The sequence below is a fragment of the Phacochoerus africanus genome, chromosome 9 (genome assembly GCF_016906955.1).
Source record: "Phacochoerus africanus isolate WHEZ1 chromosome 9, ROS_Pafr_v1, whole genome shotgun sequence".
NCBI lineage: Eukaryota > Metazoa > Chordata > Mammalia > Artiodactyla > Suidae > Phacochoerus > Phacochoerus africanus.
This window is the reverse complement of record NC_062552.1, coordinates 75986409-76108304: the sequence shown is the minus strand read 5'-3', so window position 1 is coordinate 76108304 and position 121896 is coordinate 75986409. Positions and strand designations below refer to the sequence as shown.

Below are 121896 nucleotides of genomic sequence, written 5' to 3'. Positions count from 1 at the left end.
TTGGAGAGACTTACAGATGCTTTTGTAGCCCAGCACCAGCCAGAACCTGATCCCAGCCTCGAACCTAGACTCGGCCCAGCCCCAAACCAGAAGAGAGACTCAAATTCAGCCCCTGCCCTGATTCAGCCCCAGACACTGAGGCTCTGCTTCTCCATGATAGGGAACAGTGGGTCTGAGCATAAAACAAAAGTAGAGGGAGAGAACCAGCTTTTCTCTCTCTTTCTTTTCCAGAATAGGCGGCAGTAGTAATGGTGGTGGCTGTGGCAGCTCAGTGGCCTTTGGGGGTCTCTTCATTGTTTATTCAGTTCCAATAAGTTAAAGGGGCAAGGGTGGGGGCAGGGTCCTTTAGGTGAGGATGCTGCTAACTGAAGGGAGCAGCTCAGCCAGGTGCTCTGAGATGCCCACTGCTTGGCACAGGGGGTTGTCTTGCAGGTTGAGGAGGACCAGCCTGGGGCAGGAGGCAAGAGGCTGGAGCACTGCAGGCTGCTGGAGGCCTTGGGCAGGAGTCAAGGAACACTTGGGGGGGTTCCCCCAGATCTGTCTGCTCCCATGTACCCATCACTGTCTTTCCCTCAAGAACGGGGACTGCTGCCTGGCAGCCTGGTTGATGGGCACCTTGTCCACTTCCCTGAAGGGCATAAAGCTCTAGACTGCAAACACCTGCCTCTGGGGGCCAGGTAGGAAGCACAGGAGGCTGATTGGATGCAGTACCAGAAGTTGTGATGGAGACCATGGCTAAAGGGAAAGCTAGCCTTGGCTGCAGAAGCACCCATGACTCATCCAAGGCCAAGGGTTGCCAAGTGCAAATGCAGGCCATAGGTTGCTTTAACTTCCAATTTTTGAGAAGAATCAGAAGTCTAGATTGTTTAAAATATGAAACTTCCTGACTCAAAAAAAAAATACGATGTGGGGGAGTTCCCTTTGTGGCTCAGTAGTTAACGAACCTGATTAGGATCCATGGGGATGTGGGTTTGATCCCTGGCCTCGTTCAGCGGGTTAAGGATTCGGCGTTGCTGTAAGCTGTGGTGTAGGTCATAGACGAGGCTCGGATCCTGCATTGCAGTGGCTGTGGTGTAGGCCGGAGCTATAGCTCTGATTAGACCCCTAGCCTGGGAACTTCCATATGCTATACCTGCGGCACTAAAAAGCAAACAAAACAAAACAAAACAAAACAAAAAAACCAAAAGGCAAAAAAACCCTCCCCAAAACGATGTGGTACCCAAGAACATCTATAAGCCGCTGGTCTGTGAACTCTGCCTGGAGAAGGCACTTACTTCCACCCTGCAAAAACTCTACCAGTGTGAGTCAGCGCCAGCCCCCTACAGCTATCCTTTCTCCTCAGCTTAGATGGCCAGAGCCCCGTCCCCATGCCCAGGGGCACACCCACCCTGCTTGCTATCTGTCCCTTCCTGGTGTGGCACTTCCCCCTACCTGCTGCCTGAAAGAAACCCCAAAGGAAGGATACGGTTGTTGCACAGGGAGAGCTCCTGCAGCCGGGGCAGGTTAGTGACACCGTCCAGGGACTCGATAGCATTATCATTGGCCTGCAGCACCTGGGGAGCAGGGCGGGGGTCGGGAAGGCAAGGCAGGGCAGGCAGCTGTCAGTCTGGGATTGGTACAAGCCACCAGGGAGCCCAGGGTGATCAGCTTACGATGTCTGGAGGGGCTCCTGGGGTCGGACTGGCTAACAGAGGGCAGGACAGGAGTCATCTGTGGGGACTGGGAGCACCTGGGCATCTCTTTGTAGGGTGGGCAGACTTCAGAGGTGGAGGAAGTGGGAAAGGACCATCCAAGACAGTGACAGAGGAGTGAGTGCGTTACCTCGAGGCAGCGCAGGGCAGCCAGGGCTGGCGGCAGCGCTCGGAGACGATTGTGTGACAGGTCAAGGTGAGTGACCAAGAGCAGCTGTTCCAGATGGCAGAGCACCGTCAGATCCTGAAGAGGGGGGATGAGACACCCAGAGAGACCTGGAGGAAAGTCCTCAGCCACCATTTATTGGGCACTTTCCCTGTGTGCCCCACATAAGCCCCTGGGGATGCCAGCTGAGCACAGGATGGGGCAGGTAGGGAGCTTACCTCACACCCCCTGGCTATGTCAAGGACAAAGGACAGATGTGAGTGCAGCTGGGGCTGGGGTGGCCAGCAGAGCGGAGGGAGGGGGCAGATACAGGGGTGGAGGAGGGTGCTGGGATAGACACAGACCCTGGCAGGTGCAGGCCGGGTAAGTCTGGGGGATTGCTTTGGTGGGAGCGAAGGTGGGCAGCAGTGACGGGACAGATCTGCTATGTCGGGAAGACTGATTGGGAAGGACTACAAAGAGAGGAAAAAAAGAGTCTGGAAAGTTCGTCAGAAATCTCTGGAATCTATCCAGGCTTTGGGGTTGGTGCCTGCTCCAGGGAGAGAAGCATGGGGATGAGCTGAGGAAGACAAATCCAGAAAGGTACCTGAGACTGAAGACAGAGCCAGGGGCTGGTGAGGGTCTCAGCCGAAGCCCAGGGAGTGGACATCAAAGCCAGCCAGCTGGGAGGTGAGGAAGAGGGCTGGCCAGGAAGGCACATGCGCAGTCCCTACCTTGTGACCCAGGTGGAGCACGCGCACGTCCGCGTACTCCATCTTGAGCACGCTGTTCTCCAGCAGGAACTTGCTGCGCAGGTCATCCAGGTACGCGGACCGCATCGGGTCCACTGCCTGGCAGGGAGGGGGCCGACAGGGAACGCGTGTCAGCAGCCCTCCTGCCCATTGGGGCTGCCCTGCACCGGTTTCCACAGGCCAGACTTGCCTTGAGGGTCTGGAAGTACTGCAGCGTCTCCTTCTCATACAGCAGGGGGTCCAGCGCCCGCATCAGCAAGATGATGGTGAGCAGGCACCCTGGGGAGATGGCAGGGAAGAGGATGGTCTCCCTTGGATCCTCCTCTGCTCCCATCCTCTGGAGAGCTGCCCTGCTCTCCCCAAGGGGCCCCCCAGAAAAGGGCCTCCCTGGAGGAGCAGGATCTCAGGGAATTGGACCTCACATTTATTCTCAGGCTCCAGCTCCTGCAGCTCCTTACAGGATTCCAGCTCGGACTGCAGCACCGTGGACTTCTCCACTGACAGCTCACACCTGAGGGTGGGGGAAGTAGGGGAGGGGGTGATGCCCACAAACAGCCCTGGGCACCTGTCCTCCCCAGTATCCAGGCCAAGACCATCTGCTTGAGCCCCCAGCCCCCCCGCCCCAGCTGCCTGATGCCCAGAGTCCAGAGCCCTGCTCCTTGTCTGTATGTTCCCTGTCATCACCTGAAGAGCTGTTCATCCGTGGCTGAGTCTCGGCACCAGCCCTCTTGGCGGCCTGAGAGAAAGAGTAGGTGGGAGGAGGGGACACCCATGAGAGGAGGAGAGGAGTGGGGGGCTGCTGCGAGAGGTGGAAGCTGCAGGCTGTGTCACCTTTTAAGAGCACACACTCCTTCTGGGCATCGCCTGCTGTCCAAATGATACGAAACGTATGTTGTGGCAAATGGTCGTTGAGGGAGGCGGCGGGCAGGTCACAGAGCTGGGAGCATGACGTTAAGGAAAAGCCCAGACTGCACCCACTTTTCTGACTGTCCTACCCCAACCCTGCCCCAGCACCCCCAACTCTGCCCCACCACTCCTGGGATACCCAGACATGGCTAGGCCGGTTCCTGCCGTCTGGGGTCCTCCACTCCACGGACAGGGGTGACTCATTAACCATGAGCAGCAAGGTCTCCGTGCTGGGGCCCACCTGGCACAGAGGACAAATGAGAGACCCATCACTCCAACAGCACCAGGCCCCCAATCTACGATGTTCTCTGGTAAAGGCTGCAAGACTCACTAGGAGGGGCCGGGAGAAGGAGACAGTCAGACAGGCCTCATCCCGGCTCACGTGCAGGCAGCGCAGGGCATCCTGGGGATCAGCTGCAAGGGAGACAACAGGCTTTCTTATATATTCTTCCATTTGTTCCAAGCTCTAATCACTAAGCCTCTTCCCCCACTGCTCACCTCGTCCCAGGAGCCAGCGATGGTAGAACCAGGCACTCTGATCGTTGGGGTCAGTGAAGAAGGCGTTCTGCACCAGCTCCAGCTCTGTGGGGGCCAAGGAGATATGGGGCTGTGGTTGGGACCCTGCTGGGCTCCTGGCCGCCCCGACATCCTACCTCCTCCTTGGAGAACCTGCAGCCCTCAGTTTCACTTATATGCTGGCCTTGCCCAGGGGCTACTACATATGTCAGTTTTTTTCTTTGCCATTGGATACCTGAGCTTGCTGCAGCCAGGGGCTGGATCTTGTGCACCCTCAGAGCCAGGCACCAAGCGGGTACTCAGTAAACCCAAGTGGCAGGTTCGGAAACAGGGCTAGGCATCAGGGCTGGAAAGGCGGCACTGCACAGCACCCCCTGACTCTGCTTACCTTTGAGCAGCACATCCTCAGGGAGGCGCCCCTGGGGTCCAGAGTCTGGCTGAGGGTGCAACTGGGGCAAGAGGCAGGAGCGGTAATGCCAGGAGGAGTAGTTGGAGAAGTTTCGGGTGATGAGGCTGTCCGTGAAGGCTAGCTCCTCCGCGGGGGGTACAGCTGCCTGGGCGGCCACAAACCGCCGGTAGTCCCAGCAGTGAACTGCAGGGGAGGGCAGATGGCACATCTCAGATGCAGGGCAAGAGGAGCTCCCCGGATGGTACCCGTGGAGTTCCCTTGGAGGCCCTGAGAAACACTTCTACGCACTCCACGGAGGATGCATTTGGTTCCATCATCCATCCCTTTGGCCATCAACTCACTGGGCCTGTCAGGCCATCCCTGCCCACTCTGGGCCTTACTGAGGTGCTGTACCAGGATGTGGGGCAATTGAGCGCTATGGGGACAGAATCTGCAGGCACGTACAGTTCCGCTCATCAACCTCGAGGAAGCGGGCACACAACTCCAGCTCCCGGGCCCAGTTGGGCTCTGGCAGGCGGCCCAGCAACCAGCAGCGGTGGTGCCAGGTACCATAAGACTTGGGGTTCACCCTCAGACAGCTCTCCAGGAAGCCCAGTTCTGCCTTCACCAAAGCGGCCAACTCTTCCGGGGACCTGCACCCAGAGGGGAATGAGGGTCAGGGCCCTCCAACACCCAATCTCAGCTCACCTCTGACTTTCTGCACCCAGCCCTCCACTGCCTTCTGCCTATGCCTCGGCTGCCCCATTCGTCCTCTATCCTTGGACCCAGGTGGGGCAAGGCCAGAGCCACCTTCCCTGGGCCCTGAACCCCTACGCACTTCTGGATCTCCAGCCGCTGAAGCACCTCCCGTCGACAGTTCCAGAGTGTGGCAAAGTCAGGGTTGGCTCCCAGAATCTGGCTTGTCAGTTCCAGCACTGACTCATCCAGCTCTCCAGCCTGACGCTGAGAAGACAGACAGCAGGGTCAGAGATCATATCAATCTCTCACTACAGGACTGAAGACCATAAATAGAACTACAGACTGTTCTGTGAATCCCACACTATACAACAGGCACTCTACAGAGCACTATATGGGTTTCCTCGTATTCTTTCATTTAATTTTAACAACAGTCTTAAGTGTAATTATCAGCCCCATTTTACAGACGGGCAAACTGAGGTCCAAAGAGATTCAATAGTTTGCCTAAGGTCACACAGCCATTAAGTGATAGAAACCAGATGTGGATCCAGGCGGTCTGACTCTAAGGCCCAGCTCTTGGCCTCAGCGCTGTACTAAGGGAGCCGCTGCAGGAGGGGGCTACGTCTCAGGGCCCCACCTTCTGGAAGACGGTCTGGGTGGCTGTCTGGTATAGCTTCAGCTTCTGTTCCCGCTCTAGCCTTTTGGCTTCTGCTTGCTCTTCTGATGTCTTCACCTTCAGGCGCCCGTGCTACAGGGATGCGCGGGTTGGACGAGAACAGGCTGCCTTGCAGGGGCAAACCCACCAAACCCCCACTGCGGAGTCTCAGGTTTATATCAGGCAAGGCCACGCGGGGCAAGGCCGTGGGCATGGGCATGCGGAGGAGAGGGGCTAGGTTCAGGGTTCTCACCATGGTGCTGGCTCAGGTTCAGGGCAAGGGAGGGTCCAGGAGTGCCCGTGAAACCTGAGGAAAGAAGTGTCAATCATGGGAACCCCGCCCCTGGGAGCCCCGCCCCTAGCTGTCTCCAGGAAGTCGCACGCGAGCCTGGGCGGAGACCTCTGGGGTAATAAGGGGTCCTGGGACAGGCACTGCAAGTCCAAAAGGCACCCACCGAACTGGGGCTTGCACCCGTGCGGCCCTATCCAGAGTCCGATCCGCTGGGGCTGGACCCAATCTGCCGCACTTAAGTGATTGGGACAACTCCCCACCCAATGGGTGCCGCTACCTGCCTGCCCCACAGCTCGCAAGCACCGCCGCCCCCTGCGCGCGGACCCACCTGTACTGCGAGGAAGAGTGCCGGACGCAGAGCTGCGGCGCCTGCCAGCGAGCTCAAACGCTGGCTAGAGCGGCGTCACGCCTCGGCTCTCCGAAGCGCAGCGCCCTCTGCAGGCCTGGGGAAGGGCCTGCGGCGGAGCCGGCAGTCCGGAAACGCCAAGTCTCAGTCTGTTAGGCCTCTGGTGTGAAAGCAGTGCGGGCTGCACTTCCAGGCAGCAATTCAAAGTGTGTTTCAGTTGAAAAGTTTTCGCCACCAGCCGGAAGCCCACGCCTTTATCGCTCGCTTGACCTCACTCTGGCCGCACTGTACACCTTAGTTGCCAAATCTAAGGGATGGGCTTTCCTGTCTTTCATTGACTTTTGCATCATTTGTTGTTGTTGTTGTTTTTAACCACTTTTCTGGTCATGGTTTTATTTTATTCTATAAATGATTTTTATTTTTTCCACTATAGCTGGTTTACAGTGTTCTGTCAATTTTCTACTGTACAGCAAGGTGACCCAGTCACACATACACATATACATTCCTTTTTCTCACATTATGCTCCATCATGCTGCATCATAAGTGACTAGATAGAGTTCCCAGTACTAGAGAGCAGGAGACTTTTGCAGCGTTTGATGCAACTAACCTCCCTCGGACCCCCTGTCCTGGCTTCTCCTGCACACTTGCCCTGCCCTTCTCATCTGTTAACTTTCTCCTCCCCTAAATGTTGGTGATCTCCAGGGCTCTTCCCTCACTCCTTTCCATTTTGCACACCTTCCCGGGAGAATGTTCACAGACCCAAGTCTTCAACTGCTTGGAGCTGGAGCTCCCCAGAGTTCTATCCTGGGTCCACAGAACTTCTGACCCACAATTTCCCTGGGTGACTTCATCCACAGTCGTGGTTTTAATTTCTACCTGTAAGTTTGATGACATTCAAACATGTCTCCAGCCCAGATGTCTTGCAAACTTTAATATTAGAAAAAAATATACACACAAACACACATTCACAAGCTTATTAGGTAGCACCTAGGTGTCCCATCAAACTCCAAAAGTTGAGAGATATTACTGTCTCCCCTTCCAGTCTAAACTTTAGCCTTTATGTTTCCTATTTTAGTGGATGACCCCCCCCCAACATTTCTTTAGTATCCTTCCATTCTCGTTACATTAAAAATTTAAGCATATTTATTCCTGGGATTGTTGAAAGTCTTTTCAGTGTTCCCCCATCTCCATCCTGTCCCCTTTTATCAGTTCATCTCTGTGCTGCTGAATCAGTCTTTCTGAAATGTAAATTCAATCATGTTGCGTCTCTGCCTAAAACCCTTCCATGGCTCCTGACAACTTTTTAGGAAAGACTTTGAATGTCTCAGGTCAGCACATCAAGATTCTTGGCACATGGACTTGCTTGCCCCTCGGGTGTCATGTCCTGCCTGTCCCTGTTAAAAACCCTTCATTACAGCTGATAGAAGGACTTGCAGTTTCCCAGGCATTTAATCTGTTCCCGCTTCTTTATTCTTTTTCTTCCACAGCCCTTCCTTTGCCAGAATAACTCCTTTTATCTTTTATTTATTATTTTTTTTTATTTTTAGGGCCACACCTGTGGCATACAGAAGTTCCCAGGCTAGGGGTCAAATTGGAGCTGCAGCTGCTGGCCTACACCATAGCCACAGCAATGCAGAATCTGAGCCACGTCTGTGATCTACACCACAGCTTGCAGCAACACCAGATCCTTAACCCACTGAGTGAGGCCAAGATTGAAACCATATTCCCATAGACCCTCTGTCAGGTTGCCCACAGTGCAGATCTGCCAGCTACAATCTTACATCATAGTCACCAAGGGTGGAGGAAAGGAGGTAGAGGAAGACTGAATAAGGAAGCATGAAATGTTTTTTAATGGTTAGCAATCCTGAAACTAGGAAGTTTGAGTCAAGCAGGCTTAAGAGAGGAAATGAGTCTCAAATTTGCTTCCAAGAAGGTGGGTCCTGGTTTTGGAAAGAAGGTAGGAAAGGCATTTTAGGTATGTGCTATGACAGGAAGGTGGGGGAGTGAAAGCCAAACAGACTTAGCTGGCTGGCAGACAGAAGCCGAACCAGGTGCCTTTGGAAAGATAAGAGCAGTGGAACCAATGACAAGCCTCTGGCTTTAAGGCAAAAGGAGATGTCAGGAGTTATATTTGGCCTCTTGTGTGGGATAAGTGGGAACTGTGCAGGTGTCTGAGGGCCACAATCTAAATGACGCTTGAGGAAGGGATTTTGCCGCCTTCTATATAGAGATAAGAACAAGCAATAACTGAGTGCTGACTGAGCTCCAGACATCTTTTTTGATGCACTCACTCTCTATGTGAAGTAGGTGTTGTTTTACAATGAGGAAACAATGCATACAGTTCACAGAGGCTAAGTTGCTTGCCCAAGGTCATACAGCTGGCAGGGAGTACAGCCAGTGAAACTGAGTTCCTCTAAAACAAGTTCTCAGAGTTTCCATTGTGGCTCAGAGGGTTAAGAACATAGTGTCCGTGAGGATGCGGGTTTGACTTCTGGCCTTGCTCAGTGGGTTAAATTAAACAGGTTAAGTGGATTGAGTGGGTTAAGTTAAGTGGGCATTGCCGCAAGCTGTGGCATAGGTCACAGATGTGGCTCGGATCCAGTGTTGCAATGGCTGTGGTGCAGGCCTCAGCTGCAGCTCTGATTTGATTGCTAGCCTGGGAACTTCCAGGATTTGGCCATAAATAGAAAAACAAAGAGTTCCCGTCATGGCTTAGTGATTAATGAGCATCCATGAGGATGCAGGTTCAAAACCTGGCCTCGCTCAGTGGGTTAAGGATCCAGCGTTGCTGTGAGCTGTGGTGTAGGTCGCAGATGCAGCTCGGATCTGGCATTGCTGTGGCTGTGGTGTAAGCCATTGGCTACAGCTCCGATTTGACCCCTAGCCTGGGAACCTCCATATGCCATGGGTGCGGCCCTAAAAAGACAAAAGGAAAAAAAACAAAAAAAGAGTTCCCTTATCAAGTTGGTGACTCATCTGTCTAAAACTTTATTTCCTTTCTTGTCCCCTCTGACCTCAATCCTGTGCTAATTGAACACTAATCAACCAGAGTCAGATGATTAAAACTGCTGTTATCAACAACTTCGTTAATGTACTAAAATTGCTATTACAGATATCATCACTAACATACAAACTCAGGTTGTTTCTCCAGGGCAAGATGATCTAACAGACCCCTAAGCCATAAACCACCTGGCCAGAGAATCGTATACTGGAGATATTCTAACTACAGTTGAAACAACACTTAAGAAATACCAGAGATATGGAGTTCCCATCATGGCTCATCAGAAATGAATCTGACTAGCATCCATGAAGATGCAGGTTTGATCCCTGGCCTCGCTCAGCGGGCTAAAGGATCCAGCATTGCCATGAGCTGTGATGTAGGCTGCAGATGCGACTCGGATCTGATGTTGCTGTGGCTGTGGCGTAGGCTGGCAGCTATAGCTCCTGATTCGACCTCTAGCCTGGGAGTCTCCATATGCCTTGGGTGCAGCCCTAAAAAAAAAAAAAAAAAGAAAGAAAGAAAGAAAGAAAAAGAAATACCACAGGTGTCACAAGATGATGACTAATCCCAGCTTTTTTATTCTTCCCCTTAAAAAAAAAAAAAAAAAGCCTAACTCAAAGGCCAAATTGGGGTTGATTTGAGACTTGTCTCCCACTCCCTTCTTTGATGACCTGCAATAAACCCTTTGCTGCAAACACCCACTGTCAGAGTTTGGTTTCCTGCAAGGGCTGGCACATGAACCCTGCACTCAGTTTCACCAGAGTTAGACCAAAGCCTGGGTGTCTGACCACTGCAATAGGTGAAGTGGCCATTGCCAGAGGCTTGAATTTGAGCTTTTTTGAGATTTGGAACCTTGACTGCCTTCCCCTGCCAGCCTTTCTCTTCTTCTGCTCCCCAACACACACACACCCTGCCTCTAGGACTCTGAGCCACCAGAGACAGATTAGAGGGAGGGAAGAGACCATGAGCCCTGGGTCAGGGCCCCAGTCAAAGCACAGCTAGAAGCTGTGGTCTAGAATCAGCGAGAGTGAGGAAGAGGCAGGTACTGGAGTGGTGCTGGGCTTGTGCAGTGGGCAGTATGTGCATTCATTTAATCTTTTGATATTTATTTAGTGTAAGGGCTGGGCCTGAGAGTATGCTGGGTGCCAGGGATATAGTGAGAGACCAGAAAGACTTGACCCCTGCCTTTGGGGAGCTTAAGGTCTAGTGCAGCCTGTGCAGACTTTGTGCAATGTGGAAATATTCAAAATCTGCACCCATGCAGCTATTGTGCACTTGAAATGTGGCTAGCACAATTGAGGGAACAAAATTTAAATAAAATAAAATAAAATTATATTTACATCATCACCTAGTGCTAGTGGCTATATTGGACAGGACAGGTCTCATGGGTGAGACAGACATGTTGGCATGTAAACTAGAGTCGGGCCATGAAGGGGCACCTAACTCAGATTAAGGTCCCAAGGAATTTGTACCAGATCAAATGATTTGTAATGATTCCCAATTTCCCCTTAAACTCCAGATGCTTCCTTTTTTTCTTCCTGTAAATCTTGTCAGTGAAGCACAACATATACACTAGAAGTACACAAATCGTGAGTGTACAACTTTGATCCTCCTATTTTCAACTCTGTGGCCACAGGTGTGTGAAGAGGTTATTGGTTCCCAGAAATCTGGGGAGTGGAGGTAAACATGGGAAAGGGGTTCAGAAACCCCCTCCTCATGGATATTTACGCAGAACCTGAAATTCAGATCCACGGTCTTACTAGGTGCGAGGCTGAGGGTGAGGAGTGAGTGGTGGAAGGAGGGCTATTTTTAAGAAACAGTAGCAGGGGAGTTCTCGTCATCGTAGTGGTTAACGAATCTGACTAAGAACCAGGAGGTTTCGGGTTCGGTCCCTGACCTTGCTCAGCGGGTTAAGGATCCAGCGTTGCCATGAGCTGTGGTGTAGGTCACAGACATGGCTCAGATCCCGCATTGCTGTGGCTGTGCTGTAGGCCAGTGGCTATGGCTCCGATTCGACCCCTAGCCTGGGAACCTCCATATGCCACAGGAACAGCCCTAGAAAAGGCAAAAAGACCAAAAAAAAAAAAAAAAAAACAGAGAAAAGAAAAGAAAGAAAAAAGAAACAGTAGTAGGGCCTGGTAGCAGTTGGGACTGAGATGCAGGGACAAAAGGTGACCTTGAGGTTGACCTGCAGATTGTAAAGCTGAGGGACCTGAGAATTTGTGGTGTTCACAGAGGTCTCAGATCATGGGTAGGGGGAAAAGTTTTATGTGAGAAGAAAAAGGGCTACTTTTTTTTTTTTTTTGTCTTTTTAGGGCCACACCCGCGGCAAATGGAAATTCCCAGGTTAGGGGTTGAACTCGAACTATAGCCGAAGGCCCCTCCACAGCCACAGCGATGCCAGATCTGAGCCATGTCTGCAGCCTACACCACAGCTCACCGCAACGCTGGATTCTTAACCCACCGAGTGAGGCCAGGAATCAAAACTTCCACCTCATGGATGCTGGTCAGATTTGTTTTCGCTGAGCCATGACAGAAACTCCCAGAAAAGGCTATTTCTAATATATTTGGTTTGATATGGAGATGTCCTGAAGGCATCAAGAAATACTTGCCCGGAGAGGGGTTGAGAGGTCAAGGCAGAAGATGTTAGCATGGGTAGTGATTCCACCCAGCAGGGAGTGGGGACCCAGGAGGGGGAGGTGAGGTACCCACAAACAAGCTCTGGGAGAGACATGGTGAGGGCAGGACTGCAGATGTGGGGTGAAGAAGCCTGAGATGGGGAGCAAAGGAAAGAACACTTTGAAGAGAGGTTCTATGACCTTGAAACTAATATTAATAATGACAAAATGCTTTACAGCCGTGATGACAAGAAACTGACACTCTGCCCGAGGTCACATGGCTCCGAAGCGCTAGTGCCCCATCTCGGTACAGGCTGTCAGATTCTAGGAGACACTTTACTTATTCCCTCCTCCTGGCTTGCCCAGTGTGTTCTGCAGCAGCCAGCCGCTGGCAAAGGGGGGCGGGTGGGAGAAGTATGGAAATATCGCGAGACTTCCGAAGCTGAGGTGGGCGTGCTGGAGGAGGGCCGGACTGGGGGGGGGGGGCAGTGATACTAAGGGGAACGCAGGCTTGACAATCTGGCTCTTCTTGGGGCCCTAGGTCCACAGTGTATCAAGCGAGCAGTGGGTGGACATTTGGATAGGTGCACCCTGGGCACTTGAGGGGAAGTCAATTGCTGGGGAGTCTGAGGGTCAGCTTAAGTTGTGGTAAAGGAGTTGCAAGAGGAAGAGCTGAACCTGGCACCTGCTGCCCAGCACGAAGGGCAGGGTTGAAGCTTCCCCACGAGTGATTACAAGTGCCCACTTCTTCTTATCTCTTGCAACATGGACCCTCCTCTCCCCCAGCTTCCTGACTTCTGTAACCCTGACCACCACAGAACACGACATCAGAGCTGGAGAGGGCTCCACACGTTATCTGGCCTCACTCATTTCCCAGCTGCCCAGAGATAGTCTGTGACATGAAATTGCATATATGTTGGGTGGCAGAGCCAGGGCTGGAAATCAGGTTTCCCAGTGATTATCACAGGGTTTTTGCACCTATCGGCTTCATCTCAGAATATGTTTAGAGACAAAATGGTTAACTGTAGGTGTCGTGATAGGACAGTAGATTTAAGCACAAACTCCAACTAATGGTAATTAATGTGTTTGTCAGCTTAGAGGGAAGTCCCTAGTGGTGGAACTTTTCAGTGACATGTTAAATGAGCACATAGTGCCATTCTCCTAATTGACAGTATCTAACACCTAGTTGAGAGGAGTGCTGGTCAATGGGATCTGGAGCTACACATAATTTGAGGGCCCAGATTTGACCAGATGGTATTGAATAGGGACAGAGGTACAGTCTGGTTCTTTGGTCCCCAAATCATACTCTGCCAAGAGCAAGATGGGTGGGAGATGGAATAACACCAGTGTGTGCAGACAGGGAGATTCTCATTGGCAGAGGGTGGGTAAGAGTCCACCCAGAGATTTGCTTGCCAAAAGCCCTGACCTGACTTCTTGCTGCCTGAAGAGATCTTTAGGCACAACATTGTAAATCAACTATATTCGAATAAAAATAATGTGAAAAAGAGTGTTTTAGGACACAGAATGACAGGGTGCAGAGGTCCCAGATCTGTGATAGTCAGACTGCTGGGAGTGTGTGGTCCACTTTAAAAGGGACAGGGACAGGGAGTTCCTGTTGTGGTGAAGTATCCATGAGGATACTGGTTTGATCCCTGGCCTTGCTCAGTGGGTTAAGGATCCAGCATTGCCGTGAGCTGTGGTGTAGGTGGCAGATGTGGCCTGGATCCTGCGTTGCTGTGGCTCTAGTGTAGACCACTGGCTACAGTTCTGATTTGACTCCTAGCCTGGGAACCTCCATATGTGGAGGGTACAGCCCTAAAAAGCAAAAAAAAAAAAAAAGGACAGGGACGAACTGAGAGGTCCAGAGGGAGAGATCAAGATGGTGATGAGAGTCCATGACCAGAGAGAGGACGTGGAAATGTCAAACTGCAGGAAGGGACTCAAGGTCAAGGGCATATGATAGTGGTCTTCAAACTCTTGAAGGGGCCCGTGAATAGATATAGACTTGTTATGAAGGAAGACTTTCTTTTTCTTTTTTCTTTTTTGTCTTTTTGTTGTTGTTATTGTTGTTGTTGTTGTTGTTGCTATTTCTTGGGCTGCTCCCATGGCATATGGAGGTTCCCAGGCTAGGGGTCCAATCGGAGCTGTAGCCACCGGCCTGCGCCAGAGCCACAGCAACGCGGGATCTGAGCCACGTCTGCAACCTACACCACAGCTCACGGCAATGCTGGATCGTTAACCCACTGAGCAAGGGCAGGGACCGAACCTGCAACCTCATGGTTCCTAGTCGGATTCGTTAACCACTGCGCCACGACGGGAACTCCTCTTTCTTTTTTTAGCCAAACCCATGGCATGTGGAAGTTCCCAGGCCAGGGATTGAAGCTGCACCACAGCAGAGACTATGCCAGATCCTTAACCCACTCCACCACCAGGGAACTCGGAAGATCTTCTTATAACCAAAGCTGTCCAAATGTGAAATGGGCCTAAATGAGTGCGAGTGAGCCCAGCATCATGGGAGGTAATCAGGCATGATGTTGGTGAATAACTTTGTGAGAATGGGGTAGAGAAACTTCAAGGACCACAATGCGCCCCAAGTTATGAAGGAATCTGACCCCCAGGATGGATCAGGGGACAAGAATGACTCAAAGCCAAGAAGATCCTTTACATTCGCCACCTCCCCAGGGTCCTGGGGTTCTTGGTACTTTGTCTGAGTGATGAATTTTTTCTCTCTCTTCTCCTGCTAACCTAGTCCCTTCTACCAACCTGGGGAAATTCCTCGATGGCCGGCGGTGCCACCATGCACCCACAGTCAGAGGAAGAGGAGGAGAAGACTGGCCAGTGAGAGGGAAGGGCAGGGCCCCAAGGCTGAGCCCAAAAGACAGAAGGGCCCAGGAGGGAGAGTCCCCACACTAGAGCATCCTATCACCTCCAGGGCGTGGTGAGTGCTGACTCACGCTAGTCTTTCTAGGGGAAGAGATGTAGGAAAATCAACCAGGAAATGGGGCTGAAAAGCTGGAAAAACTTCTTGAGTCAGAACTAAGTCTCTGTTACAGCATCCAGGCACTGCACAGGGGTTGGTGATGTTGAAAACGTTGCCCTAAAGTTGCCCAGAGCACTGATGCGGCTGGGAAGGTGGCCAAGAATCTCACTGTCTGGCAGGGCCTGGGTGGCAACCTTGCTGCACAACCTCAGGGGAGGGCTTGAGTTTGGGGTATTTACAGTGTGAGTGGTGCCAGCAGGGAGCAGCCGTGAGGTCCTATGCCTGCATGAGAAACAGAAGCCTTGGGAAAAGGTGAGACTGTGGGGGCCCGGGAAGGAGGAGCTGCTTGCTTAGGAGAGGACCCAGGTGCGACTCCTTCCCTGTCCCATTCATTCATTCAACAGACAGTGACTGCGAGTTCCCGTTGTGAGTGAGCGGTAACAAACCTGACTAGTATCCATGAGGATGTCGGTTTCATTCCTGGCCTCACTCAGTGGGTTAAGGATCTGGCGTTGCTGTGGCTGTGGTTTAGGCTGGGAACTTCCATAGGCTGCAGGTGTGGCCATAAAAATAAAATAAAACCAAAACCAAAAAAAAAAAAAAAAACCAAAACAGCAGTGACTGAGTACCTCTGTGCTGGACACCATGCTAGTCACAGATACATGGAGCTTATGGTCCAGAGCAGGGCTGTCCAATCAGAATTTCTGGATGTTGGCAGTAGTGTAGAGAGGTAGTCAAGTAATCCTATAAGCAAATGTAAAATTACAACCCTGACCCTATGGTGAGGTGTGTGGTGCTGGGTGAGCTCCTATGGGGGTGGGTGCAGTTTCCCAGGGAAGTGAGTGTGGAGTTGCAGCTGCAGGTGCAGGGAAGGAACCCTGGCTTGGAGCTTGACCCTTCTTCCACTCCAAGAAGGCTAGTTTGACCTCCCCTCCCCTCCCCTCCCCTAGCCCAGGGTCGGCACCATGGTAGTTGCTCAACAAATATTGTTATAATTCAGCCAATCAATCCTCAAGCAATAATCACTGAGAACCAGAGAGTTCCCTTTGTGGCTCAGTGGTAATGAATCCGACTATTATCCATGAGGATGCAGGTTCGATCCCTGACCTCGCTCAGTGGGTTAAGGATCTGGCGTTGCGGTGAGCTGAGCTGCGGTGTAGGTCACAGATGTGGCTCAGATCCTGCATTGCTGTGGCTACAGTGTAGGCCGGCAGCTGCAGCTCCGATTTGACCCCTAGCCTGGGAACTTCCATATGCTGCAGGTGTGGCCCTGAAAAGAAAAAAAAAAAAAAATCACTGAGAACCAATACAGTTCACCTCCACAACAGTGATCAAGACTGCCAAGGTTGGAGTTCTCTTGTGGCACAATGGGATCTGTGGTGTCTCCATAGCGTCAGATGACAGGTTTGATTCCCGGCCCAGCACGGTGGGTTAAAGGATTTTGATCCTTGGTCCAGGTCGCAACTGTGGCTCAGATCTGATCCCTGGCCCAGGAACTCCATATGCTGCCCAGGGGGCCACAAAAAACCTAAACCCAAACCAAACCAAACAAACCTATCAAGGTTCCCTGCTCTCACAGAACTTAGACTCAAGGTGGGGAGACAGGCCCTGTAGAAGCAGATATACACAAAAGATGATTTAGTAAAGTCACACATACTTTGGATAAAATGAAATCGGGTATTGAGATAGAGTTGTTGTTGGCGGTAGGGGTCCTGGGAAAGAACGAACTAGAGAATGAATGAATGAATGCTGAGCCATGGCAGTCAGAGCAAGTCACGCTGCACTCCATGGGGCTGGTGTGGGATTAGGAGGGTGAGCTGGGACTCTTAGTCCCGGAGCGGGAAAGCTTGGGGTGAGGTGGGGAGGGGTTGTCAGGGGTGGCTGCACCCCAGGCTCTCGGTCAGGGCAAGGTGGGGAGGATGTGGATGGGGAGTGGTGTGGAGCCTCAGAATTCTGTGTAAGAAAGGAGAACGCCTGGAAGTGCTGACAGAAGCAACACGTGGTTCTGTGTCTGTGTCCCCTTTGTGCCTACGTGACTCAGACTTGAGTTCTGAGGGGAGGGGTGGGACCGAGAGGACCTGAAGCTGAGGTTCAGGGAGATGGCAGGGTTGGCCAGCCTCCCTGGGGCCTGTTCCCAAGAGGCCAAGCCCCCACAGCTGGCCTGCCGGGCAGTCCTCTCCCAGACCCCAGGCCCCTGAGCAGGGGGCAGACAGCTGAGGTGTAACTTGTGGGGCTGAGCACGTGGACTGAGGAATACTTGAGGACAGTCATTCTGGGAGGGTTGGTCCTGGGGCACAGACACTGCCATTAGCTGGCCCGGCCCACCTGCCTCAGGGAGGGAGGGTGAGGCCCTCTCCGTTGGGTCCCACCAGCCCTGTGAGCTCAGCCATGTTCTGGCTTGGACACTGCAGGCACCATTCCATTCTGTGTGCAGGGTTCAAAGTTTCTATGTGCATGCTGGGTAGGGAGGGGGAAGGGCCCAGACACAGCTCCTGACTGGGCATGAGGGTGGGGTGTTATCAACCTTATCTAGGGGACCTGATGAGGACATTCATGTCTCTAATAACAATCAAGAGCCTAGTGAATGCCATAGAGACAAGAGCAATGGCAGAAGAAGCAAGAAGTTTCTAGAAGGTTGAGATGGGTCATGTAGGAAGAATTCTGGTAGGTGGAAACAGGGCTGGGGTGGTTGAACGGAGTGGGTAGCATGCCAGGGACTAGAACAACTCAAGTGAAAATGCAGAGGAGAGAAAATATGGTCAAATGAGAGAAGGGCAACTCTGTCTTTGACCAGAAGGGCCCTTGGGCTGAATGAACTTGGGAAGGCTTTCACCATTCTGCCCAATTCCCAACTCTCTCAGATAAAAAGAAAGGCACCCCCAAAACCAAACAACAACAACAATAAACCAAAATAAGCAGCAGAGACAGCACGGTGCAGGGGAAAGAGTTCACACTCTGGAGTCATATATGTCTTTGGTTGAATCTAGACTCTTTTGCCTTAAAGACTTGCAACTCTGGACAAGTACCTCAGCTTTTCTGAGCCTCAGTTTCCCCAGCTCTAAAACATTACATACCCCAGATGGCAGATGATAGAGATTAAGTCAGACCGAGGCAGAGGGTTTAGGTCATTGCTGCACTCACTAAACACGAATTCCCTCGGCCCTTATAACATCTCTAGTCTCTGGCCAGCTCAGCTGTGCTACATAGACAGTGAAAGCCCAAAGCCTTGTCACCTTTTCTCCGCTTGTACCAGCCCCTCCAGAACTGCTGGGGCCTTATTTGTTTGCAGATGCCCAGCTTTGCCTGTTTCTTCTAGAACCACCTCTAGAAGGGTAACCAAGATCTGCTCATCAAGGATAGGAGCATATGTGCTCATACTTGTAACAGAAATGGCACAAAGCTGACCCCACTTCTTCCCTCTGCATTCCTTGAAGCCTCTTCCATTTCAAGGTTCTTTTCTCTCCTAGGTTCTCCCATTATCAAGTTAAGCTCAGGTGGGCTTCCAGGTCCTCTCCTCTTCTGACACACACACCCAGGCAGACCCTGTGATCCCTTGACCTTGCTCCAGTGAGCCTGCACTGGGTCGTGGCTGGAGTCAGCCCACTTCTGAGCTCCAAGCTCCACAGGTGCCTCTGTGCAGAGGGCAGTGGCATCCATCCAGAGAGGACCCAGTCTGCCTGTCCCTAGCCCCTACTCAGTCCTTCCTCTGCCGCTCAACATGGGCCAGGTCATCCTGGTCAAACCGGGAATAATGAGTTTCAGCAGATGGTCCCTGGGTGGACACACCCATGGGCAGATATGTGTAGGGGGCCTGGCTGAGGTGGGCGTCCTAGAGGGAATCAGGACTGATCAACCTGGGCAAGGATGCCCTTGGTTGCCAGAGGCCGGAACAGTGGCAGATTGGAGGTTTTGCAGAGAAAGGCAAGGATAAGGATTTTTACTCCCCAACCGCCCCAACCCCTGAGCCAAGGAAGGAGAAACCTGAAAAGAACAAGACTTGTGGATTTCCCGTCGTGGCACAATGGAAACAAATCCGACTAGAAATCATCAGGTTTCTGGTTAGATCTCTGGCCTCGCTCAGTGGGTTAAGGATCCAGCATTGCCATGAGCTGTGGTGTATGCAGGTCACAGTTGCAGCTCGGATCCTGCGTTGCTGTGGCTGTGGCTGGCAACTGTAGCTCTGATTTTACCCCTAGCCTGGGACTTCCATAGGCCTCAGGTGTGCCCTAAAAAGCAAAAAAAAAAAAAAAAAAAAAAGAACAAGACTTGTGTGTGGCCTGGGGAGTAGCCTGGCTGCCTGAACCTTCCTGCTCCAATGAGTCCCCACCCAGGGTCTCAACGTGGTTGTTTAATTGTTTCAGGATAGTAACTGAAAGCACTTTGAGAATGAGCCTTTTGTCTTACAAAGCTTGCCTGTGGCCATCCGCCCCTCCCTGACAAGGGCTGGGCAACTGAGGAGGCTGCAACAAAGGCCAGACTACTGAGAGCTGGAAAGGGAGAAGATACTGTGAAGGGCAGGTGAGGGGGTGCTGAAGGGCCAGGAGGATCCATGGAAGGATGGGAAGTCAGAATACACTTAGCTCTTTGCTTGTCCCAGCATGGGCTCTCTCTGTGGCTACCCAAGAATATGGTAGCAATGGCTGCCTCTGGTTGGTGACTGGGCACTAGTGAGCAGGGACCGGGGGTGGGGGGTGACTTCTCACTGTACGCCTTTATATACCTTTTGGATTCTGACCCATGTGATTAGGAGTTTCCATTGTGGCTCATTGGAAACGAACACGACTAGTATCCATGAGGATGCTGGTTTGATCCCTGGCCTCTCAGTAGGTTAAGGATCCAGCATTGCCATGAGCTGGGGTGTAGGTCATAGATGCGGCTTGGATCTGCTGTGACTGTGGCTATGGCTGTGGCTGGCAGCTGCAGCTCCGATTTGACCACTAGCCTGGGAACTTCTGTATGTTGTGGGTGTGGCGCCCCCCCCCCCAAAAAAAAAGAATGCTAATCAAAAATCTCTTCCCTCCCTGGGCTTCTCCTGGGGATTAAGCATCTTCTGGGGACTGGCTGGGCCCCTTGATTTGCTCTGATGGGGGTAGATGATGCATCTCAGTCACCCTCTGTGCCCCATCAGGGCTGACCTCAGGGCATCTCCTTCATGGCTCCTGCGCATTCTCTTTCTCTGTACCAGTTGCTGGTTTCATGGTCCTCCATGCTGGTGGGAACAGCACAGTAGCCCTGCACTGGCCTCACCTCCCTCCATACAGGGCTGTCTGTTGATTGCCTCCCACAGTCTCTCTTCAGTCTGCACCTCTGCTGCCATCACATCTGGGGGTGCTTGCCAGCCTCCAGGTGGCTCTTTTGATGCCTGCCTCTCCTCCCTCTGGCCCATCCTCCTCACATGTCAGCCCCAGTGAGCTTCCTCAAAAACAAATCTGTTCATATTACTCCTGCTTAAATCCTCCTGTCCCCCATCCCCTCAGATGCCCTTTTCCATTTCTGTGCATAACACTTCCTTCAATGTGCTTTCAAGGCTGACACCTGCAGTGCCTCTTGGAGGGCTGCCCTCAATCTCCTGCAGCTGCTTTGCCCTGCCTGGCCCCACCTGGGCCAAAGTGTGACTGGCGACTGCTAGGGCCGTGGTGGTGGGGAGTGAAAGCCTGGCTCCCTTGCCCCAGGCAGGGGTACCCTGAGGCCTTATCCTCCAGAGCTGTCCCCTGAGATTGAGGGATGCCACTCTCCACAGCTGAATTGGAGCTCTTGCTTGGTCTCTCCCCTGTCAACTGACCATCCCTGGGAGCACTGCCTCAATAGTCACTCACTCTCTAAGATGAGTCCCCTGCATGGAAGCCTGTTGCCTATGATTTTTTTTTTTTTTGCTTTTTAGGGGTCTTTTTTCTCATATTATCATGCTCCATCACAAGTGACCAGGTATAGTTCCCAGTGCTATACAGCAGGATCCCATTGCTTAGCCATTCCAAAGGCAATAGTATGCATCTATTAACCCCAAGTTCCCAGTCCCTCCCACTCCCTCCTGGTAACCGCAAGTCTGTTCTCCAAGTCCATGATTTTCTTTTCTATGGAAAGGTTCAGTTGTGCCATATATTAGATTCCAGATATAAATGAAATCATATGGTATTTTTCTTTTTCTTACTTCACTTAGTATGAGAGTCTCTAGTTCCATCTTTTTTGCTGCAAATGGCATTATTTTGTTCTTTTTTATGGCTGAGTAGTATTCCATTGTGTGTGTGTGTATATATATATACATATATATACACACACACATATATGTGTATATATATACACACATACATATACACACATATGTACATGTATATACATATATACATGTATATACATGTATATACATATATATATATATTCTTGTATATATATCACATCTTCTTAATCCATTCATCTGTCAATGGACATTTAGGTTGTTTCCATGTCTTGCCTATTGTGAATAGTGCTGCAATGAACATAGAGTGCCTGTATCTTTTTTTTTTTTTTTGTCTTTTCTAGGGCCGCTCCCTCGGCATATGGAGGTTCCCAGGTTAGGGGTCGAATCGGAGCTGTAGCCGCCTGCCCACGCCAGAGTCACAGCAACGTGGGATCCGAGCCTCGTCTGCGACCTACACCACAGCTCACGGCAACAATGGATCCTTAACCCACTGAGCAAGGCCAGGGATTGAACCAGCAGCCTCACGGTTCCTAGTCGGATTCGTTAACCACTGAGCCACGATGGGAACTCTGCCTGTATCTTTTTGAATGAAAGTTTTGTCCAGATATATGCCCAGGAGTGGGATTGCTGGGTAATATAGTAGTTCTCTATTTAGTTTTCTGAGGTAACTCCACAGTTTTCCATAGTGGTTTTACCAATTTACCTTCCCACTAGTGTAGGAGGGTTCCCTTTTCGTCACGCCCTCTCCAGCATTTGTTGTCTGTAGACTTATTAATGATGTCCATTCTGACCAGTGTGAGGTGGTACCTCACTGTGGTTTTGATTTGCATTTCTCTAATAATTAATGATGTTGAGCATTTTTTCATGTGCCTGTTGGCCATCTGTATGTCTTCTTTGGAGAAATGTCTATTTACATCTCTGCCCATTTTTTGATTGGGTTGTTTTTTGTCGTTGTTGAGTGAGTGATGGCTTTTAATGATGGCTGTGGAAGGCTGGAGATCCTGAGGCCCTTGTTCTTCTTCTTCAGGCATACAGGTAACTGCTGCCCGTCACCAGCCTTAGGGGATGAGAAGAATTTGGGGTGGTGAGTGGATAGGGATGAGAGGGTGGTGAGGAAATCTGATCACCATGATCTAAAGCGGGTGCCTGCACAAACAGCAAAGCTTAGGTACACAGTTCTAGTCACGTGCTCTCGAAATAAAAAAAGCCCTGATTTTTAGCATTTGTTGGTTTCTGTGGCATACTCTCACAGTGGCTGAATTCAAGCAGCCAACATGAAGTCACTGACTGCAGGAAGACCACAGCTTCTGCAGATTCTATGGGCAGCCTTGGGGAGCCTCAGCTCTCAGTCCACCTTTTTTGAAGATCAGAAATGCCAATTCCAGTGGCCGTGCTCTGCTCTTCCTCCAAAAAAAGATCTTAAGTGAATATTAGTCTTAGTTCAGGCTGCTAGAAGAGAATGCCATTGACTAGGTGGCGTATAAACAACAGAAATTTCTCACAGTTCTGGACGCTGGAAGTCTGAGTTCAGGAATCCGGTACAGTTGAGTTCCGGTGAGGACCTTCTTCCAGGTGGCTGACTGCCAAACACTTGTAATATCCTCAAGTGGTATAAGGCCACTAGTCCCATCAACTAGGGCTCCACCCTCCTGACCAAATTACTTCCCAAAGATGCTGATTCTAAATACCATCACACTGGGCATTAGGGTTTAACATATAAATTTTGTCTGGGATAGGAAGAACCCAGGAGGAGGCCTTAGGCAGACTAGGCAGATGGGGAAGCAGAAAACCAAGCACGTCACCGAGAAGGGACACTCCCTGGCCTTGGGTGGGCACAGTGAGGTTCCTCACCGAGCCACACCATCTGCAGTGTGCTCTGACCACTCTCTCCATGTTTGTAAATCTGAAATATACCATTCTCTGTGGCCTGTTTTTCCTGGAAGAAGGAATAGTAATCACGCTTGCAATCTGTCTTGCACTAAGAATAAGGAAATTAACTACGAGTTTGTGAGAGCTGTCATAACAAGGTACCACAGATTGGAGGCTTAAATGACAGAAATTTATTGCTTGGTTCTGGAGGCTGGGAGGTCTAAGATCAGGGTGGTGGTGTGGTGGGGTTCTGGTCTCTCCTCCTGATTTGTACATGGCTGTCTTCTTTGGATCTTCAAGTGGTGGGGAGCCAGTGAGCTCCCTGTTGTGTCTTCTTAAAAGGGTGCCAATCCCATCAGGGGGCCCCACCCTCACAACCTCACCTAAATCCAGTTATTAGAGTTCCCTTGTGGCTCAGCAGCAACAACCTGGCCAGCATCCATAAGGATTCAGGCTCGACCACCCCCCGTACCCCTCCAGCCCTGCCCATTAGGTCAAGGATCCGGCGCCTTCAATCTGTAACAACTGCCAAAAGTTAATGTTTGATAAAGCTGGGTGGTGGGTATAAAGTCATCATTATATTATGTTCCTTCTTGTGTATACATTTGAATTAATTTGCATTATTTCATGATAAAAATGCATAAAAAAGAATAACTACACACATACACACAAAGATTAGAAATGGTCTCTGCTGCTCTGATTTACAGCAACCATCCCATTACCTTGGTGCTCAAGGCTGTTGGCGGAAAGGCTCCTTCAGTGTACCCCTGGCTTCTCTTTGGAACACACCCCCTGTTGCCTTGCTTCAAGCTGGATCAGGATCCACTACCCCCAAGCAGGAAAGGCAGCCCTAAAGGGCTCTTGCAGTTAGCTCCTCAGGAAGCAGTTCAGGAGTTCCTGCTGTGGCTCAGCAGTAACAAACCTGACTAGCAACCATGAAGATGTGGGTTCAATCCCTGGCCTCGCTCAGTGAGTTAAGTATCCGGCATTGCCGTGAGCTGTGGTGTGGGTTGCAGGTGCAGCTCAGATCTGGCATGGCTGTGGCTATGGTGTAGGCCAGCAGCTGTAGCTCTGACTTGACCCCTAGCCTGGGAACTTTCATATGCTGCCAGTGAAGGCCTGAGATAAAACACGAATTAAAAAAAAAAAAGGCAGTTCAGGTGGTGCCATCCAAGGGAAGACACGAGTGTGTCAGTGCCCCCAGCTATTTCTCCACCTCTCACTTGGAATTGGGTAGTACTTTCCTCTCTAATTCCTGGAAATTGTAAGCACCAAGGAATGGGCCCTCCTTGGCTCAGGCCTCAGCTGGGGGTCAGGCCTGAAATGAGGCAAAAGGCCTCTCTCCCTGGGGAGATGGTGGAATGAGGGGGTGGGAAAGAAATTCAAGGCTGGGTGTGCCTGCTTTCGGCTGTGGAGGGCCCCTGCTCCCCGGCTAGGGCATGGGAAACGGGCCTCTCAGCCAAAGGACCAGTGCCCCTGAGGCAGGCAGCTCTCCAGGCAAGAGCAGGAGCAGATGTGCAGGAAAGGGGCCTTGTCCTGGGGATGCAGCTCCTTGAGAACTTAAGCATTTTGCATATCATTTCGTCTTTCTCTCAAGTACTTACCACCTGAGCACAGAATCAGCACTCAGAAACGTGCTGGAGGAGAACCCTTTATTAGCCCCTAGAGCATTTTTCCATACCAAGGCAAAAAGTAAAAGGCAGGGGCAAGGAAAACCTGAAGAAGGACCTCAAGAGGTCCCTAGGGCTCAGCCAGGACGCATGGCAGAGGCCTTCTCTTCAGATCAGGGGTATCAGCAGACAGGGGGGAAAGGTTGCCCGACTCCACAGAGACAGGCTGACCACTCAGTCTGAAGGGAAGCAGAGTGGTGTCCAGCCAGGATGGTTAGAACTTGCTAGTGTACAGGGTCATAAGCCACTTGGGCATTCGGAGGAAGCTGGGCAAGAAGGAGGCCATCCAGCTCAGGCTGGGGATGTAGGAGAGAACAGAGCTCACAGACAAGTAGTCCTGGACGGGGCGGCCTGCGGAGCACAGGAAGAGAAGGATGAGGGCCACATTTCCCACGCCTCAGACGTCCTCCCCTTGGCTGAAAGACTGGGTGGGATGTGAGGGAGGAAGGAAGAGGGAGGGAGGTCCAGGCCAGCTGCTGGGCCAGAGTTCTTACCATCCACGTCCCGTAGGCCATAGCGCCGCGCCAGGTCACAGGATGGCAGCACCTTCCCGCTCAGGCTCAGGATATTGGGGTCTGTGGGCACATAGACAGCTGAGCTGACATGGGAGGGGTGCACTGTGACAAGGCTTGGGCCCAATGGCACAGGACACTATTGAGACAGGCTTAGGAGCCCAGATTTGTTTCTCTGTTCCTAGAAAGGTTCAGGCCTCTGGCTCCTGGCTGCACCTCCCAGGAGCCAGTTCCTGAGGCCCCTGCCCCTCAAACTGGGCATCGGATCCTTTGGGCCTTGAGAAGCCAGAGAAAGAAGGTATATTCCTCAACCGTCCCCTGAGCCAGGACCCAGAACTGGCTGCCACCACCCTACAGATATTCCACGCCCTTTCTTGTTACCAGCTGCCCCAACCTCTTCACCTGTTGCCAGTGCCACCACACATTTGCCACTCATTTCTGTGGTCTCCGCGGATGAGAATGGCAATTTGATCTGAAACATGGGGCAGAGACAATGGAGGGTTAATTTCCAAGAGTGCTGCCCAAGTCCCTTTCCCACTTTCAGCTTCTGTCCCAGGAGGGAGAGGTCCTTGTCAGCCTGGCGCCAGGACCCACTGCCTTTCTGCCTTTCCTAAGTGGAAGGACGTGGGGATGCCAACTATGTCTGGACCTTCTAGACTAGTTCAGTGTCGAGGTCAAGAGCATGGGCTTTGGAGCAGGACAGTCTTTCCACTGTGACTTTGAGCAAGTTTTTTAACCTCCCTGAGTTTTGGTTTCCCCATCGATAGATTGGAGATACCAAGTCCTTTACAGGAGCAAAGGACATAATGTGTGCCAGTGCTCAGCCCCAAGCAGCTAGGGATTTACTCTTTGCTGTTCTTATTGCCTTGTCTTTGAGGATGGAGAGGCCTTCTCTGCCACTCTTGCCCTCTCCTCACCAACCTGCTCAATCATGTGGTCATCAGCAGTGTCACCCTTTGTCATGTACTCCTTCAGCGTTTCTGTCTGCACCAACCCTGGCCACAGAGACACGTAGCTGACCCCGTGGCGCCGCAGCTCCTGGGCACAGTCGGCAGCCAGCCTGTCGCACTGCAGAGGGACAGAAGGCTGAGTGAGAGCCAGGACACCAGGCTGTGTCACCTTCCTCCTGTCTTCCCTGCTTCTGATGAAGACGCCCCAGGCCCCTGGCCTGCCCAGGAGCCCTGCCTCAGCTGTCCACCTGCCCCAGTGAGCTGCCAACTCTAGCCAGCTGAGAGGAACCTGGGCAAAGGCACCATCCATGCAAGGGCAGAGGGAGAGGCAAGGGCCGGTCGGCCTCATCACTGATCACTGGGGTGTCTCCTGAGCTATGGGTACTGTCACTGTCCTATACCTCCCCAACCCGTGCTCTTGGGTTCTCACCGCAGCTTTGCCCACACCATAGGGGACACTGAAGAAATACTGCAGCCCCCCAATGGAGGAGATGATCACGATGAGCCCCCGGCCAGCTGGTACCATCAGCCGTGCTGCATACACCGAGCACAAGTAGTGGCCTCTAGAATGTGAGCCAAAGAAGAAGGAAGGAAACATGGTCAGGACTGCCCAGGGAAGCTTCCTCTGCCCCCTGCTGGCTTCTGAGCTGGGAGAAAGCCACATAGGGGCTGCTGTGAGCCTGGTGAATCAAGGGCTTAAGGCCACATTCTGAGAGGGACATTGGTAAAATTAACCACCAAAGGATGAGAAACGGCAATCTTTAGAAGACTGTAATGGAAGAAAAGCACTCTGTCATGACAGCAATAACAAACCTACAAGGCTTTGGGGGATACAACATAATAAATATATAGTTTCTACAAGGAAAAACTATAAAGTTCGGTTTAATATCAAAGAACAAGTACAGACATAATTTATTGAGAAGAATCAATGTGTAAAAACATCAGTTCTACTTAAATTAATCCATAGAGTCAGTCAATTTACCTTATCTCTCTCTTTTTTTTTTTTTGCTTTTTAGGGCCACACCCACAGCATATGGAGGTTCCCAGGCTAGGGGTCGAATGGGAGCTGTAGCCACTGGCTTATGCCACAGCCACAGCAACTCGGGATCCAAGCCACATCTGTGACCTAGAGGACAGCTCATGGCAACGCCAGATCTTCAATCCACTGAGCGAGGCCAGGGATCGAACCTGCAACCTCATGGTTCCTAGTCGGATTTGTTTCTGCTGCGCCAGGACAGGAACTCCGAGTTATATCTCAATAAAACTTTTGGAGAAATTGATCATATAATCTAAAGCTCAATGAGAATAAATGTGTGAGAAAAGCCAGGAAAATTCTGAGAAGGAAAGAGTGGTATCTCGTGGCTGAGGGGGATATGTGGCCCTTGTTCTGCCAGCCTTCATTAAAACGTGCAATGACATAAGAGTTAAAAAATGCTGTGCTGGGAGTTCCCGTCGTGGCGCAGTGGTTAACGAATCCGACTAGGAACCACGAGGTTGCGGGTTCAGTCCCTGCCCTTGCTCAGTGGGTTAACGATCCAGCATTGCTGTGAGCTGTGGTGTAGGTTGCAGACGCGGCTCGGATCCCGCGTTGCTGTGGCTCTGGCGTAGGCCGGTGGCTACAGCTCCGATTGGACCCCTAGCCTGGGAACCTCCATATGCTGTGGGAGCGGCCCAAGAAATAGCAACAACAACAACAAAAAGACAAAAGACAAAAAAAAAAATGCTGTGCTGGTACAAACAAACAAAGCAGTCAATGATGAATCCAAATGTAAAAGAGAATTCAGCAGATTATAAACGGAGCATTTCAAACTAATGAGGAGAGATGGACCACTCAGTAAATGGATTTGGGACAACTAGTCAGGTATTTAGTGGGTGGGATTGGCTCTCTACCCATGTATTATTTTAAAACAAAGTCCAAATATATTTTGAATGTAAAAAAATGAATGCATGAAGTTCCCGTCATGGTGCAGTGGAAACGAAAATGACTAGGAACCATGAGGTTGTGGGTTCGATTCCTGGCCTTGCTCAGTGGGTTAAGGAGCTGGTATTGCCATGAGCTGCAGATGTGGCTCAGATCTGCCATTGCTGTAGCTGTGGTGTAGGCCAGCAGGTGCAGATCCAATGTGACTCCTATTCTGGGAACTTCCATGTGCCACAGGTACAGCCCTTAAAAAAAAATAATAAAACAAAACAAAACTGGAGTTCCTGTTGTGGTGCAGCACAAATGAATCCAACTAGGAATCATGAGGTTGTGGGTTCAATCCCTGGCTTTGCTCAGTGGGTTAAGGATCCGGCATTGCCATGACTGTGGTGTAGGCCGGCAGCAACAGCTCTGATTAGACTCCTAGCCTGGGAACTTCCATATGCCTTGGGTGCAGCCCTAAAAAGACAAAAGACAAAAGACAAAAAAAAAAAAACCAACCCAACCCAACCAAACAATAAAAAACAGATTCGGGTATCTTTGGCCAATCAGAGGTGCAAAACTTGCCTGATCTCATGGCCTGATACTGTCTTGTATGATTGAGGACATGGGGAAACAGATGTTCTCCTTCATCACTGAGAGATTATAAATTGGCAGGGTCTTTTTTGGAAGACAGTTTGATAATATTTATTAAGTCTTTAAGAAGTACATATCAGAGTTCCCATTGCGGCTCAGTGGTAATGAACCCAACTAGTATCCATGAGGATGTGGGTTCGATCCCTGGCCTCGCTCAGTAGGTTGTAGACGTGGCTTGGATCCTGCGTTGCTGAGGCTGTGGTGTAGGCTGGCAGCTGTAGCTCCATCGACCCCTATCCTGGCAACTTCCACATGCTGTGGGTGTGGCCCTACTTTTTCTCCAGCTCCAGTCTAATCAGAGTTGTAGCCACTGGCCTACACCAGAGCCACAGCAACTCGGGATCCGAGCCGAGTCTGCAGCCCACACCACAGCTCACGGATTCTTAATCCACTGAGCAAGGCCAGGGATCGAACCTGCAACCTCATGGTTCCTAGTTGGATTCGTTAACCACTGTGCCATGACGAGAACTCCAAGAAGTACATATTTTTTGACATAAGAATTCCACTACTGCACTAGATAAGGGGATAAATAAATTATGGTATCTCTTCCCAGTGGACTATTTAAAAGAATGGTGAATATATATTAGGCTATTAACAGGAGCTCTATCTCAGGCAAGGGAGAAAGGGGTGGGGATGAGGGAGTAAGATCATCCTGTCCTTCACAGTATGTGATATATAAATGCCCGGTAACCAGAAAAAATTTCTTTCACATGGGAAATAAGATGCTTCAAATGAAAACAAGTAGAGAGCTATGGTTTCAAAAGGAAACCCAGCCTAAGGTAGTGCAGAAGACACAATAAATGTGTGTGTGCATGCGTGCAAGGGAGATGTTTGTGTGCTTCTTAGAGGCTCACAAAGTGACCTTCACCTTGAGGAATTCACCAGGGCTCAGGGGCCAGGGTCTGGGCCTTTGCCTTGTAGGCTCAAAACCCTGACCAGCAAGAGATGAGAGTGAGGAAGGTTCTGGAGGGCTAAGGATATGGGTGCTGTCAATTTCCAGCTCCCTGGGTATTCTTCTCTTGACTCTTGACTGACCATCCACCTCTGTCCCCACAACCTTTATTCCACTTTGGAAATCACAACTGGATCCTAATCCTTTTTTTGTATTTTTTTTTATTTTTAGGGCCACACCAGTGGCACATGGAAGTTCTGAGGCTAGGGATCAAATTGGAGCTACAGCTATCAGCCTACACCACAGCCACATCAATGATAGATGTGAGCCACATCTGTGACCTACACTGCAGCTTATGGCAACGCCAGATCCTTAACCCACTGAACAAGGCCAGGGATCAAACCCACGTCCTCATGGATACTAGTTGGGTTTTAACCTGCTAGGCCACAATGGGAACTCCTGGATTCTATCCTGCTTCCCTGGGAGTGCCACTAGAAGCTGTGGGTGTTCTTAGATGCTTTAGAGAGAGATTTGCATATAATTGCTTGGTGACTCCCACAGGTGGCTGTGCACACCCATGACCCACACAGCGTAGTTTCTGAGAGGGTGCCCTCTTTCCAACAATAAACACAGACCCAACTAGTACATATCATGCTGGGTGAACCCTAAATGCTGTGTTTCATCTCACCCCTGTGTCACACGTAGGTGTAAATCCATGACACCCCTGCCCTCTCAACTCAGACCTGGGGGTGCCCTTGCCTGTGGGTCTGGAGTGAGGAGCTAGAGGCTAAGACGGCTGGCACTCAATTTTCCTTAACGACCTTCCCCGATCTAAAACAAACCAATTCCTTCCTCTAACCATCTCTGGAAACATTGACTATGGATGGTGTGCTTTATTGAGGGAAAGAGGCTCCCTTTAGAGCCGTGCATTTGAATGGGCAGAAACTGAGGTAAGGAAGAGGGCAAGGGCAAGTTCAGGTGAACATTACTGACAGAAACAAGGCAGAAGGTGACGTTCCTAGGTACAGATTCACCTGAATGAAACTTCTTCAGAAGTTAGTGGACAAATGGGACAGAAAGGAGAAGAAAGAGACAAAGAAGTCAGAAGGAAAAGGAGCGGGCACATGGGGAAAGGTCTGGGCTCCTAGCTGGGCTGAGAGTGTGGGGGGAAGGCCTTTGCGGGTGTAGGGGTGGGCTGGGGAGGGGAACACCCACCTGAGTCCCACGTTGTTGACATCATCCCAAAAGGAGGCAGGGCTTTCCCAGAATGCCTTCTTCCTATTGTTTATGATCGCCTGGAAAGCACAGGGACAGTGAAGAATAGGTTGATCAGAAAGCAGGAAGGTGTGAGGCTGGATAACGGAAGGGATAATGAGTGGAGAGGAGGACTCAGAGGTCAGAGGGGGAGGTCAGGAGTTTGGAGCAGAGTTGAAGTTCATAGAGCACCTGGACACCAGCATAGGCGTTGTTGACCAGCACATCTAGACGCCCCTGCTGTTCTCGAGCCACCTGCTGAAATAGGCTTTGCACTTCACTCTCCTGGCTTGAATCACACACCACAGGCACACACCGGCCCCCTCGGGATTGTGCCTAGAGAGGGACAGAGGGGAAAGGAACTCCCAGTCACACACTGTGTGAGACACAAGACAGCTCCCCACTGCTCCCAGCGTGGCAGCTGAGAAGGCCTGGCACAGGGCTCAGAGCTAGCAGCTGAGGAAACATTGTGGGCAATACTGCCCTCTGGTGGCTGTTTTAGGCGTTTCAGGAAGGCTAAGCCCTCCTATCGTGTAGCCAGATGGATGGGGATCCCAGGTTTAAAATCTACAGACATTTACTGGGGCCTACTATGTGCAAGGCACTGTAGTCTGAGTGTGGAGGGTGAGGGAGAAACAAGACTTGGTGGCTGCTCTTAAAAAATGAGTGTATAGGAGTTCCTGTCGTGGTGCAGTGGTTAACGAATCCGACTAAGAACCATGAGGTGGCGGGTTCGACCCCTGGCCTTGCTTAGTGGGTTAAGGATCCGGCGTTGCTGTGAGCTGTGGTGTAGGTCACAGACGTGGCTCGGATCTGGCGTTGCTGTGGCTCTGGCGTAGGCTGGTGGCTACAGCTCCAATTTGACCCCCAGCCTGGGAACCTCCATATGCCATGGGAGCAGCCCAAGAAATGGCATTAAAAAAAAAAAAAAAAAAAGAAATGAGTGTATGGAGTTTCCATCTTGGTGCAGCAGAAACGAATCTGACTAGGAACCATTAGGTTTCAGATTTGAACCTTGGCCTTGCTCAGTGGGTTAAGGATCTGGTGTTGCCATGAGCTGTGGTATAGGTCAGATGTGGTTTGGATTAGGCGTTGCTGTGGCTCTGGCGTAGGCTGGCAGCTACAGCTCTGATTAGACCCCTAGCCTGGGAACCTTCATATGCCATGGGTGTGGCCCTAAAAAGACAAAAGACAAGACAAGACAAGACAAGACAAAGAAAGAAAGAAAGAAAGAAAGAAAGAGAGAAAAAAAAATGAGTATCTTTTTCTTCGTTCTAGATCATTTCCATCTGGCATACCCTTAGCTCCCATCCTTTACATCTCACATGGAATCTCAACTCTGTCGCAGCCCTCTTACCCTCAATCCATCAATTCACCTGCCTGGTAAGTGAGAAATCAATACTCTCAGACATAAACTAGTTCTACTTCCTGATCTACCTCACCCTCTACAAATGTGTCCCCATCCTCTAACTTTAGAAAAAGAATACCTTATTCAAGAACTATCCTCTATACAGCTGGCCAACAGGGACATGAAAAAATGCTCAACATCACTGATTATTAGAGAAATGCAAACCAAAACTACCCTGAGATACCACCTCACACCAGTCAGAATGGCCATCATTAACAAGTCCACAAATAACAAATGCTGGAGAGGGTGTGGAAAAAAGGGAACCCTCCTGAACTGTTGGTGGGAATGTAAACTGGTACAACCACTATGGAGAACAGTATGGAGGTACCTTAGAAAACTATACACAGAACTACCATACGACCCAGCAATCCCACTCTTAGGCATATATCCAGACAAAACTTTCCTTAAAAAAGACACATACACCCGCATGTTTATTGCAGCATTATTCACAATAGCCAAGACATGGAAACAACCCAAATGTCCATTGACAGATGATTGGATTAGGAAGATGTGGTGTATATATACACAATGGAATACTGATCAGCCATTAAAAAGAACAAAATAATGCCATTTGTAGCAACATGGATGGAACTAGAGACTCTCATCCTGAGTGAAATAAGTCAAAAAGAGAAAGACAAAACCATATGATATCACTTATATCGGGAATCTAATATATGGCACAAATGAACCTTTCCACAGAAAAGAAAATCATGGACTTGGAGAATAGACTTGTGGTTGCCGAGGGGGAGAGTGTGGAATGGATTGGGAGCTTGGGGTTAACAGATGCAGACTATTGCCTTTGGAATGGATTAGCCATGAGATCCTGCTGTGTAGCACTGGGAACTATGTCTGGTCACTTACGATGGAGCATGATAATGTGAGAAAAAAGAATGTATACATGTAGGTGTAACTGGGTCACCATGCCGTACAGTAGAAAATCAACAGAACACTGTAAACCAGCTATAATGGAAAAAAAATAATAATCATTATATTTAAAAGAACTATCCTCACATTTTCCAGATCTGTGCACTGGGTCCCACCGTCAGACCTTCCTGCCTAACTTCTCACCCACATTTCCAGAACATTCTGTGCACACATATCACTTTCCATAATCACATCAATTACTTTTATTTTATCACTTACTGCATTAATATTACATTGAAATGATCCGTTTCTGCCTTGGACTTCCTGTTGGACTCTTTCTTTCTTTTTTTGGCCATGCCTGAGGCATGGAAGTTCCAGGGCCAGGGGCTGAACCCATGCCACAGCTGTAACCAGAGCCATAACAGTGACAATGCTAAATCCTTAACCCACTGAGTCACTAGAGAACTCTTGGACTCTTTTAAGGGCAGAAGTTATGTCTTACTAATCTTGTTAATTCCAGTGCTTCACCCAGTGCCTAGCAAATCAAAATCATCCCAATGTTGAAATGAAATCCAGTAGAAAAGTCAAGCAAAAATATACGATTCAATAAAGTCTTGACTAAATTAGAGAAAAGGCATAAGTCCACAACTTTTAGTTGCAATTTCAAAATCTCTGAAACACTCAACAGAAAGTTTTTTTCATAAAATTCACTCAGTGGCAAAATGTGACCTGAAGCCAGGGCGTTTATTTATCCCACGTTCGGTAAATATTCATGCTTTGTTGAGGAATATCATGGTTTCAGGTAAGGAATTAGAGGGAAGTTAATGGGAAGAGCTCCCTCAGGTGGTTTCTGCCCCTGGGGTCCCAGAGGACGCACTCACCTCCTGGGCAGTGACCTGCAGCGTGTCAAGATGGCGGCCAGTGATGTAAACTGTGGCACCTGCTTCGCAGAGCTGTAAAGCGATGCCACGGCCAATACCCCTGGAAGCACCTGTCACCACGCACACTTGGCCCTGCATGGGTGCTACCATGACTCACAAGAGAAGGGGTTAAATCTGTGGAAGCAAAGACCTACTCTGAGGAAAAGACTGTGTATGTGGGGAGCGGCCTCTGACAAAGGTAAGAGGGAGAGCCAAGGTTGAGATCCTTTGAAGGGAGAGAAGTTTCAGAGGGGGCCAACTAGTGCAGGCTCCCGGACAAGGCTGGCTGTCCTTTCTGGGAAGCCAAGGAGTTTAGAAGGGGACTGTGTGAGGCTGTCCAGGCCGGCCACCTACTGGGACTCTGAGTGGGGCTGACTGGGTGGGAGACTGTGGCAGGACAGTTCTGGCGCGTCCACGCAGAGTCCTGGACTATCTAGAGCTCTGGCCACTGGTCCGGAGGCAGTGGGGTGGGCGGGAGGCCCAGGGACCGTAAGCCTTAAGTGGAGGGGGCTCGTGCCTCTTACCTGCCACCTGTGCTGCCTCTGGACTCGTCACACCGTCTCGCTCGTTCTCGGAGGACTTCAATTCCGTTTTCAGGGGCGGGACAAGGCGACGTCAACCGGGTCAGAATACGACGCTGGGGTGGAAGTCCGCGCTCTGGCCGGGTTTCCGCCGTGGACGCGGAGGGAAGCAGAACTTCAGATGTGCGAGAGGACCCCGCAAATAGGGGCGGGGCGATCCCGTGGCCCAGCCACGCCCACCCCGGAAGGGGCCGTCGCGGGGCTCTGACGTGTAACTCTGCGCCCTGAGCGTGCCGGCGTGTCTAAACTCTACCCTGCCCCAGCCCTCACCTGCTGCGTGAGTGTTCCTTGGCCGCTAAGGAAGGTTTTGGTGGCGGAGCGGGCACGGAGCAGCCATGGGGCTGGGCCCGCGCTCCTGCCACCCGGCGGGGCGAGGGTTCCCAGCTGGCGGCAAACGAGGGCGCGGAGCCAAGGGTTCGGGGCGCCCCGCATCAAGCCGCCAGCGACAACCTTGCCCGCCTCCGGAGAGGCGCTCGGAGCCAGCTACAGATGCCCACCCTCACCTGAGCTCCGAAGCTCTAGAATATTTCCGTCGGGCGCTCTCCGCGCTGAAAGAGGCCCCCGAGGCAGGAGAAGAACGAGGTAGGAAGCAACTTCGGGGTGAGATCAAGGGAGGGGCTCGTTGGGCATAAAATTCAGGACAGGCAAGGACATTTTCGTGGGTCCCCGGGGTGTGGGGACTTAGTTTCTATCTCCTGTATCCCCTTTCTCACTCCCTGCCCCTTGGATAGGTGATGGAACATAACCTTATTCTCCTTTCGGCCTCTTCGATATATTTCTTTTTTTGTTTTTCCAGAGCTGATGGTGCACAATGTTTTGAAAGAAGTGGAGGCTCAGGCCCTGGCCCTGGCTACAAACAGGACTGGTAGTGAGATGCTGCAGGAACTCTTAGGGTTCAGTCCCCTGAAACCGCTGTGTCGAGTATGGGCTGCTCTGCGCCCCAACTTGCGCTTTGTGGCCTGCCATCGATGTGGGGTCCATGTACTGCAAAGTGCTTTGCTGCAGCTGCCTCGATTGCTAGGGAGCCCTGCAGAGGAGGAGGAGGAGGAGGAAGAGGAGGAGAATGGGAAGGATGGTTCTTTGGAGACCGTGGAGGAGTTGGTCCTGGGACTAGCTGCTGAGGTGTGTGATGATTTTCTTTTCTACTGTGGAGACACACATGGCAGCTTCGTGGTCAGAACTTTGCTGCAGGTATTGGGAGGCACTCTTCTGGATTCTGAGAGAGCCAGGCATCGAGGTTCCCAGTCACCTGGTAAGTATTACAGGAGAGGGATGTGGACCTAGAGGGAAGGAGAGTTTGGAAGTTCAGAAGTAGAGAATAAGCAGAATATTTCTTCATGACCTTGAGGAATTATCAGAGAAATTAGGACAGGGATAGCAGGTGAAAGATTAGTGTGCATAGAGGCCCAGAGGTAAGATGCATAGGTGTGTTTAGGGGACAGAGCTGTTAGAAGAATGGGAGGAAGTGGAAGAGGTGATTCATTCAAACATTGGATTTCCGTTTTTTTTTTTTTAAAACCAAAATTCACAGTAAGGAAAAAAATTTTTAAATATAACTCAACATTTTTGTGCGTTTATATGCACGTATTGGATTCAAGCAAAAGTTCAGGAAACCATGCCCTTACTACATGCAACCCACTTTGGTATTTTCTTTCTTTTCTTATTTAATTCTTTTGTGTTCCATTAAAAATGCTTGTTGTGGGAGTTCTCACTGTGGTTAAGTATCCAGCGTTGTATGCAGTGGCTTGGGTCTCTGCTGAGGCTTGGGTTTGATCCCTTACCAGCATGCAGTGGGTTAAGGATCCAGCCTTACTGCATCTGAGGCATAGGTTGCAGCTGCAGCTCAGATTCAGTCCCTGACTGGAGAACTTTCATATGTGACAGGTTCAGCCAAAAAAAAAAAAAGTAATAATAACAATAATCCTTGTGGAGACCCACTTAATTGATTTCATGATATACTCATAGGCAGTGATTTACATTTTGGAAAACATTGAGAAATAAGGAGGTGAGTTTAGGTGAGGCCTAATTTTGGAACCCCTTGAATTCCTGGCTGAAAAGTTTGAACTATCTCCTATGGACCATGGGGGGCTGGTTTAAGTTTCTTAGAAAAATTAAAATGGAAATGTAATCTCAGTTTAGTCACCCAGATGAGAAGACATTGAGTTGAGGTGTACGTGTTCTGTATCTCCAAGCCGAATGCTAGTTCACCTGTGGCATTCGTCTCTTTCCTGGATGGCTGTTTGTGATCTCTGTGCACATTCTTGATCTTCTTTCAGAGGCCCAAAGGGCCCCATCTCGGGAATGTAAGCCAACTGATTTCGAGGTCCCTGAAACCTTCTTGAATTGCCTTCAGGACCTGAGCTCCTGTTTTCTGAAGGACATTGCTGGTAAGGAGGGAAATAGGTGGAAGATCTAGGATCTTTTTTTCTGGAGGTGATTACCATCAAACAAGTCTCTTATTTTGATCAGTCTTAATACTCTTTTTCAAATCTGATCTGGTTTGATGTGAAAACTCTATATAGACCATTTGTGTCCATAGTTCCTTCTGCCTGTTGCTTGGGGTTTGAGGTTGTAGACATCATCTGGATTTGGAGAAAGCTGCTCTTATTATTTCTGCCCTCTCCCCACAGTGTTTATCACTGACAAGATCTCCAGCTTCTGCCTTCAAATGGCCTTACAGATTTTACACCGCAAGCTGCCTCAGTTTTGTGCCCACCTCTGTAGTGCTGTGATTGGCTACCTGAGTAGCCGCAATTCATCAGCAGATGGCAGGTATGGACAGGGCCTCAGGATTGACCAGGGTTCGTGGGCTATGAGAAATGAATGACATGATGTGGGTATTTTGTTTGTCTGTTTTATTTTTTATTTTTATCTTTTTCTTTTGCTTTTTAGGGCCGCACCTGAGGCATATGGAGGTTCCCAGGCTAGAGGTCCAGTCAGAGCCACAGCCACAGCAACGTGGGATCCAAACTGCGTCTGCAACCTACACCACAGCTCACAGCAACGCCAGATCCTTAACCCACTGAGAGAGGCCAGGGATCAAACCCTCATCCTCATGGTTCCTTGTTGGTTCGTTAACCACTGAGCCACAAAGGGAACTTCTGTCTGTTTTAAAGGATGAAGGTTTTTTTTTTTTTTGCCACTTTTTTGGAAGTCTGGTTTTACTGAGTTATAACTGACATCCAGCACTGTATAAGTTTAAGGTGTACAGCATAATGATTTCACTTACCTCATGAGACAGTTACCACAGGAAGTTTAGTGAACCTCCATCATCACATATAGATACAAAATTTAAAGAAATAGAAAACAAATTTCTTTTTCTTGTGATGAGAATTCTTAGGATTTACTCTCTTAACAACTTCATATGTGATATACAGTAGTGTTAGCTATATTTTTCATATGTCATCCCTAGTATTTATCTTATAATTAGAAATTTGTACCTTTTGACTGCCTTCAGCCAATTCCCTTCCCCCCCACACACACCCTGCCACCTCTGGTTACCACAAATCTGATCTCTTTTGCTATGAGTTTGTTTGTTTTGTTTGTTTTTGAAGCATAATTGCCCTCCAACACTATGTTAGTTACACAACATAGTGATTAGATATTTCTGTACACTTCAAAACGATCATTGAGATAAATCCAGTGATGTGGATATTTTGGATGAAATGAAGTTAAGACTACCTGATCACTTTCTCCTTGTTCCCAGCCCCCTACTGCTATTTCTGCATGATCAGACAAGCTCCAGACTCCTGGAGCAGGTGCTGTTGGTGTCAGAGCCTGCGAGGCTCCAGAGTCTCTTTGAAGATCACTTTCAAGGACACTTGCAGACCCTGGCTGCACATCCTATAGCCAACTTCCCTTTGCAGCGTTTTCTGGATGCTATTACCACCACTGAGTTGGTGAGTTGGGAACTTGGCTGAGTCTCTTTGTGTACTCCATTGTTTCTGTTGGTTCTTGTTCACTGAGACTTGTTTTACCGTGTGCCTGCCTCTGTATTTGCAACAGTGTGCCAGCCATTCCCCTTGAGAAGTTTTTCCTGGAGCTTTCCCAGAACTTAGGGCGAAGGTACCTTCTTCCCAGAAAGGATTTGCTTTGGCTTCTCTCAGGTGCCAATGCCAGCAGGATATTATAATTTTGCTTTTCAGGGCCACACCTGTGGTATGTGGAAGTTTCCAGGCTAGAGGTGGAATTGTAGCTGCAGCTGCTGGCCTGTGCCACAGCCACAGCCACACCAGATCCTTAACCCACAGAGTGAGGCCAGGGATTGAACTCAAATCCTCATGGATACTAGTCAGAGTTCAGTACCGCTGAGCCACAACAGGAACTCTCTAGAGTGCTAGATTCTTTATTCTATGTCTCCCCTCAGCTGTCCCCTGTGTTTGAGGAGCTGAGCCCTGCCCTGGAAGCTGTGCTGGCCCAGGGTCACCCAGGGGTGGTCATCGCCCTGGTGGGCGCCTGCCGCAGAGTTGGGACCCACCAAGCCCAGGTCCTGCAGCTGTTGTTGGAGGTGAGTGGGGGTTACCCACAACCCATTTATGGCCTGGGTTCAAATTCTACCTGTTAGGACTTTTCTAATCTTAAGTGGTTGTATTCGTGGACCCAACAGGTCTAATGCCCTGGGGAGTTCATAGATACAGGGGTAAGTGAGGCAAAAGCCATCTCATGGCTCTGGAATGAAAATTCTCTCTCAGAATAAAGAGAGACGCTTTTCTAAGAGATAAATGTTTAATCATTATATTTAGAGAGGCTGGGGATACAGCAAGGTGGGTGGGATCCTGTCCACATGCAGCATATCCTGTGGAGTTAGGCATTCTCACCTCTCCTGAATGCTGTCCCCCGTCTGCAAGGCCGGGGCTAAGGATGAGGTAGTTCTCAGATTCATCATGCTTCGTCTTCCCTTCTAGGCCTTCCACTGTGCGGAGCCCGCTTCCCGGCAAGTGGCCTGTGTGCCTCTCTTTGCTGCTTTGATGGCTTATGAGGTGTACTATGGACTGGCGGAGGAGGAAGGGGCCGTGCCTGCGGAGCATCAGGTGAGGCAGAGGAGAGGCCAAGCGTGTGACCGATTGGGGACCAGGCCTCCCAGGGCTTTGGAAGCCCTTCACCACTCTAGTTTCATCCAAGTGGAGGTGGAAGTTTGGTGGCTGGCTCCTGATGCTCTGTCTCTGTCCTTCCAGGTAGAAATGGCCACAGCCAGGGACCTGGGGGAAGTGACAGTCGTAGGGTCTCTACTGCTCCAGCATTTGCTGCACTTCTCCAGTCCTAGTCTTGTGCTTCGGAGTCTGGGTGCCTTGACAGGACCACAGCTTCTGACTCTGGCCCAGAGCCCTGCTGGTTCCCATGTGCTTGATGCGGTCTTGACCAGTCCTGCCGTGACGCGTAAGCAGCGCCGCCGTGTGCTGAAGACCCTAAAGGTTAGAGTTTCCTGGCTTCTAAAAACTTTGATCACTCTGCCATCCTCCTTTTAGAGAATGTGAGCTTCCCCTTGCACTGTCCTTCAGAGTCACAGGGAGGATAGGTAGTTGCTAGACTGCTGTGGACTGTCCTAGAGGAACCCACCTTGCTTGTCTCAATGCAGGGACAATATGTGGCTCTGGCCTGTAGTCGCCATGGTAGCCGTGTGCTAGATGCCATCTGGAATGGAGCAGCCTTGGGGGCCCGGAAGGAAATTGCTGCTGAACTGGGTGAGTACCAGCAACTCTTTTTGATCTTTTCACACTCCCTTTCCTCACTCCCAAGAGCTACGTGGCTGAGGGTGGACCTAAATTCAGCAGAGGGTGGTCTTGGCTGTAGATTCTCAGCGGTCTGCTCTCCCCTTCCCCTCTGCTGAGTGTGCAGCCCTGTGCTCCCACCCACCTCCTGACTTCTGCTCTTTGCACGGGGAGGTGTTAACTCTATCCTAAGACAGGCCCAGGGTCCCAGAAAAATGGAGGGACCCTCAGCCCAAGTAGAATTTCTCCAAGCATGGGTGACTGACTGCATGGCACAACTAAACATGAATGGTTCCCTTTGCAGGGGAGCGAAACCAGGAGCTGATAAGAGACCCTTTTGGCCACCATGTGGCTCGAAATGTGGCTCTGACTACCTTCCTGAAGCGTCGAGAGGCTTGGGAACAGCAGCAGGGAGCAGTGGCCAAGCGCAGGCGGGCCTTGAGCTCCATTCTTGAGGACTGAAGCCTCTGGATCGAACTGGGTGTTGATGGGGGAGGGGGGAAAGGAGTACCTATCCTGTCTCATTCCTAGTTTAAACCGGAGTCAAAAGTCTTACTGATAAACACTTTTATATTTTTATTGGAAGCACCTTTGTTATTTTGGGGAGGAAGGATACAGAGAAATAGCGATCTCAAGGTAGAGGAGCTTAGGGACAGAAGGAGTCATAAGGACCTCTAGGTATAGCAGCAGTCAGGGTGGGATCCAGGTGTCCGGGGACAGGCTGTGGTCTTTCAGGGAGCAGGAGACTGGAAACGTGGCCAGGAGGCATAGGGTGGGGGTATAGGACATTATGCTGATGGGGCCTGTCCCATAGGATTGAGGGACAGTGGGGAAATCAGGTGAGTTACTGAGCCTGCACTGTCTGAAGGCCCCCAAACTTGGTGTTGTCACAGTCTGTCTCTTGGAATGAGTCTAGAGGCAGAAGGTCAGAGCTCCTGCTCAGTAGGGGTGAAGGTGACCCTTTCGCTGCCACTGCTCAGCCCCTTCCACTGCATGACGAATGGTGGAGGAAATTCCCAGCAAGACGTGGCCCAGGCCTTGCAGCAGTGCGGAGGCCCATCGGAGGAGCTCCCTGAAGGGCAGAGACCGGAGGAAATCAGATGGGTGGGGAAACCTGGGGGCCTGTGGAGAGCTATCTGGGTAAGGGAGTGCAGGGGAGGGAATCACAGGGACTGGATAGGGATGGGGAGATGTGACATGTTGGTCTCTGACCTGAGTATTTTCTTTGGGCCGAGTCCTTGGATGTCACAACTCATGGAGTAGAGCCCGTAGAATGTGGCTTTGATGTTCAGGCTGCCAAAGAGGTCTCGGGGGTTTTGCTTGTATATGTCAAAGGTGATGCGGGCGATGTCCTGGCTGTGCTTGGGCTTCTCCCGGCCCAGGCCATATGACAGCACCCCACTCTGTTGCCAAAGCAGGGCAACGGACCCTCACATACTGACCCCCACCACTAATCCCATCAGCACTGGGACAGACCCACCCTTGCCTGGACTCTTCACCTACTAGAAGGAGTCCTTGACAACTCCTCACCTCTCCCATGCCCCTGCCCCCAAGATCAGGGTTAGGTGAGAGAAGAGCATTGGGAGAGATATAAAGGGTTGGTGGCCTGGAGCAGCCCCAGTGAAGGTCTCTCACCTTCCTGGGCCTCCATTTCTGTCCCAACTCCAGCACCATCAGGCATGTGTCATCCTCCAACAGCTGGAAGAAGTCCTCGCTCTCCACCATGGTCCCATCCTCCTCAAGCACCAATGTTAACACTCCATTCAGCATCAGAGTCCCCAGTGCCTACCCGGAGGCCAGAAGGAGGAAGGAAAGGGCAGAGCTTTTCCCACGCCCCTCCCCTGTCCAGCTGCCCAGCACCCAACTCTCCTTCCTGGTGCTTTGCCATCCCTTCAAATGGTTCCAGCTCATGGTGTTCTTTAGTTGTTGGGGGTTGCTCACCCAGGGCTGTCCTTTTCCTGTTAGTTCCTGCTTTGCTCCTACCGCGTCACTGTCATCTCCCAGCTTCCCTCCAAGCCATGCCTACTGGTTTGGAATTGAAAAGCCAGCCAGTTTCTCTTGAATGGTTATAGGCATTTTGCTGAAGGGGCTTGTCACGATGGAGTCTTATCTCTAGTGTCCCACCTTCCTCTCCCTAACCCTCACAGAGTTCTCCAGAACTCTTTCTGGAAAGATCTTTTTGAATCTCCACTAGTGTCAAATATCTGTGTATCAACAGCCCTAGGGGGTAGTTGTATTATTGTTCCCTTTTTACAGATGAAGAAACTGAAGTTTTGATATGTTGAAAAACTTCCCAGGGTTTGACTCAAGGAAGCCACAGATTCAGGGTTTTGAATTTGATACAAATTGCCATTCCATACCGAGTTCTGAAATCCATCCCTCCAACTCTCCCTACTCCTTCCCCGTCCCCAAAGAAAAGCCTGTTCCAAAAAAAAAAAAAAAAGGCGAAGTGACCCAAACAGCAGAAACCATTGGGTTCACACCCCTGCTTTTAGCCCTCAGAGGGAGGGGCAGCCCTGTCAGCCCTTTCTGTTCCTTTTTGTTCTTTATCTCAGGCTCTCGTTCTTCATCAGCCCCTTGGCTGTCCCTGCATTTGGAACTCAGGGACTTGGCTCACTTGCCTTGTCTAGCAGTTCCTGGCGGGTGGCGGCTGTCAGGCCTTTCCGGGTGGTCCGCTTGTGATCACAGATACGGAAAGGTCGCTGGGGTGGTGGAGTGGAGGTCCAGACCTTACGGCCTAAGTCGGAGCTCATGTTGGATACTGACCTGGTAGGTGAGAAGAACGATCAAGGAGGAGTGAGGGGTTCAGTGAGTGTGGTGGGTTGATGGGGGTTGGGTAACTGGAGAGTTAGGGAGGTTGGGAGGGAGGGATCTAGATTTGCAGATTAAAGTAGCCTAGGGGAGTCCCCACTATGGTACAATGGGATCGATGATCAGCCTCTTGGGAGCTGGGATGCAGTTTCATCCTTCCCTGGCACAGTGGGATAAGGATCCCTCAGTTGCCACAGCTGCGGTTTGGGTCTCAACCTTGACTCAGATCTAATCCCTAGTCTGGACGCTCCAGGGCGGCCAAAAAAAAAAAAAAATAGTAGCCCAGGGAGAGAACTTGGAGTTGGGGTGGGGGTTGGTTCAGGAGCTGGACAGGCCTTTTGCTGCAAGTGGGGGCAGGAAGGGGAAGGGGTACAAATTCCAGAGCTTCCTGGGGGCTGAGTGGAGTGTTGTGGCCCTGCCCGTATCCCTGGAGATGGAGAGTGAGAGGAGGGTTAGAAATCACCTGAGCAGGCCGCTGGGGTTCAGGGCAGAGAGGTACTCCATGGTGGAGGGAAGGAGCCTAAGAGTGGCCCGTCCTGGGAGTCCTGGGCTGGGTGGTTCTGCACTGATTGGAGCTGAAGCGCTGGCGTTTTCTGTTACAGAACCGGGATCTCAGCCCCGGTGAGGTGGGGGATGAGTCAGTCAAGCCCGGACTCTGCCCCCACACCTGGCCAGTAAGAAGGGCAAAGTCCAAGGGGAGGGAGGAGGGGAAGGGCCGAGATCTGGCCCAGAGGGGCCTGGGAAAAGCCATGGAAGTTTGTGTGTGTCACTGGTGGTAGTGTGTGATGTGAGGGTTAAATGGGAACTATGCGAGAGGATGGATTGTGATCTCTGGTGTTTTTCTTTATACGGAGGGAATTTCTAGGGACAGTTTCTAGTTCCCAACCTGTGAAAGCTGCACTAGTGATTTGCTCTGTACGTGCTGCCACCTACTGAAAAAGCCATGAACTGCAACATCAGGAAAAGGGGGTCCCAGCAGAGGATGGGCGGGGCTTGGAGAAAATAGGTGAGGCAGTGCACCTGGGTGGGGTGTGAGGGGAAGATGGGTCCTGATCCATGGATCCAGAATTACTAGGATCCTATCTGGGACCCTGGCCTTCCTACTTTCCTGCTCTTCCCGCTGTGGTCTAGGGGAGGGGCTGGCTTTCAACATTTCTCTGACTTCGTTCTCCAGAACTGCCTGCTTCAGCCACGCTGGATTAGTCGTTCTCTCACCTTTTTCCTTTGGCCCCTTAATAGGCATGAAGGAAGTGTGGATGGGGGTGGGGGCGGGCCGGGAGAGGGGTTGCATCCTTTGATGGCATCAGGACTTCAGCTTTCGGTATCCCATGCCCCATCTCTGATTTCAGCTGCAGTTGTGATGAACAGTTGTGTGGAAGCTCATACTCTCACTGTCAGTGAACAGCTCCCATGAGCATAAGTCTCTCTGCTTTCCTGCCGAGGAGCCTTGTCTGAAGCCATGGCAGCTCAAGTCCCCTGACAAGTACAGGCTGCAAGTATACAAGTGTATAAGGGCATTAATGCCTCTAGGATAAACCTCAAACAGTGGGGAATACAAGCTGGGCATGAATGCCTCCATCTTCCGTCTTTCTAGAAGGTATGCTGTGCACTCAGAGGTTCCTGATGCCCACTGAAGGAATTCAATAACACGCTCTCATAGGCTTTCCTCTTCCTTCTCTTCCCCTGTTCCCTCACTCCTGCTTCCCGAGAGCTGACCTTCCAAAAATATGATTACCTGTACCCATACCCTCAACTCAGGCTCTGCTTTGGAGGACACTCAAACTGAGACAAGACTCCCAAAGAGGCCCCGTTTGGCTTTTGACAGGGCTGGAGCCTTTTTTCCCCTTCCCTCAATTTTATCAATCTACCAAATTTCTTTATTTCCAAGTTTTGCCAGGCCTCTCTACCCAGAGAAGTCTTCTTTTCAGTATATCTCAACACTTCACCCTTTCCTTTTTCCTTGCTTTGTATCCTGGTGCAGCTCAGCAGTGTGGCCTCTTCATGGTTGTGTGTTAGGACCCCTCAACCAGGTTATAAACCCCTCATACCCCCATGCATCCACCATTCCCTCTCCCCTGGATTTAACCCCATGCTTTACACTGAAGGCTTTCACTGACAGCCCCCTGAGAGTTGTGAGGGCAGAATGACTGGGGCAGGGCCCGAGACAAGAGGAGTGTGTAGGAAGCTGAGGATAAAGGGGGGCAAGCAGGCTCAAGAGTCTGAAAACAGACAAAGATAGAGCAGCTGGGGAAGTGAGTAGTTGGGTCACCTTCTCTGCTGAGTGCAGGCCAGGGAGGCCAGAGAGCCTAAAGGCTACAGGGTGGGAGGAAGGGGACCACAGCTGGGGGGGGGGAGGGAGGGGGGGGTAAGTGTAGAAGCAGGACTCAAGGGCAAGATCCGTCAGTGTCCCTACTCACCCACAAGACCAGGGAAATTTATCTGCACCCTGTCAGCTTATCCTGTTTCCTGGGGAGGCGGGCTCTCACACGCCTGGACGTGTTGGTGATGGGAAGGAGCCGGGTGAGGGAGGGGCCCCAGGAAAGGCCCTAGAGGAGCCCCACCTCGTCCCTCCCTATTCTCACCTCACAGCAGCCAACCTGACGGGCCAGAACAGGAGCAGGCACCTCTCCCACTGCCACTTTGCCTCTCGGCTCCCCCAGACCGCTTGAGGGCCCCCCACTCTGCTAGCTCCCTTCTGGGTAAGTAGATCAGCTCACAGGACTTTATGCTCCTCCACTCACTTTTGCCCTGAGGTATAAAGAACAGCTCAGTCAAAAGAGAGGCCAGGCTAGAAGGGTGAAGGTGGAGGTAGTGACAGCCTGCGAGTCAGGACTGGGGAGGTTGGCTGACTGAGAGCAGGGGATCTGGGTTCCAAGAAGCTGTGTTGCAGTCTGGGCTGGGGTCCTCAAGGAAGAGACAGAAGGTCCCAGCCAGAGGAGAGGGCGGTGGAAGAGAAGTGAGGGAGGCACAGTCCCTTCTCACCCGGCTTCAGGCCTCACGTGGGCTTTGGCCCCACCACCTGAATGCGCCCTATGGCTCTTTCCAGACCCCGTAGGCGCAGAAGGATGCCGCTCTGCTACCGTCCCCCGGGAAATGAGACGCTGCTGAGCTGGAAGACCTCGCGGACCACAGGCACCGCCTTCCTGCTGCTAGCGGCGCTGCTGGGGCTGCCCGGCAATGGCTTCGTGGTGTGGAGCTTGGCGGGCTGGCGGCCGGCAGGGGGGCGACCGCTGGCGGCCACGCTCGTGCTGCACCTGGCGCTGGCAGACGGCGCGGTGCTGCTGCTCACGCCGTTCTTCGTGGCCTTCCTTACCAGGCAGGCCTGGCCGCTGGGCCAGGCGGGCTGCAAGGCCGTGTACTACGTGTGCACGCTCAGCATGTACGCCAGCGTGCTGCTCACCTCCCTGCTCAGCCTGCAGCGCTGCCTTGCCGTCACCCGCCCCTTCCTGGCGCCCCGGCTGCGCAGCCCGGTCCTGGCCCGCCGCCTGCTGCTGGCCGTCTGGCTGGCCGCCCTGGTGCTGGCCATCCCGGCCGCCGTCTACCGCCACCTCTGGGCGGACCGCGTGTGCCAGCTGTGCCACCCGTCTCCTGCCCACGCCGCCGCCCACCTGAGCCTGGAGACCCTGACCGCCTTCGTGCTGCCCTTCGGGCTGGTGCTCTGCTGCTATGGCGTGACGCTGGCGCGGCTGCGGGGCGCCCGCTGGGGCGCCCGACGGCACGGGACGCGGGTGGGCCGCCTGGTGGGCGCCATCGTGCTGGCCTTTGGCTTGCTCTGGGCCCCCTACCACGCCGTCAATGTGCTGCAGGCTGTCGCCGCGCTGGCTCCACCCGGAGGCACCTTGGCGAAGCTCGGCGGGGCGGGCCAGGCGGCGCGTGCAGGAACTACGGCCCTGGCCTTCTTCAGCTCCAGCGTCAACCCGTTGCTCTACCTCTTCACTGCCGGGGATCTGCTGCCCAGGGCAGGTCCCCGCTTCCTCACGCGGCTCTTTGAAGGCTCCGGAGAGGCCCGAGGGGGCGGCCGCTCTCGGGAAGGGACTCTGGAGCTCCGAGCTACCCCTCGGCTCAAAGTGGTGGGGCAGGGTCATGGCAATGGAGACCCAGGGGGCGGGGCGGAGAAGGACAGTCAGGGATGGGACCCTTGACGTCGACCCTACAACCGGACCTGCTCTTCCTATCCCCTTGCATCTGCCTCCTAGAACCCAGGGAACCACACTGGTGGGTTTGGGGTCCTTCTCTGACCAGTTTGGGATCTGTCTGGGCAGAAGTATTATATATCCGGGGCAGGCCCAGCTTCCTCCAAATTGAGGCGAATGGTGATGGTCCATGTAAAAGAATGTCACGCACCTGCAGGCTGGCATGTGCCCAGGTGCCAGGACTGCTTACTTGTTGCCAAAAGCTACTGTGAAATACACTGGGTGGCCATAATGTGATGGCTTAAGCATGCTCCCCCTAGTGGTTCATCATACCTGAGTGATAACTGAGTGAAGCCACCTCATTCCCTGCTGGGTCAGGCCAGGGATGGGCAAGGCCAGCCTTCAGTGGCATCTTGACGTGTCCTCCCCAGCCCAGGTGGCCTGGTACCCCCAAGCTAACCCATATAACCACTCTGGAAATAAAGGGAGAAAGAGGAAGGAAAGTTAATGAATGGCAGTTGTATAAGGGGTGGTGATGGGCTTGATTCTCTGGGGTCTGTAAGAGACCGGCCGAGGGGACACTGGCTCTGGAAGGAGAAGGTCAATCTGTGGAGTCTAAAAGGAAGGTTTTCCTGTTGGTCATGTGGTTGATACAGGGGCCATGGGACTCTGAGACTTTACTCTCTTCTCTAAATCCAATGCTCCCTGCAAAGGTCACCTGGCTCAAAAAGGGGCCCAGGAGCAGACACTCACTCACCCAGGGGCATGGGGAATGGTGTGGATATCTGGAGGACAGGGAGAATTTTTCAGGGAGGTGCCACTTCTCCTTTCTCTCTTTTCCTTTTCTGCCAAGTCTTAACTCCTCCCAAGACCACTAGCTGTTCCTCACCTCTTCCAGTGCTTCTCAGCCCCTGTCTTTTGGAATCTCTCTATCTTTAGGTCTCAAAATTGTTCTGGATCCTGATACTTTGGGGTTTGGGGATGTATGATGGGGTCCTTTCCACTGGGGTGACTCATCCCCCTTTCAGCTCATCCCTATTGCCCAGGATCTCCTAGTTTTATCACGGAAACTCTCTTGTCCCACTCCCTCAGTCCTTGGCAAACGTAGATGTTTGGTTACCTGAGTGTCACTCTGACCATCCCCCAGCTTCTGCTTTAGTGACTGTTCACACCACCACCCAGGCAAAGACAGAGAGAGAGAGAGAGAGAGAGTGCACTCACGTGAAGGAAATCTAGTCCTCAGGCCACAAAGCTGGGGTTAGGGTGGAGCTCTGGATTTGGGGGGGCAGAGAGTATGCTTAGGGTCTCTAGTCAGGTGGAAGAGGAATGGCCACTGAGGGGGATGGAGGTGGGGAGCAGCTTGGCAGATAAAGCAAAGACAACCCAGTTCCCGTCAGAAGCAACCTCTGGTTGACCCTGGCTCTGAGCAGGAAGCTTCTATCCCCAAACACCGACTTCAGGGGCTCTTCCTGTCCTCACACACCGGGGCAGAGGCTCCCTAGCTTCTGCTATGCATTCCCCATCCCACACACCCTCTGTGGTCAGAAAGCCCTTCCTCAACTCTGCCTTCAGTTCTTGCTGCGGTTTCAGCCCATTTCTTTTCATCATATCCTCTCCCTGATAGCTGCTGGGCCAACTCTGCTATGGCTTTTGTCAAAGCAGAAAAGGTGGGGGCACTGCAAAGGGTAAGGGACCTCCACGACCACCACGACCTTCAGTATCTTTCCTGAGACGTGGTAGAGTTCGAAGGGAAGCAGGAAGGCTCCTGGCCAGAGTGAAGGAAAGATTTTGGGTCCTTAGCTTCTGCGGGAGAGTTCAAGAAGAGAAGACTGCCTTCTTTCCAGGAAGGCAGAAGAGTCTGGGGGCCTGTTTCCCTTTCCACATTCCTGGTTTCCCCTCTTGGCAGGGCGGGCATAAGGCATCACTCCCCCGACTCCCTCCTGCCTGCTCCCTGTGCTCAGCCCCTGCTTCCTCTGTATGTCTAAGGTGGGACTGAACAGTCAGCTGTGGAAAGATAGGAAGGAGATGGTGCTGACTTCCGTGCCCAGCGCTGAGACCTGAAGTCCAAATTCATGTGGCAGAGTAGCCATATGGTCAAGCACAAGGCACATGCATGGTTTGGGAAGGGAGGGAACTGCCATTCTGTGTGATACTGGAAAGACCCTTTGGATTTTGGCTTCTACCGAGGAGAAGGGAGATTGACCTTGAATGGAACTAGTCCTTTTATATGAGGGGAGGGATCAGAGGGTGCAAGCCTAGAAACCCCAGTCATGGCTTGAACCCAAGCCAAAGACAGATTGCTGTCCTCTTCAAGGACAAGTCATGATGTCACCTGACCCAAACCCAGAATCTAGCCACACCGCCAACCTACTCTTCCTATTAATCTAAAAATCAACATCGTAAACAGAAAATGTACAGATACCTGACATTCTGACCTATCAATCTAAGCCCATTTCCCCTCTCTGGCTTCCTTTCCTCTTTTTCCTGTGTGACACAATTTACTATTCTGTTCATTTCTCCAGTCCAGACCTGCATCTGAGGCCACACCCAGCCTAACCCCTCCCTCACCCCTCTTTCCTCTCTCCCTGCCCCTTCCTGGGCTCTTTTCTCTTGGCCCAACCCCTGAGGAGTCCTCCTCCTTGCTGGGCTCTTCTGGAACACTATCACCCCCCTCCCATGAAAGGAGGAGGTAGGAGTTTCAGCCCCACCCTCAGGAAGATGTGTCGTCTCCCTCCCCTTCTCCGTGGTACTTCCTCTCTGGCTGACTTAGCTGACAAAACCCAGACCCTGGGCCAGAACCCCAGCATTGGGACAGATCTGGGAATAAGCTACACCACTCTGCCCTCACCCTAGGATTGACACCAGCTTCCAACCAGTGCCTGGCAAAGCCTGTAAGTAAGTATCCTGGAAGGAGGGCGGATGGCCAGGGGGTGGGCGACGATCAGAAAACATCCAAAGGAATATCCAAAGAAAGTCTGACCAGGAGTTCCTGTTGCGGCTCAGTGGCAGTGAAACTGACTAGTATCCATGAGGATGTGTGTTTGATCCCTGGCCTTGCTCCGTGGGTTAAGGATCTGGCATTGCTGTGGCTGTGGCGTAGGCCGGCAGCTGCAGCTCTGATTCAACCCCTACCTGGGAACTTCCATATGCTACAAGTGCAGCCCTAAAAAAAAAAAAAAAAAAAAAAAAAAAAAAAAAAAAAAAAAGCAAAGAGAGTCTGATCACTGGTAAAAAACACTGAGTCCTCCCCATCCTTGTTATTCTTGGTGGACCCTGGGCATATCTGGAGCGAGTGGGTAGGTGAATGGAAGAAGTCAGAGGGACTGAGGGGGCAAAGGGCCTTTTGAGGGGGAAAGGAGCTAGCCTTTTGAGGGGTGCAGCATTGGTAAGGAAAGCCCAAAGTTCGGAGCTGGACTTTGGGGTCTCCAAAGGGAGGGAGGCTGAAGGGTCTGGAAATACTGCTTCTGCTATTGAGTATATTTTGCAATTGGGTCTGTGGGCAGGAAGGGGCCCTGTTAGGAAATTAGTTTTTCTACTCAGCCAGATTCACTTAAGACAGGTCAGCTGGCAGTGATGAAAGCAGTATACTGCAGAGATGCATCTGGTGCTGCTGATCTTGGAAACAGACTAGAGTACCCAGGCTAGGCGTGTCCAGGGTGTCAGGAAGCCCTTGGTCCCTTCCTTCAAGTATGTGTCCGTCCTCACTCTCCAGGTCCTTGCAATGGCCATGAACACTACATCTCCTGCGGCATCCTCCTCACCACCTGTCATGTTCATCTCTCTGCTGGCTATCATTCCACTGTCAGTGGCACTGGCTGTGGGGCTTCCTGGCAACAGCTTTGTGGTATGGAGCATCCTGGCAAAGATGCGAAAGCGCTCTGTCACTGCCCTGTTGGTGCTGCATTTGGCCCTGGCAGACTTGGCCGTATTGCTCACTGCCCCCTTCTTCCTTCACTCTGTGGCCCAAGGCAACTGGACTTTTGGACTGGCTGGCTGCCGCCTGTTCCACTATATCTGTGGAGTCAGCATGTATGCCAGCGTCCTGCTCATCACAGCCATGAGTCTGGACCGCTCGCTGGCGGTGGCACGCCCCTTTGTGTCCCAGAAGCTGCGCACCAAAGCAGTGGCCTGGCGGGTGCTGGCAGGCATCTGGGTGGCATCTGTTCTCCTGGCCACACCAGTCATCGTATACCGCAAGGTGATCTTGAAACAGAACAACAGGAGCCTGGTCTGCCTCCCTATGTACCCCAGCGAAGGACATAGGGCCTTCCATCTCTTCTTCGAGGTCATCACCGGCTTCCTGCTGCCCTTCCTGGCCGTGGTGGCCAGTTACTCCGACATTGGGCGCAGGCTGCGGACCCGGCGCTTCCGCCGCAGCCGCCGCATGGGCCGCCTGGTGGTGCTCATCATTCTGGCCTTCGCAGCCTTTTGGCTGCCCTATCACGTGGTGAACCTGGCCGAGGCGGTCCGCGCGCTGACTGGCAAGGCCTCGGGGGCCGGGGCGGTGGGGAAGGGGCTGTGGCTGGCCCGCCAAGTGTTCATCACGCTGGCCTTCCTGAGCAGCAGCGTGAACCCCGTGCTGTACGCGTGCGCTGGCGGCGGCCTGCTGCGCTCGGCTGGTGTGGGCTTCGTCGCCAAGCTGTTGGAAGGCACCGGCTCCGAGGCATCCAGCACCCGCCGTGGCGGCACCCTGGGCCAGACGGTGAGGGGCGACGTCGCCTCTCCGGAGCCTGGCCCCACCGAGAGCCTCACTGTCTCCACCAACCCTCTCGAGTGAAACGGACTCAATCAACAAAGACTGCGGGGTGGTGGCGAGGGTGGTGGCCGTGGAAGGACGCTCCCTTTCCTTCTGGGGTAATGCCTCCCCACCTGGCGGGCCTGACCCAATTCTTTAAACTCCCTTTACCCTAGGATGCGGGTGGGGGGTGGAGCGGAAGAGAGGGAGGGGAGGAGCAAGTAAGGGCAGAATGAGAAGCTGCACTCCCCCCATCCCGCCCCCGCGCGGGCAGCTTTACAGTTAAAACTTAGGTCTGAAATTGGGTCAACCTTGTGCGTGGGGTATGTGTATTATGGGGGGTTGGGGTGCTTCGGGTTGCCCTTATGGGGGTCCTTCTCAGTAGTTGAGAGGCACATCCTTTAGTTTCCCGTGATTTTCAATTTGGGAAGAGACACAAAGACAAAGACATCAGACCTTCTTCCCTCTCCCATTCTGAGGCAGGTGGTCTGCAGCTCCTACTTAGAACAACACAAGTCTGCAGACCCTTGAAGGGGCTGGCCAAGGAAGACACCCCCCCACCCCCACCCCCATGTGGTCTCATCATTCCAGTCTCCCTGACTCATCCGGCCTTCTGAGAACACTTAGCACTGTTGGGAGGTGTCTACCTTGAAGACTCTGATAGGTATCCTTATTAGCAGGACTCCACCTTCCTGAGTAATCTTTGTCCCCTCAGTGGGAGATGTCCTAGGGCTGGCCTTCCTTCTTTCTTTCTGACAAGGAGGCCTCGCTTGAGAACCAAGTCATCAGGTCTCATCCCCTAGAATTCTGTGCATCAGCATTCTGCCAGCCCCTAAAACATTCTCTGGTGTAGGTTCAAGAGTTGAGGGCCCTCTGTGATGTGGTCACCCTCTAGGGAATGAAGATTTGCAAAAATGAGACAGATGAATCATTCTTCCTGAGGGATGACTGTTGTCTTACAAAAAGCTTGGCTCTGTTCTGACAGCATTTTAGGAAGACAGTAGCAGCAGTGTACTTTTGAATCTCTCCCATAAAAAAGAACAACTAGGAGAAAAGCCAAAGGTCCATGTGCAACACCTGCAACAAACCTAGGGTGTCAAGATATCTCCTGTGGACCCCAAAATATGAGCAAGTGAGAATAAGCCATGGACGCTTCAAGACCTATGTAACATCAGCATCAGTATAGAAGGATGCAGAAGGAAGTAAGGGACTTTGTAGCAACTTGGATGGACCTAGACATTATCATACTAAGCAAAGTAAGTCAGAAAGGGAAAGACAAATACCATATGATATTACTTATATGTGGATAAATCAACATAGCAATGAATCTATGAAAATCAACATATCTACGAAACAAAAAGACTCACAGATATAGAGAAGAGACTTGTGTTTCCGAGGGGGAGGGGGACAGGGGAGAGAAGTATTGGGAGTTTGGGATTAGTGGATGCAAACTAGTATATGAAGGATGGATAAACAACAAGACCCTATTGTATAGCACAGGGAACTATATTCGATGTCCTGTGATAAACCAAAATGGAAAAGAATATAAATATATGTAAAATTGAGTCACTTTGCTGTTCAGCAGAAATACGATATTGCAAATCTACTATACTTCAATAAAGTTAAAAAAAATAAAAAAACAAAAAAGGAAGTAAGGGGACATCTGAGGGACCTGAGAACAGGAGACCCCCAAACTGTTTACAGGTCCTTGCTGGAAAGCATGATGAGTCAATCTGAGAACAGCAGCTGAAATGGGGGGGGACCTAATAGAGTATTTCCCAGGCCTCCTGTCCATGCTGCATAGTAAGCACATAATAGGTGCTTATTTAGTGTTTGAATGGATAAACCTCAAATGACTTTTTCCTGGATGGTCTTTCCAATATTTGGGGATGGGGAGCAAGGAAGGGACTAATCTTTGTTCTCAGTCACATGGCTAAAATTCTTTATACTTCCAAGGGTACAAAACACTGGGATCAGGTTGGCAGGGAGGCTGAGGCAGTCTTCTTCTTCTCCTGTGCTTGTGAAAAAGAATCATTCCTTTTGAACATACTCCTGCTCACACTTGCGCACACACACACTCAGCTTGGGAAGAAGTCATCCTGCGGAGGGGCAAAGAGAAGATAATCCCCAGCTATACTAGCAGCTCTGACATCAGTTCTAACCTAGACATACCAGAGTCTCTTTATTGAGGATCTTACAGGTGGAGAGGAGGGGGTGGGGGTGGGGTCTCAGCCTAGGGTGGCTGAAGGAGGTCCAGTTCGTGTCAAATCTGTGTTCAGGAAGTAGGTGCAGAGCTGTCCTTTGCCTTTGACCTTGATGATACCCCTGCTGTAGCAGGTGTAGCCTAAGGACTGCAGGGCCCAGGCTGTCTCTTCAGTCACCTGCAATTGGAGGGGTGTGAGGGAGTGTGGGGGCTGCCCTACCCCTAACCCCCCTGCCTCCATGCCTCCAATGTGGCTCCCTCACTTGGATCTTGCCCAGGACGCCTGTACTCTCCATGCGACTGGCCACGTTCACCGTGTTGCCCCAGATGTCATACTGTGGCTTCTGTGCCCCAATCACTCCGGCCACTACAGGTCCGTGGTTTAACCCTGACAAGAGGTATGGTAAAGAAGGGCCCTGAATAGGGCAACCTGAGAAAGGAGGGGGAAGAGGAGGCTCAAGGAACTAGAGTGAAGGGCCTGGGGGCCTTGGAGGAAAGGAGGTGGGGCTGGAGGAGGGCGGCTTAGGGAAAGAAGTGGGTGGGCCTCAGAGCTCCTGGCCCAGCAGTTTCAAGCTCCATCCCAGGGGTGAGTCTGGAGGGGGCTCCAGGGGCGAACTGGGGAGTAGCTAACAAAGGACCTGGGAGGGGGGAGAGCCTGGGAAGGTGGGGAGGAGGTCCCAGACTGCCCCAGCAAGGGAGGGTCCTCACCCACACGCAAGCGGAAGTTGTTGAATGAGTGTTTGTTGATGACGTCCAGCTTAGACCCAAGGGCCACGGCAAATTCCACCATGGTGCCAAGGTGGCTGCAACTTCGCTCAGCATCCTGGCAATGGGACAGCCCACCAGCGGGATCAATGAGGACATCGGGATAAGGCCCAATTATGGGCCCACCACTGAGAGGCGAGGGTTGGTTGGCAAAGAAGGGATGCTGTACCTGCTGGGTGTCCTGTCCAGAGGTGGCATTCAAGCCTGTAGCTGCCATGTAGGTGCTGCCGATGGTTTTGATCTTCTCCACCCCACTGAACTTGGGCTTGGAGAGTAGCTGTACAGAAAGGAGGTTGGGTCCCCAGTCTCTCCCTCTTCTCTCCCAGAAGCTAAAGAACCAGTTGTGGGGGCAGGGATGGTGGCAGAAGGAGAGGTAGTAATGGGCAGAGTTGCTGGGGTGGGCAGAGCTGGGGGATCAGAGGAGGAGCAGGAGGGCTGGGGAGGGGGATGGGCCTCATGGCTGGGAGAGCAAAGTGGAAGGAGGGGCTGGTGGGTGGAATTCTAGAATCCAGGACATAGGGTCCCTTGGAGTTGTCACCTCATCAAAATCAGCAATGATCTCATTGAGCAGCCGCAGACACTCTAGCCCCTCATGGTTGATGTTGGATTCAGAGTAGAACTCCTTAAAGTCTGGGACTGAGGCGAAGAGGACACAGACACACTCATAGGACTGGTGGTAGAGGTCCTGGGAGGGTGGGAGGCTGGGGTGAGGGACTGTGCCTGCCTCCCTTGGTCCACACTCCTCCCCCTCAGTTTATGCAGGATTGGGAGGGAGGGAAAGGGGTAGGGCCAGGTTACCCCAGGGATGTGACTGGGGAGTTAAAGACTGGGGCTCATTGTGATTCCAGGAGAGACAGAGGTTGGGGGTCAAGATCACCTCACAGCAACGGGAAGGGAGTCACTTTTGGAACTGGGATCACACCTGTGGGAATTATCTTCATATCCTATCTTATTGCTAAAAAGTACGGCCAGTTAAGTCAGCTTACAGATGTAGCTACAATAATAAAGCAACGTAAAGCAATAACAGGGAAAGGGGGCAAAAGGAAAGAAGAGAAAGATGGGAATGATGGAGTCATTTGTTTGAGGCTGGCTCACACAATGAGGCCATCACGTCCTTATTAGTCCTAGATTCTGGCTCTGGGCTTTCTAGGAGCCAATGAGAAGATAAAAATAGCATCAGATTTCCAGTGTCTATGAAAGAAGAAACCAGGAGAAGTAGAGCTACTCCTGATCGTGAGAGCAGAGAGCAGGGGGTGGGGAATAAGGCTGTGAATAGACCCTGAACCATTTCTTTTGACACCCCCTTGATACAGACTGAGAGCATTTCCAATAACAGATGGTGGTGGTTCAGGTAAGATGGTACTGATATGTGAGTGATCTTCTGCTGGTCTGACTGTACAAAGATATTTGAGGATCTAGAACAGCCTCATCCAATAGAAGTTTCTGTGGCGATGGAAAGGTTCAATTACATATGCTGTCCAATATGGTGGCCACTGGCCATGAGCAGCTGTTGAACACTTGAAATGTGGCCAGTGGGATCAAGGAACTGAATTTTCCATTTTAATTAATTTAAATTTAAATGGTCACGCCAGGCTAATGGCTACCATACTGGATGGCACAGGGCTAGAGAGATGGGCGGACTGTGTCCTTCACACAATTCCCGTCAACACTCTTCTGAAGGATAGAGAGTAGCCATTGGAGAGGACACTCCTTCCAAGTAAGAATTTGGGATGCAGGGAATCTGTGCTCATCAAAGACAGAGCCTAAGATCTCATGAAACTGGAGGCACGTGTTAGGGGGCCTGGATGGCCACTCCCTGTGTGGGAGTTCAGAGAGGGTGGACCAAGCCAAGACATTCCTCCAAAATGAGTCCCTGTGGCATCTGGGGCTCAGGAGTTGGGTGTGGGGAGTCACCTCATTGCGCCGATTCTGGCCAATGAACTGGGGGGCCACGTGCGCGGGGAGTACGTTCTCCAAGAGCAAGCGAGTCAGGTTCTCCATTGTCTCCGTCTCCTCCCGCTCCTGCCTCAGCTTCTTCTTCCACAGGAAGTCCAGGCGGCAATAATACTCATTCTGGGGAGGGTCACCAGGGGGCCATGGGGAGACAGTGTGTAGGGGAGGCGCCAGCTCCTTACCCGCAAGGCTTGAAACCACACCATGCACCTAGTTTAAAGGCTTAAGGTGCAACTATTCCTGGGGAGACTGCCTTGAATCTAGATTCTAACTGGGGAAGGCTGCATCGGCAGCAGTTTTTCTTAAGCAAGATATTCCTAGATTAGGGGTGGGAGGGAGGAGGGGAGGGGAGAGTTGAGGAAGCGAAAAAGAAAGAAAGGGAGCAGGAAGTAAACCTTTCAGAGTGGAATTTTAGAAGCTTCCAGTGGGCATATACTGTTTGGGCCCCACCCTGGAGATGTAAGATTAAGGGAAACAGAAAGACTAAGTCACAAACATGGGGACTCTACCTCACCCTTAGTGGGGTTGGGGGCGGGTGGCACTTGGAGGGCTGAGCTGGGTGACTTACCTGCCGAGCCAGGACCAGGAGGGTGAAGAAGAAGACAAAGAAGGAGACTGCTCCCATCAACTTGGGGTCCTTCAGCATCCCTGGCCTGAGGAGGCCACGGATCAGGGCTGCCCCTTGCCCTGCCCCTTCCCAATGGCCTCCCCCACCCTTCCCCCCACACCAGTGCCCATGTAGCTCTCGGCTTCCCTCTCCCTTTGCCCTGTGGGTGGTTCAGGCAGCGAGATGAAGACAGTCCTGCTCTGTCCCATCCCAGCCTGGGCCCCCTGAGCAGTGGCTGGTGCTCACCTGGAGTCCAAGGTGCCCTGGTAGAGGCGGGCAACGAGGCAGTCGGACAGCCAGGCGTGGGAGTGCAGGAAGAGGGAGCAGGAGGCTGTCAGCCACAGCAGGAGCAGCAGCAGCTTCAGCTCGAAGCTCATGTGTAGGAAGAGGGAGCAGGAGAGGAAGCCCAGCATGCAGCAGTGCATGGAGTACTGTGGGGCCGGGCAGGGTGGTCAGGAGGGCGTGTCCCATGGGTGGGGGTGGGGGACACCCCAGGGCTCCTGCACTGCACCTCCCAGGGCTCAGTCCCATCAAGGGGGCAGGGGGTGTCATCCACTCAAACATACATCAAGTGTGACTCATGTCTCTCCCGGTCCACTGGGTGGAATATTCTTCCATTGGAGATGGGGGAGAGGCGCCTAGGAAGGTTCTGGAGAAGGGGATTCAGGGCTGTGAAGGACACTCACAGGGACGCTGATGAGAGGCAGGGATCCAGGGAGCTCCCAGGAGAGGTTGAAAGCCATGGAGGACACATTGGGAGCCTGGAAAGGGCAGTGTGATGCCACCGGTAGGAAGACCTGCAGAAGGAGATGAGGAGCTAAGGCCTGCAAGCAGCTCCTTTGGTGCATTGGTGGCCTGTGCTACATTTTAACCGACTCTCTCCTTCAAAGGGGTGGATCCTGCTATTTCTGGTTGGTGAGGGAGCCTCAGCACCCGGTCCTCACTGGCAGGAAAAGGGATTGGGGGAGTCAGTGTCATGGGTCCATAGAATCAGTCAAGGATCCATTGTGTGATCTCTTGCCAGACACCTAACCTCTCTGGGCTTCAGCTTCCTCTTCTGTCACTTGGCTGGGGGATGAGTTCTAAGATGCATTTCGGGAATAGAATGGTAGGAATGATTCAAAGTTCTGAAAAATCACCCAAACTCAGCTTACAAAATCACAGTGAGTAAGCTAAGAAATGAGGATTTGCGCACATAGAAAAAAAGATAGCAGGATGTCTTATCCACGGTGATTATGCCTGCGTGGTAGATTATGGGTGACTGTAAATTTTTTCAGACTTGTCCAACATTTCTAGCATCCCCTGGCCTTAGGCCAGCTGTCCTCCCAAGTCCAGGGATTCCCCTTTGAGCCTGTGGCAGGCCCAGCATGCCCTGGTGGGGGTGCAGAGGGCCCCTTCTCTCTCACCAGGCTGGCAATGGCCATGGCAAAGATGAGCAGGATGGTGGCGGTACCCAGGGCAACTCGCAGTCCAGGCCGTGTGGCCACCAGGACAGACAGTGTGGGCAGCCAGTGTAGCATCTTGGGGCCTTTCAAGACACACTTCTGTGGAAGGAGTATGGGAATCTCAGCTGTGGGGCTGGGGCACCCACTGCAGGCTGGGTCGTGGTCAGGGCCCCAGCTCGCCACCCTGCTCCCAAGCCCACCTCACCGTCAGGTGCTCTGAGAAGCAGACGAAGAGGAGGAGGAAGAAGAGGAGGAAGGCGATGCTATAGGTGATGGCCAGAGCTGAGGGCCTAAAGGGAGAAAAGAGCAAAGCCTTGACCAGCCAGAATAGGCTTTCTGTGTGCTGGGAGGGTGCCAGGCACTCTGGCTGGGAGACATGGAGAGAAGTGGTCCTGAGGATCTGAATCGGCTGCTGATGGGATCTGGGCTGATGGAAGACAGACAATACAGGTTGATGATCTGGGAAGACTGAGGGTCTAGGGCAGTACTGGGATGAGGTCGAGACCATATTGGAAGGGGCAGGGAGTTCCCTAGTGGCCTAGTGGTTAAGGACTCAGCAATGTCACTGCTGTGGCTTGAGTTCGATCCTGGGGGGCAGGGGGCTCCCAAGAGTGTCCAAGGCTGCATCAGACTGGTCTCTGGGCCTTCAGGCCAAAGCTCTTTCACTTGGCTGAGTTTTGAACAAGTGCACACCCCTCCTAGTTCACTAGTTTAGACCTACTTTCTAAACTCATTTGCTGTGAGAGTTGGGCTCTCAGTGAGAACAAAACCTCCTTGATGGGATTGTTGTTAAAATTGAGAGACAGGCGTGTGAAAATACTTGGGGTGTGTAGAAAGTTCACAGGATACAAGACAGTAAGATGAGGGCTAGGATCCCTGGTTCCCCAGAGCACACATTTCCACTTCCTCTGCGGCTCAGTGCCCTGGACCAAGGGGAAGTAGCAAAGGAAGAAAGAGTGGGTCAGGGGTCTAGAAGAGCCGGCAGTGGGGGGGCCTGTTTTTGAGAATTAGGGTCTCCCCTGCCTAAGGGCTCTCTCACCTGTTTGTCACCAGCATCTGGATGATGAAGTTGGACAGAAAAACCAGGAAGGTGCAGGCTGCATAGTATTTGAAGGCGGGGAGTGCGGAGAGCCGATACTGCAAGGGAGGGGGTCAGGTGGAGCCAGGGCACCGGTGCTGCCCATGACCTTGAAAGTGCCAATCCCAGGCAAGGAGTGGGTCCCCAGTGTCACCATCCCACCCTCCAGTTCTGCCCCAGGTAACATCTACTGGTTCTTTGAGGAGCTGCCCTCCTCCCTCCCATCAATGGATAGGTAAGAGCCCTTCACCCGCCAGAGGCACAAACACAGCAGAGCTGGGTGGGGTAGGTGGGACCACAAGGCCTGCTCCCTCCCCAGGGCCCAGGAACTGAGGTTGGGAAATCCTCTGGTGTCACCACCTCAGCCCACCTCTTTCTCCATCTCCTTTTCTCTGAAGTACAGTGTCAGTGGGTTGAAGTCCTTTGACTGTTTCCACTGTCTGGTGGGAGGTGGGGGCAATGAGCCGGGAAGAGGAAAGGGCAAGGGGGGGCGTGGTCAGGTGAGTTCCCTCCAGGTCCAGGAGCACCACCCCTCCTCTACCACCTGAGCCCAGGCCTCCAGCCCTCCCAGCCCTCTTCCGTTCTCCATACTTCTGAGAGTTGAGCTGTTCGATGACCTGGAAGAACTTGGCATCCCCGGTGTCCAGTTCGTCATCGAAACCCCGGGGGGTACGGCTCCTGCACAGTGAGACCCTCCAAAGCCTCTGGGCAAATCATGAGCAGCCCCCTCCCCTACCCCTGGGGAGGATGGAGGTAGGTCACCCAGACAGCCCCATTGTCAAGGTTGCTTGGCCTCCTCACCGGTCCAGGCTCCACTGGGGGCTGAAGGAAGACAGGGCCTTCTCCTGCAGGGAAACAGGGATGGGGGAAGATGGGGAAATGGTGAGTGTCCTCCACCACGATGGAGCCTCTACAGTGAGACATTCCATTTCTACACATGGCCTTGACTTGAGCATCTGACCTGGCTGTTCCTCTTGCCTCTAATGAACTCTTTCTCTATCTCTATCTCTCTATCTCTATCTTGATCTATCTCCCTCTATCTCTATCTTTGTGTCTCTATCCATCTCTATCTCTAGATGTATCTCTATCTCCATCTGAATCTTTCTAGATCTGACCTGCGGAGTTCCCATCGTGGCCCAGTGGATGACGAATCCGACTAGGAACCATGAGGTTGAGTGTTCGATCCCTGCCCTTGCTCAGTGGGTTAACAATCCAGCGTTGCCGTGAGCCGTGGTGTAGGTTGCAGATGCGGCTCTGATCCTGGGTTGCTGTGGCTCTGGCGTAGGCCGGCGGCTACAGCTCTGATTAGACCCCTAGCCTGGGAACCTCTGTATGCCGCAGGAGTGGCCCAAAAAATGGCAAAAAGACCCAAAAAAAAAATAAATAAATAAATAAAAAATAAAAAATAAAAAATAAAAAAATAAAAAATAAATCTGACCTGCCCATAAGGGAAAGTTCAATCCATATTTACTTGTTAAAATTTCCTCCTGACTCTTGAGACTCCCAGAATCTCCATACTCTCTGACTTCCCCAGAATTATCACTTAGGAGGAAACCCTGGATCTTCTGTAGGCGTGAGTGGCTATTGATTCTTTGTGTTTTATCTTCCCTAAGGACAGCACAGATTCCAAAGGCAGAGACTTTCCCACCACCCCATGCCAAAAAAATCCCCTGTTGGTTGAAGCTGGAAGGGTGATGCAAAACACTGTATCCCCTCTGCCGTTTCGTGATGGTCAGGCTGAGCTGGGGGGTGATGGGGGTGGGAAACACAAGTGGAGAAGAGAGGGAAAGAGGAAGAGAAACAAGCCTCCTTACAGTAGCTCTCTTCCGCACCACAAGGAATACACAATGTGTGCAGAGATGTGAGAATGAGCACGCAAGCAGGTGAGGACAAACATCAAGGAAAAGGGCAAAGTGGTCACTGCCCATGGAAGCAACCGTCCTTCCCTGGTCCCCTGGCTCATGTGAAGGAAGCAGTGTCACAAGGAGTCACATCACCCCCCCAACCCAAAACCTTGTGTATGTGAGGGGATGGAGAGGGAGAGACCGAGAGTGATTGACAGGTGTGTTCTAGGCACGAGGCCATCTCTGCATCTATGCCTGGTCCTAACTTTTATCAAACTACTTACGTGCCCCTGCCCCATACCTATAAGTTATTCAAAGGCAGGGAAAACCTATTCATTTCTGTCTTCTCAAGAACTAACCTAATGCCTGCCATTTAGTAGGTACTCAAAGACTGTGGAAGAAGTGAATGCATGGATGGTAGCCACCACACAAACACCACCTTGTCACCCCAAAGTTCCGCACTGTTTAATAGTAAGCCAAGTGGGATTCTTAAGGATTCCTAACATTTGACTGAGGTGCTGGAACGTAAGGGGCTGAGAGGGGAGTCTCTGGGAGGGTGAGGTCCTGCCTCTAGAGACACCTTAGAATGAGGGGTGCCCACTCCTCTGCCCTGACACTTAGCCTGCACACCACTGGGGGGGTCTGGGAGGTCTGGCACCAGTTCTGGGGCGGGGGCTTCCCACCACAAGGATTGAACCCAACATTGTCTTGAAATCCCTGGCTCCTAGCAACCTCTCCACTACTTCACACCTTTCCTGCTGGATGGGAGCCGGGGGCAGGGTAGTGGATCACAAGAAAGGTATTCTGGGACTACCTGAAAATCCAAGCAGGTCTATCTAGTAGAGAAGATTCTGGGAAGATCTGTGGATAGGTGGCCAGCAATGCTGAATAGGTTTGGGGAAAATCCAGTAAAATGGAAGAGAACAGTCTAAGAAATCTAACCCTGGGCTCAGAGGGACAGAGCCTGGGTCCCTGCATGTGGGGATTCTGGCCGCTCATCATCAAGTACCAACCCCAAGAGCCAGCCAGTGGGGGAGATCCAGGCTCCTCCAGCAGCTGGTGAATCACTGATTACCCTCTGGCACGAGGCATAGGTCTGCCAATAACTGGCCCTGCCCTAGCTTCCCGCAGACAAGGGGTAGACTGGCTCCTTTCCCCCCTCCCCCACTTCCGCCTGCTCATGGTGACTTCCTTCTTCAAGGCCCTGTGAGATTTTCACTCTCACCTCGTTTTATCTGTGTACAAGTGCTAGAGAGTAGGGGCAGCAAGTGATTGCACCCCGCCTGCCCCCCCAATCCCAGTGGGGGACTGGAGAAGACAGTGTGCCGTGGTGGGAGTTGAGCTAAACAGAGACAGTTCCTGGTGGGAATGGGTGTAGAGCACTGGCCTCAGGGTCAGGAGGCAGTATGGTACCAGGGCAAGGGGCTTGTTGAGTGGAGGCTAGGGGGCAATGGACATGGTGACTGTGGGGTCTTGAGTCTTCTCTGAGCTGAGCTCAGAGGACAGGCATCTTTCTTGCCCTTCCTCTGGAAAGAAGGGCAAGGAAGGTCCTGAAGCAGTGACTACAAAGTTCAGGACCTTGGGACGTCATCAAGTGACTCACTGGTGGTGAGAGCAGGAAGGGCTGGGCGTGGGCAGTGGGAGGAGTGTGTATAAGTGCTGGGCTCAAGAAGGACATGCACGTACCGGGAGGGGGGTAGAGGTGGACACAGGGCTCTCTACGTGGCTCAGGTGGGCGAAAGGCTTGGCTGCACCCCAGGACTCCAGGTATCGGGTCATCAGCAGCGATGGACGCATCTTGGGGCCCTCGAGGGAGGACAGCAATCCTCCTGCAGTGCCCTTCTCGTCCTCCTCCTCAGCCTGGGTCACATGAGGCCTGAGAGTCAAGATCAAAGACCCTTCCCCATTCTCCCAACACCCCTTAAAGCCTGTGTCTCCTCCTCCGGAACATACATACGGACCTAGGAACTCAATCTCTGGCATGGAAGCGATCAGGCCCAATGGCTGTGGGTGTTTAGGGTGGGCTGACCCATGGGGTTCAGGCTGGGTTCTTACCCGGGGATCGATGACCAGGTAGGTAGGTTCCCCTAGCTCCCGAAGGTATGGGTCCCGGTGTTCCATGACTGCATCCTCCACAGCATAGGCTCCTGCCAGCAGGGCCAGCGTAGCCCCTGTGATATGTACCCGTCTGGAGGGAGGGTGCAATGGGAGTCAGAAGGGAGGGCCTCCGAATCCTCCCACTTCTTTCAGGGATCATTCCTGGATGTCTGACTTCAAGCAAGGTCCTGTGCTATGGAGAGTATCTCCCAGCTCCCCTCCCTGCACCCTAGGATCTCCCTGAGCCCCACTTGCTCATTTTATTTTATTATTATTTTTTGGTCCCACTGCAGCATGTGAAAGTTGCCGGGCCAGGGATTGAACTCATGCCACAGCAGTGACCCAAGCCACTGCAGTGACAACACCAGATCCTTAACCTGCTGCACCACCAGAGAACTCTGGGAATCTGCTCATTCTAAAGAACTATGGGGAGTTCCCACTGTGCCACCATGGGTTAAGCACCCAGGTTTGCTGTGGTCCTTAACTGTGGTATAGGTCACAGTTTCGGCTCAGATTTTATCCCTTGCCTGGGAACTTCCCTATGTCATGGATATACCCAGGGTGGGAGGGCTGGGGGGAAATTATGAAAACCAGTCATGTGGGAGGCCTGACTCCTATAGCCTCCTGGAGCCCCAGTTCTCACCCTGGCACTCCACTCGCCTCCATGTGGTTGGCCAGAGTGACGTCATGGGACCAGACATCATACTGCCATTTCTGCAGCCCAATAACTCCGCAGAGCACGCTGCCCGAGTGCACGCCCACACGCATGTTGATATCCACACCGGTGGCTGCTCGAAGCTTCCTAAGCAGAGCACGTGGAGAACAGTCTGAGTGCTGCCTTCAGCCCGACCTCAGCCTCACCCTTCCCTCTCTCCAGGAGAACTTCCACCACCCTGCCTGTTCCTCCCTCATAGGCATCCCTCCTACTCCTGCCCGCCCACCTCAGCTGACCTGATGGCACGGCACATGTCCAGCCCCATGCGCACGCAGTTGATGGCGTGGTCTGGCAGCGAGAGTGGTAGCCCGGAGACACAGTAATAACAGTCTCCCAAGATCTTGATCCGCATACATTCATGCTCCTGGGGGTGGGGGTGAGGTTGTGCAGGGTGGAGGGGGGCACCTGGTTAGGGGCCAGAGGAGGCAGGAGGGAGTTGGGAAAAGTGGGAGCAAATGTATTCTTGAAGGCATTCCTGCAGCATATGGAACTTTCCAGGCTAGGGGTCGAATTGGAGCTGCAGGTGCCAGCTCGCGCCACAACCACAGCAATGCCAGATCCGAGCCTCGTCTGTGACTGACCTATACCACAGCTCACGGCAGCACCAGATCCTTAACCCACTGAGTGGAGCCAGGGATTGAACCTGTGTCCTCATGGATACTAGTCGGGTTTGTTATCACTGAGCCATATGGGGAACTCTCATGAAGAACTTCTGAGGTTAGCAATGTCTAGGTCAGATCTAGGGACTCCCTTAACTTGAAATGGGGCTGGCTGAGCTCTCCTAGGCAGCCATCTTTCCCAGGAGGGCGTCCCAAGGGTTGGGATGTCTGTGGTTCTCTCCAGCTGGGGCATGTGTAGGATGTATTCAGATCTGAGCATACAAAAATCACCTCTGGATTGAGGTTTTTATGGGTTTTTTTTTGTTTGTTTTTTTGTTTTTGTCTTACGCAAGATTAAGTTGTTTGGGGACATCGCTGGGACTGAGCAGGCAGCTGGGTTAAGGGTGCAGAGGGCAGAGATTTCCCTGAGAAGGGCCTCTTAAGGTCAGTGCATTAGAAAATCTATCTAGATTTGGTTGTAGGGTCCATGGTATCCAGAAACTACCTATGCTGGGGCTCAGAGTGTATTTCGGGGTGTTGTGGTTGGGACATCTGTGAGGATGTTGACAGGTTTCTCAGGTTTAAGGTGTGCAGTGAGCAGCTTCCTAACCTGGGCTATGTGAGAGGGTTTTCTATCCCCATACAAGGAGTCCCCTTGGGCTTGGAAGTGGGACTTGCCTCTTACAAGGCAGGACATTCCCTCAGAAGGGGCTCTCGAGGGTGGGGAGATTAAAGGCAGGGAAGGAAGCCCCCTCTGACCTTGGCGATCTGGTCAAACTTGCCAAAGAGCTCGTTGAGCATGAGCACCAACTCCTTGGGGGAGCATTCACTGGCCAGCCGCGTGAAGCCCACGATGTCAGCATACAGCACACTGGGCAGGACAGATGGAGTCAGTGAGGCCGGGGTCTCAGCCCACATCCCCTCCCCTCCCGCCATTCTTCCTCCTACCTGACTCCCTGGTGCCTCTTGACATAGAGGCTGTGGAAGTTGTTGGTGCTCTCTGGCCGTGACCCCTGTCCAGCCTGCAGCCGTGCCATGATCTCTGCCTTCATCTCTTGGGCCAGGTAGGCAGGAAGGATGGACAAGAGAAGGTGTTCCTGGGGGAGGTCACTATGAGCACTAACCCCCCCCCCCAAGTTCCCCCAAACCCCTAAGAGCCTACAGACTTCCCCAGCCTCCTGACGTGTTCCCCAGGGTGTTGGCCCAGGTCTGTCCCCACCCCCGCCCCATATAGCCGGGCTCTAGCCCTACCCTGCAATGATCACCTTTAGGGACCCAACCCAGCACCCAAACTGGAATTAGAACCCTTCGTTTAGTGTCATAACGTTCTCAAGTGCTTTCACAGCAGCTTTCCAAAGTGAGCAATGGCTACATTTTACAAAGCAGGAAACAGAAAACGAAGCGACCCGCCCAAAGTCTTTCAGCTTCCAGAACCAGGTTGTGTGGTCTAAACAGCTCCCAGGCCCTGCCGACCTGGTGCTTCTTCTCCGTATCCAGCCGCCGGCGTGAGTGCAGGGAACTAAGCGCTTCCCGGAATGTGGCGCGTAGGGCGCGCTCCATCAGCGCCTTGTGGTAGGCTCCAGCCACGTTCCCGCACAGGAACACCACTGCATTTGCTGCCAGCTGCCGGGGAGGCTCAGCTTTAGAGGGTGCTGGACTCGGGTGGGGGTGGGGTGGCTATTGTGTGTAGCTGGATTGGTCTCTAATAAGAGGACAGGGGACGACTCTATAGTTAGGAGACCGAAGTAGTTCGAGGCAAGAGGTGCCAGCAACACTGTGGAATCCGTCAGGGGCACTTTCCCTACACCATTCCCCCTGCTCCAGACTTGGCTGCTGCACCAATACGGCCTCTTAGGTCTAGAAACCTTTGCACAAACGTCTCCTCTGCCGGCAATACCACTTCACCATCCCCACCTCCCACCCCCTCCACAGCACAAAATTACTTAAGTTGCAATTTTTACATTCTCTCTAAAGATTCCCCCATCCACATCTGTCCCCATAACCCTAGTCCCCAGGCGCACTCCCTTCCCCGTAGGCCCAGAGCCCTCTTCTGGCGTTTGCAGGCGTCACACTGCACTGTGTACCAGTTCCGCAAGGGTATGGTCGGGGCCTGTGTTTGTACCCCGCGCCCAGCGTTGCGCCCTGCCTTGGAGTCACAGCTCACGGACGGTTGGTGAATGCCCAGGGGAACCAAGTAGCACCCAGCGGAGCCGGCCCTGGACGCAGCTTGGGTTCGTTGCGTGCTCACCTGAGGCAGCAGCGCTGGCCGTGAGCCTGGCTGAGGCCCAAGATACAGCCCGAGGGCCAGCAGGTGTGAGGTAGAGGAGACAAGGCCCGCGGCGGCGGCGTCCCGCATGCCCAAGGGCAACATGGCATACACGGTGAAGATGACAAAGAGGAAAAAGGACACCTGGGGGAGAGGGGCAGGGGAAGCTGCAAGCTTACGCTGCTGCTGTGGCGCTGCTCCTTGGAGCCTGGGTGAGAGTTCAAGGCCCGGTAGGCCCCTCCCCCTTGCTCCATCTGCCTCACCTGGTCCCAGGCGCTCACCAAGCCCCCGGTGAACAGGAAGCCGTGGCCTAGCGCAAGCAGCGCTGCCCACACGAGGCCGGACAGGGGACGAGTCCAACGCTGCAGTCGCTGCTCGCGGGAAGCCAGGCCCAGCAGCAGCGAGAAGCCGCCCAGAGAGCACAGCACAGTGGTCAGGAACCCTGGGTCTGAGGCCAGCTCCTGGGAGGAGGGAGCATATGAGGAAAGATAGGGGTGTAGAGTTTGGGGAGCTCCTCCAAGGACAGGTGGAGCCGGCAGTGCTTTTTTTTTTTTTTTAGGGCTGCACCCAGTGCATAGGGAAGTTCCCAGGCTAGGGGTCGAATCAAATCGGAGCTGTAGCTGACATTACACCACAGCCACAGCAACACCCGATCCCAGCCACATCTGTGACCTACACCACAGCTCATGGGAACGCTGGATCCTTAACTCACTGAGTGAGGCCAGGGATCACACCAGCAACCTCAAGGTTCCACTGTCTCCACTGCGCCATGATGGGAACTCCAGACCCATTCTGAAAAATGTCTCAAATCCAAGTACAAAAAGCAGACAGGACACCTCCATTTGCCATTCATATTAGGTAGAATCATATGCAATGGGTGGTAGTCTGTTATTAATGTACAGGACCAGCAGTATCATAGAATTCAACCTAATTGCTCACTTGCATGCTGCAGGAAGTCTAAGCCTTGGGCCATCTGCCCAGAAGACCAGGCTCTAACCTCATATTGGCCATTTGTGAATCCATGACCTTTCTGGGCCTCAGTTTTCTCACCTGTCAAATAGGAATTAAAGTACCTCCCACCCCCACCCTACCCAGCTCGTGAGATTATAAAGCAAGTGAAAAATCCTAACTCACAGAAGGCATTTAGCCTTCTAAATCTGGCCAATTTGCTTGGGAGATTCCCGGCCTGAGGCCAAGGCTCTGAGTTTCAGGCCCCACCCCACACCCACCCCGCAGGGCTTGGGCAGCAGAGGGCGCCCAGAACCTCCCCTGCCTGCCTGGGAGCTGCAGACCCCACCGCCTCAAGGCATAGAAGTCCGCCCTCCCTTGTCTCTGCCTTTGGTCCCCACCTCTTCCTGGACTTTATGGAGGACAGTCAAGGATCAGTCGCATCCAAAGCTTTTCCACCTTGCCCCCAAAGTAAGAAAATAAAACTTGGAGCAGGGTATTTCCAGAAACTGTATTTAAGCTCCCTCTCCCTTGCACCCCACCAAAGAAACTAGAAATGGGTTTCTTTGGGAACTAAATGAGAGTGGGATGGAGGGTGCCTTCTGGGGAGTCTGTGGGCACAACTGCCCCACAGTCCCTAAGAGGGAAAGAAAACCAGGAAGCAGATTCCCAGGGGGCCCAGTGTAATTTCCCCCCTGGAAAATTGGAAAATCCGGTGTTGGATTTATTCTAGAACCAGTAGACCAGAGAAGCTTGTAAGGTCTGAGGTCTGTCAGTACCCAGAGAGAAATCAGAAGCATCGAGGATTCAGCTACCTCCCTGTGTAAACCCAGAGACTGTGGCCCAGAGAGTGACTTGTGCAGGGTCACTGCACAGTTCCTAGCAAGGTCCAGCATTTGTTTCCTGGGTCCCAGCAAAGAGAGCACATCAAAAAGAAGATGCCACAAGTCTCATCCCCAAAAATGTCCTCTAAGCAGTAACCCTCCAGCCACCCCAGGGGAGGCACCCCACACCAAAATCCTCATCCCCCTCTGCTCACCCTGCCACTGGCCCAGGCAACAGCGAGCAGTGCCAGGAGCCCGAAGAGCACGATCACCAGCAGCAGTAGCAGCAGCGGGTACTGCTGGCTCAGGCTGTAGTAGGTCTCGTAGAAGAGGTCTTCGCTGGGGGGCGGCCGGGGACTGAAGAGGCGGGCCATGGTCTCCCCTGCTCAGTGCTGCACAGCCTGGGGGTGGACCCCGGGCTGGGGAGGGCCAAAGTGGGTTATTGTCTGGCCCCTGCCAGCCTCAACTGTGCCCTTCTCACCGGGTCCAAGCCACTTCCACCCAGACCGCATGGCCTCGCAGCAATCCCATCTTCCAGGCACTCCCCGTGGCCTTCCTGCCCGTCTCCCAGTCCGAGGGGAGGGGAGTGCCCAATCCTTCACCCCTCCTCCCTCAAACCCAGACCGCAGAGGTGCCCTAGCAAAAGCCTCGGCACCAGGGGCACGGGAGTTGGGGTGGAAGCAAAGGAGCCCCAGGTTCCCTCTTTCCCTCAACTCACTGCCCACAATGCTGCCGCAGCTGAACCGGCTAACCCCAGGGCAGGTTCTGGAGTCACGCCTGTCTCTGGGCTGGTAGCTCTGAGCTCTGGGCCACAGGCGCTTCCCTCCCGGCGCCTCAGCCCCCTCCCACTTCCCTGATGGGACAGCCCGGCCCTTCCTGTGCCCTAGCCAGACTCCACAGGCCTCCTCCCCCAGTCTGATTGTCTCTCCCAGCACCAGGGCCTCCTCCCATCAACCCCTTCAAGGAATGAGAATGCAGACCATGGGGGTGCTGGGCCAGTATCAAAATGGACTCAGAACCTTGGATGTGGGGAGACTGAGGGAGGGCTGGAAGGAAGACTGGCAAAAATGCAGGGAAGAAGCACATGGTGCTGTATGGGAGCTAAAGTCTAGGTCAAGATGAGAGGGCTGCTCATTCCCTGCCCCTCCAGACTGGGTGGCAGTGCTGCGGCCCCATCTGACCAGTCCATGCTCCAGTGATGTCCAACTCCAAGGGAGGGGTGTGTGTGTAGCTTTGTGGAGCCATTGCTCTCCACTCCTAGACACCAGCAGGGAATCAAAGGGTTCTGAGGCCTCCGTGTTACAGCAACGTGTGCGTGGGTGCACCTGGAGGAGGGAGTGGTAATATGGAGGCTGACCTGTGAGAGACTAGGGGCATCGTGCAGGGCAAAGATGTGCTGGGGACTGCGAGTTCCCATGGAGAACCCCCTCCCCAGGACCCCACTGCCAAGCCTCCATAGCCCACAAGAAAAGGTGGGTGGCTGGGCCACAGCCTCTACATCCAGGGTTTGGTTTGAGGTGGGGTCTCGACATGCCCTACAGGAAATGCTTTGCCCTGAGATTAGAGCAGCCCCAGGAGCTAGGCCTCCAGGATTCCTTCCTGCCACCGGCTGGGCCTTGACCTTGTGTGCCACAACATTGCCCATTCCCAGCATCCTGCTTCCGGTTGGTTGTGGTCCGTGGTTGTGGTTGAAGGGCAGTACCTCCCACTCCCTCGATGTCAGCTCCCCGGTCTCTCATCCATGTCCCTTTCCCTCCCCTGGCTGAAGCTTTAGCCTCCTGTACAGTGCTTGGGCTAAAATTCCACCATGTTTATTGAGTCCTGGGGAAACAAAGACAGTTCGGGTATAGGCCTAATGACCCTCAGAGAACGCTGGGTTTTCCAGAAGGCAGTTCAGAAGCTGCTTTGATACCTGCTATCATGATACCAACCCTGTGGCCCACTCCAGGCTTCCGTTTCTTGCAGTCCTTCTTTCTAGTTGTTTGAAAGCTACTTGTGCTGGGGGCCCTTCTTCATGCCCCAAGGTACCGGGCCCCGCGTGGATGAGGCAGTTCTTCCTGTTATAACCATGTAGTTGCTGTTTCCAATCTGCACCCCTTGGTTGTAAAGTAACTGAGGAGACCATGGCCCTTTAAGAGAAACAGTGATGCTTGAGGGAGGGTTAAAGGGTACAGATCTGAGAGTCTAAGCGAGGAGGAGTGGCAGGGTGGGGGGCAGCGGCACCTTGTGTTCACCCTGGGGAAATGCAAGTAGGCAGTCTCTGGGCCTGCCCACGACTGTGTCAAGGTGTGCCTTGGGTCTTCCCTTTCGGGTTTCAGAATTGGGTTTGCAGAAGCTCAAGAGGAGTGGCAACGAACATCTGAGACGCTGACATTTGGGTCTTTTCTGCTGGGTGGCCCTCTGGGCCTACATAGCAGCAATGGAATTTAGAGGATCACAGAGCTGGAAAGTCAGAAGGCTCAGGGGCAAATCCAAGCTTTGCTGTGTGACCTAAGTGAGACCCAATCCCAGTTTCTTCATTTATAAGATGAGAAAGTTGGGGTAGGTGACCTCTAGCCCTTTCTCATCCCCCTCCCCAAGTACCTGGATCTATATTTGATCTTGAGGAAGAAGCTGGTGGAAGAATTGAGCAGAGGAAAGGAGGGAATGGGGAATGGGTACCTGATATTGGATTTGGCCCTGGTGCCATGGGAGGCCAGTTGGTGCCACGTCTTTCAGGCCCCTACGGACAACACAGTGCCATCAGGCTCCCTGTCCCTGGGCCTGTTCCCCTACTGCATCCCCAAGTTTTCCCTGGCAGGGGGACAGGATTCACAGGAGTCCTAGTGCATCCCTGAGTCCTGCCAAGGTCTCACCTGATTCTCTTGCGGTCCAGGGCCTGGGGGCCAAGCTGAGGTGTGGCTGGGCTTCTGGCTCATGAAAGGTAAGGTCTCTGGGGTTTGAAGAGGTTGGGCTGTTGAATCTGAAGGTATCTCTGCTGTCCAGGTAGGCTGAACCTGCTCTTTCTGGGCCCTGATCCTCTCAGGAGGGTTTGTACATTTTTCAGGAACAGAGCTGGGGTACTCCTCCAGGTTCAGGCTGTTCATCATTTCAGAGACCATAGAATCATGGCTTCCTGTGCTCCCCCTAAGGCCATCCATTTCTGGACTTTCCAGGCCTGGCTCATAGACAGACAACAAGCTGCTGCTGCTCTTGTGCTCAGACAAGAACTCCTTCACCTGTAAGGATGGAGAGCTGGTTGGGCATGGAGGTGGGAGAGCCAGGGTTAACCCAAGGGAGGAGCCTCTTGGCCCATGTCCATTGTCTGGGAACTCAGGGATGGGTTAGGGGGAGTGGGCATGAGAGTCAAGGCTTAGAGAACAGCAGTCAGCGGGGAGTCATTGGGTGGCCAAGGAAGCCATGCTGTGCCTTCCCTGCCCAGCTCCTAGGGGTGCTAGACACTCACTGTGGAGACCGCAGCATTCATCTTCTTACAAGTTATATCTTGTTTCGTTACCAGATCGAGGGCTCTCTGGGTGTTGGGTCGGCATGCTGGAGAGAAGGCAGAGTGGGTGGTGGGTGAGCATAGCTTCATTATCAGGGAAGAGCCCCCTGCGGACAGACCCAGGCCTACCTCAGCTGCCAACTAAATGACCAGCGCACCTTGGAAGGAGGGCCTATTACAGGGGTCATGGCTCCAGCAGCGCTGCATTAAATCCTTCAGTCCTTCCAAGCCAGGATTCTCAGGGCCAGACTGGGGCAGTTCATCCAATGGGGGTCGGACGTGCCCTTCACACACTGCTTCCCGCACCAGTGATATCTGGGTCACCACTGGGGTGGGGGTGGGGGACATGGAGAGAAGGCATTCAGAGAGTGAGGGCCACCTGCCCATCATGGAAAGGGGCAGGGAGTACAGTCCAAGGAGAGGTGAGGAGGGAGTAGGGCAGTGTGAGCAGGTCAATAGGAAGAGGAGAGCTTGGGGGGGGGGTGGGGGCTTGGAGGAGGGGGACACCTGAGATTAGGGATCCCAGAGTCTGCCTGGAGTCTTACCCTCAGCTTCTCTTCCGGCTAGCACCGCCCACATCAGGATCCCAAAGCTGCAGGAGACAAAAGCTGAGGCCTGACCCAACTGCTGGCAAGACTCCCTTCCATATATTGTCCCTCAGAAGGACCCAGAGAGGTGTAGAAATTGGGATGTTTATGTGGAGTGGGTACCTTACCTGTAGACATCACTGGCCATGGAGGCCTTTCGGTTTATATCAGCCAGCAGTTCTGGGGCCAAGTAGGCTGGGGTGCACCCTGATTCCCCAGATTCTGCCCCTGACTGTGAACCTCCCTGAAATGTGGACAGGCCAAAATCTGCCAGCTGCAAAGGGAGATAAGAAGGAAGAGATAGGGATGGATAGGGCCAGGCAGCCTCCAGAACTTTCTTCCCACTACCCCATAGAATGTTTAGGCCCAGCCCTGGAAAGGGGGTGTGGAGGGTTAGAGAAGTGGTAGGACAAGTGGGGCCCTTGGTTGGAGGTCTGGGTCCTCTCTCCATGGGGCTGGGTCAAGATTTGAGCCTCCTAAGCTAGGTTAGCCATGGGTGTTTGGAGGTCCTAGTGGGTTCTAACACAGTGGAACTGACCATGTTGGTCAAGGCCTCTGTCACCTGGTATGGCAGCAGCTATAGCTCCTGGGTGGCAGCCCTATATCCAGAGGGAGTTGCTGAGGGTATCCTGGGCTGCAGCAGATAGGTCTCATGTCCAGTGAGTGGAGCTGGAGCAGCTCTGGAGCAGGATTTTGTCCAGAGGTTGGGCTGGGGCGGGGATGCGCTGACCTTGGCATGGAGCTCTGAGTCTAGCAGGACGTTGGAGGGTTTGAGGTCCCGATGGAGGAGCACAGGGTTCTGGCCGTGCAGGTAGCACATCCCGAGCACCAACTCCTGGAGCAGGCGGCAGAGAAGCGGCCAGGGACGAGGGCACTGGGGCTGTAGCAGCTCCGCCAGGGAACCATTCTCCATGAACTGAGTCACCAGAGCCGGCCCAGATACATAGTCCCACTCCAGCTTCTCTGTGATCCCCAGCAGGAGCAGCACATGATTGTTACGCAGACCTGCCATGGCCTTCACCTCCCTGGATATCGCCTGCCTGCAATCAGGAGAGAGTTGGAGTCTGCTTCTGAGAAGTTGCTCAGCTTCTGGGTAGACCCTTCCCTTTCCCACCCTGGCCCTGAGTTACAGTGGCCTGCCTTCTCCACCAAACACCTGGCTGGCACCAGCTGCCAGCAGCTTGGGTCACTCACGAGTTAACGATCTTGACCGCCACGTCTAAACCCCAAGTCTTGTGCTGCGCCCGGAAGACCGTGCCAAATCCTCCTTTGCCGATGAACTTCGGGTTCTCCAAGTCCTCGATGGGCACCAGGGGCGCTGAAGCACCAACGTGCCTGTGAGAGGAGGCCTGGTCATCAGCTGGCCATGACCCCCAAGTCAGCACTGCTGTTCCCCAAGCCGCCCCATCCCCGTGACCCCCGTGACTGCATATGGTCAGTTCAATCCCCAGCCTCCCCCGTGAAACCCACTATGCCCCGGGGCCTTGGCACATAGGTGGGTGGCATCCCCTGAGTGAGCCCGCAGGGTGCCTATGGTGTGTGTGTGTATGTGTGTGTGTGTGTGTGTGTGGTGGGGGGGTGGCTCCAGATCCATATCTCACTCTTCACTCACCATAACTTAATGCCGGACATCAAGTTGGTAGGTGCAGAGGGTTCTGGAAGTTGAGAGCCCACACGGAAAGGGGGGCGGCGCTGGGAGAGGAATCAATCTCCAAGCCCCGTCACAGACTTCGCTTCCCGGAATCCGCTTCCCGGCTCCCCAGGTTGTTCTCTCTACTTGGCCAGACTGACTTCCTCTTTGACGGAGGCCTCTGCAGTCCTGCCCTTGGGGGCGGGGAGACCGGGACGGGGATGTGGGCGGGGTGCAGAAAGGAAGCAAGAGCTTTTCAGAATGTGCTGCTTCCGAGTTAGTTGCCCCTGGGTTTTTAGATCGCCACAGAAGGCGTCCTCACTTTCCAGGAGCATATAATCAACAGCCTCCTACAAATGGTGTCGTTTCCTTCTTCCGCAGGATTCCTAGCTCAACCACCAAGCCTGCTGGTGCTGAGGATTCAGTGCTGAGGAGCATGTTAGGGGCCTAGGACTCAGCTCTCCTACAGCTGCCCTAAGGTCAGAGCTAACACTTTTCTAAAGCTCACCACACGCCATGTACATATATTAGCTTATTTAATTCGCATGTCAACTCTAAGGGGATAAGTACTTATTTATTTATTTATTTATTTTCCACTGTACAGCGTGGGGTACAAGTTACACATACATGTATACATACTTTTCCCTCCCATTGTTGTGTTGTGATGTATCTAGATATAGTTCTCAATGCTACACAGCAGGATCTCATTGTAAATCCATTCCAAGAGCAATAGTTTGCATAGGTTAACCCCAAGCTCTTGATCCCTCCCCTTCCTCCCATCCCTCCCTCTCCTCCCATCCCTCCCCCTGGCAGCCACAAGTCTATTCTCCAATTCTATGATTTTCTTTTCTGTGGAAAGATTAATTTGTGCTGTATATTAGATTCCAGTTATAAGTGATATCATGTGGTATTTGTCTTTCTCTTTCTGACTTATTTCACTCAGTATGAGAGTCTCTAGTTCCAGCCATGTTGCTGCAAATGGCATTATGTTGTTCTTTTTTATGGCTGAGTAGTATTCCATTGTGTATATATACCACATCTTCCTAATCCAATCATCTGTCAATGGACACTTGGGTTGTTTCCATGTCTTGGCTATTGTGAATAGTGCTGCAATGAACATGCGGGTGTATGTGTCTTTTTTAAGGAAAGTTTTGTCCAGATATATGCCCAAGAGTGGGACTGCCGGGTCATATGGAAGTTCTATGTATAGATTTCTAAGGTACCTCCATACTGTTCTCCGTAGTGGCTGTACCAGCTTACATTCCCACCAGCAGTGCAGGAGGGTTCTCTGAACCATCAAGCTTTGCTATATTCATATAAGCTTCAGCTGGTCGTGAAGGTTTCTGAGGAAGGTATGAAGCATCCAGCAGTGTAGTGGGAGTCCCTGTATGTATTCCTGCCACTGGTGGTGATTTGTCTGCTGGAAAGACCAAGACCCACTCCTAGGGCATTGTGGTCAGCGAGAGGAATTGGCCCAGCAAAAAGAATTGCTGACTTGGCGGTGTACACTGCAGTGGAACACCTCAGAGCCTGCCTGCCCTCTCCTCCTGCAGCAATTCCTCAGGGAAAATTCTCTGGTTAATAAATATTCCTGACAAGCATGTGCTCTGGACAAGGGCCTTGGAGAACTCAGGAGCTTGGGGGAACCTTAAGGATTTAGAGTAGATAAAAGGTGTCCATAGATTACCTGCCCAAAGCCTGACAATAACTGGAGGTTGTAGAGCTAGATATGGCTAGTCTTGGGCTCTCAGTCCTTTACAGGAGACCCAACCCTGTGGGTCATGGGCCAGCTCTCACAGGACGGTGCTCACCTTGGTATGAACTTTCCATTCTGTCCAGTGGTTCATGGGCTCTGTTAGTTGGAGCAAAAGTGGCCAGCGTTTAACTGAGGTTTCTAGAGCAACTGGAACTCTGGGATCTACATCATGAATTCTAGTGGAGTCAGTCCATGCTATTTGCAAACTATTTAGGATTTTTTTTTTTTTTTCTTTTTAGGGCTGCACTTGCAGCATATGGAAGTTGCCAGGCTAGGGGTCCATTCTGAGCTGCAGGCGCAGGTAGGTGTACAGGCTGAGGTGCTGTTCATACACCTTCAAGCCATAAAGGTGTTATTGTGTTTATCTGCCTGCCTTGGGCATAGCTACAATCTTCCAGGCCTCCACTTGCTCCTTAGCTTGGACCTCAGGGCCCCGTAAATTTTGAACTCTCTTGGCATTTTTTTTTTTTTTGGTCGTCTTTTCTAGGGCTGCACTGGTGGCATGTGGAGGAGGTTTCCAGGCTAGGGGTCTAATCGGAGCTGTAGCCACCAGCCTTTGCCAGAGCCACGGCAAGGCTGGGTCCATAACCCACTGAGCGAGGCCAGGGATCGAACCTGCAACCTCATGGTTCCTAGTTGGATTCGTTAACCACTGAGCCACGATGGGAACTCCCATCAACGGGTTTAAATTTTTAAGGATTTCAGAGTTTGGGACAATCAGATGAAGACTCTAAAGAAGTTATTGCGAAATGTTTAAAGAAATAAAAGATGGAATAGAAAAAAAAATTAGCATGAAATAAGAGATTATAAAAATGTCCAGCTAGACTTAGGAAAAAAACAGAATATCAAGGAATAAAAAAAATTGGAGTTCCCGTCGTGGCGAAGTGGTTAACGAATCCAACTAGGAACCATGAGTTTGCAGGTTCGGTCCCTGCCCTTGCTCAGTGGGTTAACGATCCAGCGTTGCCGTGAGCTGTGGTGTAGGTTGCAGACGCGGCTCGGATCCCTCGTTGCTGTGGCTCTGGCGTAGGCCGGTGGCTACAGCTCCGATTCAACCCCTAGCCTGGGAACCTCCATATGCCGCGGGAGCGGCCCAAGAAATAGCAACAACAACAACAACAACAACAACAAAAGACAAAAGACAAAAAAGAAAGAAATAAAAAAAATTATGCCCATCCGTTAAAATTAAAACTGCAGTGCAGAAGATATAGCTGAAGAAAGTGTACTAAAAGATGGATCTGAAAAAAAAAATTCATCAGGAGCTTCCATTGTGGCGCAGCAGAAACAAATCTGATTAGGAACCATGAGGTTGTGGGTTTGATCTCTGGCCTCGCTCAGTGGGTTAAGGATCCGGCATTGCCGTGAGCTGCAGGGTAGGTTGCAGAAGCAGCTTGGATCCTGTGTTGCTGTGGCTGTGGTGTAGGCTGGCAGCTGTAGCTCCAATTGGACCCCTAGCCTGGGAACCTCCGTATGCCGCGGGTGCGGCCCTAAAAAGACAAAACAAAAACAAAAAAAATCAGAACACATCAACAGAGACACAGAGATGAAAAAAAATCTAGAGGCAAATAACAATCATCAAATTGCCTACCTCATGAGGAGAAGAGAAAAAAATGGAGGCAAGGCAATATTTGAGAAGCAAATGGCTGAAAAATTTCAAGAATTGAGGAAAGACAACAATTTGCAAATATAGGAAGAACAGTTATGTTGAGAAAGATTAAAAAAAAACACAGAACAATTAAGACAATCTAAAGGCTAGAGAGAAAACACATAGATCATCCATCTACAAAGAGAACACAGCTAAATCAGTGAGTGCACTGATTTATTTATTTATTTATTTATTTATTGTCTTTTTGCTATTTCTTGGGCCACTCCCACGGCGTATGGAGGTTCCCAGGCTAGGGGTCGAATCGGAGCTGTAGCCACGCGGGATCCGAGCCGCGTCTGCAACCTACACCGCAGCTCACGGCAATGCTGGATCCTTAACCCACTGAGCGAGGCCAGAGATCAAACCCACAATCTCATGGTTCCTAGTTGGATTGTTTCCCATGCACCACGATGGGAACTCATATTTTTTTCCATTTTTAAAATTTGTATTGAAGTATAGTTGGGAATGTAAATAGGTACAATGGAATATTACTCAGCCTTTTTGGCCATGCCTGTGGCATGTGGAAATTCCCAGGACAGGGACCCAAGCCACTGCCACTGCAGTGACAATGCCAGATCCTTAACCCACTGCACCACAAGGAAACTCTGGGAATAAAATTCTGACACATGCTACAATGTGGATGAACCTAAAAGCTTTTATGCTAAGTGAAATGAGCCAGTCACGAAAAGACAAATATTGGATAATCCCACTTAATACGAAGTACCTAGAATAATCAATTCATAGAGACGCAAAGGAGAATGGTGGTTGCCAGGGGCTAAGGGGAGGAGGGCATGAGAAATTACTGTTTAATGGCACAGTTTTGGTTTGAGAAAAATGAAAATTTCTGGAGATGGACACTGGTGATGGTTGCACAACAATGTGAATACCTAATGCCACTGAACTGTGGACTTAATGATTAAATAGTAGATTAATGATTAATGTGGGGACCTGCTGTATTGCACAGAGAACTCTACCCAATATTCTGTGATAATCTATGTGAGAAAAGAATATGAAAGAGAATGGATGTGTGTACATGTATAACTGAATCACTTTGCTGTGCAGCAGAAATTATCACAACCTTGTGAATCAACTATACTTCAATAGAACTTTAAAAAATAAAAAAATAGATGATGGTAGGTTTTATGTAATGTATATTCTACCACAAAAATGACCTCCTTTTTTTTTGTCTTTTGTCTTTTTGTTGTTGTTGTTGTTGTTGCTATTTTTTGGGCCGCTCCCGCGGCATATGGAGGTTCCCAGGCTAGGGGTCGAATCGGAGTTGTAGCCGCCGGCCTACGCCAGAGCCACAGCAACGTGGGATCCGAGCCGCGTCTGCAACCTACACCACAGCTCACGGCAACGCCGGATCGTTAACCCACTGAGCAAGGGCAGGGACCGAACCTGCAACCTCATGGTTCCTAGTCGGATTCGTTAACCACTGTGCCACGACGGGAACTCCAAAAATGACCTTCTAAAAATATGATTTCATGTATTAGATAGGGAGATGGGATGATTTATCAATAAACATTTAGTTATTTGACTTGAACATTAAATTTTATTGGGAAAAAAGGAATATATATATATGCTTAGAAAAAAATCTAAATGGACAAATAGAAAAATGTTTAAAGTACTGGTGGTTAGTTTTCAGGTGATTTTTATTTTCTTACATTCTTTTTTTTTTTTTTTTTTGCTTTTTAGGGCCACACCAGCAGCATATGGAGGTTTCCAGGCTAGGGGTCCAATTGGAGCTGTAGCCGCCGGCCTACACCACAGCCACAGCAACGCCAGATCCGAGCTGAGTCTGCGACCTACACCACAGCTTACAGCAATGCCAAATCCTTAACCCACTGAGCCAGGCCAGGGGTTGAACCTGCATCCTCATGGATGCTAGTCAGACTTGTTTCTGATGAGCCCTGATGGGAACGCCTATATTTATATTTTTTTCTGTATTTTCCAATTTTCCTAAAATGAATTCATGAAAGTGTACAGTAATTGTGCATTTCAGCCTCCTCTTTTCCCCCAAGACATGGACCAGAGATGCAGCAACAGCTTCCGTCTCCCGCCTGCCACCACCCTAACCTAGAACTTGACTCCCGATGCTCCCTCTTGATTTCTTGCAGCTATACGGTCTGCTGGCATCACATTTCTTTGTTTTGTTTTGGTTTCTTTTTTGGTGCATTTTCCACTTTTTTGGCATCACATTTAATACCTGATTGTAGTTAGCCCTTGGTGTTCCAATGACAAGTAGGGTTTTGGCAGACATAAACCTGAGAGAAGTGATCCATCAGAGGATGTCATGAGCAAAAGTGCGAACTTTACAGTGTGAACTTTGGAAAAGACAAGGAGTCCAGATGGGCTGAGTCACTCCCCCTCCCACCACAGGCCTCGTTATCACCATGGTTATCATCAACGATGATAAAGAGCTAATTAGTCTTTTACGCTTGATGGTTCATTAAGCACTTTCACAGAAAGTTGTCACAATTCTTTGAGGTCAGACCTATTGTCAAATTTTGCAGATGAAGAAATACAAAGCCCTTTTTTTTTTTTCTTTAGGTATGGATGTAAAAAACAAACATAAGGGAAGAAACTTTTTTTTTCCCACTGTGGCAGTGCAGGTCCCTCCCACTGATGCAAGCCTGCTCCCGCTTATCAGGGTAACCTTTATCTCTGTTCCCAGCTGCTGAAAAACAAACCCTCCCCAGAAGGGGAAAGGGTGCAACTATGGGCAAATTAACTGTCACTTTTGGAGACTGGGCTGCACTCAACTTAGAAAAGTCACAAAACAGGAATTCCTATTGTGGCTCAGCTGGTTAAGAACCCAACTAGTAGCCATGAGGATAGGAGTTCGATTCCTGGCCTCACTCAGTGGGTTAAGGATCCAATGGTGCTGCAAGCTGTGGCATAGGTCACAGATGCAGCTCGGCTCTGGTGTTGCCATGGCTATGGCTGTGGTGTAGGCCGGCACCTGCCTGGAAATTACCATATGCTGCATATGCAACCCTTAAAAAAAAAAAAAAGAAAGAAAGAAAAGAAAAAAGTCACAAAATCCCATGGTTTGAGCAGAGAATAGTAATGGAGAAAATGTTCTATTTGGAAAGGGTTCTGTGATATTCTGACTTACAACAAGAAATGGCTAGGTGGTCTTAGATTCTCTCCTTGGCACAGAGCTCCTAAAACACTTGAAATTGCCAGTGTAGAGGGCAGAAAAAAATGAAATGTCTTTTGCTATATTATTGAAGTGATTTTGGAAAGCCCTTAGGTAACTTAGGGATGGGGCTTGTTGCCAGGGGAACCAACTTTGTGATTAGAGGGTTGGAACTTTCAGTATCTACCCTACCACCCCAAACAAACTATGGTGGGGAGAGAGGGTCTGGGCATTGAATCAAATGCCAATGGCAGTGAGTTAACAATCGTGCCTCTGTCATAAAACCCCAAAAGGACTGGTTGGGAGAGCTTCTGGGTTGGTAAACACATGGATCTTGGGGGGCAGTGGTGTCTAGAGAGGGCCTGGAAGCTGTGTGTGTCCCTTCCCACACACCTCTCTCTGTGCACCTCATCCATCTGGCTGTTCCTGAGTTATATCCTTTCATAATAAACCTCTGATCTAGTAAGCACATGTTTCTCTGAGTTCTGTGAGTTGCTCTAGCAAATTAATTGAATTCAAGACAAGATTTATTGGAACCGCCTGTTGGCTAGAAACCCAGGTGGTAACTTAGAGTTGTTGAAATCAAACCACCTCTGACCTGAACCCAGCCTAAACACAGATTACTTGAACCCATGGTTTTTTGCAGTTTTTTTTTTTTTTTTTAAGGGCCACACCCACAGCATATGGAGGTTCCCAGGCTAGGGGTCGAATCGGAGCTGTAACTGCTGACCTATGCCACAGCCACAGCAACACAGGATCCTAGCCGTGTCTGTGACCTACACCACAGCTCATGGCAACGCCGGATTGTTAACCCACTGAGCAAGGCCAGTGATCGAACCTGCGTCCTCATGGATGCTAGCCAGATTCGTTAACTGCTGAGACACGATGGGAACTCTGAACCCACGGTTTTTTAAATTAGCATCATTCACCTGGTGTCTGGATGGACTGAGGCTCAGGTTCTTTGTGTCTCAGCACTGAAGGAATTCAGTGAGAGGCAAAGTGATAGGCAAGAAATAGATTTATTAAGACAGAACACTTGTGAGGGATACAAGCAGGCAGGCAATGAGGCTCTGCCCCAAGTATTAGGTGGGCTTCATTTTTATAACCCAAGGAAAGTGGAGGAGGGGGGATAGACCGCATCTTCTTCTTCTTCTTCTTTTTTTTTTTAGGGCCGCACACATTACCACCATTAATATTATTGCGTTTTCAGTCTTTGAAACAACCCTCTCCCTGCCCCTCTCCCTGCCCCTCTCCCATCTCTAATTCATAGTTTATTTGTGGAACAGAGAAAAATGATTTCACTGCTGCTCAATGAAAGCACTAGCTTTTCCTTCTGGTAAATTCCCAGCCCCACCCTTTCCTCTCAGGGCTCCTTTAATGACTCACCCCTCAGGTATTCTCTCTCCTCTCTCTCAGCCAAGTGTCCTGAGGGACTCGTTGAGGAAGTCAGTTGTGTCCCTTCCTGTGGTCTAGAGGAGAGAGGACTTTAATCCTGGCTCTCTAGCTTCTCTGCTGGAAGGTTGTCTGAGGTTGAGAGGGTCACAGGGACGGTCAACTCAAGGATGGGCTTTGGGCTGCTTTTGGTGTCTCCTGCCACATGTCCTCAGGCCACATTTTTTTTTTTTTTTGGTCTTTTGTCTTTTTTAGGGCCATGCCCACAGCATAAGGAGGTTCCCAGGCTAGGGGTCTAATAAGAACTGTAGCTGCTGGCCTATGCCACAGCCACAGGAACGCCAGATCCGAGCCGCCTCAGCCCACGTCAGTGAGCCACCACAGCTCACGTCAACACTGGATCCTTAACCCACTGAGCAAGGCCAGGGATCGAACCCACAACCTCATGGTCCCTAGTCAGATTCGTTTCCGCTGCGCCACCAACTCCAGGCTGCCTTTGATTTGAGCTGCACCTGTGGTGGATGGCCCCCACGACCTTGCCAGGGGCCCGTGCAAGAGGCCTGTCTCTGTTTTTCTCCCTCAGGTGACAGAATTGCAGTGGGAGAAGAGGAATGTTAATTCCTTGGGGGCAGTCCTCTTGGTGGAGGACAGGGGTCAGTGCCCCAGCCTTTCCAGGGGTCAAGTCTGAGGTGTGTTCCATGGCTCTTCGGAGGCCTCTGGCTGCACCGAGCTCCACATCAGCAGCTAGCTCAATAGGTACTTGGGGAGCATTTCTCACATTTTCTGCTCCTCCTGATCCCTAGGCCCACCCTCCAGGAAGTCTCAGGTTCTGGTCTCAGGCACTGTTTTCAGGGGAACACAATCCAAGCCCTCTGCCCTGTTTCCTCCTCATTATTGATCCTCTGATTGTCTTTGTGACTAGGCTGGCTCCCTGTCTGGAAGGAAAAGGAAAGGAAGGGAATAGAAATGAATAGAAATGAATAGAAATGAATCGAACTCCCTCAGAGACGGGGCCTCATGTATTCAGGTGCTCCCTCGCCTGTTATCTCAACTTTTAGCAACAAACCTGTGAGGCGGATCCTTCTTAGATCCATTTTATGGATGAAGAGCTTGGGAGTTCCCTTTGTGGTTCAGTGGTTAATGAATCCCACTAGGAACCATGAAGTTACAGGTTCGATCCCTGGCCTCGCTTAGTGGGTTAAAGATCTGGTGTTGCCGTGAGTTGTGGTGTAGGTCGCAGACCCCCAGCTTGGATCCCGTGTTGCTATGGCTCTGGCGTAGGCCGGCAGCTGTAGCTCTGATTAGACCCCTAGCCTGGGAACCTCCATATGCCAGGGGAGCGGCCTTAAAAAGACCAAAAAAAAAAAAAAAAAAAGCCTGAAAGGCTGTGAGAGGTTAAGTAACCAGCTCAAGGTCTTGCAGCAAAGCAGGGTCTTGTGGCAAAGCAGGGTTTAAAAAAATTTTTTTTTAAATTATAGCTGATTTACAGTGTTCTGTCAATTTCTGCTGTACAGCAAAGTGACCCAGTTATTTACATATATACGTATACACACTCTTTTTCCTCATTTTACCCTTCATCATGCTCCATCACAAGTGATTGGACATAGTTCCCTGTGCTATACAGCAGGATCTCATTGCTTATCCCCTCCAAATGCAATGGTTAAAGCAGGGTTTTATTTATTTATTTTTTCTTTTTGCCTTTTCTAGGGCCACTCCTGTGGCACATGGAGGTTCCCAGGGTAGGGGTCCAATTGGAGCTGTAGCCACTGGCCTACACCAGAGCCACAGCAATGCGGGATCCAAGCCGCGTCTGTGACCTACACCACAGCTCACGGCAACGCCGGATCCTTAACCCACTGAGCAAGGGCAGGGATTGAACCCGCAACCTCATGGTTCCTAGTTGGATTCGTCAACCACTGCGCCACAACGGGAACTCCTAAAGCAGGGTTTTAAACCCAGATCTATGCTCCTTCAGCTGCTTCCCTTTATGGGTGAGGTCCTTTGAAAGAGTTTGGAAGCAGGACTTTGAATCAATCAAGACAATCAGCTTTTTCTCAGTTAAATATTTTAAGAGCATTATTGAAGTAGAGTTGACATTCAGTAAACCTCACATATTTAAGATGTATAATGAGCTTTGACATATGTACATGCTGGTGGACCCTTCACCACAAATTAAGGTAGCAAACATCTTTATCACACCTGAAACTTGCCTTGTGCCCCTTTTCAGCCCTTCTCTCTGCCTTCTATGCTATTCCCCTTCTCCTGCAACTACTAATCTGCCTTCTGTCACTTTAGATTGATTTGCATTTTCTATTTTATAGAAATGGAATCGCATAGTACGTATTCTTTTTTGTTTGACTTCTTTCAGTTGATGTGATTATTTTGAGGTTCACCAAGATTGTTGTGTGTTTCATTCCTTTTTATTTCTGAGCGGTACTCCATTGTATTTCAATTTCTTCCTCTGGTCACTTGTTCATGGACAATAATTTTTGGCTATTACAAATGTACATGTCATGTACAAGTGTAGGGTTTTTTTTTTTTTTTGTCTTTTTGTCTTCTTAGGGCCGTACCCGTGTCATATGGAGGTTTCCAGGCTAGGGTTTGAATTAGAGGTGTAGATGCCAGCCTACACCACAGCCACAGCAATGCAGGATCTGAGCTGTGTCTGTGACCTATACCACAGCTCATGGCAACGCTGGATCCTTAACTCACTGAGCGAGGCCAGGGATTGAAGCTGCGTCTTCATGGATGCTAGTCAGGTTTGTTAACTGCTGAGCCACGATGGGAATTCCCTAAGGATGTGTGTTTCGAGTTCTCTTGGGTAAATATCTAGCAGTGGAATGCTAAATCATATGATAGGTATATATTTAACTTTTGAAGAAACTGCCAAACATTTTGCCAGAGTGGTTGTGTCACTTTATATTCCCACCAGCAATGTATATTCTTCTATATCCTTTCCAACACTAGGTATGTTCAAGCATTTTTTTTTTTGTCTTTTTGGGGCTGCACCCCGGGCATATGGAAGTTCCCAGGCTAGGGGTCGAATTGGAGCTGTAGCCACCAGCCTACACCACAACCATAGCAATGCCAGATCCTTAACCCACTGAGTGAGGTCAGGGATCGAACGCAAGTCCTCATGGATTCTAGTGGGTTCATTACTGCTGAGCCACAACAGGAACTCCCTGAATTTTTTGTATGAAAAATTATAGAGAAGATTTCCATCTCTGGGTAATATTAGATTTCTTTCTTTCTTTCTCTTTCTTTCTGGCTTCTCTAGAAGCATGCAGAAGTTCCAAGGCCAGGGATTGAACCCGTGCCACAGCAATGGCACAATGAGGGATCCTTAACCCACTGAGCCACCAAGGAACTCCAATATTGGGTTTCTTTAGAGATAATTCATTTTTATTTCTTGCAAACAATTAGAATAGGGGAAAATCACTTTAATCCAGTATGGAATTGAGTTGATTTGAAGCTGAGTTTCAGTCTTAGTGTGGGCTGATCCATTTCCATACTGTCCTTTGTGCCAGCTGTAAAATTAACTCCCAGCTCCAAACCCATCCATGACTTCCTGCTTTAGAATACTTGAGCCGGATTCTGTAAATATTTCTCTTTTGCCAGCAGATACAATGTTGAGCATTGTCAATAGTGGGTGCTGGAGGAATTCTGGAAGAGAAAGAGGTCTCTTCCAAGGTCTGGTGTTCCTTTGGCCAGGCTCCTGTGGTGTGTACTCCTATTTCATTGCTGGCTCCTGCAGTATAAGACATTAGCAGTGCCCAGCCGCCAACAGCTTCCTCTGGTATCCTCTTGGGTGGCTTCTTAGTGAATTGCAAATGAGATGGCTCCTCTCCACAAATGATTTCCCCTCTCACCTTGGAACTTTATAGCGAGTTCTGAAGTGCAGCATCGCAGAGACTCCTCCACCAGGTAGTTAGCCACGGCTAGATCCTCTTAAACTAGGTTTGGATCTCAGCTCTGGGATGGAGTTTGGGGCAGGTAAGTGGTCTTCCTTGGAGATTTCATTTTAACCCTAGTAGCTCTTTCTCATATCTTCTATTCCTCCTGTATTCTTCAAATTCTCTTTTCTTCTTACTAGCCAATCTCAGTATTCCAATACCCTACTATAGTTAATACTTTCTTATATTAAACTTTCCTGGTTCAAATTCCTATGTGAGGCGTTCCCGTTGTAGCTCAGTGGTTAACGAATCCCACTAGGAACCATAAGGTTGCAGGTTCGATCCCTGGCCTTGCTCAGCGGGTTAAGGATCTGGCGTTGCTGTGAACTGTGGTGTAGGTCGCAGACGCAGCTCGGATCCCGCATTGCTGTGGCTCTGGCGTAGGCCGGTGGGTACAGCTCCGATTGGACCCCTAGCCTGGGAACCTCCATATGCCACAAGTACAAGCCTAAAAAGGAAAAAAAAAGTCTCTGTAATTTTACCCTTTGTCTAATGATTTGGGAGAAGCATAATTCTGGTGGGACCTGAGAAAAAAGCGCCCCTGGGTACAGAGTGAAGACTCTAGTTGCTGTAGATATTGTGAACAACATCCCCCAAACAGGATAACCATGCGTTTTGTAAAGCTGCTGCTTCTTAACTATGATAAGAACGTGATTTGCTCTGTGCAATATAGAATTAGAATAATTAATATTAAGTCAAGAATATCCTACATTAGAGGAAATATGCGTAACTGAATTTTGTGGATAATCCCCAAATCCTATTTCTGTAGCTTACAGAGGCTGTTAATTGACCCCAGTAGTCTTTCTCTCCACCTTCCTTAGTAATAGAACCTGAAATTTTTAGCTAGACATATGTCCACTTGGAATAAATATATTTCCCAGCCTCCCTTATAGATATATGTGGCCATATGACTAAATTCTGGCCAATTAGGCGTAAATGGTGTGGGGAGCAAGAGGTGTGCACTCTTCTGCTCTTCATTTTCCTGTTGGATTATCTTTTTTTTTTTTTTTAAGGCCACACCTGCAGCATATGGAAGTTCCTGGGCTGGGGTCAAACTGGAGCTGCAACTGCTGGCCTACACCACAGCCACAGCGACATGGGATTGAAGCCACATCTTTGACCTATGCTGCAGCTTGTGTAAATGCCAGATTCTTAACCCACTGAACAAGGCCAGGGATCGAGCCTGCATCCTCATGGACACTATGTCAGATTCTTAAGCTGCTGAGCCATGATGGGAACTCCTTCCTGTTAGTTTAAATACTGATGCGATGGCTGGAAATTGAGCAGCCATGTTTCATGAAGTGGAATGCAAGGATGATGGAGCAGCAAGATAAAAGGAGGAGTTGGGAGTCTGATAGTTGTGGTGCTGTCATAAGAGGCCTTGAATCCAGACCTGCAAAGCCTTTATGTGAGAGAGACATAAACTTCTATCTCATTTAAGCCACTGATATTTCAGGTTTTTATGTCATACTCAGCCAAACGATTTTAACAGGTGCACCTAGTTATATACACTGTGTCTTACCAATTCTTCAATTAGTCAACAGCTATAGTCTCTCAGTCTCTGTATCCCAGAGCTCAGCATGGTGAGCACATAAAAGATGTTCAGTAAACATGATTGAATATACAAATGGACAATGACCAGACCACATATAAAAAGAAGAATACTGACCTATAATTTGCAGCAAGGCACCTAGATCATTATCTACAGTAACCAGCCCAGGAAGCCAGCCTATAAATCAGACTTGCAGGTAGTCAGACCACTATCTCTAGTAACCAGTCTAGGAAGGCAAATAATAAGTCCTGTGGAGTTCTTGTTGTGGCTCAGCAGTAAGGAACCCAACTAGCATCCAAGAGGATGCTGGTTTGATCCCTGCCTGGACCTGCTCAGTGGGTTAAGGGTCCAGCATTGCTGCCAGCTGCAGTGTAGGTCACAGATGCAGCTCGGATCTGCCATTGCTGTGGCTGTGGCGTAGGCCAGCAGCTGCAGCTCTGATTTGACCCCCTGCCTGGGAACTTCCATATGCTGCAGACATGGTCCTAAAAAAAAAAGTCCTGTAACAATCTTCCCCAAACAGCCAGATCTTGATTAATAAGTGACAGCTTCCCAGGAGTTCCCACTGTGGCTCAGGGGTAACAATCCTGACTAGTATCCATGATGATGCAGGTGTGATCCCTGGTCTTGCTCAGTGGGTTAAGGATCCTGCATTGCTGTGGCTGTGGCTGTGGCCAGCAACTGCAGCTCCAATTCGACCCCTAGCCTGAGGAACTTCCATACGCCTCAGGTGCAGCCCTAAAATAAATACATAAATAAATAAACAAATTTTTTTTTGTCTTTTTGCCTTTTCTAGGGCCACTTCCTGCAGCATATGGAGGTTCCCAGGCTAGGGGTCTAATCGGAGCTGTGGCTACCGGCCTACACCAGAGCCACAGCAACGCCAGATCCAAGCTGTGTCTGCAAACTACACCATAGCCCAAGGCAACGCCAGATCCTTAACCCACTGAGCAAGGCCAGGGATCGAACCTGCAACCTCATGGTTCCTAGTCGGATTCATTAACCACTGCACCATGATGGGAACTCCAATAAATAAAATTTTAGAAAGGTGACAGCTTCCTTAAATTTTTTTCCTGCTTCCAACTTCGGACCAACCAGAGAAAGCCAAATAATGCACCTTTCACCAATTATGCCAGATGCCCTGCCTCCAGTTAGCCCATCTGCATTTCCCTCCTCCTTTACCCAACTTAGTCTCTGCCAAAATCCAAGTGAGGGCACCTGACTCCCTTGCTAGAGCAAGCTCTAAATAAATAGCTTTTGCTTGTCCTCATTTGATTGGTTTTCTTTACTTCCACTATTTTTTGTTAAATATATGAAATGTAAAAAAAAAATGAGAGACCTTGGTGGATAAATGAGACAGCCAAATTTCTGCTCAGAGTATTTACACCCTAGTGCCGGCACATAGACATCAAAAAAGTATTTACATGTTATCTTATTACAGTTGAGATCTGTTATGAATGCTATGAGAATGTTAAGAGATTATAGCTGAGACCTAGAGATGAGGGAGTCCTGGAAGTGGGAAGGGCTTGGTACATAACAGAACTGAAAATGTCCAATGCCTTGAAGAGTCTGTGCCTCAGGTCCTCGTGACTAATACCCTAGAGCCCACTGGTCCTCATCCCTCCTGAAGCCTGATTATCCTTTTATTTCAGTTCTGTGACCTCTCCTTTCAATGCATTCCTCTTTTGCTGAAGTTATTCGGAGTCACTTTCTGTTGCTTCCAACCAGTCATCTCTTACTGATGGACTTACTTTGTTACATCTCCTGAATTATTGGTTATTGTTAAACTCTTTTCTTAATATGTAACTTTCCACCTTTACAACTTATTTCCCAATTAGGTAATATGTACTTGGAAGGAACCACTACATTTTGGGGTGATTCATTACACATTTGCTCAGGCTCGAGGTCCAGGATCTAAGTGATACCATCTGGGCTCTTGTGCCTGAGCTTGTTGTTGCGATGGGATAAGACTTGAAGGTCTTATGGGGAGGAGAGTGGGAGGGATATGGATTGTTATGACCAGACTGTGATAGATTTTATTTTCTAAAGATAGCCATGTGATGGGTTTATCTCATTCTACATGTTCTTCTTACAGTGTAACTGATACTCCTTCCACTCAGAGGTGTGTGTGTGGGGGGAGTCTATGTTCACACCCCTTGATTCTGGTCAGGGGCTTGTGACAGCCTTGACAAGTAGCATGCAATGACTTTCAAGACCAGGTCATGAAAAGGATGTAGCTGCTGCCCAGAGCTTTCTCTCAATGCTGTAAGGAAGCCCAGGTCACACGAACAATTACCTGTATGTGGTACAGCCAGTTGCTCCAGCTGAGGTCTCAGCCAACAGTTAATGTCAACAGCTAGACATGCGACAGTTCCAGCTCCTAGCCTTCAAGTCCCTCACCAGAGGTTGTGAAGCAGATAGGACCTTTCCTTACCACACCCTGTCTGAATTTCTTACAGATGCCATGAGAGATAATAAATGATTATTGTGGTTTGAAGTCACAAAGTTTTGGAAGTGATTTGTTATGCTGTAATAGGAGCTATTACTTTACATTACATAAAAACCTGAAGTGTTTGTGTTTAAAATTTTTCAGTGAGGGAGTTCCTGTTGTGGCTCAATGGAAACGAAACCAATTAGTATTCATGTGGATTTGAGTTTGATCCCTGGCCTCACTCAGTGGGTTAAGGATCTGGTGTTGCTCTTAGCTGTGGTGTAGGTCGAAGATGTGGCTTGCATCCTGTGTGGCTGTGGCTGGCAGCTGTGGCTCCCATTCAGCCCCTGGCCTGGGAACTTCCATATGCTGCAGGAAGTTAAAATTTTTTAAAAAATTAAAAAAATTTTTTTTCAATGAAGGAGACATCTGAAAGCTGTTAGCTTCAACCCTGGAGAAACAAAGACATATTGCAATTTTTAGAATTTATTGTGAAATGGGATTTTTAATGAATTGTGCCAGTATTTTTTTTCCTTAGATGTAAGCTATTTTTCTAACTATATATATATTGATTTATGCAAATATTTTGAAATTAAATCAATATTTAGTCACAAAAAGGAATGAAGCACTGATGCAGATGACAAATGGATGAACTTGGAAAACTTTTATGCCAAATGGAAGAAGCCAGGAAAAAAAAAAGTGAAATAATTCCATTTATATGAAATATCTAGGATAGGCAAATCTATAGAGACAGAAAGTGAATTATTGGTTTCTAAGTGTTGGAGGAAAGGGAGAGTGGAGAATAACAACTAAGAGTGATGGCATTTTTTCTGGGGTGTTGAAAATATCTTGGGATTAGATAAATTGATGATTGTACGACCTTTTGCATATACTAAAACCCACTCAGTTGTACACTTCACAACAGTGAATTTTATGGTATGTGGATTATATCTCAACAACAAATTAAATTTATTAAAAAGTTTCATTTGATAACCATAAGTGAGATGGACGAACAAACCTGGCTATACTGTTTATATGTGAAGCTCAATTTTAATTAAGTCATTGAGAAATTTGCAAAAATTAAGACCTGGAAGAGAAATTGTAATATTCTAATTCATTCCTATGGCAGACCAATATACATATATTTTTCCTTTTTATTTAAAATAAAAAGTATATGAATATAATGCAATTATTAATCCATTGCTTTTATCCTTTCTTGTACTTTCTTATACACACACACACACAAATATTTATTTATTGGCCTTATTATACATATGAGCATACGAAGTCAATAAAAATTATTACTCTACACTTTTTCTGGCCATTATGTTTCATATCATGATTAATACTGAAATCAATTTTTTTTGTTATAGAGAAGGGCTTTAAACATGATATGCTTCAGTTGTCAAATATGTAAGTTATACCCTTGATGTTAGGTATTACCGAAAAACATCAAGATCTAAACTGGAATGGCAAAGAAGGGGATGCAAAGGAAGGAGATAGATAAATAGAGAAATAAAAATGCATGAATAAAATGAATAGTCTATACATTTAGGGAGCAAGGAAAGGGAAATATTAAATATGAAATACATTTCCAGTCTGATGGTAACTGGCAATTCTTGGGGACATGGTTTATAAATATAGGTACCCAATGCCTAGAACTGCCTCTGAACATAGAGGTTCCTCAATACATATTTTTGTTTGAATGAATGGATGATCTCTTCTAGGACACATCTTATCTGCCTCACCTGTTCTCCATCTGTCTTTTTACTCCAGCGAATTCTGTGGCAACTGACTGCTTGCCCATGTCACCTGACAGTACCGGCTCACAGCTACAGCGCCTATCTTTTGCCTCTTGCCCAGGGGTGTCTTTTCTGCAGCCTTGTGGGACACCTACCATTTTCTGACACATGTGTGAAACAGCAAGAATTTACACTCAAGGGGCAACTTTTGACACTAAGGGTGAGGGCGAGTAGATAAGTATCCCCTGTCTCTTGAATCACATTCTGTATGGCTCCACAGTAGGTGCCCCATGGGACAATGACCTTGCTCAAGGTCACAGCCAGCTCCATATCACATCTTGGATGGCTTTCCCTCTCCCAGTTTCACTCTTCCCAGTGCCTCACTTTTGTCCCTCGTCACTGCTCTGCACAATAAACTACCTGCATCCAGTTCCTTTCTCAGGTTCTGATGTTTGGGGGGGAGCCCACCTAAAGATAGATCCCTATGTACAATGTGGTGTAGTGGAATTAGCACTGGACAAGGACCTGGGAAGCTTGAGTTCCAGACCTCACTCTGCCAGTCACTTCAAATGAAGAGATGGGCATTCTTTTTACCATTTTCAGATGCACATGTACTGACAGGAAAAAGTCTCTAAGCCATTAAAAAAAAAAAAAAAAAGCTAGTCAAGAAAAATCCTGTAGCATGGTCTGATACACATAAAAAGAGCAGACGGGAGTTCCCGTCGTGGCGCAGTGGTTAACGAATCTGACTAGGAACCATGAGGTTGCAGGTTCCGTCCCTGCCCTTGCTCAGTGGGTTAACGATCTGGCATTGCCGTGAGCTGTGGTGTAGGTTGCAGACTCGGCTCAGACCCTGCGTTGCTGTGGCTCTGGCGTAGGCTGGTGGCTACAGCTCCGATTGGACCCCTAGCCTGGGAACCTCCATATGCCGCAGGAGTGGCCCAAGAAATAGCAAAAAAAAAAAAGAGCAGACGTGTGTACGTATATGTTAATAAATCTATACAAAATGATGGAATATCCCATTTACTATATATATGACTTGAATTGTTTACAAGGAGAATGTATCTTGTGTAATCAAAACCAAAACACACACAAAAAAACCCAACCTGCAGCATGGATGGACCTCGAGAATATCATGCTAAGTGAAATAGGTCAGATAAAGACAAATATTACATGATATCACTTATATGTGAAATTTAAAAAAACAGTACAAATGAACTTGTTTGCAAAAGAAAGGGTCACAGACCAAGAAAACAAACTTATGGTTACCTAAGGGGAAGTAGGGGAGGGGTAAATCGGGAGTATGGGATTAACGAATGCACACTACTATATATAAAATAGATAAACAAGAAGAATTTAACATGTAGCACAGGGAACTATATTCAGTTCCCTAATGGGTTCAGTTCCTAAACTATACGGAAAAGAATAGAAAAAAAGAATATAGGTATCTGCATATACATGTATAGCCGAATTATTTTGCTTGAAAAGAAGATAGAATTGTAAGTCAACTACACGACAATTAAATTTTTAAAAGTCCAAAAAGGAAAAAAGGCAACCTCCAAGGCCGTTGAATCATGCTTGTGAAGGCGCAGAGCAGAAGTCAAGGCGCTTCCACAAACACAAGGTGAGAAAGCAGAGCTGTGTTTAGGTGTGCGCGCTAGGGGGCAGCCGAGCAAGGACAAAGGCCCGGCCGGCGAGAAACCGGACTGCGGGTAGGAGGTTGGCTGGGTCTTTGTGGCCGCCAGGGGACAGACGTGTAGAACAACCTGAACCTAAAACTACCCTCTCTACCCCTAGCAGGACGTTGCAAGTCAGAAAACCATCACTCTGTTGCAGCCTAGGCAGATCCGAGGGTTTTCAGAGATGAGGAGATGCCCCCCCTCCACTCCCCCCGAGGAAAGCTTGGCGCTCTAGGCCAGCTTGTTCATACCACATTTAAGCTCAACAACTCTTTCCTCTGCCCGCACCCCCGGGGCCCCCACCCGCAGAGGGGAAATTGAGTCACTGGAAGGCAAAGCCAGAGTCGTCAGGGGAATGTGCGCCAACGCCAGCCCTCAGGGCCTTCCAGATGCTGGGAGGAGGGGGTGGGACCTCCAGGAAAATACACAAGTGGGGTGAGAGGGGGAGGCGGCTGGCTGGGCAGGAGCTGAGCCAGACACATGGAGAAACGCTGCCCAGGATCAAAGGAAATATGACATTTGAAAAGAATGTGCACGTCTGCTTGTGCTGCGGAGGTTGGGCAGGGGTGGGGGGCGGTAGGGGCGGCGTGTGGTGGACCTGGGGCCACGTCGGGGTCTCTTCCCCTGCGCTTCTCGCCTGGGCTTCCCACCTCCCTCTGCCCCCCTCTTAGGTGGAGGCTGCCCGTCGGTCTCAGGATGTTCCTCGCTCTCCCCCTCCGTGGGTCTCTCCTTCCTTTATTTCCGAGATGAAGCTGGAAGGGAAATGTAACCTGAGGAGACCAACCAAAGGAGGGGGGGGGGAGAAAGAAAAATCAAACCAGGCCGCCTCCCCGCTCAGCCTCGGAACATTCTTCTCTCCCGGCCGGCCTCGCTTCTTCTCCCCGCCCCTCCGGCGTCGTGGCCCTGGGCTCGCCGCCTGGGCAGCTCCGCACGTCACTGGGGTCCCCCGGGGCTGGAGGGGTCCCCAGGGCGGGCCAGAGGGAGGACGGGAGGGAAGGGAGGGGAGCCGCCTCGATCGCGGCAGAGCTCGGGCCCGCCGGGCCAGCCCTCCCCTCTTCCCCCGCCCCGACGAGCCTGTTTCTCATTAGAGTACGGGGCGCGGTCCCCGACCGGCTCCTGAGTGTTTGTAAACGTCTGACCCAAGGGCCAGTCGCTTAACCATTTAGGTGCAGGCCTGGGGCACCGGTGGTGGCGCGGTCCTGAACCAGAGGGATTTGGAGTAAAAATCTCTGAGGCCTGTTAGAGAGGTTTGAAGCACACAGTCTGCCTAGGGGGAAAGGGTTACCTCTCCCCCACGAATCTCAGTCGAACCCCTTCTCATACGGCAGGGCCCCACCATGCCTGCCCTTCCTAGAAACTCCAGTTCTGTCTTTCTTCCACCTCCAGCGCAGGTGACAGGTGTCCAACCCTGGGGCCCCCCAGGTCGCTGGGCTCCGGGGCTCTGGTAAACCTGGCCGGGGTTATCAGGATTGCCGGAGCAGGATGCCATCGGATCCGAGATTCTTTCCAGACTACAGTTCTAGGGAGGAGGGAGCCGACTTCCCGTGGAGGCTAATTAATGTTCCCTCTGGGTGGCTGAGACTAGGGTAGAGGTAAAGCCCGGCCTGGATCATCGCCCATGGGCCCGTGGACCTTTGAACAGTGCCCCGAGACAGCTAAATATTCTTCACTTTTGGAAGCGGGGAGAGATGACCTGTGGAGGGGCTGATTTGGCAGGGCAAAGGCTTCCAGAAGGCCTAGTCAGGGGGACCTAGGGCTGGGAGCTTCAGAGGAATGGCCTGCTCCTCTTCAGAGAAGCCTGGAGCCATGCTGCACTCCAGAACCGGCCTGGCCTTAGGTTTAGAGGGAAATGGGGGAGAGAGGTGGTCCTCCCTTGTTAGTTGCTGGCTGCACAATTCTCCAGAACTTTAAAAAAAAGGTCTTCCGTGGGTCCTCTATATTGTGGGCCCACTATGTGGCCCCTTTAAGACGCTCGGACCCAGAGCCTCTGAACTTAGGCTAAGTTGGGGATTGTGGTGGTAGCGCTCCCTGCGGGAAATGATTGTCATAACTGCGAGCCAATAGGCATCATTATGGTCGTACCACGCTTGAGGGACCGTTTTCCAATTCAGTTTTGTTCTTTTTTTTTTTTTTTTTTTTTTGAGGGGGAGGGACTGGAGAGAGGACAGAGGGAAGGAGGGTGGGGGAGGACAAGGCGCGCGTGGTTTTCCCATCTCATCCCTGGAGGCGGGGCTGGAGCATCCCGGGCAGCCAATCAGGGACAGGCTGGGGGGGGGCACTTTGAAGAAGTTTGGGGAAAAAAGTTTGGAAAAGTTTCTATAATAACGAGGGGGCGTCCAGAGGGAGGCGGCAGCGGCGAAGGAGGGGGCGTCTCGGAGAAGGGAGGGAGGGAGCCACCGGTCTAGAGACTGCAGCCTCCTGAGACTCCCCCCCTCCCACCCAGCCCGGGACCTGGGGGCTTTGGCCGGATCCATGGGGGCAGCGAGCTGCGAGGATGAGGAGCTGGAATTTAAGCTGGTGTTCGGGGAGGAAAAGGAGGCCCCCCCGCTGGGTGCGGGCGGTTCGGGGGAAGGTTAGTGCGGGGCTGGGAAGGGGTCTTGGGGTTCGTGAGGGACGGGCGAGGGGATCCCGAAGCTGGGGACTTTAAGGTAGAGAGCCTGGGGTGAGAGATGAGGGGGCCAGAGGTTGAGGGGAGTCCCAGGGCTCAAGGATCTGCGGAGGTGAGGCTGGGGGCCGGGCACCACTTTCTCCTTTTTAGGTCGTGACTGGGGTGGGGGTGGGGGTGCTGTTGGCTGCGCGCCGCCTCTCGCTCGGCTCCGCCGACTGTCACTGGATGGGGGGCGGGCGGGAACAGCGGTCCCGAGAGCCCGAGGCGCCGCCAGGGAAAGGGAGGTTGGGCTCTAGAGGTTGCCCTTTGGGGACCGATCCCTAGGCCCGCAGCCTAGACGCCGGGGGCTGGGGGCGCTCTCGGGCCCCGCCAGGGCTCCCCTCCCCCTCCCCTGTCTGGCCGCAATGAGAGGCAGATGGCGGGGATCGAGCCGGGGGCGGCGGCCGGCCGCTCGCACGAATCCGCACAGCCTGCGCCCCCCCCTCCAACCCCGCCCTCGCCCGGCCGGCGCACTGCACCCCCTCGGTTGCACCCCCGTCCCCAGATTGGGGGGAGCGAGGGAGGAGCCACCACCACTCGTCATCACGGCCCTGGCGCCCCCCTTCCCCCGGCCACCGTTGCGATGGCAACTGGGGCTCCTGCCAGCGCCGTTTGGGGGTTTGGGAACCGCTGCTAATTGGGTTCATGTGTGAGTCGCCCCCAGCCCAGCCCAACGCTTCCCTAAACACGCCTCCAGGCCCAGCTCCAGCCGCTCTCAACCCGCCTCCCTCACCTTAAGACCCGCCCCGTCTGGTACCCCAGGTCCCAGGGCCAGGAGCTCAGACCGTGAGGTTCCCTGAGCCTGGCATGCATGGATCTGTATCCACCTTCCCACGTCCAACTTTGCTTTGTCTTGTGGCTCTGAAGGGCATCTCAGAGACTCCTCTTTGCTGAGGAGGGGGTAGCATACAGGATTTGGAAGGCTGTGCACTCAAAGAACCTAGACATCTCACCTGCTTCTCTCTCTCCCCCTCTCCTGTATCATCCCTCTCTCTGTCCCCTTCCCTTTCTATTTTGACAGAACTGGACTCAGAGGACACCCCACCATGCTGCCGTCTGGCCCTGGGGGAGCCCCCTCCCTATGGCGCCACCCCTATTGGCATTCCCCGGCCTCCACCCCCTCGGCCTGGCATGCACTCCCCACCACCCCGCCCAGCCCCCTCTCCTGGCACTTGGGAGAGCCAGCCAGCCCGGTCAGTGAGGCTGGGGGGGCCGGGAGGGAGCTCCGGTGGGGCTGGGGGAGGCCGCGTTCTTGAGTGCCCCAGCATCCGCATCACTTCAATCTCTCCCACTCCTGACCCACCAGCCACGCTGGAGGACAATCCAGATGCCTGGGGGGAAGGCTCTCCCAGGGATTACCCCCCACCAGAAGGCTTTGGAGGCTACCGAGAGGCAGGGGGCCAGGGCGGAGGCCCCTTCTTCAGCCCAAGCCCAGGCAGCAGCAGCCTGTCCTCCTGGAGCTTCTTCTCAGACGCCTCCGACGAGGCAGCCTTGTATGCAGCCTGTGATGAGGTGGAGTCTGAGCTAAATGAGGCGGCCTCCCGCTTTGGTCTGGGCTCTCCACTGCCCTCGCCCCGGGCTTCCCCTAGGCCGTGGACCCCAGATGACCCCTGGAGCCTGTATGGTCCGAGCCCTGGAGGCCGGGGGCCAGAGGATAGCTGGCTGCTCCTCAGCGCTCCTGGGCCCACCCCCGCCTCCCCAAGACCTGCCTCTCCCTGTGGCAAGCGGCGCTATTCCAGCTCAGGAACCCCATCTTCGGCCTCCCCAGCTCTGTCCCGCCGAGGCAGCCTAGGGGAGGAGGGGCCTGAGCCACCTCCACCACCCCCATTGCCTCTGGTCCGGGACCCTGGCTCCCCCGGCCCTTTTGACTACGTGGGAGCCCCACCGGCAGAGAGCATCCCCCAGAAGACCCGGAGGACTTCCAGCGAGCAGGCAGTGGCCCTGCCTCGGGCTGAGGAACCTGCCCCATGCAACGGGAAGCTGCCTTCAGGAGTAGAGGAGGCCGGGGCTCCTCCCGGGGGTCCTCGGAAGGAGGTGGCAGGCATGGACTACCTGGCAGTGCCCTCCCCACTGGCTTGGTCTAAGGCCCGGATTGGGGGACACAGCCCCATCTTCAGGTGAGGGTTGTGACTTGCACCACTGCTGTGTCCAGCCACCCCACTCTGGGGGCAGGAGGGTCAAGGAAGGGATAGGTTTGAAAAAAGGTCTTGGTTGTGTTCCCTGGGCATTTCAGAAGAGAATCTGCTACCAGCTTATAGCTGTTGTCATCTACTCAGTTTTCTTTCTTTCTTTTTTTTTGTCTTTTTGTCTTTTTGCCATTTTTTGGGCCACTCCCACGGCATATGGAGGTTCCCAGGCTAGGGGTCTAATCGGAGCTGTAGCTGCCAGCCTACGCCAGAGCCACAGGAATGTGGGATCTGAGCCGTGTCTGCAACCTACATCACAGCTCACGGCAACGCTGGATCCTTAACCTACTGAGCAAGGGCAGGGATCGAACCCGCAACCTCAAGGTTCCTAGTCGGATTCATTAACCACTGCGCCACGACAGGAACTCCATCTACTCAGTTTTAAGGAGAATTTTTTTCCAAAAGCAGCCCCTTTGGACAGATGATTTGCAAAAGGACAGTTACTCCCTTTGGACCAATTAGAAAAAGCCCTTCCAACCCTCGGAGGACCACGTAGGTAAAGGAAGAATTTCTCTAGGGTGTCTCCCACCCCCAGCTCTGTGGTGAAACATATAGGGCTGGATTTCAGCCCTTCACTAACCCTTTTTTTTTTTTTTTTTTTAAGGGCCACAGGTGAGGCATATGGAAGTTCCTAGACTAGGGGTCGAATTGGAGCTACAGCTGTTGGCCTACACCACGGCCACAGTAACGCTGGATCCTTGACCCACTGAACGAGGCCAGGAACCGAACCCACATCCCCATGAGTAGTAGTTGGATTCGTTTCCGCTGCGCCATGACAGGAACTCCCAGCCCTTCTCTAACTCTTAATTTCTAGGGTCTGGCATGTGGCTTAAAAGTATACCTTCTAGGAGATCCCATCGTGGCTCAGTGGTTAACGAATCCAACTAGGAACCATGAGGTTGCAGGTTCGATCCCTGGCCTTGCTCAGTGGGGTAAGGATCCGGCGTTGCCGTGAGCTGTGGTGTAGGTCGCAGACGTGGCTTGGATCCCATGTTGCTGTGGCTGTGGTGTAGGTCGGCGGCTACAGCTCTGATTCGACCCTTAGCCTAGGAACCTCCATATGCCACGGGAGAGGCCCAAGAAATGGCAAAAAGACAAAAAAAAAAAAGTATACCTTCTAAATCTGAATAAAATAGCATGTATTTTCAAATCAGAGAACTTGTATTAAAAAAAGCAGTTCTTGGAGTTTCTGTCGTGGCTCAGTGGTTAACGAATCCAGGTAGGAACCATGAGGTTGCAGGTTCAGTCCCTGGTCTTGCTCAGTGGGTTAAGGATCCGGCGTTGCTGTGAGCTGTGGTGTAGGTTGCAGATGCAGCTTGGATCCCGAGTTGCTATGGCTCTGGCATAGGCCTGTGGCTACAGCTCCGATTGGACCCCTAGCCTGGGAACCTCCACATGCCGCGGGATTGGCCCTAGAAAAGGCAAAAAGACAAAAAAAAAAAAAAAAGCAGTTCTTGCTCTTCTCCTACTCTTTTCACCCTCAAAGAACCCTGTCCTTGTCCATAATCCTAAACCTTGGGTGTCAGATCCAGCTGTCTCCATCTTGAAAAGTTTCCTTTGGGAAAGAAATGTTATCACTTGTTCCCCTGGGTTCCTATAGGGCAGGGTTTTTCATCCTCAGTACTACTGATTTGTTTTGAGCAGGATAATTCTTTGTTGTGTGTGGCTGCGCTGGACATTGTAGGATATTTAGCAGTATCATGGTCTCAATCCATTAGATGCTAGGAGTGCTTCTTCTCCTAGTTGTGACAACTAAAAATGCCTTAAGGAGTTCCTGTCATGGCTCAGTGGTTAACGAATCCAGGTAGGAACCATGAGGTTGCAGGTTCGGTCCCTGGTCTTGTTCAGTGGGTTAAGGATCTGGTGTTGCTGTGAGCTGTGGTGTAGGTTGCAGATGCAGCTTGGATCCTGCGTTGCTGTGACTCTGGCGTAGGCCTGTGGCTACAGCTCCGTTTAGATCCCTAGCCTGGGAACCTCCCCATGCCGCGGGTGTGGTCCTAGAAAAGAGAGAAAGAAAAAACAAATAATAAAATAAAATAAAAATGCCTCCAGACATTGCCAAGTCTCATCTGGGGGCAATTACCAATGGAGAGCCCCTGGCCTGGAGTATCTGGATGCTCACTACAGGAAAGTTGCACCTCTGTGACTCCTAGCTCTCCAGAACCCACCTGTCCAGCCCCAGCTAGTGGAAAGGGCGCTGGCCTGGGAAGGGCTGTGCCCATTCCGGGCGTTGTCCATTTCTGACTTGTTTAGACTATGGTCTCCCCGCTCTGGGTCTCAGTTTCTTTATTTGGAAAACGAAGGGGTTAATTTCAGAGACCTTTTCTGACCCGAGGTGGTGCTTCCTTACTTGACTCTTCCCATCCAGACCTGGGGTTTGGAATAGCCTTGGGGTTCATCTGTATCCAGGGGAACCCTTGCTACCCCAGACCCTGTGTTCGGAGCTGGGAAGAAGGGAGACTTAGTCCTGGTGCCACCTTCTCCACCTCATCTTGAGGGGCTGGGAGGGGCCTGTCCCCTATCTCTCCTGCTTCTAGGCTTTTGGACGGTTCACAGTGTGATTCACTGCTGCGAATCCCTTTCTCCCACATCTGCACCCTCTCCTCCCTCACATTCCTGGGAGCTGGGACCCAGGGCTGCCCTGACTGGGAGCTGAGGCTGCAGGTGATCAGTGCTCTTTTCTCTGTCTCTACCCAGGACCTCTGCCCTCCCGCCCCTGGATTGGCCTTTGCCCAGCCAGTATGAGCAGCTGGAGCTGAGGATCGAGGTGCAGCCCAGAGCCCACCACCGGGCCCACTATGAGACAGAGGGCAGCCGGGGAGCTGTCAAAGCTGCCCCTGGTGGTCATCCTGTGGTCAAGGTAAGGAGCCTGATTGCCTCTTTCCTCTCCAGTCCCAGATCCCTGCAGATGGGTTCCAGCTGTGCAGACCCATGGCACTGCCCTTTCCCACACTCCCTCTCAGCAATGACCCTGCAGGCGGCCTGAGGGAGGGACTGGCCTTGGGGGAGGAAGGGTGCACTTCAAGGACCCGGATATACTTTCTACTCCTCCATCCCTCCACCCCCGCTCCACTCATCCCATGGGACACCAGCCTCATGTCTACTCTGGAAAATGATGGCCTGCCAGAGGTGGGGGAGGGGTTAGGCTGAGGCCAAAGTTCACTGGGAGTTAGGTTGTCTCTGTTGAGTTGGTCCAGTCTCTCTTGGAAGATTTTCCCCTTTGCCCAGCCCACTTTGGGCCTTTTTCCAAGAATAACACTGTGAACTCCAGGCCACGTTTTCTCCACAACCGGTGCCCAATCCCCCCTGGGAACCCCTTCCAGGATATCCGTTATCTTTCACTCCTCACCAGGGGTGGACTGAAAACCTAGGGATGGATGGAGGATGTGACAGTGGGGATTTCAGTTGAGGGGCCTCTGTCTCCCTCTGCCAGCTCCTAGGCTACAGTGAGAAGCCACTGACCTTACAGATGTTCATCGGCACTGCAGATGAGAGGAACCTGCGGCCCCATGCCTTTTACCAGGTGCACCGCATCACGGGCAAGATGGTGGCCACAGCCAGCTATGAAGCCGTAGTCAGTGGTACCAAGGTGTTGGAGATGACACTGCTTCCTGAGAACAACATGGCAGCCAAGTAAGTTCCCTCTCCACTTCCCTTGAGTGTTCACGCTTTAGGACCAGCCTTTTCCAGGGGGCCTAAACTTGGCCCCCTCTTCCTCACTCCAGAAGAGCTAGGCATCATCTCTAGGAGCTGGTGTAGGATCTGAGGACTTTGGGGCGGGGGAGCACTCTGGAAAGGCCACCTCCGCCTGCCCCCCACCCCAGTCTCCCAGAGAAGATCATTTAGGGCTTTGGATGGAGGGTGGAGGTCTCCCTCTAGAGGGGCTTCAGCATTCTGACATCAGCTGGGAGGGCTTAGCACCTTTGATTCTTTGCCTTCAGCATTGACTGTGCTGGAATCCTGAAGCTTCGGAATTCAGACATTGAGCTGCGGAAGGGTGAGACGGACATCGGGCGCAAGAACACACGCGTGCGGCTGGTATTCCGGGTACACGTGCCTCAAGGCAGTGGGAAGGTCGTCTCGGTGCAGACAGCATCGGTGCCCATCGAGTGCTGTGAGCAAAGAGGCCCTGTGCCATCTCTGTCTCTGGCTAACTTCTTGTCTGTGTGTCTGCCTGCCCATCTCCTCTGCAGAGTGTGCTGTGCCCTGCTGGACCAGGGAACACCTGTAAAGGACCCACCCTATTTCCATCATGGATGGGCTGGCAGGGAGTGTTCCCCTTTATCCCTGCTTCAGATTCTGTCTCTGGGCTGGACTAGAGCAACCCTGGCCTCCATCTGCCCCTGGGTGGCCCCTATGCACTTGTTTGCATAACTCGCTGGCCTAGTCTTTCATCTCTCCCTTTGCCCAGGAGCGGCTCCTTACATGGTCTGTGTGACCCCAGGGAGACTTTTGTTTTTCTTGTGTGTCTGCCACTGAGGAGGGCTCCTCCCGGGCCCTGTGGCAGTCATTCCAAGGAGGGTGGGGGCACAGGAGGCTGTCCTCTCCATACCCAGCCCAGCCAGGCCTCTCCTGCACTGCTCTGCAGCCCAGCGCTCAGCCCAGGAGCTGCCCCAGGTGGAGGCCTACAGCCCCAGTGCCTGCTCTGTGAGAGGAGGGGAGGAGCTAGTGCTGACCGGCTCTAACTTCCTGCCAGACTCCAAGGTCGTGTTCATCGAGAGGGGTCCTGGTAAGTACCCAGTGTGGGTGGGGGAAGGCAGGCAGGAAGAGCTTGGAATGAGAGGGTTGATGAGCTCTGACACTGTCTCTAAACTAGCAAGATGAGCCTCGATTTCCTGATCTGTAAAATGGGACAGATAGACTGCCCTTCCTCTTGTTCTGTCTGTTTCCCAGGCATGCTGTCCAGTGGTCTGAAACGCTCAGGGTGGGGAATAAATGGAAGGAATATACATTCTTGTTATTAAAGAGGAGGCAGCTTTGAGTTAATTTCCCACCATGAGGGTAGGGAATGTGAGAAGGGAAGAGGGGACCTCTACCCTCATAGCCTAAGCCTGAGCCTCTCCTCAGTTACCGGGTCTAGCAGCACAGCTATGATTACAAGAGCGTGTGAGGTGCCCCAGGATGGAGCTGCAGGTGTGGAGAAGGGAAAACTGAGGGGTCCAGGTATTCTCACCAGCCCGGGGCCTCTGCCTACACCTGACTGAGAGCCTCATCCCTACCCTCAATTTTAACACCCTAGGGCCAAATCATAACAGAGTCAGAGGTTCTGGATCATAAGACTTGGGGTCTCATTGCCTCCCTTCAAGCTGGGCCCCTTTTCTACCCTTGAACTTCCTTCTAGCTCTGTCATGGAAGGGGATGTTTGGAGTTGGGTGGGAGGGTTCAAGAGTGGCTTCTGGTCCCTGGACTGGTCCTGCCATTTCCCTTGGCCTCTGTTTGCAGCTCTACGTCGTGGGGACAGTTTTAAACCCTGCCTGTTCCATTTGATTGAATAAGCATGCGGGGGGCTCCTCTGTGAGTCAGGCCTTGTCAGGACCTTCTAAATCTGGCCTTGGCTCCAGCGGGAGGGGAAATGCCAGGGGGCAGGGCTGCAGGGCTGGGCTGGAGCTCTCTGTTCTTCCCGCACAGATGGAAAGCTGCAATGGGAGGAGGAGGCCACAGTGAATCGGTTGCAGAGCAATGAGGTACCTGTGTTATAGGGCCCCCACCCTGGGGGTGGGAGAAGTCAGGAAATTCTCAACCAGCTCCCTTGCCCTTGGGAGTGGACTCCAGAGGCTACCTGCTCTTTTCTGGAGGAGGCAACCTGGCCACTCTGGAAGCAGGGACATCTCTAGGGAATGAACTTTGCTCCTTTGCAAATAGAAAAAGCCAGGAGGTAGAGTTTGGGTACTTGGAAGCGCTGGGCTGAGCCTAGATCCCTTGAGGGCTCACCGCCTCATCCTCTGCTCTTCCCTAGGTGACCCTGACCCTGACCGTCCCTGAATACAGCAATAAGCGAGTGTCCCGGCCAGTCCAGGTCTACTTTTATGTCTCCAATGGGCGGAGGAAGCGCAGTCCTACCCAGAGTTTCAAGTTCCTGCCTGGTGCGCCCCGAGACACCCCTGGTGGGGCTGTGGGGAGAGGGGGGCTGAGGCAGGGGCAGAGGGATGCCGTGCCCTATGCTGGGGGGGCCAAGGAACTGATGAAACCTGGGGATGGAGAGGCGGTGGGAGGGTGTGCAGTGGGGAGACTGCCAGCCCTCTCACCAGCGCGACCTCCTGCTTCCCATCTGCCCAGTGATCTTCAAGGAGGAGCCTCTACCAGATGCATCTCTCCGGGGCTTCCCTTCAGCCTCGGGCCCCCCCTTTGGCTCTGAAATGGACTTCTCACCACCCAGACCCCCCTACCCCCCCTCCTATCCCCATGAAGACCCTGCTTACGAAACTCCCTATGTGTCAGAAGGCTTCAGCTATGGCACGCCCCCTCTGTACCCCCAGACGGGACCCCCACCCTCCTACAGACATGGCCTGCGGATGTTCCCGGAGACCGGGGGTACCACAGGTTGTGCCCGCCCACCTCCAGGCTCCTTCCTTCCCCGGCCCTTCCCTAGTGACCCCTATGGAGGACGGGGCTCCCCCTTTCCCCTGGGGCTGCCGTTTCCTCCTCCTGCCCCCTTCCGACCTCCACTGCCTTCATCCCCACCACTGGAAGGCCCCTTCCCTCCCCAGAGTGGTGTTCACGCCCCCCCTGCTGAGGGATACAATGAGGTAGGGCCGAGCTATGGCCCTGGGGAGGGGGCTCCGGAGCAGGAGAAATCCAGGGGTGGCTACGGCAGCGGCTTCCGAGACAGTGTCCCTATCCAGGGTATCACGCTGGAGGAAGGTGGGTGTGGGACGGGGGCTGCGAGTGTGCGTGTGTGCAAGAGATTGCTCTGCATGTTTGCTGAGGGCTGGAGCTTGGCTTCCCAGAGGTTGGGCATCCGTGGTCCCTTAGGGCCGGTTGGAGGGCTTCAGGAGGCAAGTGCTTGCTGCGTGTGGCCACCTGAATCCAGTTAACTTGATTCTGAAGGGAGCGTGGAGTACCTGCCAGCCCTTTTCCTGCCTCGACCCTCTGCCCCAGATCACAGAATCTCAGGGCTAGAGGTACTTTCCAGATCGTTTAATCTAGCTCCCTGTTTGCAGATTCAGGCACTGAATTTCAGAGAGTGGCAGTGGCTTGCTGAGGTCTCAGTCAAGTGTGGTATCCCTTGCCTCAGCTTCTCCCCTAAACATGGTGACTGTGGTCTGGATTGCCCATGAGGAGGCTTTCCAATCTCCCCTCTCCTTCCTCCCACTGGCTACGCCCATCTCCGGCCCTGCTGATAGGCAACTGCCCTGACATTGCAGGGGGAGCCAGCGGGAAGGGGCTGGCATGAGGGCCTGGGAGCCCACGTGGATTAAGAGCAGGTGTCAGGACACATGGGGGAAACTGAGGCTCAGGGGAAGAGAAGCTAGAGCAGGAGGAGCCCAGAGGCATCCTAGACAGAGGCCTGCCTGGAATGGATTGGGAGTCTGGAAAAGGAGGCGCCCTGGCCCTAGCCCGGTCTCTCAACTGCTCCTCCTTTACAGTGAGTGAGATCATTGGCCGAGACCTGAGTGGCTTCCCTGCACCTCCTGGAGAAGAGCCTCCTGCCTGAACCTTCGCCTGGCACCCCCGTCCCCACCCCCAAGCCCTGTCCACTTGCCTCCATCCTGGGGTGGTGGTTCCGGATGCTGGGGAACCAATCTTGTTCCTCTTTCGCCAGCTCTTACCTCCTCTCCTCTCCCCTCCCTGCCCTCCCCTAGCTGAGGTGTGGCCCCTGGGCCTTGGAGGGCTGGGGGTGGGAGAGTGTGGAGGACTGGGAGGGGGCGGACACTGGGTGGGGGCCGGACACAAGGACTGGAGGACTGATGGGAGCAAAGGCCATGCCTTGACTCGGTATGGGCCACAGTGCTGGGAGGCTGGGGACAGGTTGATGGGTAATAAACTGCTCACTGACTAGTGCTTCAGGCTCCAGAACTCTTTGGAGAGAGATGGGGTGCTTACTCTCACCCTGGCCTCGGGAGGCTTGGAACCTGGCAAGAGATGGGGTGTGGCTGGGCACATTACAGAATCTTAGTGCAGGGGGCTGGGGAGTATTTGAAAGACCCCAGAGGCTCCCTTAATGGGGTAAGGTTGGGGGCCGGGGCTTGTAGGCCTCTCCTCCTTGGGGATTCAGATTCCTTTAGGAGCTTTGGGAAGATCTGTGTATTTGCAAGTTCCTTCCTCTTGCCACCACCCAGATGATTCTGATTCATAGCCAGGGTTAGGAAACACCAGTCTAGTCCCTCTCCCTCATTTACAGAGGAGTGTGCTAAGGCTCAGAGAGGGAAAGGATTGCCCTGTATCACACAGCTAATCAAGAGCAGGTGGAACACTGCATCCTGGGCTCCTGCCCCCAGATACCCTAACCCATGGGGGTCAGGCCCCGGAGGCTTATCCCCCTGGGGCAGGGTAGGGGGTGAGGGAGGCCTGGCATGGTTTCGTCCACCCTCTGAATTATCCCATCTCTGGGGACTGTGAAGACATTCTGGAAAGACCTGCGCTTTAGAGGCAGACTTTAGGAAGTCAAGCAGCTTGCCAGAAGCTCTGGCATTGCCTGAGTCCAGCCCATCCCAGAGATAATACCCCCATATCACCACTGACAGGCCCAGCCTAGAAACCTGTTTTGTCCCCTGATCTGGACAGCCTAGGGGACCAAGTCCCTGGTGGGTTGGGGAAAGTCAGACCTTGTCTGCCCTGATCATGGGGATCCTGGCACACAGCAGGCACTGAGCACCACTGCAGGAGCAGGCATACCCAAAAGATATTCAGGGTGTTAGTAGTGAGGAAACTTGTCTCACCTCAAGGCTGGTGGGGCCTCTCTATGTCCAGTGTGTCCAGACAGGCCCGAAAGTACCTATGCGTTCAGGGGTAGGTGTGCCAGGAGCTGGCTCTGGGATGGAGGCCAGAAGAACCAGGACGAACCCCTGCCCAACCCCAGTCTGGTCATTGGTGCTTTGCAATGAATTTTTTTTTTTTTTAATTTTTTTTGTCGTTGTTGTTGCTATTTCTTGGGCCGCACCCGCGGCATATGGAGGTTCCCAGGCCAGGGGTCGAATCGGAGCTGTAGCCACCAGCCTACGCCAGAGCCACAGCAACGCAGGATCCGAGCCGCGTCTGCAACCTACACCACAGCTCACGGCAACGCCGGATCGTTAACCCACTGAGCAAGGGCAGGGATCGAACCCGCAACCTCATGGTTCCTAGTCGGATTTGTTAACCACTGCGCCACAACGGGAACTCCTGGAATGAATTTTTTTTTAATCTTCCTGAACACAAACTGCTGTGAATGAGACTGACATCAGGTGATCAGCTTGCTGGGCCTTGGCTGCTTCTCAAAGGTACCTTCCAGCAGGGCCAAAGTTGTCCCCTTGTCCTGTCCTAGCCCGCACTCTTCAGCCCCCACTCTAAGATCTCTGACGAGAGTGCATTGGCCTCCAGAATGAAAGGCTGTAGTGATGGGGCTCGCTGCCTCCCAAGGCAGACTGTTTCACTCTCTGCCAGGGCACTGCCATTCATTCATTGCCAAGCACTTGTTGAGCAGCTACTAAGTGCCAGCTGGTGAGTCCCAGAGGACCCTGGAGCCTTAGGAGGTGACAGTTAGTAAATAGCCGCACTACAACTCAACAATTGAACTCTGTTGAATCCTACAGCTGGTCTGTCAGGTCTTGGGCAAAGAGTAAACAATATTAAGATGGGTACAGAGAGCAGGGGCTCTCCATCCAGCTGTGGGGGTCAGAGGGACCTTGCGGCTGGGGAGATGACTTCTAGACTGGGACTTGAAGTGTGACTGGGAATTGACTGGGTTGAGAGTAGGGGAAGGGCAGGCCAGGCAGAACCCCCAGATGGACCACATCCTGGAGGAGAGAGGCAAACAGGGTGGGCTGACAGATCAAGGGCTGGGTGTGCTCACGGAATGGGTTAAGTTCCGGAAGTGGGGGGCTGTGAGTGGGGCCTGGAGGGGGAAGCAGGGGCTGGATTCTGAGAGGCCTTGTAGCCATGCCAGGAAACTTAATTATCCAAGGGTAATGGGCGCTTTCCCACTAGATGGTAGATCGTAAGCTGGGAGTGATACAGTATATTTGCCATACAGTTCTTCCTGGGGTAGAGCTTCCATCGGCTTCCCTGTGACTGCTTTGAAGGGACCTTGTTCTGCCCTCCCGACCCACACTGTACAGGCCATTAGAATCCTAACACGGGTCAGCTTCAGGGTCATTGTCTCTTCCCAGGTCCCTACAGACATCTAGCTTCCTGAGGTTGGAGTTGGGAGAGGGAGGAGAAGGAGGCTGGATCTTTTGTTGGTGCCGGGAAATCTTCTTTGGCCAGAATTTCTCAAAGTGTGGTCTGAGGATTGCTTGCATTTGAATCATTAGGGAAATTTTTTGGTTTTGTTTATTTTTTGTTTTAAATACAGATTCCTAAGCAACCCCAGACCTACTCTCTGGGGGGGCTGGCCTGGGCTTCTGCATTCTAAACAACATGCTAGGTGACTCTTCAGCTCAGGAAGGTTTAAGAGCTAGAGCCACCTGTCAGTTAAGTGTCACTCCTTCCCACTCCAGACTCTCAAACGGCTCCCTGCCCCCTTCTCACAGATCTTGTCAGGACAGCTCTGGGTGGAAGGTCACCTGGAAAAGTGTACTTAGAGGAGGGGAAGGGCACACACATTCCTGACATCGCAGCTCAACTCTCTCCTTGCCTGGCTCTGCCTTGCTCCGTGGACCATCTGAGCTGGTCTCAGGGCAGCTGCCCCGGAAAGTTCAAGTCTCCTCTGGCTGGATCTCTGGGCCCCTAAAACACCTGGGGAGGGCACACTGGGTAGACTTTGGTGGGGGGTGGTTTGGGCTCTGCCTGGAGTGGTTCTTGATGCCTCGGAGCCTGCTGCCAGATTTAGTAAGTGTTATGAAGGAGGCTGCCGAGGAGCGGCACGTCACGCACCTCCTGGAAACTCTAGGTGCGGGAAGTGCACAGGGGTTTCGTTGCTTCTTTGGGAGCTGGTTTTAGTGGCCTCAGCATCTTTCTGCTCCCACAAAGCATCTCAAGAAAAGAAAAGGAGGGAAAAAAAGAGATGGAGAAGGAACCTATAGATGGTGTGAGACTTAAGAGACATGTCATCAGTTTGGCCATTCCCAGAACATTGAGCAGAGACTCACATGTGACACCACTGGAAATCTCACTCCTACATACTGACCCTGGTGCATAAAAAAATACTTCCTCATAAAAACTGGTTCCTACATGTTATTATTATTATTATTATTGTCTTTTTTGTCATTTTAGGGCTGCACCCCTGGCATATGGAGGGTCCCAGGCTAGGGGTTGAATCAGCTGCAGCTGCCAGCCTATGCCACAGCCATAGCAATGCAGGATTGGAGCCGTGTCTGTGACCTACACCATAGTTCATGGCAACGTCGGATCCTTAACCCACTGATCGAGGCCAGGGATCGAATCCACAACCTCATGGTTCCTAGTCGGATTCATTTCTGCTGGGCCATGACAGGAACTCCCAGAATTCCTGTTAATGAAAGTAGAGGAATGAAGGCAAGAAAAAAAATCACCATTAGACCATCACAGTAATAATTGCTACAGGCAAGATCCACAGATGAATGCTAAAATCAGTAGGTAAAACTTTTAAGGAAGTACAGGATATTTGCAAAGCCTCAAAGTATCTGCTCCAAATTTAGCTCTATTAATTACTGTGAGGGTTTTAAAATACTGTCCCACATTCTTTGATACCCCTTGCTCTAGGAGATGGAGCTTAATTCCTCTTGCCTTGAATGTGGTCTAACAAATAGAGTATGGAAAGGGAAAAATAGTAACTTTACAGTAGAGAAACCAGGCAAACACCACCTTAATCAGGAGATCAAGGCTAACGTCACCAGCAATAAGCCCCTTGAAGAGTCCCCATTGTGGTGCAGCGGAAATTAATCTGACTAGTATCCATGAGGATGTGGGTTCGATTCCTGGCCTTGCTCAGTGGGTCGGTGGTCCTGCGTTGCTGTGGCTGTGGTGTAGCTCCGATTCCATCCCTAGCCTGAGAACTCCCATATGCCGTGGGTGCAGACCTAAAAAAAAATAAAGAAAAAGAAAAAGAAAAAAGGAAAAAATAAGCCCCTTGGCATCAGGTGACTGCTGATATAATGCAGTAGGAATCTCACATAAGCTCTGTGATATTCTTTCCCCCCAAGTCCATAACCTCAGTCTAGTCATAAGAAAGCACCAAACAAACCCATGTTGGCAGACATTCTACAAAATACGTAACCATGAATCTTGCAAAGTGTTGAGTTGTTTAGCTTTGTCCTGAGGAAATACACAAGCATATTATAGGTTGAGGCCAGTGAGAGAGAGAAGCTGAAGCTCTAGTAGAAGGAGGGAAAATCCATTTTATTTATTTATTTTATTTTATTTTATTTTTTTTAATCTTTGCTATTTCTTTGGGCCGCTCCCGCGGCATATGGAGGTTCCCAGGCTAGGGGTCGAATCGGAGCTGTAGCCACCAGCCTACGCCAGAGCCACAGCAACGCGGGATCTGAGCCGTGTCTGCAACCTACACCACAGCTCACGGCAACGCCGGATCGTTAACCCACTGAGCAAGGGCAGGGACCGAACCCGCAACCTCATGGTTCCTAGTCGGATTCGTTAACCACTGCGCCACGACGGGAACTCCGGAAAATCCATTTTAAACTTTTGTGATTTTGTAACCCCTGTAACTTCAGCTCTCAGGCCCTACATCCTACACTTTGGGTGCACTTTCCACTGGATGATAAATTCTTAGTCTCTTCCCTCCCCTCTATCCACGCAGTTGCTCTTTGTGTCCTTGTCCAGGCTGAAAAATCTGAAAAAAAGAGACCCCCCCACCCCTCCTTCCTGGGGAGACTTAGCCGAACTTCAAGTCACCTTTGGAGGTGCAGTGGGGTAGGTGGTGGGGTGGCCACCTGGCAAGAGTGCCCCAGGGGTGAACAGTGCCTGAGCTTTCCCTAAGAGTGTTAGGAAGACAATGGACACCAGGGGGCAGCAGTAACAAGGTGGCGGGTGGGGTGGGCAGGTGAGCGGAGGAAGGTTAGAAAAAGCAAAACCTTGTTCTTGTTCCTGCAAAGGTCACATGTCATATCTTCTTCTGCAGTTTCTCAGACCACTCCTTGAAGACTTGTTCTCGCCTCTCAGGATCATCAGTTACGTGACCCTCAGTGATCACAGATTTGCCTGTTAATTGTGTTTTTAGGGAGCTTTCCTGTCTCCTCTACTAGATTGTAAGGTCCTAAAGAGCAAAGTCAACATTTATAACTCTTTGTATCTCCTTGTGTAGTGAATACTGACAGTCACCAATTTTGAGATGCTTATTAGGGGCGGGCTTAAAGTGTCTGAACTCCAGGTTTGCTGCAATCCCAAACTATGTCTCAGAAATATGCAGTAAGAACAGTAGCAGGGGGAGTTCCCATCGTGGTGCAGCGGAAACGAATCTGACTAGGAACGATGAGGTTGCAGGTTCAATCCCTGGCCTTGCTCAGTGGGTTAAGGGTCCAGCATTGCTGTGAGCTGTGGTGTAGGTTGAAGACGCAGCTTGGATCCTCCGTTGCTGTGGTTGCTGTGGTTGTGGCGTAGGCCGGCAGCTATAGATCTGATTAGACTCCTAGTCTGGGAACCTCCACCTGCCATGGGTATGGCCCTAAAAAGAAAAAAAAAAAAAAAGAACAGAATAGCAACAGAAGTAAATAACATTTGAGGGGGGGTGCTCACTGCTCCAAGGACCTTATCAAAAGCCCTTTACAAAGACCATCTCATTTAAGCCACTCCCAATAATCCTGTGAAGTTGTGTCTTTTACTATTTCATAGATGAGGAAACTGAGGCAGAGGTGGCTCAAATAATGTCAAGACTCACACAGCTCCCCAGGAACCGAGTTGAGATTCAGAGACTATCACCTAACTCCAGGCCCAGTGATCTTTTCCATGGTTCTGCAGCTGATTCCTTATCACACGGGTGAAATCAGATGAAAAGTAAACACGCAGGGTTGCCTTCAAATGAGGCAACCAGCCAGACAGTCCAGAGACTGAACTTCAGACTTGTGATCAAAGGCCCTGGGATTCATGCTCCTGGTCTGAAAATTGGTCACTTCTTGATATAGCAAAATGCAGGGGTTGGTCCAGTGTCTGAGATCGCTTCCAATTCTAACACACCGGGGGTTTATGCCACAGATGGCTGTGGGCGGAGGTGACTGCAGGAGGTGACCTTCCTTCTCAAGGTTGCTGGATAAAATACAGGCCATCCGTGCCCCGCCTCCTAACTCCCAGCGGCTCCCAGAAAGGGTGGAATGGGGAAGGGGTCTACTGGCTGGGTGTCTACAGAGAGAAGGGCCAGAACTTGTTTGGAGCCCCCACTGTGCCCCCTCCCCGTCCATTCTTAGGTCATTTTAGGATGTTGCTCAGTCTCAGAGAAATCGTCTTTGTCCTCTGTCCTTCACAGTGGCAACAGGCAGAGGGAACAAACAGGCCGAGGCCTTGGCCTGCCCTGGTACTTGGCCAGCACCCCATCCCAGCCTGTGCAGATGAAGCCATAGTATTTAGATTCAACCAGGTGCAGAAACATTTTATTACCCCCACCTTGTGTGAAGATAGAGAGCATGAAATGTTTTTCCAAGGCAGAGGAGATTGTTTCAATTCCACTTTGGGTTGTTTTTGTATTATTTTCTCCATCCTGAAAATCTCAGCACCATAGTCTGACCATCGTCTCACCCGGCTTTGAAGTCTCCAAGTTTTGGGTGGATCTGGGCATGTTGCATTTCCTGTCTCCCTCAGGACTCCTCATTGTTTCTCTGAGGTTGCAGTTGGTCAGGAGGGACCTTTTGTTCTCCCAAATGTAACACTGTCCCCAAAATTTGCTCTGGCTCCATCGTTCATGAGCCATTCCAAATTCCATTCCATTATGTAATTTGCATTTGCATTACTGATTCATTATCTAACATTCTTTTTATAAGGAATATAGTACTGCAGGGGAAAATGTTGGTCTCTGCCTCGATTTTAAAGGCAAGTACAGCAAAGACCTATCCTCACGGAAGTTGCAGCTGTCCAGGAGTTTGCCTTATAGCCATCTGTTCACAAAGCAATGAATGATTAAATAGTAAGTATCAGGTAGTCTAGATACCAATTTGGATAAGATGTGATTCTTGTCCTCCAGGGCTTCACATTTAAGAGATTACTAGTGAATGAGGTGTTTGGTTGGTTGACATGTGCTTTAATAATTCTGCCTGTTATCTATTGTGTAACAAATCAGCCCAATTTAGTGGCTTAAAACAATGATGCTGGAGTTCTCATTGTGGCTCAACAGTAAGAACCCAACTAATATCCATGAGGAAGTGGGTTCGATCCCTGACCTCTCTCAGTGGGTTAAGGCTCCAGCATGCTGCAAGCTGTGGTGCAGGTCTCAGACCTGGCTTGGATCTGGCCTTGCTGTGGGTGTGGCGTAGGCCAGCAGCTGCAGCTCTGATTCGACCCCTAGCCTGGGAGCTTCCATATGCCACAAATGCGGCCATAAAAAGAAAAAAAAAAAAAATGAGGTTTACTTTTCCTTGTGATGCTGTGCTTTACCCCAGTGGTTCTTCTGCTGGTCTCACTGGGCACACTTACACAGCTGTATTCAGGTGGTGGTTCAGCTAGTTGGTCCTAGATGGCCTCACTCACACATCTGAGGCCTCAGCTAGGAGGCCCTGAGTGGCCAGGGTGACTTTGCTTCCTTCTGACCACATGTGGGGGTCTCATCCCCCTTCAGATGATTCTGAGCTCTTGTATGTGAGGGCAGAGCATTCCAAGGGGGTGAAAACTAGAGTCTGAAGGCCCATTGAGATCTTGGCTCACATTGTACCACTGTCTGTGACTGCTGTTCCCTAGAATTTTAGGCGATTACCCCAGAAGACACTCTGTGATGAGATCACACGGGTCCTATAGGTCACTCAACCACTTGCCACAGTGGGGTGACCTGGGGCATTAGAAAGTGGCATATAAGTTATTTTTTAATAAAAATAGTTTGTGTTGAAGCTGGTTGTATTAGTTCCCTATGGCTGCTTTGATAAATTATCACAAACCAGGTAAGTTAAAACAACAGAAATTTATTCTCTGATATTCTGGAAATACAAAGTCCAAAACTGGGGTGTCAGCAGGGCCATGGTTCTCTGAAGGCTCAAGGGAAGGCTCTTTCCCTGCCTCTCCCAGCTGCTGGTGGCTCCCGGGGATCCTTGGCTTGTTCCTCACCTGCATTCCTCCACCCTCTCTGTCTCCAGCTTCAGACGTGCTTCTCCTCTTCTTACAAAGACACCAGTCATTGGATTCAGAGCCCACTTGAATCCAGGATGACCTCATCTTTTTCTTTCTTCCTTTTTTTCTTTTTAGGGCTGCACCCGCGGCATATAGAAGTTCCCAGGCTAGGGATGGAATTGGAGCTACAACTGCCGGCCTACACCACAGCCACAGCAACTCAGTATCTGTGACCTACACCATAACTTCACCAACACTGGATCCTTAACCCATTGAGTAAGGCCAGGAATCGAATCCGCATCCTCATGGATACTAGTCAGATTCTTAACCCACTGAGCCACAACGGGAACACACTTCCCTAGTATGACCTCATCTTAGTCGACGACTAAGACCCTACTGCCTAATAATGTCACATTCTTAGGTAACAGGTGGTCATGAATTTTGGTGGGACACTCTTCAGCTCACTACACTAGTGAACGATTCTTCTTGATGAAACATAGCATCTTTACATTTATGCCTCTAATAATTGCCACTCATACTCCCTTGCACTCTAATACACCTTGTTGAGTGAGAGACTGGTAACACTGCAACTAGGAATTTTGCACAACTGTGGTCCTTCACAGAGAGTGTATCTGGCGTGTGAATTCTCCAGGGTGGGAAGAAGAAGGACAAGAAAGGAAAGGTTGGGGACAGCTGGTAAACATAGGGAGTCCTACTTGGATAAAGAAAAGGTTGGAATGGCCAAGAAAGGCGTCAAAATGAAGTGGAACGTAGTATTTGATTGAGACCTTGGATGGCAGATAGGGTTTAGATTGGTAGAGAGGAAGTGAAAGAACAGCATGGATAGGAGTTCCTGTCATGGCGCAGTGGTTAACGAATCCGACTAGGAACCATGAGGTTGCAGGTTCGATTCCTGGCCTTGCTCAGTAGGTTGAGGATCCAGCGTTGCCGTGAGCTGTGGTGTAGGTCACAGACGTGGCTCGGATCCCGTGTTGCTGTGGCTGTGGTGTAGGCTGGTGGCTACAGCTCTGATTCGACCCCTAGCCTGGGAATCTCCATATGCCATGGGAGCAGGCCTAGAAAAGGCAAAAAGACAAAAAAAAAAAAAGGAGCAGCATGGATAAAATTTCAGAGTCTGTGACATATTTGTGCAAAGTAGATTATCAATGTGTTCTGAATGCTGTAAAGATGAACAGTGAGTTCGTGGGGGGGGGCATCAGGCTGGGATGAGAGGTTAGTCCTATGAGCTGGTAGAACAACTGTGTTCAAATCATATCCACTGATTTTTTTTTTTTTGGTATATTTAGGGCTGCACCTGCAGCATATGGAGGTTCCCAGCCTAGAGGTCAAATTGGAGCTGTAGCTGCCATCCTACATCACAGCCACAGCAACTTGGGATCCAAGCCACATCTGTGACATGAACCACAACTCACGGCAACCCCAGATCCTTAACCCAGTGAGTGAGGCCAGGGATCAAACCTGTATCCTCATGGATACTAGTAAAATTTGTTTCCATTGAGCCACAACGGGAACTCCTCCACTGATTTTTACATCTCATATTTTAGTCTTTTAATATTTCCAATGAGGAGTGGAAACAACAACAACACTAAGAGGTAAATGATTATCAAGTGTTTATTATACATGCTAGTAAGCATTTTATGTGTTTAATCTCATTGAATGTCCCCCAATCTCCCATCTCCTTGACTTGGTAGTATTATCATTGCCTCTTTAAAGATGAGGAAGTTGGGGTTTTTAGAACTAGGATGTCATCTCTGGGCTACAGATATCAGGGCCTATGCTTTTTTTTTTGAACCTGAACCACAGCAGTGACAGCACCAAATCCTTAGCCACTAGGCCACCCTAGAGCCTGTGCCTTTACTCACTATATTCCACTGCCATAGCCAAAAGGGTTCCATGGATACCAATATAGGGAAACCATTGGTAGGGAGTTGCTGAAAATGTCTGAGCAAACTCATGCCACAGAGAAAGTGGTGTTCTTCAATTATCTGGGCATCTGGATTCCGAGTCAAATCAGGGTTGAGGGTTGAGGAACGGTAGCGGGTACCATTTAAAGGTCATTTCAGTAGCCTGGGCAAGTGGTGTCTGTGGCATCGAAACCAAATAAATCTCAGAAGATAAGGACTCATTCATAGGACAGATACGGAGAAGCAGGGAATGAATCATTTGTGTAAAACACTCATCTAAGCGTGCCACTTCCTTCTTAGGAAACACGTTGACTCCTTACTGCCTGCAGCTACCAATCTCAGTGTTATTACATTGCAATATACATTTAAAAAATAGGGCCCTAATGCAAACTGTGGACTTTGGTTGGCAATGTTTTGTTAATGTTGATGCATCTATTATTACAAAAGTGCCACGCTGATGTGAGATGTTGGTAGTGAGGGAGACAATGATGCTTGTGTGGAGGGAGGAGGCGCAGGTAACTCTGTATTTGCCTTTTTTTTTAAATAATGATTTTTTATTTTTTCCATTCTAGCTGATGTATAGTGTTCCATCAATTTTCTACTGCACAGCGAGGTGACCCAGTCACATACACATGTATACACTCTTTCTCACATTATCACGCTCCATCACAAGTGACCAGACATAGGGAACTCTGTACTTTCCATACTCTGTGACTTTGCTAGGAACCTAAAACTGCTCTAAAAATAAAGGCTCTGTATATAAAATAAGGGGAGGATGTAGTCCCTGAGGTCAATCTAGGAAACATATGCAAATAAATCTATTAAAAATTTCTTTTTATTATAGCTGATTCACGACGTTCTATCAATTTCTGCTGTACAACAAAGTGACATATATACACAGTTAAACATGTATACACACGCTTCTTCTCACATTATCTTCCATCATGTTTAAAGCTATTTTTTTTTAACTTCGGGACTTATAGCACTCCTTTCCTTTCATTGCACTTAATAAAATTACAGTGAAATACTTCTGCTATTTTTTGTTCAGTTCTAGAAATAGGCTCCATAAGGGCAGGGGCCATGATCACTGATGTACCTCCAGTACCTAGAACCGAGTTTGGCACGTGGTAGGCACTCAGTACTCACTGGTTGAAGAAAAGAGAAATCAACCTACAAAACTTGATGACTGATCAGATGGAAGAGGAGCAGGAGGTGGACATAGCCTCAGAGTGGCTTTAATTAGTCATAGCCTTGTTAGAGACTCGCCCCAAAGCTCCCCACAGCCTACCTTGCTTTGCTTGACTTGTGATGGCCTCTGACCTCTGGAGCCCCACTTGACTAGCTTTGCCCCCCACTATTTTTGGCTTCCCAGCAAGTCTCTGCATTCACCCCAGCACACATTGTGCTCACTGTTGCCCCACCAGACCTCCAGGCTCTTCATAGCTACTAACCCTAAAAGTTCCTCCACCCAGTCTCAAAGCCTAGCCCAAAAGAGCTCTGAAACATTGTTGCTCTTGACTTTTGGCAACAATTACCCAAAGTGCACCAGTGGCTCATGGCGGTAAATATGGTATAAATGTGGGAGCCCCTGTGTGCCCATGGGAAACCAGGATCCTCTTGAGCCCCACTGATGCTCATTCTCTGAAGGGCTGGAAATATGCCAGGACTGAGGCAGGCAGAACTCACTGCATCTGGAATGTTGTCAGGGACAGAGACCCTCTTTGCCAGCTCAAACCTTGATAAACAGTAATCCTAAAATCCCAGAGATGGTTTCTGTTTCACAAATGAGTTTGAGAGATAGGTGTCAGAACATTCTTAAGAGAAGAAGGAAGAATCTTCTCTTCAGGTGGTGATATATTTGTACAACAGGTATACCTTTCTCTTGTTAATATTTAAAAATTATAAAGGCAGTACTTACTTATTAAAAGTATTTTAAACTACTTTAAAAATGTAAAGTGGAAGTTTCCTCCTATATTCCCTACCCATTCTCACCTATCCTCATTTTAATTTCTTTTTTATTAAAGTGTGGTTGATTTACAATATTCTGTCAATTTTTTTTTTTTTTGCCGTTTCTTGGGCCACTCCCGTGGCATATGGAGGTTCCCAGGCTAGGGGTCTAATCGTAGCTATAGCTGCCGGCCTATGCCAGAGCCACAGCAACGCAGGATCCGAGCTGCTTCTGCGACCTACACCACAGCTTGCGGCAACGCCAGATCATCAACCCACTGAGCAAGGGCAGGGACCGAACCTGCAACCTCATGGTTCCTAGTCGGATTCGTTAACCACTGCGCCACAAGGGGAAATCCAATATTTATTTATTTATTTATTTATTTATTTATTTATTTATTTATTGTTTTCTAGGGTCACTCCTGAGGCATCTGGAGGTTCCCAGGCTAGGGGTTGAATCAGAGCTGCAACTGCCAGCCTACACCACAGCTACAGCAACGCCAGATCCAAGTCATGTTTGCGAACTACACCACAGCTCAGGGCAACGCTGGATGCTTAACCCACTGAGTGGAGCCAAGGATCAAACCCATAACTTCATGGTTCCTAGTCGGATTCATTAACCACTGAGTCAAAGACGGGAACTCTGTCCCTTCATTTTAAAATCATATTCAATGTCTTGTTTTGCAGTCTGTGCCCTGCCCCCCACTCTTTGAGGAATTGATCATTTACCTCATTAGTTTTACCGGCCACACAATTTCCCATGGTAGGCATGTACCATAATTCTGGAGAACAATCTAATCATACACAGCCTTTAGTGAAGCAATCCTGTTTCTAGGAATCTAAGTCAGCTCCAGCTGAAAGGCTGTGTTACCTGAAGTTTTGCCAACAGGGCAACCCAGGAAGATAGCCTGTTAATTTGTAATATAATTGAGGAGAGACAGGAAACAAACTTTAGGTATGAGAAACTTGGCTTTGAGGACTCAGGAGAGGAGACAAAGGGCCATTATCAAATAGAGGACATGTGTTTCCTACTAGTAAAAGTTTCCTTTGGGGGTGGGGGGTCCTAACAGATGGTATCAGGCTCCTGGACCTCCTGAGGTCTAAGTTAATAGGAGGGACACTCCTGACAGTAGACTTTTTTTCCCCCTAAAGATAGAAGTTAACAAGGGATTCAGCATTTTGCTTTTAATTTTTGGTACAAAACATAGAAAGATCAAACAAAATTACACATTAATAAAAAAACAAATACCACACTCTAAAATAACATTTTTTTTTGTTTTTGCTTTTTTTTTTTTGGTCTTTTTTGCCATTTATTGGGCCGCTCTCACGGCATATGGAGTTCCCAGGCTAGGGGTTTAATCATAGCTGTAGCCACCGGCCTATGCCAGAGCCACAGCAATGCGGGATCCGAGCCGCATCTACAACCTACACCACAGCTCACGACAACACTGGATCTTTAACCCACTGAGCAAGGCCAGGGATAGAACCCGCAACCTCATGGCTCCTAGTTGGATTCGTTAACCACTGTGCCATGATGGGAACTCCTAAGATAACATGGTATTTTAACATTCTTACTAGCTGCTTGATGTGTGGTTTGTGTGACCTACGCCTAGTGTGACCATCTCAGATGAGACAGCAGAGTGGACAGTAGAAATGTTTCTAGAAGTGGTTTCAACACAGGGACAGCAAGCAATAACTCGACTCTGTGGGGATGCTCCTGAAAGTCACATAAATCTATCCCATCCACCTGCAATTAAAGTGTCTCCAATCCTTAGCCAGGTCCCCCAAATGGCCTTGGCTGCACTGATGCCACCTGACACAAGAGGAAGTGTGAAAGGAAGGATCCAGTGGTCTTACCAATTGGGGTTAAAATACATTTTGGAGACTTTACAAAACACAGGACCGTGTGAGCACATGGCCAGGGCCCCTCCAGGGCCTTGGCAGGGGCCTGTGTGAAGGAAGAGCTTAGAAGCCTCAGCTTCCTTAGTGACATAGAAAATGAGCCTGTGGGTGGGGGTGCCAGCTGGTAGGCTGGGGCAGCCAGCAGCCGATGTGTCCCCAGCCCTCCTTCATTTATACTTGGCTTTGTCAAGTTTGCCTTTCGATGTCTTGGCATAGTTCCATATTAGGACAAACAGAGGAGGCTAATTCTACCCCCTACTTTTTTTCAGATGATAGTATTGCATGTGTGTGTTTGCATTTAGATTATTTCCAATGTGCCATGACAAACAATGCTGCAAAGAATATCTATGCTCATAAGTGTTTTTTAAGCCCATGTGTGCACATATTTGTAAAACAGGATCTTAGAGAGTGATTGCTGCTCACAGAGGATATCCAGTTAAAATATGAATGGATATTGCCACCGACTGTCTTTGGAGGTTGTGAGGACATGCCGGCAGGGTATGAAGGTAGCTAATACTGCTGATCCTTGCCACTCTGTAGGTGAAAAATACTGTCTTGCTATTTTTTTTTTTTTGGTTTGTTTGTTTGTTTTTTGTCTTTTTGCTAT

General features: G+C 51.1%; 9 protein-coding genes across 20 annotated transcripts; 4 read left to right on the top strand and 5 right to left on the bottom strand.

Annotated features, from left to right (window-relative positions):
• Positions 1 to 263: 263 nt before the first annotated feature.
• On the bottom strand, positions 264 to 6719 carry RABGGTA (Rab geranylgeranyltransferase subunit alpha). 3 transcript variants are annotated; one of them, XM_047795681.1, is made up of 17 exons: positions 6370 to 6481; positions 6003 to 6056; positions 5732 to 5842; positions 5237 to 5361; positions 4864 to 5051; positions 4399 to 4602; positions 3993 to 4076; positions 3826 to 3908; positions 3634 to 3735; positions 3420 to 3525; positions 3273 to 3324; positions 3011 to 3099; positions 2779 to 2867; positions 2571 to 2687; positions 1822 to 1935; positions 1466 to 1553; positions 264 to 494 (listed from the first exon to the last, which is right to left on the bottom strand). In XM_047795681.1, exons 2-17 carry the CDS (start codon positions 6003 to 6005, stop codon positions 346 to 348), a joined length of 1704 nt encoding a protein of 567 aa, XP_047651637.1. In that variant the 5' UTR covers positions 6006 to 6056; positions 6370 to 6481; the 3' UTR covers positions 264 to 345. The 3 variants fall into 3 exon arrangements, with proteins under 3 accessions (XP_047651637.1, XP_047651635.1, XP_047651636.1); XM_047795679.1 differs by lacking the exon at positions 264 to 494 and having other exon boundaries at positions 1472 to 1935; positions 6370 to 6719; XM_047795680.1 differs by lacking the exons at positions 264 to 494; positions 6370 to 6481 and adding an exon at positions 6205 to 6352 and having other exon boundaries at positions 1472 to 1935.
• Positions 6720 to 24668: 17949 nt separating this feature from the next.
• Positions 24669 to 34823, bottom strand: DHRS1 (dehydrogenase/reductase 1). Its single transcript, XM_047796520.1, has 9 exons — positions 34582 to 34823; positions 34019 to 34192; positions 31058 to 31201; positions 30827 to 30906; positions 26593 to 26725; positions 26134 to 26280; positions 25615 to 25684; positions 25195 to 25275; positions 24669 to 25051 (listed from the first exon to the last, which is right to left on the bottom strand). Exons 2-9 carry the CDS (start codon positions 34166 to 34168, stop codon positions 24915 to 24917), a joined length of 942 nt encoding a protein of 313 aa, XP_047652476.1. The 5' UTR covers positions 34169 to 34192; positions 34582 to 34823; the 3' UTR covers positions 24669 to 24914.
• On the top strand, positions 34772 to 40925 carry NOP9 (NOP9 nucleolar protein). The gene is made up of 10 exons (XM_047796510.1): positions 34772 to 35220; positions 35435 to 35890; positions 36915 to 37025; positions 37269 to 37410; positions 38345 to 38537; positions 39005 to 39145; positions 39543 to 39668; positions 39813 to 40049; positions 40214 to 40319; positions 40651 to 40925. Exons 1-10 carry the CDS (start codon positions 34974 to 34976, stop codon positions 40806 to 40808), a joined length of 1917 nt encoding a protein of 638 aa, XP_047652466.1. The 5' UTR covers positions 34772 to 34973; the 3' UTR covers positions 40809 to 40925.
• Positions 40910 to 44030, bottom strand: CIDEB (cell death inducing DFFA like effector b). Its single transcript, XM_047796522.1, has 5 exons — positions 43621 to 44030; positions 42968 to 43112; positions 41982 to 42131; positions 41559 to 41749; positions 40910 to 41418 (listed from the first exon to the last, which is right to left on the bottom strand). Exons 1-5 carry the CDS (start codon positions 43659 to 43661, stop codon positions 41286 to 41288), a joined length of 660 nt encoding a protein of 219 aa, XP_047652478.1. The 5' UTR covers positions 43662 to 44030; the 3' UTR covers positions 40910 to 41285.
• LTB4R2 (leukotriene B4 receptor 2) lies at positions 42837 to 47595 on the top strand. Of its 2 annotated transcripts, none has more exons than XM_047796516.1 (4): positions 42837 to 43115; positions 44507 to 44754; positions 45747 to 45856; positions 46204 to 47595. In XM_047796516.1, exon 4 carries the CDS (start codon positions 46223 to 46225, stop codon positions 47297 to 47299), a length of 1077 nt encoding a protein of 358 aa, XP_047652472.1. In that variant the 5' UTR covers positions 42837 to 43115; positions 44507 to 44754; positions 45747 to 45856; positions 46204 to 46222; the 3' UTR covers positions 47300 to 47595. The 2 variants fall into 2 exon arrangements, with proteins under 2 accessions (XP_047652472.1, XP_047652471.1); XM_047796515.1 differs by lacking the exon at positions 42837 to 43115 and adding an exon at positions 44050 to 44163.
• A 314-nt stretch (positions 47596 to 47909) lies between these two features.
• LTB4R (leukotriene B4 receptor) lies at positions 47910 to 53891 on the top strand. 2 transcript variants are annotated; one of them, XM_047796519.1, is made up of 2 exons: positions 47910 to 50181; positions 51003 to 53891. In XM_047796519.1, exon 2 carries the CDS (start codon positions 51012 to 51014, stop codon positions 52065 to 52067), a length of 1056 nt encoding a protein of 351 aa, XP_047652475.1. In that variant the 5' UTR covers positions 47910 to 50181; positions 51003 to 51011; the 3' UTR covers positions 52068 to 53891. The 2 variants fall into 2 exon arrangements, with proteins under 2 accessions (XP_047652475.1, XP_047652474.1); XM_047796518.1 differs by having other exon boundaries at positions 47910 to 50185.
• A 292-nt stretch (positions 53892 to 54183) lies between these two features.
• Positions 54184 to 71065, bottom strand: ADCY4 (adenylate cyclase 4). 3 transcript variants are annotated; one of them, XM_047796507.1, is made up of 26 exons: positions 70088 to 71065; positions 69585 to 69788; positions 67861 to 68058; positions 67580 to 67741; positions 66805 to 66954; positions 66280 to 66428; positions 66091 to 66202; positions 64969 to 65096; positions 64661 to 64819; positions 63976 to 64108; positions 63607 to 63780; positions 60878 to 60921; positions 60668 to 60754; positions 60447 to 60516; positions 60038 to 60135; positions 59204 to 59288; positions 58960 to 59097; positions 58240 to 58350; positions 57800 to 57984; positions 57515 to 57599; positions 56908 to 57066; positions 55532 to 55678; positions 55163 to 55270; positions 54937 to 55051; positions 54492 to 54616; positions 54184 to 54406 (listed from the first exon to the last, which is right to left on the bottom strand). In XM_047796507.1, exons 2-26 carry the CDS (start codon positions 69741 to 69743, stop codon positions 54254 to 54256), a joined length of 3234 nt encoding a protein of 1077 aa, XP_047652463.1. In that variant the 5' UTR covers positions 69744 to 69788; positions 70088 to 71065; the 3' UTR covers positions 54184 to 54253. The 3 variants fall into 3 exon arrangements, with proteins under 3 accessions (XP_047652463.1, XP_047652465.1, XP_047652464.1); XM_047796509.1 differs by lacking the exons at positions 67580 to 67741; positions 67861 to 68058; positions 69585 to 69788; positions 70088 to 71065 and having other exon boundaries at positions 66280 to 66385; positions 66805 to 66868; XM_047796508.1 differs by lacking the exons at positions 54184 to 54406; positions 54492 to 54616; positions 54937 to 55051 and having other exon boundaries at positions 55532 to 55629; positions 69585 to 71065.
• A 99-nt stretch (positions 71066 to 71164) lies between these two features.
• On the bottom strand, positions 71165 to 75259 carry RIPK3 (receptor interacting serine/threonine kinase 3). 4 transcript variants are annotated; one of them, XR_007137084.1, is made up of 11 exons: positions 75053 to 75258; positions 74635 to 74775; positions 74171 to 74480; positions 73569 to 73714; positions 73399 to 73445; positions 73012 to 73179; positions 72815 to 72900; positions 72225 to 72587; positions 72031 to 72091; positions 71282 to 71498; positions 71165 to 71190 (listed from the first exon to the last, which is right to left on the bottom strand). XR_007137084.1 is itself a non-coding variant. In XM_047796513.1 (10 exons), exons 3-10 carry the CDS (start codon positions 74450 to 74452, stop codon positions 71359 to 71361), a joined length of 1293 nt encoding a protein of 430 aa, XP_047652469.1. In that variant the 5' UTR covers positions 74453 to 74480; positions 74635 to 74800; positions 75053 to 75259; the 3' UTR covers positions 71165 to 71358. The 4 variants fall into 4 exon arrangements, 3 of the variants coding, with proteins under 3 accessions (XP_047652469.1, XP_047652470.1, XP_047652467.1); XM_047796513.1 differs by having other exon boundaries at positions 71165 to 71498; positions 74635 to 74800; positions 75053 to 75259; XM_047796514.1 differs by having other exon boundaries at positions 71165 to 71498; positions 74635 to 74758; positions 75053 to 75259.
• A 21389-nt stretch (positions 75260 to 96648) lies between these two features.
• Positions 96649 to 107199, top strand: NFATC4 (nuclear factor of activated T cells 4). Of its 3 annotated transcripts, XM_047795983.1 has the most exons (11): positions 96649 to 96937; positions 98034 to 99129; positions 101896 to 102058; positions 102632 to 102831; positions 103140 to 103312; positions 103787 to 103927; positions 104827 to 104882; positions 105155 to 105281; positions 105475 to 106059; positions 106246 to 106319; positions 106785 to 106894. In XM_047795983.1, the coding sequence occupies exons 1-11, from the start codon at positions 96838 to 96840 to the stop codon at positions 106785 to 106787; spliced, it is 2718 nt and encodes a 905-aa protein (XP_047651939.1). In that variant the 5' UTR covers positions 96649 to 96837; the 3' UTR covers positions 106788 to 106894. The 3 variants fall into 3 exon arrangements, with proteins under 3 accessions (XP_047651939.1, XP_047651940.1, XP_047651938.1); XM_047795984.1 differs by lacking the exon at positions 106246 to 106319 and having other exon boundaries at positions 106785 to 107199; XM_047795982.1 differs by having other exon boundaries at positions 106246 to 107199.
• Positions 107200 to 121896: the final 14697 nt, after the last annotated feature.

Bases quoted from the DNA above. Each gene is read 5' to 3' on its own strand.
- RABGGTA (XM_047795679.1), bottom strand. The intron at 3,736-3,825 runs GTGAGTCTTGCA...CCTCTGTGCCAG, and splicing joins CCTTCTCCCGGCCCCTCCTA to GTGGGCCCCAGCACGGAGAC. The intron at 2,688-2,778 runs GCAAGTCTGGCC...CCTCCCTGCCAG, and splicing joins AGTACTTCCAGACCCTCAAG to GCAGTGGACCCGATGCGGTC.
- DHRS1 (XM_047796520.1), bottom strand. From the start codon at position 34,168: ATGGTAGCACCCATGCAGGGCCAAGTGTGCGTGGTGACAGGTGCTTCC. The intron at 26,281-26,592 runs GTGAGAACCCAA...GTCCCTCTGCAG, and splicing joins ATGGTGTGGGCAAAGCTGCG to TGCGACAGGCTGGCTGCCGA. The intron at 25,052-25,194 runs GTAAGAACTCTG...TGTGCTCCGCAG, and splicing joins TGGCCTACGGGACGTGGATG to GCCGCCCCGTCCAGGACTAC.
- NOP9 (XM_047796510.1), top strand. From the start codon at position 34,974: ATGGGGCTGGGCCCGCGCTCCTGCCACCCGGCGGGGCGAGGGTTCCCA. The intron at 39,146-39,542 runs GTGAGTGGGGGT...CTTCCCTTCTAG, and splicing joins TCCTGCAGCTGTTGTTGGAG to GCCTTCCACTGTGCGGAGCC. The intron at 40,320-40,650 runs GTGAGTACCAGC...TTCCCTTTGCAG, and splicing joins GGAAATTGCTGCTGAACTGG to GGGAGCGAAACCAGGAGCTG.
- CIDEB (XM_047796522.1), bottom strand. From the start codon at position 43,661: ATGGAGTACCTCTCTGCCCTGAACCCCAGCGGCCTGCTCAG. The intron at 43,113-43,620 runs GTGATTTCTAAC...CTCACCTACCAG, and splicing joins AACCCCAGCGGCCTGCTCAG to GTCAGTATCCAACATGAGCT. The intron at 41,750-41,981 runs GTGAGAGACCTT...CTTTGGCAACAG, and splicing joins AGAAATGGAGGCCCAGGAAG to AGTGGGGTGCTGTCATATGG.
- LTB4R2 (XM_047796516.1), top strand. From the start codon at position 46,223: ATGCCGCTCTGCTACCGTCCCCCGGGAAATGAGACGCTGCTGAGCTGG.
- LTB4R (XM_047796519.1), top strand. From the start codon at position 51,012: ATGGCCATGAACACTACATCTCCTGCGGCATCCTCCTCACCACCTGTC.
- ADCY4 (XM_047796507.1), bottom strand. From the start codon at position 69,743: ATGGCCCGCCTCTTCAGTCCCCGGCCGCCCCCCAGCGAAGACCTCTTC. The intron at 66,429-66,804 runs GTCGGCAGGGCC...GACCTCCCCCAG, and splicing joins ATACGGAGAAGAAGCACCAG to GAACACCTTCTCTTGTCCAT. The intron at 57,985-58,239 runs GTGAGTGTCCTT...CCGGCCCCACAG, and splicing joins TGCCTCTCATCAGCGTCCCT to TACTCCATGCACTGCTGCAT.
- RIPK3 (XM_047796511.1), bottom strand. From the start codon at position 75,072: ATGTCCGGCATTAAGTTATG. The intron at 73,715-74,170 runs GTCAGCGCATCC...CTCCCTTTGCAG, and splicing joins ACTCAGAGCTCCATGCCAAG to CTGGCAGATTTTGGCCTGTC. The intron at 72,901-73,011 runs GTGCGCTGGTCA...CCTTCTCTCCAG, and splicing joins TAATAGGCCCTCCTTCCAAG to CATGCCGACCCAACACCCAG.
- NFATC4 (XM_047795982.1), top strand. From the start codon at position 96,838: ATGGGGGCAGCGAGCTGCGAGGATGAGGAGCTGGAATTTAAGCTGGTG. The intron at 99,130-101,895 runs GTGAGGGTTGTG...GTCTCTACCCAG, and splicing joins GGACACAGCCCCATCTTCAG to GACCTCTGCCCTCCCGCCCC. The intron at 104,883-105,154 runs GTACCTGTGTTA...GCTCTTCCCTAG, and splicing joins ATCGGTTGCAGAGCAATGAG to GTGACCCTGACCCTGACCGT.